At 39.3% G+C, this 144,179-nt stretch overlaps 15 protein-coding genes, 1 long non-coding RNA gene and 1 pseudogene across 16 annotated transcripts; 1 reads left to right on the forward strand and 16 right to left on the reverse strand.

Annotated features, from left to right (window-relative positions):
* Window positions 1–2,401: 2,401 nt before the first annotated feature.
* Window positions 2,402–3,257, reverse strand: LOC137047096 (chemokine XC receptor 1-like). Its single transcript, XM_067424657.1, has 2 exons — window positions 2,542–3,257; window positions 2,402–2,408 (listed from the first exon to the last, which is right to left on the reverse strand). Exons 1-2 carry the CDS (start codon window positions 3,255–3,257, stop codon window positions 2,402–2,404), a joined length of 723 nt encoding a protein of 240 aa, XP_067280758.1.
* A 13,336-nt stretch (window positions 3,258–16,593) lies between these two features.
* LOC137047097 (chemokine XC receptor 1-like) lies at window positions 16,594–20,804 on the reverse strand. The gene is made up of 2 exons (XM_067424658.1): window positions 20,148–20,804; window positions 16,594–16,611 (listed from the first exon to the last, which is right to left on the reverse strand). The coding sequence occupies exons 1-2, from the start codon at window positions 20,802–20,804 to the stop codon at window positions 16,594–16,596; spliced, it is 675 nt and encodes a 224-aa protein (XP_067280759.1).
* A 4,457-nt stretch (window positions 20,805–25,261) lies between these two features.
* LOC137047098 (chemokine XC receptor 1-like) lies at window positions 25,262–26,103 on the reverse strand (annotated as a pseudogene).
* A 1,818-nt stretch (window positions 26,104–27,921) lies between these two features.
* On the reverse strand, window positions 27,922–28,761 carry LOC137047099 (hydroxycarboxylic acid receptor 2-like). The gene has a single exon (XM_067424660.1). The coding sequence runs from the start codon at window positions 28,759–28,761 to the stop codon at window positions 27,922–27,924; it is 840 nt and encodes a 279-aa protein (XP_067280761.1).
* A 2,820-nt stretch (window positions 28,762–31,581) lies between these two features.
* On the reverse strand, window positions 31,582–32,448 carry LOC137047100 (chemokine XC receptor 1-like). Its single transcript, XM_067424661.1, has one exon. The coding sequence runs from the start codon at window positions 32,446–32,448 to the stop codon at window positions 31,582–31,584; it is 867 nt and encodes a 288-aa protein (XP_067280762.1).
* A 4,627-nt stretch (window positions 32,449–37,075) lies between these two features.
* LOC137047101 (chemokine XC receptor 1-like) lies at window positions 37,076–37,921 on the reverse strand. Its single transcript, XM_067424662.1, has one exon. The coding sequence runs from the start codon at window positions 37,919–37,921 to the stop codon at window positions 37,076–37,078; it is 846 nt and encodes a 281-aa protein (XP_067280763.1).
* Window positions 37,922–40,063: 2,142 nt separating this feature from the next.
* Window positions 40,064–40,906, reverse strand: LOC137047102 (chemokine XC receptor 1-like). Its single transcript, XM_067424663.1, has one exon. It carries the CDS (start codon window positions 40,904–40,906, stop codon window positions 40,064–40,066), a length of 843 nt encoding a protein of 280 aa, XP_067280764.1.
* A 3,572-nt stretch (window positions 40,907–44,478) lies between these two features.
* On the reverse strand, window positions 44,479–45,336 carry LOC137047103 (chemokine XC receptor 1-like). Its single transcript, XM_067424664.1, has one exon. The coding sequence runs from the start codon at window positions 45,334–45,336 to the stop codon at window positions 44,479–44,481; it is 858 nt and encodes a 285-aa protein (XP_067280765.1).
* Window positions 45,337–51,937: 6,601 nt separating this feature from the next.
* On the reverse strand, window positions 51,938–52,771 carry LOC137047104 (chemokine XC receptor 1-like). Its single transcript, XM_067424665.1, has one exon. The coding sequence runs from the start codon at window positions 52,769–52,771 to the stop codon at window positions 51,938–51,940; it is 834 nt and encodes a 277-aa protein (XP_067280766.1).
* Window positions 52,772–57,114: 4,343 nt separating this feature from the next.
* LOC137046852 (uncharacterized) lies at window positions 57,115–58,205 on the forward strand. The gene is made up of 3 exons (XR_010899095.1): window positions 57,115–57,252; window positions 57,362–57,451; window positions 58,001–58,205. It is a non-coding gene; the product is annotated as an uncharacterized lncRNA (long non-coding RNA).
* Window positions 58,206–60,915: 2,710 nt separating this feature from the next.
* Window positions 60,916–63,331, reverse strand: LOC137047106 (chemokine XC receptor 1-like). Its single transcript, XM_067424666.1, has 3 exons — window positions 62,622–63,331; window positions 61,186–61,281; window positions 60,916–61,039 (listed from the first exon to the last, which is right to left on the reverse strand). The coding sequence occupies exons 1-3, from the start codon at window positions 63,329–63,331 to the stop codon at window positions 60,916–60,918; spliced, it is 930 nt and encodes a 309-aa protein (XP_067280767.1).
* Window positions 63,332–71,364: 8,033 nt separating this feature from the next.
* LOC137047108 (uracil nucleotide/cysteinyl leukotriene receptor-like) lies at window positions 71,365–72,201 on the reverse strand. The gene has a single exon (XM_067424667.1). The coding sequence runs from the start codon at window positions 72,199–72,201 to the stop codon at window positions 71,365–71,367; it is 837 nt and encodes a 278-aa protein (XP_067280768.1).
* Window positions 72,202–72,448: 247 nt separating this feature from the next.
* On the reverse strand, window positions 72,449–74,257 carry LOC137047109 (chemokine XC receptor 1-like). The gene is made up of 2 exons (XM_067424669.1): window positions 73,591–74,257; window positions 72,449–72,501 (listed from the first exon to the last, which is right to left on the reverse strand). Exons 1-2 carry the CDS (start codon window positions 74,255–74,257, stop codon window positions 72,449–72,451), a joined length of 720 nt encoding a protein of 239 aa, XP_067280770.1.
* A 5,596-nt stretch (window positions 74,258–79,853) lies between these two features.
* On the reverse strand, window positions 79,854–80,684 carry LOC137047110 (C-C chemokine receptor type 8-like). The gene has a single exon (XM_067424670.1). The coding sequence runs from the start codon at window positions 80,682–80,684 to the stop codon at window positions 79,854–79,856; it is 831 nt and encodes a 276-aa protein (XP_067280771.1).
* Window positions 80,685–83,518: 2,834 nt separating this feature from the next.
* Window positions 83,519–84,343, reverse strand: LOC137047133 (chemokine XC receptor 1-like). The gene has a single exon (XM_067424709.1). It carries the CDS (start codon window positions 84,341–84,343, stop codon window positions 83,519–83,521), a length of 825 nt encoding a protein of 274 aa, XP_067280810.1.
* A 3,103-nt stretch (window positions 84,344–87,446) lies between these two features.
* LOC137047111 (chemokine XC receptor 1-like) lies at window positions 87,447–88,280 on the reverse strand. The gene has a single exon (XM_067424671.1). It carries the CDS (start codon window positions 88,278–88,280, stop codon window positions 87,447–87,449), a length of 834 nt encoding a protein of 277 aa, XP_067280772.1.
* Window positions 88,281–91,038: 2,758 nt separating this feature from the next.
* Window positions 91,039–92,952, reverse strand: LOC137047114 (hydroxycarboxylic acid receptor 2-like). Its single transcript, XM_067424675.1, has 2 exons — window positions 92,230–92,952; window positions 91,039–91,092 (listed from the first exon to the last, which is right to left on the reverse strand). Exons 1-2 carry the CDS (start codon window positions 92,950–92,952, stop codon window positions 91,039–91,041), a joined length of 777 nt encoding a protein of 258 aa, XP_067280776.1.
* Window positions 92,953–144,179: the final 51,227 nt, after the last annotated feature.

The following is a 144,179-nucleotide window of genomic DNA, read 5'->3' on the forward strand; positions in this document are numbered from 1 at the left end:
CACCTTGGGAGTGAGAATGGGTTGTTATCAACTTGTTAGGCCTTGTAAGGCCGCTTTTTGTCAGTTGTGAAGGAAGGTCAGGTTGTTGTTTCTGCTTGTCTGCCATTCTCGCTCTGTTTTTAAAGTGTTTTTGCCAGTTTTTATAAATATTTACTTGCAACACCCTTGACTTGACTTGATTTTTATTAATTTGTTAATATATTAAGATCGTCTTCATCCTAATGCATTTAAATCAGTATTACAGTTTACTGCGTTCAAATTATTTTAAGCATTTTCAATGTTAAACTATTACAACATCATCTTGGATTTTGAAGATATTTTCAGGATTTTATTGGCAAATTTAGTTGCCAATACAAAATATTGCTGTAAAATAAATGACAAGTTTAGCTTAATGTTACAATTTTAAAGCAATTACTGCCTCAGTTATGACTGTAATCTTAGTCCCTGAAGAGCGAATGAGACGCTGCATTGAAATTATGCTGTTGGAAAGCTCTGTGTGATTGTGTCATGAAGCACATTTAAACTCAGTCCAATGATAAGATGAGATGTCACCAAACAGGAAACTATACAGCCAGCCCAAAACAGTGGCCGTTTATAAATACCAAGTAAGTGATCTTCTGACTTGCATCCTTAGTTTGAATCAAGACTTGCCAAGTTCGGATCAGGAGAACAAACTCCCGTGAATGGGAGAACACAAGTCCGGTGATTCTACTAATGGAACAACAGCGTTCTCGATAATGTCACTCGCGCTCACGGATAAATAAATATGTCAAAAAACACAGCTCTGGCTCTTTTCATTTTCATAAAAAATAAAAAAATTAAAAAAAAATCTTAACCTCTTAACCTGTGCTCCTATTTTTGAGAATTTTCTGAAAACGACATACCCAAATAAAAAGATCTGCAGCTCTTAAACCCTATGGTCTATAATCAAAAATCTGTTCTTATTTTAAACTAGACACTTTAAATATTGTTACACAAGAGTCATAACTAAAAATAGTATAGAAACAGAGTAAACCAAGGGGAAATATGCATGTTAGTGACATTTTTATTTTATTTTTTATTATGAGATTTTAATGTTGAGGCCCTGAAAATAACCTAAAAATAAAGCTGAATGTCTGATGTTTTGATTCAAATTTAAGGATGATTCTCTCAAAAATGTAGCTTCTGTAATCATCATTAATCACGTGACAGGCACTGGCTGATGACATTTTACAAGTCCACGAGAATACAAGTACAAAGAAGAAAGCATGTTGAGAAACGGTCAGTGATTTCATACATGCTTCGTGGCGCAATCACACAGAGCGTTCCCACAGCGTCATTTCAACGCCGAGCGAGTTCCCTTGAAAGCGGGCAACATTTTAACCAGTAAATTCTACGGCACATTTTTTTTTTACAGTGTACAGTATCTTTGTGTGATGGGATTTCAGGTCAAATGAAAATGTGACAATCCTTAAATTGGTAAACATTAACATAAACTTTATCAAATAAACACAAAATATAGTTATTCAGGATGTATAATGAGATTTATGACCTTTTGGTGGAGAATTTATCTAAATAAACCATTACATTACACAGTTCATGTTAGCATGTTTCAGAAAATGTATTTAAAAAACAAAAAATAAACTATAGGCCTACTGAACAGTATCTTCCAACTTAGGCCATTCAAAAAATAAAATGTACAGTAAATGCACTTGGACAAAATGAAAGACAAAGGCAAGTGACTTTTCCAGCCTGGTGAAGATAAAGAACGGGCTGAACAAAACCACCCAGAATAAAACATAACAAACCAAAAGAAAAAAAGGTTCTCAATAAACCGTTTTGTAAGAATAAAAGAGAATCCTGCAAAAATAAATGGAATGCATATAATAGACATGCTCACAGTAGTTATTAGAATGAGATAAAACACTCTTCTCTTCGTGTGGTTTTCCTCCACACGAAGAGAAATATAATATGAACACAAATATTTTTGAAATATAATATGAACACATTAAGTACATTGTACATTGTACTTTTTGATGTAGGTGCATAGTAGTTAAGGATACCTAATCTAAAGTGGGGCCAATGTAAATATATGTAATTATGTAAAATCGAAAGCAACAATCTCCGTGGAAATCTTCAGTGATACTGTGATGAAGTGTTTTATTGCAATCTACCACAACCACTTATAACCATCTAAACACTCTATATGTACAATGCAAAACTGAGACATTTTGTGATGGAATATTTCTCTAAATAAATAGTGAATAAAAAAAATGTCACATTCACATATTCAGGGCCATTTTACGCCGCTAACACAGCACTGAAGCCACATTAAATTTACTAAAATGTTCTGGTGTCATAAACACTAACATAAGAGAAACAGAAAACCTTCAACCTAGAAATAAATGCTGTTAAGTATAGTTTAACTTCTAAAAACAGAACAATTTAATGATTTTTTTTAAAAAGGAGAGTTTCCCAACCCGGTTCAGATAAAGGAAAGGCTGAACAAAACCAGCCAGTAGATAACAAAAAAATCCAAATGTAAAAGCTTCCTGAAAATACAGATATGTCAGAATGTAAGACAATCCTGAAAACGCAAATGGCATATAGATAATAATCATGCTCATAGTAGTTATTAGAATAAGATAAAACGCTCTTCTCTTCATGTGGTTTTCCTCCTCTCTCTCTCTCCCTCTCTCTCCTGGTCCTGACTGCTTCAGAGCTCTGAGAACAGCCACAAGGAAAAACAACTGGATGAAGATGAAGAGGAGGAACTGAATCGAGAAGCAGCATATATAAATATAAAAATTACATGAGACTAAAGTAAACATGCAGCACAAACAGGATCCAAGAGTGATTATCCAGGCCGCAGTGCAGCAGATCACTCTATATCTGAGAGGTTTGTACTTCAGAAAGGTTACAGGATGAACCACTGCCAGGTAACGCTCAACACACATCAGACACTGAAACAGAGGACGACCGGTGATGAATAGTCCTATTATAAAATATCTTAATGTCGTGAATCTTGAAAACCAAAAATCAAGTGCATAGACAAAAATGTTCAGACAGCTGGCTATCTCACAAACAGAGAGATTGAGGATGAAGAACTCTGATGCAACTCCATTTCCTGTTCCTTTGATGATGAGCCATAAAACATAGGAGTGTGTGGGAAAACCGAACAGGAAATTGAAGCTGTGCAGAAAAAAATCCAAAATGGTAATGACCTTAATGTTGGAGAATGTAAATGTATTAGGTGCGATGGTTGTACAGTTATTCATCCCTATGGGAAAAAAAGAAAATATATTGGCTACTTGATTGTAGACTTGCATGCAGAGTTTTTTATATTTGGGGAAACACATAATGCAAAAAAAAAAAAAAATCAAAAATCAAAAATATATATAATATATATAATAATATATATATATATATAATGTAATAAGTTATATAATAGAAACACAGAACACATAAAGTACATTAATTACTAGATTATTATTTAACAGAAACAAATGCATATCATAAAGTAAGATATTTTGAATGACATCTTAATGGTCTGCATAAAAATGCTATGATTTGCTAACCATCTGGTTTTTATTAAAAAACTATTTAGCTGCTGTCCATTTTAAAAGAACAAAAAAAAAAATTTTTTTAATTAAAATAAATTATAAACTTCTGTCATTTTTCTCAAGCAGACACACAATCTCAGTGTCACACAGACTTAATGCTCAAAATAATTTAAACAAAGTTTAATACAGAGCTATCAGGTCAATAACAGAAACATGGCCCATTATATCTGTTGGTTTATCATTATTAAACTAACTAACTTCACTTAATTCAAGCTGCACAAAACAGTCAAAAATGCCCAATTTGAAATGCATTCAATTATATACTTATATAAAGCCAAATTTAAATCCAAATGACCAAAACGCAAAAAAAGACTTTCAAGTCAGATTTCTTTTTCAGAGTTTAAATCGTTTTATAATACATAGTCTACTTTCATATGTGAAAATATGTCATGTGTTTTAAAGAGTTTATCACCTGTAGAGTGAATGTCCAGGCTCTGTGGATGTGTGTAAATCCCTGTGCTGTGTTTTATAGACTGACTTCACAGCTGTCACAAGAATTTATGTGCATGACTTCATCTGCTGCACGTCACATAAAACATTAGAAATGCAAATATATAAAATGTAAGGTTAAAAAAGTAATTGTGGCAAGGGGGGCGTGGTTCAGCGAGGTCTGCAGCGGGAGAGAGGGCCGCGGGACGAGCGGTAAGTGAGTGGGTTGGACGCAGATTAATAACACCTGTCTCTTGTTCTAGTAATGAGCGCGGAGACGGGATAAAACACCAGCGGAACCGGAGACCGAGGAGAGAGAGAGTCGGACTGTTGATGCGAGGAGACCCTGAGATATCCGGAAGCCGGAAGTGCGTGACCCGGAAGCGAAACTGAGCATATACAGAGACAAACACACGCTGAAGCGTGCACGTTTATTGATTTGAGTTATTGAGAATAAAGAGCATCAACAGTCCTGCCGACCCCCGTGTCCTCTTCCTTCCTCACTATATCGAACTTGTTACACTGGTGCCGAAACCCGGGAAGGAAGCAGGACAGAGCCGCCGCCATGACAACGCCCTCCGCCTCGCCATTTGCGGAGATCATCACCTCGCTCGCGGCCCTCCACCAGGAACATCACACGGCGTTGCTGGACCTTCGGACTGAACAGGAGCGCCGCTTCGCGGCCATAGTCCAAGGCCAGCAAGAGGACCGCGAGCAGTTCCGGAGCTGGATGGACCGGGAGGTTCGCGCCGAGGCCGCTGGGCGGGCCAGCGCACCGGCGCACGTGCCCCTACAAAAGATGGGGCCGGAGGACGATCCCGAGGCCTTCGTGGACCTCTTCCAAAAAGCCGCGGAGGCCTGCGGGTGGCCCCGGGCACAGTGGCCGGTGCGCCTCATTCCACTGCTATCCGGCGAAGCCCAGGCGGCCGCGCAACATCTACCGGTTGCGAACCTCCTGGACTACGATGATCTGAAGCGGGCCATTCTTCAGCGGGTCGGCCGGACCCCAGAACAACACCGCCAGCGTTTCCGCTCCCTGGAGTGGGGCGAGTCCGGTCGACCCTTCGCCTTGGCCCAACAGCTCCGGGACGAGTGCCGCAGATGGCTGCTGGCCGGCGGCAGCGACGTGGACCATGTCGTCGATCTGGTGGTGCTGGAGCAGTTCATCACTCGGCTCCCCAGGAAGACCGCCGAGTGGGTCCAGTGCCACCGGCCCACGTCGCTGGAGACGGCCATCAATTTGGCGGAGGACCACCTGGTGGCGTGCCCGGGGGTCGGCGCACCCCCACTAACTTCTCCCTCTCTCTCTCCCCCTTCTCTCTCTCTCTCTCGACCTGTCCCTCTCCCCAGGTCCCGCCCTCCAGGCCCTCCTCGCGTTTCCCCCAGAGGCCGGGGTGGGATGGGCCCTGGACCGTCTGGGAGTTCGCGGGTCCCGCCCAGGGGGGCGGGGCCGCTGGGGACGGGTAGTGACTATGGATCCGGTTCCGCCCCCTATCCGCGCTCAGCCTCCAACCCACTCCCCGCCGCCGGGGCGGCGGGTAGGCCTGGGCTGGCCTGCTGGCGGTGCGGTGATCCGGATCATTTTGTGGACCGATGTCCGATGATGGACATCGGAACAATGGTCCGGATCCCGGACGTCCAGCGGACCACCCCCGATCAAGCAGGAGAGTACCAAATTCCTGTAAGTATCAAGGGGGGTACATATCAGGCCTTGGTGGATTCAGGATGTAACCAAACCTCGATCCATCAAAGCCTGATTCAGCCTGGGGCGTTGGATACAAGCCGCGTGGTTAAGGTGCGGTGTGTGCACGGGGATGTGGTGGAATATCCGGTTGTCCCAGTCACGATACAGTTTAGGGGGAAAAAGCATAGTGTTGAGGTGGCGGTTAGTCCCCACCTCCGGCATCCGCTAATTCTGGGGACGAATTGGCCCGCCTTTTCGGCGTTATTGGGGTCGTTGTGCGCGGATGCCGCTTGGGGAAACAAGGCTAGGAACGGGGCGGTGCGAGTGCAGGTTGGCGAGGCTGATACGGGGCCCTTGGGAACCGCTTCAGAGGAACCGAGCGGGGTTGAGAGACTGATTCTCTCGGACCGCGATGACTTCCCTCTGGAGCAGTCTCAAGACGAGACGCTAAAACATGCGTTTCAACAGGTCCGCACCATCGACGGTCAGCCCCTTCAACCCGCATTGCCCGTCACGTATCCTTATTTTGCCATAATTAAGGATAGGTTGTATCGAGTGACCCAAGACGCTCAGTCAAAAATGGATACAACCCAATTGTTAGTACCAAAGAGCCGCCGGGAAATGCTTTTCCAGGCGGCTCATTCGAACCCGATGGCGGGCCACCTGGGACAGGCGGCCACGCTGAATCGTTTAATGACCCGATTCTTTTGGCCAGGCATTTATGACAATGTGCGCAGGTGGTGCGCGTCTTGTCCTGAATGTCAGTTGGTGAACCCACTGGCCGCCCCAAAAGCGCCATTGCGCCCTCTACCATTAATGCAGGTCCCCTTCGAGAGAATTGCGATGGACCTCATCGGGCCATTAGAACGATCCGCACGCGGGCATCGTTTTGCGCTAGTTATCGTGGACTACGCAACACGATACCCGGAAGCAGTGGCTCTCCGCAACATCTCGGCGAAGAGTGTTGCGGACGCACTGTTTCGTTTAATCTCCCGGGTGGGGATTCCGAAAGAAATCCTCACTGATCAAGGCACGGCGTTTATGTCACGCACGTTAAGCGAATTGTACGGATTACTGGGCATTAAATCCATTCGAACCAGCGTCTATCACCCACAAACAGACGGCTTGGTCGAACGATTTAATCGCACTCTTAAATCCATGATCCGTAAATTCGTACAAGAAGACGCCAAAAATTGGGATCGGTGGTTAGAACCCCTCTTATTTGCTGTGCGCGAGGTCCCGCAAGCCTCCACGGGGTTTTCCCCCTTCGAGCTTCTCTACGGGCGTCAGCCACGGGGGGTGCTGGACGTCCTACGAGAAACTTGGGAGGAGGGGCCTTCGTTGGCCAAAAACGAAATTCAGTACGTCATGGACTTGCGAACAAAACTCCACACATTGGGGCGGCTATCTAGGGAGAATTTGTTGCAAGCCCAGGACCGCCAGAGCCGGTCATATAACAGGGGTACTAAACTGCGCAAATTCACACCGGGAGAGAAGGTGCTCGTTCTACTCCCAACCTCGAGCTCAAAATTAATGTCGAAGTGGCAGGGGCCGTTTGAGGTCGCACGGCAGATAGGAGAGCTCGATTATGAAGTGATACGATCCGATAGGAACGGGGCACGTCAAATATACCACCTCAATCTGCTGAAAAAATGGAATGAGGTGGAATCGGTGTTGTTGGCAACGGTGATCGGGGGAGAGGATGATCTCGGGCCAGAGGCGAGCATTAAAGCGCAATCAGTCGCGCTGGCCCCTGGGGGAGATCACCTCTCACCGTTACAACTCGCTGATTTATCGAAATTGCAGGCGGAGTTCGCCGACGTGTTCTCGCCCCTACCGGGACGTACCGACTTGATTCAGCACCATATCGAGACCGAGCCGGGCGTGGTAGTTCGCAGCCGGCCGTATCGCTTGCCTGAACACAAGAAAAAAGTAGTTCAGGACGAATTAGGCGCAATGCTCGACATGGGAGTAATCGAGGAGTCCAACAGTGACTGGGCGAGCCCGATAGTCTTGGTCCCCAAGACGGACGGCTCGGTCAGGTTCTGTGTGGACTACCGCAAGGTGAACGCTGTGTCGAAGTTCGACGCGTATCCAATGCCACGGGTTGACGAATTGCTTGATCGGTTAGGCTCGGCTCGATTTTATTCGACACTGGACTTAACAAAGGGCTATTGGCAGATCCCCTTGTCTCCATTGTCCAAAGAAAAAACAGCTTTCACCACGCCGTTCGGATTACACCAATTTGTCACGCTTCCGTTCGGCTTGTTCGGGGCGCCCGCGACCTTCCAGCGACTCATGGATAGGATTTTGCGTCCCCATGCTGCATATGCTGCTGCGTACCTGGATGACATAGTGATTTATAGTCACGACTGGCAGCGGCATATGCAGCATGTGAGGGCGGTCCTGAGGTCGCTGAGGAGAGCGGGGCTCACGGCCAATCCGAAGAAGTGTGCGATTGGGCGGGTGGAAGTAAGGTATCTGGGCTTCCACTTGGGTCATGGGCAGGTGCGTCCCCAAATTGATAAGACTGCCGCAATTGCAACCTGTCCGAGGCCCAAGACCAAAAAGGAGGTAAGACAGTTCTTGGGGCTGGCGGGATATTATAGACGGTTTATACCAAATTATTCGGACCTCACCAGCCCTTTGACTGATCTTACTAGAAAGGGGCTACCAGATACGGTCCAGTGGACGGAGCCGTGTCAACAGGCTTTTACCCAAGTAAAGGCTGCCCTATGTGGCGGGCCGCTGTTACACTCCCCTGACTTTTCTCTCCCTTTCTTGTTGCAGACTGACGCGTCGGACAGGGGGCTGGGCGCAGTCCTGGCCCAGGAGGTGGAGGGGGGAGAGCGGCCGGTGCTGTACATTAGCCGTAAGCTCTCCAAGAGAGAAGCTAAGTACAGCACCATAGAAAAGGAGTGTTTGGCCATCAGATGGGCCGTTCTCACCCTCCGCTATTACCTCCTGGGGCGGGAGTTCACTCTCTGTTCGGACCACGCTCCTCTCCAATGGCTCCACCGCATGAAGGATACCAACGCGCGGATCACCCGTTGGTATCTGGCTCTTCAGCCGTTTAAGTTCAAGGTGGTCCACAGGCCGGGTGCTCAGATGGCTGTGGCCGATTTCCTCTCCAGAAATGGGGGGGGGGGGGGCTGCAGGCCGGACGGCTCCCCGGCCTGAGTCGGGCGGTGGGGGTATGTGGCAAGGGGGGCGTGGTTCAGCGAGGTCTGCAGCGGGAGAGAGGGCCGCGGGACGAGCGGTAAGTGAGTGGGTTGGACGCAGATTAATAACACCTGTCTCTTGTTCTAGTAATGAGCGCGGAGACGGGATAAAACACCAGCGGAACCGGAGACCGAGGAGAGAGAGAGTCGGACTGTTGATGCGAGGAGACCCTGAGATATCCGGAAGCCGGAAGTGCGTGACCCGGAAGCGAAACTGAGCATATACAGAGACAAACACACGCTGAAGCGTGCACGTTTATTGATTTGAGTTATTGAGAATAAAGAGCATCAACAGTCCTGCCGACCCCCGTGTCCTCTTCCTTCCTCACTATATCGAACTTGTTACAGTAATATATCAAACTAAACCTTTGGACTGAAAGCCAGTGACTGACTTTCATCAATGCACATTGCTAGGGTAAAAGCAGCATCAATAAAGCGTATTAGTATTTCTGTCAGGGGTTGTCCAGGCAGGAAGTAGAAGAAGACACTGAAGAATAAGATTCCAACACAAACTTTACTAAGTAATCCAATAGGCAAGGGCATTACACACAATAAATTAACATGACTGTTCACTAAACAGAATACAGATAGGGATATAAATACACAGTGATGATTGAAAAATGACGCACAAAATTACAGAAACCTCTCAGTGTCCAACATAACTGAACATTAAACACTAACATAAACCAGAAGTGCAATCTTTCCCTTTACTGAAAAACTCATAAAACAACACTTCAATCCATACATTTTCTCTTCAAAACATGTTAGTTAGTTAGTTATGTCAGCACAAATATTTCATGTAGTTTTAACGCAAATTAATTGAGTAAACTTCAGTTTTAAATATAATAGGCTTATGTTCAATAAGCCTAATATATTTAAAACTGAAAAATATCTTACATATCTAATTTCAACACAACTTAATTTATTTAAGTAAAGTAAACATAATTTAAATGTGTCTTATCTAAAGGGCCTGAATAATTGTTTTGAGTGCATATCTAATGATCACATTCAGAAAAAAACTAACTTTATGGAGAAAAAAAAAAACCATCAGGACAGAGAATCAAGTTATAGGCTGTGCATTATATTGGAACAATGATTAAAAAAAGTCACACATGTAATAACATGTTTCATTTAAAAAAATTAAACAATTCAGTGTTTTGCAGTAGAATTGTCCAACCCAGTTCAGATGAAGAAAAGGCTGAACAAAATCAGCCAAAAGATAACAACAACAAATAGCAAAAGATTCCTGGATATACTGATTAGTCAAAATGAAAGAGAATCCCGATATATATATACTCTGACTCTCTGACTCTACCATCTGAATGTCTCATCAGAAATCAAGACTCATCAGACCAGGCAACATTTTTCCAGTCTTCAACTGTCCAATTTTGGTGAGCTTTTGCAAATTGAAGCCCCTTTTTCCTATTTGTAGTGGAGATGAGTGGTACCTGGTGGGGTCTTCTGCTGTTGTAGCCCATCCGCCTCAAGGTTGTGTGTGTTGTGGCTTCACAATTGCTTTGCTGCATACCTCGGTTGTAATGAGTGGTTATTTCAGTCAAAGTTGCTCTTCTATCAGCTTGAATTAGTCGGCCCATTCTCCTCTGACCTCTAGCATCAACAAGGCATTTTCGCCCACAGGACTGGCGCATACTGGATGTTTTTCCCTTTTCCCACCATTCTTTGTAAACCCTAGAAATGGTTGTGCGTGAAAATCCCAGTAACTGAGCAGATTGTGAAATACTCAGACCGACCCGTCTGGCACCAACAACCATGCCACGCTCAAAATTGCTTAAATCACCTATATATACATACACACATACATACATACATACATACATACATACATATGTATGTATGTATGTATGTGTAAGGACGCTGAGGCGGCGTTAGAATCCATATGCAGTGTTTATTTACAGGCTAGAGCAAACAATTCCAAATCGACAGGCAATGGACATAAACGTGAGGCAGGCAGAGGTTCAAACACAATAAGGCAGTCCAATCCAAGCAACTATACAAAGGGAAGTCCAAAAGGCAGAAACAGAATAAACAGGCAATGGTCAATAACAAGATAGCAAAACAATATAGAAGGAAACGCTCGGTAAGGCAGGTTAACTGGCAATACTTCGCACAGGAATGATGGCATGGCCATGCTTAAATGTCCACCAAACAGGAAGTAACCAATGAAGCAGAGGGAGCGGCACAAAGTCAGTACTCGGGAGAGGGCTCCCTCTGCTGGCGTGGCGTTACAGAATCCCCCCCCCTAGGAGCGACTCCTGGCGCTCTACGAGGACGTCCCCGTGGTCGCGGTGCTGGACGGTCGGGTCTGGCTCGGTGAAATTCTTTGATTAGCGATGGATCCAGGATGTCGGGAGCGGCTACCCATGATCTCTCCTCAGGTCCGTATCCCTCCCAATCCACCAAGTATTGGAGCTGACCCCCTCTCCGTCTAGAGTCCAACAACTCCTTTACCGCATACGCCGGAGTTCCATCAATGTCCAGCGGTGGAGGTGGCTCCCGGTTCTCGACGTTGGGGTCAGCATCCGGGTGGACCGGTTTGAGGAGGGAAACATGGAAGGATGGAGAGACACGATAGTTAGCAGGAAGCTCCAACTGATAAGTGACCTCATTTATCTGTCTCAAGATTTTAAATGGGCCTACATACCTTGGGCTCAGCTTCCTGCTGGGCAGTCGTAACTTGAGGTCCCGTGTGGAGAGCCAGACCCGTTGTCCAGGTTGGTAGGGAGGATGTGGGCGTCGCCGTCTATTGGCCTGGATTTCCTGGTTCCTGACCGCTCTTTGCAGACGCACATGAGCACTGTCCCACACCCTCTCACTACGTTGAATCCAGTCATCCACTGCTGGTACTAGAGATGGTTCACCTGACCACGGGAACATGGGGGGTTGGTATCCTAGCACGCATTGAAAAGGAGTGAGTCCTGTAGATGAATGCCTTAGCGAGTTTTGCGCATACTCTGTCCATGGTAAAAACTCGGACCAACGATGCTGTTCACGACCACAGTACGACCTGAGATATCTGCCAATTTCTTGGTTCAGTCTTTCAACTTGTCCATTAGATTGAGGGTGGTAACCTGAAGTCAAACTAACATTGATGTCCAGTTGTTTACAGAAGGCCTTCCATACCTGTGATGTGAACTGTGTCCCTCTGTCAGACACGATATCTTCAGGTATACCATAGACTCGAAAGACATGATGAAACATTGCTTGGGCTGTTTCCATGGCTGTGGGGAGACCTTTCAATGGGATGAGCCGGCAGGCTTTAGAGAACCGGTCAATAATTACCAGGATGGTTGTGAATCCATTCGATAGGGGAAGATCAGTGACAAAGTCTATTGAAAGGTGTGACCAAGGCCTTTGAGGTATAGGCAGGGGCTGTAACAAACCAGACGGCAGTTCCTTGGGGGTTTTAGATTGTGCGCAGACTGAACAGGATTTGACGTAATTAGCTACGTCCTTGACCATGGACGGCCACCAAAATGAGTTCTGTGTGAGGTGAAGGGTTCTCGAAATACCTGGATGCCCAGAGCAAAGTGATGTGTGGACCCATTGCATGACTTGAATTCGGAGATTTGATGGAACATAGTGCTTGTTTGGCGGGCAACCTGGTGGTATGTGCTCGTTCTGTTGTTCTCGCTGAATGTTTTCCATCAAATCCCATGTAACTGGTGCAATGATGATAGATGGTGGGAGGACTGATCCTGGTCTGAATTCTGCTTGTGGGTGATCATGCCTTCTGGATAATGCATCTGCCTTGCTGTTCTTGCTACCCGGACGGTAGGTTACGGTGAACTGGAACCTTGTGAAGAAGAGTGACCAGCGTGCTTGGCGGGGATTTAGTCTTTTTGCACTTTTGATATACTCTAGGTTCTTGTGATCCGTAATGACCTGGAAGGGGTGAATGGAACCCTCCAGCCAATGTCTCCATTCTTCAATGGCCGCTTTCATGGCTAGAAGCTCCTTGTTGCCGACATCATAATTGCACTCTGCATCGGTGAGCTTCCTAGAAAAATATGCACAGGGAAACAGCTTGCCTGGTTGTCCATGGCGTTGCGAGAGCACTGCACCTATCCCACAGTCAGAAGCATCTACTTCCACAATGAATGGTAGGTTAGGGTCTGGATGTTTCAGGATGGGTGCTGTAGTGAAGCTGTTCTTTAGATTAGTGAATGCTTGAGAGGCTTGATCAGTCCATTTTAGTCTTGATGGTTTACCTTTGAGCAATGATGTCAGTGGTGCGGCTGTCGTGCTGTAATTGCGGATGAAACGTCTGTAAAAGTTGGCAAAACCCAGGAAGCGTTGAAGTTCCTTAACTGTGTTGGGTTGTGGCCATTCCATAACCGCTGTGATCTTGGAGTTATCCATTTCCACACCTTGATAGCTGATGTTGTATCCTAGGAATGAGGTACGTTGTACATGAAATTCACATTTCTTGGCTTTTACGTAGAGTTGGTTTTCTAGTAGTCTGGTGAGTACCATTCTGACATGACGCTTGTGCTCCTCCTCTGACTTGGAGTAAATCAGGATGTCATCAATGTAAGCGACTACGTACTTGTTCAGGATGTCTCTGAAGATTTCATTGATAAACGACTGGAAGACGGCAGGTGCATTGGACAGCCCATACGGCATGACCTGGTACTCATAGTGCCCCCTAGTGGTCAGGAAGGCAGTTTTCCACTCGTCACCTTCTTTAATTCTGATGAGGTTATAAGCACTTCTGAGATCTAACTTGGTGTAAATCTTGGCCTCTCGGAGCTGTTCAAGTGCTGCAGGTACTAACGGTAGTGGATAACGGAATTTAACTGTGATTTGATTCAAACCTCTGTAATCAATACATGGACGAAGCCCTCCATCTTTTTTCTCCACGAAGAAGAAACCGGCCGCTGCTGGTGATGTAGATGGACGAATGAACCCTGAACTTAGGGCTTCTTCGATGTACTCTTCCATAGCTCGGCTCTCAGGACGTGAAAGAGGATAAATCTTACTTTTGGGGGGCATGGCGTTTGGTAAGAGGTCGATGGTACAATCCCCAGGACGATGAGGTGGTAGCAGCGTGGCTTTGGCTTTACTGAAGACCTCCTGTAGTTCCTGGTAGCATAACGGAATGGCAACTGGTTTTGACTCAGGGCTTTCTATACTGGTGGTTAGACATGGTTTGGTAATGCTGTGGTTTAGACAGTGAGAAAAACAGAACTGTGACCATTGCGTGATCTCACCATGAAGCCAAGAGATGACTGGGTCGTGAACAGATAGCCAGGGGTATCCGAGGATGATTTCATGACGTGGAGAGTTTATTACGTAGAATGTGATGGTTTCCTGATGAAACAGCCCTACTTGAAGTTGCATGGGCAGAGTTTGTTGACTGATACCGTCTCCGATGGGTTTGTTGTTGACGGCATTAACCATGATCGGAGGATTGCAGGGTTGCGTGGGGATATTGAATGTTGTGATGAGGTCTTGATGAATCAAATTTAATGCTGAACCGGAGTCAATCAGCGCTGCGAATTCAAAAGAGTCATTTTCAGTAGAAATCTTTACTGTGGTAGTGGGAGACTTGATATTAGTCAGTGAAAGACTGTCAACACTCACCCGGCTGTTTGTAATGGTGTTCCTCCGGGCTTTGAGTGGGCAAACAGAATTGCGATGGCCTGCCTCTCCACAGTAGAAACACAGGTTGTGGACTAGCCGTCGTGATTTCTCTTCATCAGATAGCCTGGTGACTCCTAGTTGCATGGGTTCAGGACTGGCATGGTCATTAGATTGGTTGGAGCTGGAAATCTGCGTTACTGGCTGGATAGGCATGTTTCTCACAGGGGTTGACTTGATTTGAGCAAGGTTGCTACGCATGAGATTGTCAATCTTGATAGCTAGTGTAATATAGTTTGAGAAAGAGAGATCCTCACCCTTGCAAGCAAGCTCTGTCTGTAGCTGTAAGTTCAGACTGCGTTGAAACATGGCCTTGAGTGAAACGTCATTCCAGCCACTCTGTGCAGCGAGCGTTCTGAACTCTATGGCGTAATCAGCGGCTGTCCTACGGCCCTGGGTCAGTTGCATGAGACGGGTAGAAATATCTTTTCCACCTGCTGGATACTCAAACACCTCTTTAAGTTGTTTCACAAAATACGTGTAAGATGTTTGAAACACACGGTCAGATTCCCAGACTGCCGCGGCCCACTCGATCGCTTTACCAGTTAGCAAAGACATGAGAAATGCACACTTCTTCTCATCAGACTCAAAATCACATCCTTGATGCATGAAATAGATTTCAACTTGCCGGAGAAATCCTTTACATTGCTCCGCTGTACCATCGAATTTATCTGGTAAAGCAAGGCTTACCTTCCGAGGCGTTGGCGGTGGTAGCGATTGTAGGTGTTGAGTAAGATATTCATTAGTCGCTTGAGCCTTAGCCAGTTGGTCTCTGTACTGTTTGAGCATATCGCCTTGATAGGCGAGTGCGGCCTGTAACTTGGCAACTTCTGCTGGATTCATCGATGGCGAAGTATTATGTAAGGACGCTGAGGCGGCGTTAGAATCCATATGCAGTGTTTATTTACAGGCTAGAGCAAACAATTCCAAATCGACAGGCAATGGACATAAACGTGAGGCAGGCAGAGGTTCAAACACAATAAGGCAGTCCAATCCAAGCAACTATACAAAGGGAAGTCCAAAAGGCAGAAACAGAATAAACAGGCAATGGTCAATAACAAGATAGCAAAACAATATAGAAGGAAACGCTCAGTAAGGCAGGTTAACTGGCAATACTTCGCACAGGAATGATGGCATGGCCATGCTTAAATGTCCACCAAACAGGAAGTAACCAATGAAGCAGAGGGAGCGGCACAAAGTCAGTACTCGGGAGAGGGCTCCCTCTGCTGGCGTGGCGTTACAGTATGTATGTATGTATGTATGTATATATATGCTGTTTTGAATAGGCACAATAATATATCTGTTACACATCACATAAAACATGGGATATTCAAATATATAAAGAAAACAAATGTTAGGTTAAAGAGTCAGTATTTTACTGTACTGACACACCGACTTGAATTTAAAAAAATATATATATAATTTTCACACATTTTAATGATTCACAATCACATCTTTAGTAATAGCATGACAATAACAGTATATGTTGACACATTTCTAACATGTTGAACAGTATGCGCTAATAATAAAAATAAAAATAGAATTGATATCTTATCACAGTGAAGGAGAAAATATTATCTGTATATTATTTATATATTATCTGAAGAGGGCATGTTTACTTTTCCCAAGCAGACAATCTTTATAAATCTAAAATAGGTGTACATGTGTGATGCAGCGAACACCTGACTTGTACCGTTTTTGAAATGTCTAAATTAAATGCACAGTAAATGTTATAATGAGATTTTTTTATGGAAAACATAAATTATTGGTGTTGATGAAGTCATTTATTGTAGTGATTCTCAGCCAGGGGGCAGGGGCCCATTCGGGGCCTCAACAAACTTCTAAAAAAATATCTAAAAACTAAACTTTATGTTTTATTAAAAATGAAAACATGAGAGTTTTCCAGCCCGGTTCAGATAGAGAACAGGCTGAATAAACCCAGCCAAAATAAAACAACACATTCCAACATCAAAAAGCTCCTGAGTATAATATTTTGTCATAAGATAAACCAATCCTGAGACAATAAAGGGCACATATGTAAAAGCCATGCTCACAGTAGTTATAAGAATGAGATGAAATGCCCTTCTCTTCGTGTGGTTTTCCTCCTCTCTCCCTCTTCCTCTCTCTCCTGGTCCTGACTGCTTCAGAGCTCTGAGAACAGCCACAAGACAGAACAACTGGACGGAGAGGAAGAGGATGAACTGCGGTGAGTAGAACCATGTATAAATATATTTCAAGCCTATAGTAAAGATGCAGACCAAACAGGATCCAAGTGTGATTATCCAAACAACAGTGCAGCAGATCACTCTATATCTGAGAGGTTTGAACTTCAGAAAGGTTACAGGATGAACCACCGCCAGGTAACGCTCTACACACATCAGACACTGAAATAGAGGACGGCCAGTGATGGCAAATCCTATAAAAAAATCTGTTAATGTCTCAATGTGGATCCAAGTCTCAAATAGAGAGAGCAAAGAATTCAGAGAGTTACAAATCTCACAAACAGAGAGATTGAGGTTGAAGAATCCTGATGCAAATCCACTTTCTGTTCCTGTGATGATGAGCCATATGACATAGGAGTTTGCAGGGAGACCAAATATGAAACTGAAAATGTCCAGAATGTTGAATAGCCCAAACAATGGACTTGTGGTGTTTGTAGATGATCCAAATGTGTTGAAGTTCACTGAGTAATTCATTCCAAACCTGTATGAATAAAACTCAAACTCAATACTCAACATATAACAATGATTTGATTTGTTTACTATTGCTGGCAGGGTTTTGCGGACCAAAAGGTTACATGATGAACAATTTTGCAAAGAAAATTCTAAATATCTCACTTCCTGTTGGTTTTCAGATTTCGTCCCAAGAGACTTTTTTATTTCATATCTGTATGTGAAACAAAGCGGGAGGGGCACTTTGTTGAAATTTTGTAGGTGGTGCTATAAAGCCACAGCCTGACAAGCCAGACCCACATCAAGATGTTTGATCTGGAAACTCACCATTGACAGGGCTCAATCCGAGGGGCGGGATAAACGGTTGTCTTTCAAACTCCCTCTGCACGTGATAGGATAGCGCTACACCAACCAGAGCAACGAAGGTGAAGCAGAGCTTGTTGATAGATTAAACGTTCTTTTTAAGAATGACTTCAGTGCCGTTTTTTTGTTTTTTTCTCAGAGAAAAGCTTAACTCCAAGTCTTCCAGAGTTGCGGTCAAAGCTGATTCGAAAGACCGCCGCCGTTCGCCAGTTTCTGTGTTTACTAGAAGCACGCAAACGCAACTCGGCGTTTATGGCCCCGCCCGCCGACTCTACACACGATGTGATTGGCCCGTCCAGATTGTGAGGAATACAGCTCAGAAGGGTATTGAGAGTTCCTAGACAACACTTGCGGGCAGATTAAATTTGCTGCCGCTAGGGTGCGTCTAGATTTCTAGGCTAATAAAGCCATTTTGTCAAGCCTAATTCTGAAGCCAATAACAGACGAAAGTTTTGCTGAATCAAAGCACAGAGCACTTGCTGAAGGCACAGAAGCTGACATTTTTTGCTCTGGGTGTGCTTTATGATCCAGTCACGCAGAACCTTCCCATAGCGTCGATGCAGCATGAGTTCCCTTTAAGGTCACGCCACTGACATTTTGTTTATGAACTGTGCCTTTGAGAAATGTTTAATGTTAAAAATAAATTGTGCATTAACTTAGAGCTGCTGTCCGAAATATTTTTTTGTGTTCAGGATTTACAAAAAATATATAATGAGAATGTACAACAGCAATTTTTCAAATCATGTTTTTGTCTTATCCTGAATAGTTATGGTACATTTATAATAAGTGTTTATATTGGGACTATTTCAGACTGGACTGGTAGGAACCGCTGCGGAGGAGCACAGTCCCTGCGTGACTCGCCATAGACATAAACAGAAGCTCCGGCTACAATGTTATTCTGCAAGCATGCAGTTCTGTTTATGAACCGCTAAGGCGCAAAAAGTTCTGGACTGCAGCTTTAAAGAAAATGAAGAAAATATGGAGCACGCAGTGAATTTCCGGATCAGGTGAATATATTTGAAACTTAAATAATGATTATCAATATTTGAATGGCTTGTATAAAAATACAAATATTAGATTTGCAAAATATCACAGATATTACACCATTTAAACATTACTAAAATAATTACTGAGTTACTAAAACAATCTTTGTCATAGAATATACTTGTTTGGTCACAGTTTGAACGTTCTTGTTTCAATGTGTTTAATATGGTAAATAAATATACATATACATGGGCTAAAAGCAAACCGTTTTCGACACAGAGATCGCTAACAACAACTGCTGTCTCAGGCGACTGCATAACCTAAGCAAATTGGATTGTTACCATAAAACACTCAACTCAGTTAGCATAGCTATTAATAGTTTAACTTAGAAACATGTTCATCTGATTATTATGTGTTATGTGTATAACAACGCAAATTATGTTAGCAAACATTATGCAAACAACCTCTTAAAATTCAGAAGAATAAAAGCGAGCACACTGAACATTATCAACAACCTGATAATAAGAATCCAGCAATATCCTACAGTAAGAAAGTTAAATAATACTGCAGTAAGCTTCAAACAAATGACTCAATAGTTTAATATAGTACAACTTACCTTAGTTTAATCTCTTTACTTAAATCATTTATGTTGGACAAGAGTGTCAGTGATGTCTCTGTCCCACTCTGCATGAGCGCCAATGGCCATGTCTTTGCCATGTGTGTGTGTTTTTTTTTTTTTTTTTTTTTTTTTTGCGTGAATTGATTAGATGACAAAACACAATGTAAATATTACGATTTTCCATTCAAATTATACTCAAGGTATTTTGGCTATGTATTTGTGCACACTCATTTCAAAGAACACATTGAATTTAACTTGACATTTTGAAATATAAAGACTAAATTGTATTTTCTTGTAAAACCTACTCATTTAGTCTTCGTTTTATTTAAAAGTTCAAAAAACATTTGTGATAAAATACAGGGGAAATCGTTCCAAACAATTACTTTGTAACATTTTAAAAACATTTTAAACCATTGTTTCATGTACACACTTTACTTCATTTAATTGGAGAGTATATTTTTCTAGATTTATATAGTTTGCTAGGTACATATATATTTAGACCTATAGGTATGTCAGGAATTGTATAATGAATCTGTGAGTGGATGGATTACTAAATAAACAGGAAATTGAATGAAAGAGGAACATATTAACATGTTCTGGAATCATAAATGCTCATTTACATGAAAGAGAAATGTCATTGGAAAAACAAGGGGGAAATGTAAAGCCAAAGTTAAAAGCAAAATAAGGTTTGGTAACACTTATTTGGGAACATTAAACAATTTTTAAAAAACAATGTGAAACACAGGGGCAAGAAAGCTTTCCAGTTCGTAGTAGATAAAGAGCAGGCTGCACAAAACTAACAACAACGAAACAAATAAATACAGCAGAAAAAAGTTCACCAGAATAGTGTTGTGTCAGAATAAAAGAGAACCCTGCGATAATAAATGGCACATATATGACAGTCGTGCTCACAGTAATTATTAGAATGAGATTAAATGCTCTGCTCTTGTGGTTTTCCTCCTCTCTCTCTCTCCCTCTCTCTCCTGGTCCTGACTGCTTCAGAGCTCTGAGAACAGCCAAACAGCAGAACAACTGGATGGAGAGGAAGAGGATGAACTGAATCAAGTAGAAGCTTGCATATGAGACTAAACGAAACATTAAACACAAACAGGATCCGAGAGTGATTATCCAGACCACAGTGCAGCAGATCACTCTATATCTGAGAGGTTTGTACTTCAGAAAGGTTACAGGATGAACCACTGCCAGGTAACGCTCAACACACATCAGACACTGGAACAGAGGACGACCGGTGACGCCTAGTCCCATTAAAAACCATGTTAATGCCTTAAGTCTTGAAAGCCAAGGAAGAGTACTGACTAATGCAGAGAGCAAGGAATCAAAAGTGTAAACAATCTCACAAACAGACAGATTGAGGTTGAAGAACTCTGATGCAATTCCACTTCCTGTTCCTGTCATGATGAGCCATATAATGTAGGCGTATGTAGGAACACCAAACAGGAAATGAATACTGTACACACATAAGTTTAGAATGTTCACCACTACAAAGGATTGAGTTGTGGAGTTTGTAGATGTTCCAGATGTGGAGAAGTTCACTGTAGAGCTGTTCATCTCTGTCAGGGGAAAAATAAATTTGGCTGAGAAATCTTTAATTATTTTATACAAAAACATCACATATAGCATCAAAATGGGTTTGACAGGTTTGGCATCTCCTCTAACATCATGTCAAACTTCTACCGCTGCACTATAGAGAGCACACTGTAAACCCTAATGTTGTCTTTACTTAAACAAATCAACTTGACTAAATATTACTAGTTTGGTCCAAAAACTCAAAAATATAAGTTAGTATAATTTATTACCCTACAAAATACATAAACTTAAGATTTTAAGTTGAATGAACTCAAAATCATAATTAATTAAAATAGTTGACTCTGGTCTTGCTTTGATGTGATTGGCCATGCAATGAGTTCTGTCTGGCAACAAGAACTAATTCACTGATTGGAGGACATTTACAGAAGGCGGTCTTTTTCTGTTGCTGATTCAAATTAAGATGGAAACTTTTTCATTGTGTGCAATCTTAAAATCGGTAAGTAAAAATTCGTAAGTTACTAAACATAATAATAATATGTGAACTAACTTATAACTAACCAGATTGACTTTATTTCTGTTTTAATGAAAATAATAGTTTCGTTGGAAGTCACCATGATGGAGATAAGTGTTTGCTTTAGTTGGGCTCTTGACCCTTGACTGTATAATGTTATAATATAATCTTTCTCTGGCTGATTTGTGTTTGTGAGACACATTTGGGAAGGAACACAAAGTCAAGAGAAATTATTATCAAGTGATGTTGTTTAATCATTGACGATGATAACATCATCATAAATTAGCAGAATCCCTGATCTCATGCGGAGTCTAATGAAATATTAATACAAATTTCCATGAGATTCTTTACTCTTGTGGTAATTGAACAATTTATTATTTTATTTTTTGTGCACAAAATGTTTCAATCTACGGCATTAGTTAGACATGCACAGACATCAAGAATCCGTGTATGAATCTCTACAATGGTGACAATATATATATATATATTTTTTTATCCGATAAACAGATCAACTCTGAACATAAAACAAGCTACAAAAACATCAGAACAAAAGAGCAAAAGTAAAAGCCAATAGTAAGAATCAAAGAAAATGTGTCACAATTCAGATAAATAATTTATTTGTGCTGCAATGCATGCTGAAGTTTTGATTGGTTGTACCCAGCATGGTGTACTGAACTTCTGGTGTACCCAGTTTGATGAACTTAACAATTTAAGTACAGTGAACATGAGCACAAAGTTAAGTGAACTTAAATATACAAGTTTTGGGAGACTCCATTACTAAATTGAATTGAGGGAACAAATCAGTTGAGTTCAATCAACTTATTATTGACCAGCTGCATCACTGTATGGCACGGCAAATGCTCTTCTTTGGACCGCAAAGCTCTTCAGCGAGTGGTGAGAACAGCAGAGCTCATTATTGGACATAAACTCCCAGTCTTACAGGAAATCGATCAAACTCGCTGCTTGAGAAAGGCTCGCAGCATCATCAAGGACTGCACTCATCCTGCTCATCACCCGTTTGCCACACTGCCATCTGGCAGACGTTTCCGATCCATCCGTTCACGGACAACCAGACTTAAGAGCAGCTTCTGTCTTCAAGCCATCAGACTACTTAACAATCAGCTGTCCTCCATCTAAATACCGGAATACATGCTGCTCTTCATTGTACTTGCACTGCCACTTTTTTAATATTCCTTCATGTTACTCTGTGACACTCTACAGTGACTTTTGGACATTGCTCTATTCAGGAATACATCTGAATGTGTGCTGCTCTTAAGTTTATTTACTGCACTGCCACTTTAATTTTCCTCCATGTAGCTTCACGTCATTCTACAAAGACATTTTAGACATCGTTCTACCCCAGTAATCATAATATTACCTCAGGACTTCTTATGTACACTATAACACTGATTACCTTTATTGTACCTGTTACTTCCACTTATGGGCATATTATGCTCTGTCCATGGGTACTGTAGTCACTCAAGAACCTCAGCGCTCTCCATGCACGTCTTATGTCTTGTTATTGTCACTGTATGTCTGAGCCTCGTCACAAGCATTTCAATGCCTAGTTTTCCCCAGTGTTAACTATGTAAATGACAAATAAATGCCTCTTGCTCGCTCTTGCAAAAAAAACTTTGCATGTAGTTTCACTGTTTTGTTGTGAAGGAAGTTACTTGAGTCTGATTTGTTTAAGTAATATTTTCTTCATGATTTATTACCGAATTTGTGTAAACATGGCTGAAAATGGATGATCCCGAGCTCATTTATTTGATGAACGATTAAAAAAAAAAAAAACAAAAAAAAAAAAAACACTAAATTAAGATGTCCTGAAATCTTCATGGTCTTTATAAAATGCTGAATTTTGCATAAGTCTAACTGATTTAATCAAAAATTTTTAGCTTCTTTATAACAAAAAAAAAAACCCAAAATATCCCAAGCAAATGTTGAATTAAGTGTATTATGTGGTGTTTTAGTTCATAAAAGGGCCATTCACAGGAAAAGGCCCTGTTATATCTGTTGTTTAAACATTTTAAAGTGAACAAACACCACATAATTAATTTCAGACGGTCAAAAAGTCAAAAGTCAACAAAAGTAATATTTCAGTCCAAAAAAATAATTTCCTTCAAAATCAGATGCTTTTATTCAAAATCTCAACTTTGATTAATAACAATCTAGATTATATAAAGGATCTCTCCTAAATGTATAATAGAATTTATCACCTGAAGAGTGAGTGTCCGTATCTCTGGATATGTTAAATTCCCTGTCCTGGGGTTTGTAGACTGACTTCACAGCTTCCAACACTTATCTGCTACACTCACATACAATACAAAATATGCAAATTTGAATACTCAGATTATTAGATGAATCATTTGAATTTGTTCACAAAGGCACATTTTACACACCATTTACATTTTTGACACTAATCTTCAATGTACACAACATGATTGTTTTGATCTAGTCTTGAAAAGAAAAAAATACATAAAACATGGTGCATTGTATTTGTCTCGCCGACAATCCATCATGGACTACATTTCCCATAAACCTTTGCTTGGCCTCATTATCATGTGATTATATCCACCTGTGTCATTAGCTGGCCCATGTTATATAAGCCGTGTTTTCTTTCACTCTTTGGCTTTATGTACGCTAATCACATTTTGTGGTCAAAAGGTGGAAAATCTGCATTTTGCGTCCCAGACGAACCAGCCATTTTTGATTTGAAAAGTTTCCATTTTCATTGCGTTCTAAAGTTTGAGTTAGGTGAATACTGACCTGTGAATTCGGCTAAAGTCTATATTCAGGCTGATTTTTGTGCATATCTGATTTGAAATCCGTTTTAGCAGGGGTAAACGAAAAAAGAAAAAAAAATTCGCATGAAATGCATTTTATATTATATGTGGTTTGAAATCCTATTTAAAGGCTGGAGATTACACAATGTCATGTTGTAAATAAGACAGAATCTGTATTGCAAACCCCTCCATTCACTTTGCTATTGTTTTTGGCATATACCTAACAATGCAACTTCATTGCCATCTACTAATGCAGATATTCCAGAAAACTAAAGAGCTGCATGGATCGGATCTGAACAGTCGCAATGCACAATGTCATTTTAGATCAGGTCCCAATCATATATACACAAATAATCAAATTTGGACTAACAGTGTGAACGTATCTGCACTATTACCTGTGTTATGGATTACAATTCTGGATTGCCCCGATAAAAGCTGTGTTTGAGTCTCGGAGGAGTTTGTGACAGTATTATTATATTTTGCATTAGATATATGATAGTGAAATTTGTAGAAATTGACATACGAGTAGAAAAAGTTTCGAAGTTTAAGGCAATTTTGCAACCCTGATATCCAAAAGGTTAGACTTAATTTATTAGGCTTAGGTGTTTTATTTGACAAACACATGGTAGACTGGTCGCATCCACCATAAATAGTAAAAACATAATTTAACTTAATGTGTAAGAAAGTTTGTGTTCAGATTCTGAGGCTCTTTAGAGTGTAAAACAAACACAGGAGCCATATCTGAACAGCATATATAAATTGTGAAAAGGTAGGTTTACAGGTGTAATTGTATTTGCAAATGAATCACAATGACAAGAGATAATGTATCATATTCCAAAGTCAATATTGATATAAAAATATCCATAACTTCACGAGCAAGGACCATGCCACAACCATGAATGTTGGAGAAATATTTATTGAAGTGATGGATGGACAAACTATGAATAGGGAGAGAATGAAGAGGATTTGTCATGGATGGATAAACAAATGGCAGACAGCTCACAGCCAGTATGAATAGTAAACTGAATCTGTAAAGAAATCAAAAATAGATTCAAAAAAGTAAGTTTACAGTATATGGACAAGGAAAATGTATCTTTACACAGAGAGATAAACAGACTTTATATATATAAAGTTAAGTTATTTAATTATAAGGATTGAACAATACTTTACAATTCTACATGCTATGAGCAACAGAAACAGAACAGTTTTCCAGTGCGGTGCAGAAAAAGAACAGGTGGAACGAAACCAGCCAACACATAACAAACCACACCAGGGATCAAAAAAGGCAAAGTATTCTGTTTCATCAAAATGGCAAAGAATCCAGCCAAAATAAGTGGGACATATATGATAACCATGTTCACAGTATTTATTAGAATGAAATAAAATGCTCTTCTCTTTATATGGTTTGCTTCCCCTCTCTCTCTCTCCCTCTTTCTCCTGGTCCTGACTGTTTCAGAGCTCTGAGAACAGCCACAAGACAGAACAGCTGGATGGAGAGGAAAAGGAGGAACTGCAGAGTGTAGAACCATGTAAGCATGGTAGATAACATTAGAATAATCAAGCTGCCCAAACAGGAGCCAAGAGTGATTATCCAGGCCACAGTGCAGCAGATCACTCTATATCTGAGAGGTTTGTACTTCAGAAAGGTTACAGGATGAACCACTGCTAGGTAACGCTCAACAAACATCAGACACTGAAACAAAGGACGACCGGCGATGGCAAGTCCTTGCAAAAAATATGACAATGTTAAAAGACTTGAAAAACTGACTTGCAGTGTAGAGATCAAACCATTTAGAGAGCTGCCAACTTCACAAACAGAGAGATTGAGGTTAAAGAACTCTGATGCAACTCCACTTCCTGTCCCTGTGACGATGAGCCAGATAACATAGGAGTGTGTAGGAAAACCAAACAGTAAACCAACTGTATAGAAAAAGATATCCAGACTTTCCAGTGATGCAATGGACTGAGCTGTGGAGTTTGTAGATGTTTCAGGTGTGGTGAAGTTCACTGTAGAGTTATTCATCTCCTCTTTGTTTGTATTCTAATTTCAGCAGCTCACAGAATGTATATTTCTATGGAAAGAGTTTTACCAAATGTACATTTAAAGCTTTTTAATTTTGCAATATACATTCCAGCCTGTAATCCACATTTTCAATTCCAAATAAAAGAACCACTCTGTTATTAAATAACTTAAACATTTTAAATTGTTGCGTTAATTCAAACAATGTCATGGTTTACATTCACAATGTTTTTTGTTGAAACCAAGAATTAAATAAATAGTTTATCACCTGAAAAGTGAATGTCCAGTCTCTCTGGATGTGTATACATTTCTGTGCTGGGGTTTGGAAACCACAGCTGCAACACAAATATATGTACATGAACATGCAAATATTGAAAGTAGAATTGGTTCCAAATGACAGATAATGTTAACTTTGTAATCACAAACAGAAAAAATGATATTACAATAGGCTATTAATTTTTTTTAAGAAAACTGTACTTTATTTACAGTATTGAAATTACCATTTTGATATTTATATGATATAATACATATAATCAAGAAAGAAAGAAAAGTTTGACCACAATATTTTGATTTCTTCTGGCTCTCTTATCTTTATATCGCAGCCAATAAATTCCCCAGTGTTGAATTAACACAACTAACCTTCATGTCATCTTCATACTGATCACCATAATGGTGACCAAACATTTTCAAACATTAACATCCCTGTTAATTCTCAAAAGAACTATCTGCTAAAAGAGATTTAATGCATTTTCAGTTTCTAAATCCTGTGACTGAAGTTTTCTCTTTCATTCACTGTCTTCAATAATAAAACAATCATTACTCAATAAATCACTAAATTAATTAAATTGATTAATTAAATTAATCAACATCAAGCTGTGTTAATTTAACACAAGAGAATTTACTTACACAAGTGTGGTCTTGTGGAACCTGGTTTGATATAATGGAAATAGGCCGCACTGGTGCAAAAAATGTCATAAAAAAATTATATAAAAATAGTAAATGTTTTTTAGTTTTTTGTTTTTGCTGTTGAAAGAATTTTTTCAACCCTAAGTTAAAAGATTTGCATGAATGCATAAGAAAAAAAAAAAAAAAAATTAAAAAAAAAAAATTATATATATATATATATATATATATATATATATATATATATATATATATATATATATATATATATATATATATATATATATATATATATATATATATATATATATATATAATAAATAGCATGTCGACATCATAAGTGACCATGAAATTTGTCAGCTGACTCTCAACTTCAGTATTGAGGCTGACAAAGGTGGTTGTACTATTTTATTTTTACAAGCTAACACATAATTAATCTGCCAAACCTATTTATATAAATCCAAAGACTTTCACAGGTGGAACATTTTTCTATATGTAAGTGTTTGCTATGTAAATGTTGTAAAAAATAAATAAATACTTAAAAAAAATTATAAATACTGGCTTTTTCTTAGGACCTTTCATTGTATAGTCCAAATAATGTGCATGCAGGGGTTTAGTATGAATGTTATTCCTTTACTATTCTGTGTTTATAGAAAATGTATTAAAACTCTTACAATTTAATCTGTAAATAAATAAAACAGATAGGTATCTATAAATGTAAGTCATTGAAAATCTCGCAAAATATGTTATATTTATGTTCTGAAAATAAATGTTCTGGCATAAACACTAATATAAAGAAATATGCCATTTCATTTGAAATTAAAAGTAATGGCAAAAATTCACAATCCATAAATAATATTAAATAAATAAAAAGTAAAATGATGATAAGTAATGCATAATGTATCACATTTGCAGGTTTTATGGGGAACAGAGACATGAGAGTTTTCCAGCCCGGTGCAGATAAAGAACAGGCTGAACAAAACCACCGAGAATAAAACAAATGATACCAACAGGTAAATAATCCATATTGAGTGTCAGCACGTAAAAGAATCCTGAGAAAGTAAATGGCATATATATAATAGCCATGTTCATGGTAGTTATTAGAATGAGATGAAACGCTCTTCTCTTCGTGTGGTTTTCCTCCTTTCTCTCTCTCCCTCTCTCTCCTGGTCCTGACTGCTTCAGAGCTCTGAGAACAGCCACAAGACAAAACAACTGGATGAGGAAGAATAGGAGGAACTGGATTGAGTTAATCCATGCATAAATATAAAAGTGAAGTAAAACTAAAGTAAACAAGCAGCACACACAGTATCCAAGAGTGATTATCCAGACCGCAGTGCAGCAGATCACTCTATATCTGAGAGGTTTGTACTTCAGAAAGGTTACAGGATGAACCACTGCCAGGTAACGCTCAACACACATCAGACACTGAAACAGAGGACGACCGGTGATGGCAAATCCTATTCCGAAATATGTTATGTATGTTAGACTTGAAAACCAAGGAAAATAAGGAAATACAGATAACAAAGAGTTAAGACAGTTAACAATCTCACAAACAGAGAGATTGAGGTTGAAGAATCCTGATGAAACTCCACTTCCTGTTCCTGTGATGATGAGCCATATGACATAAGAGTGTGTAGGAAGACCAAACAGGAAATTGATGCTGTGTGCGCCCTGCTTCACGTGGTCCAGTAGCATACTGGACTGAGGTGTGGAGTTTGTAGAAACAGCTGATGTGTTCACTGTGAAGTTATTCATCTTCTTTCTGTCTGTCTTCTCTGCACAGAAAATCACCAAACAAATGTTTAATATTGCAAGATATAGGGGCAAAAAGAAAGCGTATTATGTAAAATTAACCATTTGGTTCACCGACAAGTTGAGGACAATATTGATTATTATATGGGGATGCAGGGCCATGATCTGGGAGAAAGTTTTAAAAATTAGACCTATACTTAAAATATACTTTTTTTTTTGTTATCTTCCATTAAAAATTTGTCTCAACCAAACAGTACCAAAAGCAGTTTAAAGACGCTTTTTAGCATTTTACACAAGAAAATAGGAAAACTATAGGCCTTATGCATCCATCTTCATAATGCCATCTCTAAATACGTTTCACAAATTAGTATTGTTCATACTGATCAAATGCAACTTAATAGGTTTAAAGGGTTAGTTCACCCAAAAATCTAAATTCTATCAATTATTACTTACCCTAATGTCGTTCGACACCTGTAAGACTTTACTTGTTGGGGCACATGACTATTAACTAACTTATTAAGTAATATGTAATGTGGTTATGAGTTTTGAATTAATTCTGAATTAGTTAATAGTCATGTGCCCCACCAAGTAAAGTCATAACATAATGATACCTTTATAAATGATTAGTTAATGATTAATTAAAGCAGACAACTGGAAGTTGAAATGCATGGCTTTGACCCGTTGTGGTAATTAACACGTTAATTTACATTATTAGTTAATATAATGTTATTAAGGAATTAATACATTATGACACATTTAACTAATAACTATTGAATGATTACTTAATCTATTAATCATGTTGAATGTTCATTAGTTCCTGATGCAGTAATCATTAATAAATGGGTTAGTTCACCATTAGTAATACATTAACTCATGATTATCTGTGCATTAATTAAGCATGAATTAATGTATATTAGTGCACACGTATTGTAAAGTGTTACCAAATGCTCTTTACTGCATTTTAAATGAACGGAGTATAACAAGATCCACAATTCTTTCAAGCACAACTGTAAAGAGTACTTAGGACAAATTCAACATAAATTTATGCAAATGTAATCTTATCAATTTTAGATTTTTTTTTTTTTTTTTTTTTTAATGTAATTTAGACTGTGGAAGTGAATACAAAATTTAAAACAACACAAATACTGAGTTCTATTAAAATAACATTTACATTCACATAGAAAATGTGAGTTAAATGCTAATCACCTGTAGAGTGAACATCCAGTCTCTCAGGATGTGTATTCATCTGTGCTGTGTTTTGTAGACTGACTTCACAGTTGTCACAGAATATAGGACTTCATTTGCATAAAATATGAAAATATATAACGTAAACAAATATAAGGTTCAAAAAGACATTTGACCAAACTGAACAGGTTTAAACTCTAATTATTCACCAAGACATATACAGCGTTCATACGTCTGTTTTCCAAGATGGCGCCTGTCTGTAAATGTGTAATGTACTGTCTTCATAAAGTATAAAGACCCTCATTATGCTACTGTGTTAGTATGAAGCTATTTTGAGCCTTGTTAGTGGTATTAACTAGCGAGCGATTTCATTTTACTTACCCCATATATTAGCTTTATAAGCTAATCTGTTTTTAGTGATAGAACTCTTTACATTTGATTTTCATGAAAACGCATCCCGGAGAACGATCTTCTCGGTAACCATGTGACAGAAAATGAAAAGCTGCGATTTTCTTCACCGATAAATTCAAGGAACTATTCTCTCATTCCTGCGTAATAATCAAAGAAAATGTCCTGCCGTACCATGGGTGCAGCGGCGCAATGATATTACGCGTGATGGAAGATTTGAAAATACAATGTGTATTTTTATTGTGTCAGCATAAGCACACATTACTAAACAGGCAGTGAACACACCTAGTTGACATTAATAATATCCGGCTGAAATGTTGTGAGGATCTGTAAGAGAACAGCATAAATAATATCAAAAAGATACATATCCTGTCTGTTGTTGATTAATAATGGTAATGTTCTACGTCATTGTATGCATAGGTTGTACATAGTGATGTTGCTGGAATTTGAGAAATCACTATCCTAATAAGTACACTCTTAAAAAAAATGGTTCTGAACAGGTAAAGGTTTACAGGTACTGTAAATTATCACAATTGCAGGTTTTATGAATAATGGAGGAATGGGAGTTGTCCAGTCTGGTGGAGGTTATTGTCAAATGTAAAGTAATTATTGGTTTGGACAATTTGTTTATTTTTAAGACTAAGCACTAAGTATACAGACCTTTTTTTTTTTTTTGCAACAATGATATTTATCAGCTGACTCTCAACTTCAATACTGAGGCTGAAAAAGTATTGTCATAAAGGCTAAAACATAATCAATCTGCCAAAATCTTCATACATATATAGACTTTCACAGGTGGAACATTTTGCTATATGTAAATGTTTGCTATGTAAATATTTACTGGTGTCAGTGAATAATTTTTTATGTTGTAAATATTAGCTCTTTCATTGGACAGCCCAAAAATGTGCATGTGACTGCAGGATACAGACATAATTGTTTTTTATTTATTTATTTTGTATTGTTGAGTGTTCAAAAAAAGAGAAAGAAAAACACTGTATAACAATCTCTGTGAAACTATCAAAATGGAAAAGGTTACTAAACCACTAATGAACTGATTCTGTTTTATATAGAGAGGGGCAAAACACATTACAAAATAGAAGCAATCAATTAAAGAACATGCTCTACTAAATCTGATTTATATCACTAAAATGAATACATTTAGTATTAAAATAAACTAATTATTAAATTAACGTTGTATAAAACAACGTTTAGAAAGTAAAGTAAGTAGATTCAATGAAATATCACAATTGCAATACTGATGAGAAACGCAGGCAGTTTTCCAGTTCGGTGCAGATAAAGAACAGGCTGAACGAAACCAGCCAACACATAACATACAAAACCAGGGGTCCAATATGCAGGATTATTATGTTGTGTTACAATGATATAGAATCCTGTGGTAGAATATGGAACATATATAAAAGTCATGCTCACAGTAGTTATCAGAATAATATTAAATGCTCTTCTCTTGATGTGGTTTCCCTCCTCTCTCTCTCTCCCTCTCTCTCCTGGTCCTGACTGCTTCAGAGCTCTGAGAACAGCCACAAGACAAAACAACTGGATGGAGAAGAAGAGGAGGAACGTTGTTGAGAAGAACCATACGGTTACAATAGTGTTTTGTGAGATTGTTATACATAAACTAAAGAAACAAGTGCCAAGAATAATTATCCAGACAACAGCGCAGCAGATCGCTCTATATCTGAGAGATTTGAACTTCAGAAAGGTTACAGGATGAACCACTGCCAGGTAACGCTCAACACACATCAGACACTGAAACAGAGGACGACCGGTGAGAATTAGTCCTTGTAAAAACAGCATTAAAAAGGAGAGACTTGAAATACTTATTGACAATATAGAGACTAAACAATTCAGGCAGATGCCAATCTCACAAACAGACAGATTGAGGATGAAGAACTCTGATGCAACTCCACTTCCTGCTCCTGTGATGATGAGCCAGATAATATAGGAGTGTGTAGGAAGACTAAAAAATAAATGTATACTGTAGGCACAGATTTCTAGACTTTGCATTAGTCCAATGTACTGAATTGTGGAGTTTGTAGATGTTTCAGGTGTGGTAAAGTTCACTGTAGAGTTATTCATCTCCTTCGTTTGTTTTCTTATTTCAGCAGCTAGCAAACCAAATGTAATATTGCAACTGTGATTTTTTTCATGGAGAACTGTAAATGAAACAGTTAATTCAGACTTAGTCAATAAGGCATAACATTATATATATATATATATATATATATATATATATATATATATATATATATATATATATATATATATATATATATATATATATATATATATATATATAATGACAGTGGAATCAAAAAGTTTTCATCACCTGAAGAGTGAATGTCCAGTCTCTCTGGGTGTGTATAAATCTCTGTGCTGTGTTTTAGAATCAAGAATGCTACATGACCTTGATTTCATCTGCTACAGATCACACAAAACACAAGATATGCAAATATTTAGACCAAACTTTTATGGTTTATGACAAGGAAAAAAAACTATGTGAAACGATGTCCTTCTGTATGGAAAAGGTGACACTGGGTGACTGCTGACATTTTATTAGATAAATGGCAGACTAGTAGCAACCACCAGCCTGATTTTATTAGTGATCCTAGTTTACTTTGATTTGGAAAATATTCGACAGAATTTGAACTTTATACACATTCATTCAGAAAATTGTGAATTAAAATCAGATAACACTTTTGTTTCCGTGGTGGAAACCTGAGGTTTGTGATCTGCTATGAATATATTTTTCGGTTCAGCAAGCAATGCTACAATTTTAATTTCATCTGACTTGACTGAAGCCCAGTAATTTATATGTGAAATACCCCTATTATGCTATTTTAACCATCTGAACCCTGAGCTGTTTTCTAGGCCCTAGAGGTGTTTTGACATGCACTGACATGGTTACATTATTTCTGTTATTTGTGACATTTTCATGGCTAACTTCTGATTACTCTGCATTCAGCAACTCTGCTACAGTAAAATGTGAGCAACACTTATGTAAAAGTTTGATGTTTAGAGAAAATTACACTTATGGGTAGTTTGTGGGGAAAAATAATAATATAATATATAATAAATAAAGTAATATATTAAGTCACTGTATGCTACAATTTTTGTTTCAAGGTGATGTAAAATCACTTGGCCCACTCATTCACATAAAACAATATATTTTTTAGAAAATTTATTAGACATGTTTTGTTTCAGGAAGGCTTATGCGGGGAGGCCATGAATCATTGTGATTAATTATGTGTTTCACACCTGGAAAGACAGACACTCCCATAATGGCAGTGGTCCACTATCATAAAAAAATAAAAAATAAAAAATAAAAAAATAAATCCCTGTAAATGGTTGCCAGCTCGTTACTATTATTATTATTATTATTTTATTATTATTATTTTTATTCAAATGTGTTAACATTTTAGGTTTTACAGATTTAACCTTTACATTAACTGAAATTATGTTTAATTACAAACCTGATTGTAATATCAATATATGTTATGCACCTTTACTGACTTTTTAAGAAACATTAATTTATCAACATTAAGTGTAACAAACCCAATAATGTTCATAACTGATAAGAAAAAAAAAACTATTCTTTTTTTATTTCACTGAAAATAGATCAAATGTGAATTGTCGTGCAGGGAAGGGAATGTCAATTTACAGGTTTTCACTTTAAATTACACAACGACTCTTTCTTTTACACTTGCAAAAACTATACATTTAAACAGTATTTTACTGTTAAATGTAAGGTTAGATCTATTACATGTATTAACCATATATAATATGGAAACTTTCTGTTAACTGTTTTTACCATTTTTACAGTATTTTATAGTTAAAATCACAATATTTCTTTGGGACAAAAAATGTGGAACTAATTGGGAACTTGGGGACTAGAACAAAGATGTGAATAGATTAAAAAAATTTTTTTTTTTTTTTTTTTTTTTTGCATTTATTTACAACATGACAAAATCCAAATATACATGAAGGACAAAAAGCGGGGAAAAACATAATGGACAATCATGGTTCTTTATAAGGGACACTCAAGTCTGTACTGTTCAACACAGTGTATGTAATTTCAGTGTCTGCAGGTGTGTGTATACAATTTTCTCAGATATAAACCCATTTATTTTGCTTAACCTATTAAAACATAAAACATATATACTTATTTCCGTATATATTTCTATGACATAACACAAACCATCTTCACACAAACCATCTAAAGCTCTTTAGCATTATACACTACCGATTAAAACTCTGGGGTCAGTAATAGTTTATTTTAAAGAAATTAATTGTTTTATTGAGCAAGAATGAATTAAATGTGTCAAAAGGGACAGTAAAGACATTTTAAGGTAACAAAAGTTTACTATTACAAATTAATGCTGTTTTTTTTTTTTTTTTTTCAGTTGAACTGTTTTCAACATGGATCTCCAATTACAGTATTGTGAGAATCATAATCATTTGTTTGCCATGTAGAATTGAAAATAATCAAAGATATTTAAAATTGAAGAAAGATATTTGGTGTACTCTTTTCAACCCACATCTCTCTTATCCGAAGGGCCATTTGGAATTCCTAAAGACAATGAGATTCTGAAGACCTGTAGTACAGCGGGGGAAGTTCGGTCTGATTAGTCAGTTTGAATGTCTCAGGGTTTCAGTCACATGGTCAAGAAATAGATAAAAGACGATATAAACTGTTGCTCTGGCTCTTATGATTCTCTAGCTCTCACTTTTCTTGGAGTCCGCTCCTTGCAACCTGGTCTCACAGAATTCCGTGAAATCAACACGGAACCTTAACTCAAAAATCTGTGGCAGTTTCACGGAATCACCAAAAATTCCATGATGGGTTCACGGAAGTGATGCCTATGTAAGTCAATGACAGGCAGCATCTGGTCCACACACGGATTCCCTGTTCCAACACCTTATATTCGTCAGTTTGATTCAGTCAGCATAATTTATTTACATTTATTTTACTTTTTATTCAGACATGTTTTGAACACGTAACTCAATCCCTTCCCTAAACCTACCCATTTGTGTATTATAAAAAAAAACAAAACAGGATATAACAGGCAGATACACAGATTCTGCAGGCACAATTTATTCAGAAACTACAAATATTCCAAGTGTTCCGAGGCCAAACGATTGATTTGTGTGAAGAAAATCCCCGAAAACGATCAGAAACGTTGCGTCCATCCGCCGATTATTAATACATTTCAAATATTGCCGCCGGAAGAAACGCCAGGTCAGGTTTGACAGCACTGGCTGTTGTATGTCACATGACCAATTATGTCAGCTTTGATTGTAAAATGCCATTGGCTCTCGTGACCGATCGCGTCATCATGCTGTCGTCTGTATCATTTGAATCATGAAAAATATGAACGAGTGCGTGTGTGGAGCAAGATCATCATTTCAACGATTAAAACATTAAGATCAACTACATGAAGATATTGTATGACTTCAGAAGACTTGGAATGCAACATGAATTAATACTTCTATAGTGTTTTTGGTCCGTGTTTGCAATAAATAACTGTGACTGTACATTTATTTGCCTGTTATGTGTTTTATATTGTTGAGTGGGTAGAGTTACGGTAGGAGTGGAGTTAGTTGCTCTGAAATATAAAAGTAGGCTATAAATATTCATAAAATCATGTCTACTTTTACAAATGCAAATAATTAAATGTGTTTTGGGAATCTGTGTGTGGACCATGGATGCTGACTGTCATTGACATACATAGGCATCACTTCCATGAACCCATCACAGAATTTTCGGCGATTCCGTGAAACTACCTCGGATTTTTGAGTTAAGGGTTCGTGTTCATTTCACGGAATTCTGTGAGACCAGGATGGCTCCTTGGCTCCCCTCTTCTTTGCTCTTTTTTCTTTGTCTATCTCTCTCCCTCGACCTCTTTCTCTGTTTCTATCCTTCTATCCCTCAGGTATCATTCTATTCATACTAGGTACGATTAATTGTGTATTTTTTTCATCATCTTATACATCTATTTTGTAAGTGTATTTTATCATCCAGATGATATTTATCATCCATACCAGATTTTATCATTAAATTCTTACAATTACAAATGATTTGCTAACTAGTTTTGATTTGGTATAGACTTTAAAGTGTTAGCTATTGCAATAAAATATAGTCACATTATAGCAACGCTCTCCCACATATTGTGCTATTGTAACTGCGCTTATTTCCGTCATTGGTATAAATTGCAGTGGGTGGTAATAGATGAGAAATGTACAGTTTTCTACAATCTTGCTGATAACGTTTCTTTAGTCTTTCGGCAACCCTGCAGCCAGAACCACTGTAGGCGACCCACCTTTACAGCAATATACAAACAGATGTTCCCATCACATTTAAAGACATTTTACGCACATACATCTAGTTTACAGAACAAACCAAACTGACAATTTTTCATTGGACCTTTCATTGGGCAGTCCAAAAATTTGCTTGTGGCTGCAGGGTACAGACATTTTTTCTTTTGGATTGTTGATTGTTCAACAAAAACAAGAAAAGGAAAATCAGTTTCTGTGGAAACCCTCAATATGGAAGCAGTGATCAAAGTGAAAAGCAGCAATCAATTATATAAAAAAAGGATATGATCTACTAACTAAACAATATTAAAATGACTAAATATAGTATAAATACTATATTATTAGTACAAATTATTAACTCATTATTAAAATAAGTGATCTGATACAACATTTATGTCACAAATTCAGATCTCATGAGAAACACGGGCAGTTTTCCAGTCCGGTGCAGATAAAGAACAGGCTGAACAAAACCAGCCAACATATAACATACAAAACCAGGGGTCCAATATGCAGGATTATTATGTTGTGTTACAATGATATAGAATCCTGTGGTAGAATATGGAACATATATAAAAGTCATGCTCACAGTAGCTATTGAAATGAGATAAAATGCTCTTCTCTTGATGTGGTTTTCCTCTTCTCTCTCTCTCCCTCTCTCTCCTGGTCCTGAATGCTTCAGAGCTCTGAGAACAGCCACAAGACAAAACAACTGGATGGAGAATAAGAGGAGGAACTGCAGTGAGAAGAACCATACCTTTACATGATTGTGTTGTGAGATTGTAATAAATAAACTATAGAAACAAGAGGCAAGAATAATTATCCAGACAACAGCGCAGCAGATCGCTCTATATCTGAGAGGTTTGAACTTCAGAAAGGTTACAGGATGAGCAACTGCCAGGTAACGCTCAACACAGATCAGACACTGAAACAGAGGACGACCGGTGAGAATTAGTCCGTGTAGAAACAGCATTAAAAAGGAGAGACTTGAAAAGTAAACTGTCAGTGCAGAGACCAAACTATTCAGAGAGTTGCCAATCTCACAAACGGACAGATTGAGGATGAAGAACTCTGATGCAACTCCACTTCCTGCTCCTGTGATGATGAGCCAGATAATATAGGAGTGTGTAGGAAGGCCAAAAAAGAAATTCATGCTGTGTACGCAGGTTACCACAAAGTCCATTCGACCAATGGAATGAACTGTGGAGTTTGTAGATGTTTCAGTTGTGGTGAAGTTCATCTTCTCTGTGTTTGTCTTCTTATTTTAGCAGCTCGCAAACCACAACTGTGATCTGTGGTAAACATTTAAAAACATTCACCCAGTATACAATATAATATTGCAAAGTTCTAATGTTGCATATATTCATATATTTATAAGCATGTGACTTATTTCAATTTCAAATTGTACATTTAAAAAGTTATGGGTATAAAGTAGGGGTGTAACGATTCATCTATTACATCGATGTATCGATGATCCAATTACATCGATCTGTGCTCGGCAAGTTGGCCTTCCAGACGACATATATCGATCTAATATCGTTTTAAAAGGTAATCGATCGATTGTATCGATAATAGGAAATAACGCATTTGATTTAAGCACGTCAGACTTTATATGGATGTTTTTTCTTAGCACTTTTAATGATAAAGGCGTTAAACATTCAGTCAGCCTATATACGTGACGTCAGCTGCAAGCGGCAGCAGCAGCACAAAGAAAACAAAACAGCGCGGACAGGATTTGTCATGACAGCGGATGACAGAGCAGAAGCCAACGAGCGAGAAACTATCAGGCCACTATTGCGGTCCAGTTTGTGGAAACGTATTTTTTTATGGTCTATTAAAACATGAAAACACGGTTATTTAAACATGAAGAGATGTTAGTTGCACTTTATTTTTGATATTAATATTGTAGGCTAATATTTTTATTTTGAAAAACAAGCAGAAGTAGCAGTAGTAGTATGTTGGTTGGTTGCACTTACTGTACTTTTATTGAAAATGAGAGCAGAAAAGGTTAACTTCCTGTTCATTCAACCTAAACTGTTGGTTGCACTTTATTCAAATACAATGTGAACACAATTGCCATTAATTCTTTACTTGTTTGTTTATATCCATAATTCATTGATATCTGATTCCCTTTAAAGAAACAACAGGAATCTAGGAAACTTCATCTGCACGTATATTTATTTCAGTCACACTGATTGAAATTTTTGGCTAAAAAGTTACTGAATCGATTTCAAGTCACTGAATCGTTTCGGATCGTATCGTTCTAAATTAACCAATATCATCCTTGAATGGTATTGTCAACCTCAAATGCAAATTGAATCATTTTTAAAATGAATCGTTACACCCCTAGTATAAAGTATAAATCTACAAAATAGCTCAGTCTCATTTTATTCAATAGCTAAAGGATTAAACACAAAAAACATTGACACTTTTGATATTATTGAGAATAAAACAACCAAATCAAAAAGTTTTCATCACCTGAAGAGTGAATGTCCAGTCTCTCTGGGTGTGTATAAGTCTCTGTGCTGTGTTTTAGAATCAAGAATGCTACATGACCTTGATTTCATCTGCTACACGTCACACAAAACACAAGATATGCAAATATTTAGAATTAACTTTTAAGGTTTATGAAGAAGAAAAATAATTGTGTTATGCAATAAAAATAGTTAGTAATAAAGAAATTATTACTGTTTTGCAACCTTCTCTATGGAAAAAGTGACACAAGTGAAATTTTATTTCATTTTATTGGTATTTCTAATTTACCTAGATTTGGAAAATATGTATTTTAAAGAATTTGAACTTTATACGCATTAATTCAGGAAAATGTGAATAAATCAGTTGTGGTGGAAATGTGAGGTGCTATATTATGAATATATTTTTCAGTTCAGCATGCAATGATGGGTTTACTGTATCTTATTTTAATTTCATCTGACTTGAATGACATCCAGTAATTTACATATAAACTGTGCAATATAATTTTGCTTTTACACAATATCAACAGATCCTTAACTTTAATACAGAGTATATATAAATCTGTGTTATGTCAGGATATCAAGTTTGATAAAAAACAAATGTAATCTATTAAACACAATTAGAACACACAAAATAAATATGACTGATATGAAATATGAACCGATGAATGACAGAGAGTCCCAAAACTGCTTATCTGAAAAGCCATATCAAACATTATCAAATAGTATATTCCATGAAAAGCTGCATTTGCACAATGAAATAATGTAGAGCATATTTGAAAGAAAAGTAACAAAGTTCATGGAGGTTCTGATGTGGCATTTCATTAGAACCTCTTAAATCAATAGTAAAAGTGCTATGTGAAATATAGTTGAGTAACTTAATTACATAATATATATTACAATAGCAGGTCTTATAAAAGACAGGGGCAGGACAGTTTTCCAGTGCGGTGCAGATACAGAAGAGGCTGAACAAAACCAGCCAACACATAACAAACCAAACCAGGGAGCCAATATGCAGAATTAAGATTTTTTCTAACAATGGCAAAAAATCCTGCAATACAATATGGGACATATGTGATAACCGTGCTCATAGTATTTATTAGAATGAGAGAAAATGCTCTTCTTTTCATGTGGTTTTCCTCCTCTCTCTCTCTCCCTCTCTCTCCTGGTCCTGACTGCTTCAGAGCTCTGAGAACAGCCACAAGACAAAACAACTGGATGGAGAGGAAGAGGAGGAACTGCACTGACAAAAACCACATATGTAAAGTGTCTCTTGGGTTTATAGTATACATGCAGCACAAACAGGAGCCAAGCGTGATTATCCAGGCCGCAGTGCTGCAGATCACTCTATATCTGAGAGGTTTGTACTTCAGAAAGGTTACAGGATGAACCACTGCCAGGTAACGCTCAACACACATCAGACACTGAAACAGAGGACGGCCAGTAGTGATTAGTCCTGCTAAAAATAGTTTAAACTGCAATATAAATGCAAACCACTCTGACAGTACAAAGTTCAAACAGTTCATGTAAAAACCAGCCTCAGAAACAGAGAGATTGAGGATGAAGAACTCTGATGCAACTCCACTTCCTGCTCCTGTGATGATGAGCCATATAATATAGGAGTGTGTGGGAACACCAACCAGGAAACTGATGCTGTACACACACAATTCCAGAATTTCCACAAACCCAAAGGACTGAGTTGTGGCGTTTGTAGATGTTTCAGGTGAGGTGAAGTTCCCTGTTGAGTTATTCATCTTCTCTGTTTGTCTTCTTATTTCAGCTAAAACATTCACAATTTTTTTTATGCAGCTGTAATCCATGGAAAAAGAGAAGTGTACATGCTCATTCATACAAAATTACAATGTACTAAACTAAACTAAAAATCCACAGTAAACTATATTGTATTACCACTTAACTTTCTTCTTTTCAATAAAATAAAAATAGCTGTTTCAATTAACTTATTAATTTTTCCTTAAAAAAACAACAACAACAACAAAAAAAACCCCACTTCTTATTAACTGTAAAAACATGAATTTAGAGGAGTTTATCACCTGTAAAGTGAATGTCCAGTCTCTCGGGGTGTGTATAAATCTCTGTGCTGTGTTTTGTAGACTGACTTCACAGCTGTCACAAGAACATACGTGCATGACTTCATTTGGGTCTCATAAAACATCAGATATGCAAATATTTATATCTGGAATATATTGAGTTCATCAACAACCCTACTCTAGGGAAGAAAAAAAAGCATGCTAAGTATACTTCAGACAGGATCACTTTGGCAATACTTTAGTTTATTGAACACAATTATCTTTGGCGGTATGGTTCCTTTATGGGGTTCTTGCTCCATGATTAATAGAACATATACAAAAGCTTTGCATTAACCCCCAACATAATGAGAGGCTGCTGTATTCTCCCGCTGGAGAGACAACCCATTTGCTGCTATAATGCAAGGGGCCTACTGTTCTTACCCTCAGCGAGGAATTAACACCCCTTGCTACTTATTTATAAGAGGGGCCTGCTATTATCTTCCTCATCCAGAGGGGATACCCCTCTTCTAGCCATGAGTACAAAATTCTATATTTTATTAACATTATCTTTCTCTTTTGCAGGATGCACCGAATCGCTGGTGTCATGGGTTGTACCGGTCTTAGGGCAGAGAGATGTCGTGTGGGAAAATGACCTGCAGTGTGAGCAAGACAGCGCTCGGTGGCCTGTAAAGTGCCTGCTAATGAGAGCGAGATCGACCACAGACCAGTCCAATCGCTGATTAAAGCGTTGTATATACATCGCTGATTTAGATAAAAAGGATTTGTGGTATTCATAAAATAGTGTGCCGCCGTAAGACATTGCGAGATCGGATATATTGGCTAGATAGGTATTTAATTCCTTTCTCCTGGTTGGCTACACTTCACATATGATATCTCTGAACACCCCGAAAGCGACGTTAAATTCGGCCATTGTTAAGCTTTTGGATAGTCTTGGGTCACTGTCTTTGAGAATAACTGATACATCACCACAGTCCACAATTCTTCTTTCAGTAGTTTCTGCTCATAACAATATTTTGACTAGGTTGATGTCGTTACCTGACAGGATTTGAGAACGCAGATGTGGAGAGATGGCAGCTGCTGGGGGAAAGACAGGAACCCCGGTGGAAGCAGCAGGTAAAGCGGATCTCAGAGATCTTCTAGGAATATAAGCAGCCAGGTCGGTGAGGGCACCGTCTGATGGTGAGCTGGAAGTCTGCTCGTTGAACATCGGCCGTGCTGAAGAAACACTTTGAGATTCCAGCAATGAGATTAAAATATACTTTTAGTGCATTGTTAATTTTTTAAAATGACAATTTTGAGCATAAGCTTAAAATATACAAAAAAATATATTTTAAAGTTTTGTTTAAATAAGTACACTTTACAAAAGTACACTGAACTTCCATTTAAAGTATATTTTTCTAAAATATACTAAAATACAATTATTTTGAAGTGTGTTAAAAGTTGGATTGTGAAAATATGATTCTAATATACTTTTTATATATTTAGAGATGGTACGATTTTTGAAAGTATATTTCCAATATACTATTGGAATAGAGAATATATTTGAAAAACCATAAAGTATCATTTTTTCACCAGGGTAAAGCTTGTAGTCCTATACCTCATTCGTAGTAGACATTATATTTAGTAACGATATGCTATTTAATGTTTGTTGATCGCATCATTTTACATTTGCGTAAGCAATCTTCTATCACTTGTTTCTGCTTTATCTTTACCTGTGCTTTGATCCAGAGATTGGTTGTTTCTGCTTTATCTTCTCCTGTGTTTTGATTCAGAGATTGGTTGTTTCTGCTTTATCTTCTCCTGTGTTTTGATTCAGAGATTGTGTAGGCTACTCTTTCAAAATATGTGTGATAGTGCCCCCTACCTTATAACAGTGAAAACATGAATAGCCAGAAAAATTCAGTCACTGGTGGGGAAAGAGTAAAGTAGATTTGAAGTAAATTCCTATGCACACTACCAGTGGACTAACTTACACCAAAAAATATCCAACATTTAGAATTAGGAAAATCATTTTGAAAATCGTTGTGAGTGAAAATCCAAATAACTGAGCAGATTGTGAAATACTCAGACCAGCCGATCTGGCACCGGTTAAAACCTGTTAATTGACAGGGCATTGAAGATGTCATCTGCCCCTGCTGTCTTGCTCCTGGTTGCAAATGTAGATACTGTGTCAAAGCCAGAATGCATGGAACACAGGAAGGTCCTTTGATTTGTCAGAACCCAGAGACTAGGCACTCTTCATGAATGCAAGAGGCAATCTTACTATTTGATTCTTGTGCAGGACAGTGTGCCAGAACAGAAACGGAAGACTTCCTTGCCATCTCATGGTACACCAGTTGTCAATGGTGACAAGCAGATTAGCCATTAGTCTTGATTTAGTTTATTAGTTGTGGGACCATGTCATCTGGATATGGAGACTACTGGCAGTGACAAATCCAAGGCCCTTCCTATTTTCTATTCCTTTGTGACACTGTATCTGCATTTGCAGCCAAGGGCAAGAAGATAGCATGGGATACCTGGAATGCAGAAGACATGGCAACAGAGGCCAAATCCCCCCAACTTAGGATGCACTGGTGCAGCACTTAAAAAAAGCAGTTTATCAGGGAGAACACTGTTGAGGACAAGACCCTGAGGTGGCAAAAGACCATTGTGCTGAACTCTTCCACAGCCAAGCCCGACCATCATTGAGCTCTTAACATGTGGCTGCAAGAAAGGCTGCCAGTAGGCAATGTAAAAATGTAGAAAAAATAAAATTTAAAATATATATTTTTTTTAAAAGGAAGCCTGCTCTGTGTCACTTTGGAGAAGACTGAAGAAAAGGAAACCATCTTTTTAGTATGATTTGCACAGATAAATTAAGCAAGAAGTCAAAAATTCTATCTTTATACATCTGACACTGACCAGGTGCCAGCGTTTAAAAAATATGACAAAGTATGTTTTGGCAGGGTGTCAAGTTGGATGACAATCCTCATTATGGGAAAGCTGAAACTGATTGATTCATTTTTTTTATTATTATTATTATTATTGGAAAAACAAACCATGAACTAATAGCAACCACTCATAAATCTGTTAAACACAATCTGACTAGATCAACCAAAAATATAGCTGCAAACAGTTTATGGAGCTGCAGCTCATAAAATAAACAGTGAATGAAAGAGTCCCAAAACGTCAAATACATTTATTTAAATCAGCTACAAGGACACACAAGTGATTTTCAATTTTCCCAAGCAATATCAAAAGTTCTAAGTCATATTTAAGTAACTTTATTTTGGAAAATATTACAATAGCAGGTCTTTTAAGAAACAGGGGCAGGAGAGTTTTCCAGTGCGGTGCAGATACAGAACAGGCTGAACAAAACCAGCCAACAAATAACAAACCAAACCAGGGAGCCAATATTCAGGAATAAGCGTTTTTAGGACAATGGTAAAAAATCCTGCAATACAATATGGGACATATGTAATAACCATGCTCACAGTATTTATTAAAATTAGATAAAATGCTCTTCTCTTCATGTGGTTTTCCTCCCTTCTCTCTCTCCCTCTCTCTCCTGGTCCGGACTGCTTCAGAGCTCTGAGAACAGCCACAAGACAGAACAACTGGATGAAGAGGAAGAGGAGGAACTGCACTGACAAAAACCACAGATGTACAGTGTTGTGTGGGACTATAGTAAACATGCAGCACAAACAGGAGCCAAGCGTGATTATCCAGGCCGCAGTGCAGCAGATCACTCTATATCTGAGAGGTTTGTACTTCAGAAAGGTTACAGGATGAACCACTGCCAGGTAACGCTCAACACACATCAGACACTGAAACAGAGGACGGCCAGTAGTGATTAGTCCTGCTAAAAATAGTTTAAACTGCTCTATAAATGCAAACCACTCTGACAGCACAATGTTCAAACAGTTCATGTAAAAACCAGCCTCAGAAACAGAGAGATTGAGGATGAAGAACTCTGATGCAACTCCACTTCCTGCTCCTGTGATGATGAGCCATATAATATAGGAGTGTGTGGGAAAACCAACCAGGAAACTGATGCTGTACACACACATGCTCAGAGGTTTCACTAGCCCAAAAGACTGAGTTGTGGCGTTGGTAGATGTTTCAGGTGAGGTGAAGTTCCCTGTTGAGTTATTCATTTCCTCTTTGTTTGTCTTCTTATTTCAGCTAAAAGATTCACAAAACATTATTATATAGCTGTAATCCATGGGAAAAGAGAAATGAGCATGCAGGCAATTAAATACTAAATACTTAATTAATAAAAATTAAATAACCAGAGCAAACCAACATTAAATGACTCCACTGAAGTGATTTTTTTCCCTAATGAGATAAAAATACCCAAGTTTCTATGTACATGTTAATTTTCTCCTAAAAAACAAATCAAAATAGTGACAGTGCTTCATTGTGATAACCATTTTACTGTAAAAGGAAGAAATTGAATAAAAAAGAGAGCGAGTTTATCACCTGATGAGTGAATTTCTGCTCTCTCAGGACTTTGGATCTCTTCATCTCTGCTGTTTGACTGACTCCACAGCTGTAATAAGAATATATGTGCAAGACTTCATCTTTTACATGTCACATAAAACACCAGATATGCAAATATTTATTTTAAACAAATTAAAGCTTTAAATACATAACTTATTGGGTTTGTTCACCCAATTGTTTTCCCAAGGCATAATTTATAAACAACACTGAAATAATTGTCCCTTATCAAATAGTAGGTAGAGAAAGTATTCAGACCCCTTACATTTTTTATTGTTATATTGCAGCCATTCGCTAAAATTATGTTAATATACACACAACACCCCATATTGACAGAAAAACACAGAATTGTTGACATTTTGCATATTAATTAAAAAAGAAAAACTGAAATATCACATGGTCCTAAGTATTCAGACCCTTTGCTCTAACACTCATATGTTTAACTCAGTGCTGTCCATTTCTTCTGAAAATCCTTGAGATGGTTCTACACCTTCATTTTAGTCCAGCTCAATCCTATACAATCCTATATAATATAATCAATCCTGTTTGATTATACTGATTGGACTTGATTAGGAAAGCCACACACCTAGAGCTTACAGCTCACAGTGCATGTCAGAGCAATTGAGAATCATGAGGTCAAAGGAACTGCCTGAAGAGCTCAGAGATACAATTGTGGCAAGGCACAGATCTGCCCATGGATACCAAAAAATGTCTGCTTCACTTAAGGTTCCTAAGAGCACACACTGTAAAAAAATTATATGTTCAATAAGTTATGATAACATATGTTTTTACATTGTTTTAACTCATCAAAATAAGTTAAGAAATGTTAAACTTGTTTTTATTAGTTATGCAAGATGCAACTCATGTTTTAAAGTCAGTTTAACATAATTTAAGTTAAAATTACTTAAACATCCAAGTCGATTGTAATGCAAAAGTTCAAAATTTGCCTTTTTTTTTTTTTTTACAGTGCAGTGGCGTCCATAATCCTTAAATGGAAGATGTATGGGACGACCAGAACCCTTCCTAGAGCTGGCCGTCCAGGCAAACTAAGCTATCGGAGGAGAAGAGCATTGGTGAGAGAGGTAAAGAAGAACCCAAAGATCCCTGTGGTTGAGCTCCAGAGATGCAGTCGGGAGATGGGAGAAAGTTGTAGAATGTCAACCATCACTGCAGCCCTCTATTTATGGCAGAGTAGCCCGACGGAAGCCTCTCTTCATTGCAAGATACATGAAAGCCTGCATGGAAATTGTGAAGGACTCTGAATGACTCCAAGATGGTGAGAAATAAGATTCTCTGGTCTGATGAGACCAATAAATAACATTTTGGCTTTAATTAAAAGCAGTATGTGTGGAGAAAACCAGGCACTGCTCATCACCTGTCCAATACAGTTCCAACAGTGAAGCATAGTGGTGGCAGCATCATGCTGTGGGGGTACTTTTCAGCTGCAGGGACAGGACGACTGGTTGCAATCGAGGGAAAGATGAATTCGGCCAAGTACAGGGATATTCTGGATGAAAAACTTATCCAGAGTGCTCAAGACCTGAGACTGGGCTGAAGGTTCACCTTCCAACAAGACAATGACCCTAAGCACTAGAGTTTAGATTCCCTGCCCGAGCCGAGCCAGAGCCTGAACCTGACCCGAACCGACCAGCAGACTGGGACAGGCCGAGATTTCCCGGCACTATCCTCGGGCCGGGCCGGGTTGGGCCGGGCCAGGCTCTTGATCAAGCGTTTGTGGGTTTTTTTTAAATAATTTCTTTATTAGTCTAAATGGGTGGGTAGAAAGCTATGCCATAATCAATAATAATATATATTTTAGCAAAGTAAGAACTAATACTACAACTAAGAAACAAATGTGTAGGCTACAACGTTGCACAAGTCAGGATTAGTGTAAAAAATTCTGTTAAACTCACAGCTCATGCAGTGATGAAGTGCAGCACTGAACAGAAACGCAGAAACACATTCTGAACTAAATCTTTTTGTTTTAAATTGTTTTGTTTAAAAGTGGACATTTCAAGCTTTCTATACACATATTTCTCATGTCTGTGAGGCAAGTGACCTGCTGAGTTTCGGTTTATTTATGAGATCCAGTTCATGAGCAATTAAAACGATTGCTCCTGCAACTTTATGTCACGATTATAGTTTGCTATTTGCTTCTTATTTATTAAATCCAGGCAATTGGCCAAAAAAACCTTCTCTTTGAGAACGTCCTCATCAGAACGGCCACATATTAAAAATGGTCATGTTTAAATCAGGCTCGGACTCATAATTACAGTTAATGTGTCGGGCTGGGCCGGGCCGGGCCGGGCTCGGGCACAACGTACACAGCTCGGGTGGGGTCAAGCTTGATTTTTAGAGCCAGATCTAAGCTCTACTAAGCACACAGCTCAAATAACGACGGAGTGACTTCACAACAACTCTGTGACTCGGAATATTACGTGTAATATTACACTTTAACATATTATCCCATTGGATAGAAAACAAAATAAATTTAGCTTCACACAAAAAAAATTTGAAAAGCATAGCCTACATTTTAATAGCCTACAATTTTAAATAATAATATTATTTTCATTATTATTTCAGACAACAGGCATATGTTAGGGGTCCCTACATTTTGAACAAGAATGTTTAGTTTAAAAAAGCATATAGACTATATTACAAAGTACCACAACAATACATTTCTGCCCCCATTCTGCCACTGAATCCAAGGCCTTTTGACTGCACCAAGCCACAATATACATTACAAGCTGACCTTATCATAAAAACTCATACCAGCTAAAATGTCTGTTTGGTTTAGTTTTTTACATATACATTAAAAAAATGCAAATAGTACATACATCTTTAAATAAATGATGTATATTTCTGACACTAGCACACCTGGCACTCAATCAACACCAAATGTGCAAATTTCAAAGCATTTAAAAGGAGAGAGAACAAACCCTTTAATCATCTGTGGTATGATAGGATGTCATGTTTAATACAACATTCTCACTGGAAAGCCTCCATAAGGGAAATGTGAGAGTGGGTCATCGACGAAACAGCCAATCCCATACAAATACAGATGGTCATCTAGTAAACTGAGAAGGCCCCACAGAAAAATACATATTCAAAGTGTTTATTAATAATAGTAGACTTCATCTTTTAATGCACAAACCACCATGATGGTGGCAGACAGAAACAACTTTGAAGTCTCCATGCATCCATTTTTTACGTCTTTATAATAAACGTCTTTATTTTTTGATGGAATATTACAGTGTTTATCATAAATGATCTATCTGTGCACATCTCTATTTTTTTCTTTTTTGTGTGCCCTTTCTTACATCCACGGGCAACGATTTAAGATGCTGCTAACATACAGAAATACAGATCAGTCATTGCTCATTTTATATTTTTAACATGCATTGAGGTGTTACGCTTTTATGTTTAGGCCCTATTTCAATTATTTAAATTCTTATTTTTATTTGTTTACTTATCTTTGTTTAGGTAGGTGGTGTGTGTCAAAGTAGCAAACTTGATTCATCAGACCAGACAACCTTTTTCCATTACTGATGGTCCAGTTCTGATGCTCACGTGTCCACTGTTGGCACTTTCAGGGGTTAACAGGAGTCAGCATTGGCACCCTGACTGGTCTGCAGCTAGCCCCATACACAACAAACTGCAATGCACTGTGTATTCTGACATTCTATCAGAACCATCATAACTTCTTACGCAATTTGAGCTACAATAGCTCATCTATTTGGTCGGACCACAAGGGCCAGCCTTTGCTCTCCATGTGCATCAATGAGCCTTGATGTAGGGGAGAGTGGGACACAACCTTTTTAACTTTCTCAGTTTATGTTAATCCACCTGGGGGTCAGAGCGTTTATTTTTTCCCACATTAATTGCATACATGTCTAGCACAAGTATGTTTTTTGTTTATTCCAATTAATACAATGTATACTTTTTACTTGATTTACCCCAAAAGAATGGAAGTAAAATGTGACAACATGCCCCATAGGTGGGGTACATTGTAACATGTGATGGGCACATTGTAAAATGACCATATGACGGCTTGAATTGTTATCTGATATAATCAAAACAAATATCCAAGACAAAATAAAATATTTTGTCAATAAAATATTATAACAAAGATCATAAATATGGGAAAGAAGGAGGCGGGAACCGGTGAACATTCAACAACTTTAATTGAAAATAAATAAACAAAATGAAAGTAAAGCGGGCAGCCCCTCACGGTAGAGGTTAGATCGGGCTCAAAAATCAAGCCCGACCCTACCCGAGCCCGTGCACATTGTGTCTGAGTCCGGCCCGGCCCGACACATTAACTGTAATTATGAGCCCAAGCCCGATTTAAACACGACCATTTTTTAGTCCGTGGGCGTTTTGACGAGAACAAGCCTGTAATGAGCAAAGAGGACTGGTGAGACTCATGTTAAAACTAACATTGATAAACTTAAATGAGTTGATAACATCTCTGTTTTCTCCACAGCGACTGTACAGCCAAATCAAATTTTGTTGCAATATTTTAACACTGTGAAGCTGCTCTGAAACAATCATCATTGTAAAAGCGCTATATAAATAAAGTTGACTTGACTTGACTTGGCTCGGCTCATGAACCGCTCATCGGTAGACTGATGTTTGCTCAAATCCAGCTCAGACATTTATCTGTAGCTTACTTTGTTGTAGCCATTAAACTACATTAATGTGTTTTTTTAGTGAAAAGATGCGAGTGGGTCAGAAATGATTTTGGTGGTTATATTTAGTTTAATCTTAAGTTTTGTTTTGTGGAAAGCTTTCTTTCGTTTTGTTTAAATTGCATCTTAATTTAAAAAAAAAGGTTTATTAGGCCAATTGCCTGGATTTAATAAATAAAAAGCAAATAGCAGACTATAATCGTGACATGAAGTCGTAGGAGTGATGGCTTTAATTGCTCATGAACTGGAGCGAGCGTCTCATAAATAAACCAAAACTCAGCAGGCTACTTGCCTCACCGACATGAGAAATATGCATATAGAAAGCTTGAAATGTCCACTTTTAAGCGAAACAATTTGAAGATATTTAATTAAGCAAAGTGCAGTGTTCATGCGAGCAGCTCTTGACACAGAGCGTTTCTGTTCAGAATGCTACACTTCATCATCGCACGAGCTGTGAGTTTAACGCGCATTTTTACGCTAATCCTGACTGATTTGTTTCTTAGTTGTTGTATTTGTTCTTACCTTGCTAAAAATATATATAATTTCTGATTATAGCATAGCTTTCAATTAGACTAGTAAAGTAGGCTAATGATTAAAAAAAAAAAAAATGCTTGATCAAGGGCCCCACCCTAGGGAAATCAAGGGAAATCTTAGGGTCTCGACTCTTCGTTTCAGGTCAGGTTCGAGCTCGGGCTAGGGCAGAGAATCTAAACTCTACCTCATGGACGACTGCCCACACACACATAACAAAACCGTAAACAAAAAAATAACATAAAGTCCAGGCCTGGTCCTCTCTCGTCCTTTACTGGTGTCGCTCATCCTTATACGCCTCCGGGCTCCCTCATGAGAGGACTCGAGACCTGTGTGGCTTGCAGGTGACACTCATTTGCACTCACGACATGGTCTCGCTCCCTCCCATGTCTCTCACTCGTCCACCTCGCCACAAGTACAATTATTATCTTTATCAAATAAAATAATGCCTAATGCCATTTTTTATTAATTAAAAAAAAATTGAGCTTGACAACAAACACTGCAAAACACAACTATATGACATAGTTCAAATAATAATAACAATCAAGCATTTCTGAACATTGACTCTTTTTTCACCTTTTTCTCATGGTTTCTGAAAATAATTCATAAGAGTATAGAATATAATAGTGTAGTTCTAATTGAGGCTCATTGTACTGCAGTGTGACAAAATTTTACAGTGGTTACAGACCGATAGCAACCACTTATATCAACCATATCTGGCCAGTATATTCAGAATTAAGTCAACTTTTGTATAAATAAAAAGAATAATAAAAAGTACCGCTAAAAGTCAGCTTGTGGTACTGCAGTCACAAAACATGCTGTCACTTTACACTGCAAAGTCCACCTAAACCTCACGGCAAGGTACATTTAGACACAACTTTAAATGTGAAACTGAAGTATAATTTCAGAGGAAAAAACATGTTTATCACATACTTGCATGTTATGCTTTTGACAACACACATGCCCAGAAATATATGCCCAGAAATAATAGGCATATTTATTAACTTAAGAAAGTCAAATGTTTCAATTGCAGATTTTATGATGAACATATGCAGGAGAGTTTGCCATTGCGGTGCAGAAAAAGAATAGGCTGCACAAAACCAGCCAGAATAAAACAAGTCAAACTAGTGAACCAAACTGTTGGAGTATTTTCTGCTGACAGAATTATAGCGATTCCTGTGATTGCAAATGGGAAATATAGTATAATCATGTTCACAGTGGTTATTAGTATCAGATAAAACGCTCTTCTCTTCATGTGGTTTTCCTCCTTTCTTTCTCTTACTCTTTCTCCTGGTCCTGACTGCTTCAGAGCTCTGAGAACAGCCACAAGACAAAACAACTGGATGAAGATGATCAGTGTAAGCTGCATCGACGTGAACCATGCATGTGCATGAATGTTCTTTGAGGTTACATTAAATGCGCAGATCAAACAGGAGCCAAGATTAATGATCCATATAGCCATGCAGCAGATCACTCTATATCTGAGAGGTTTGTACTTCAGAAAGGTTACAGGATGAACCACTGCCAGGTAACGCTCAACACACATCACACACTGAAACAGAGGACGACCGGTGAATGAAAGTCCCATTAAAAACGCATCGAATATCTCAAGGATTGAAATCCACCGTGATGGTATAAAGACCAAACTATTCAGACAGACACCAAGCTCACAAACACAGAGATTGAGGGTGAAGATCTCTGATGCAATTCCACTTCCAGCTCTTGTGACGATGAGCCATATCATATAGGAGTGTGTAGGAAGACTAAAAAGCAAATTGATGCAGTACAAACAGATTTCCAGACAGTCTATTGGGCTAATGGAGTTTGTAGATTTTTCAGGTGTGGTGAAGTTCACTGTAGAGTTATCCATCTCTGACTCTGTCTTATCAGTTCAGCAGCTCACAAAATGTAATATTGTAACCATGATCTAAAAAGAGAGAAGTGTGAATGACCCAGGTATTATTTTATTAAATAAATGTCCAATGAACAAACAATCCAGTCTGCAATTTTACAACGTTTCCAATTTAAACCAAAAGAACCAGAGTGCATAATTATAACATGACTGCAAATTAGGGATCTATATTCATTGGAATTTGGGTTAATTTACATTCAAGTACATCTCCCATGAACAGATTTCTTTTCAGTTGTAACTTCTGTAAACAAAAACAAAAAACTAGCTCAGTCTTATTTTGCTCGATAGCTTAAAGGGTTAAATTTGCACTGTGCAATGTCAAATCAACAGAGTAATATTTTTGCAGTATTGTTGTGGTTAAAAACAAGAAATTTAAATAAATAGAGTTTGTCACCTGAATTGTGAAAGCCCCGTCTCTCTTGATGTATACACCTCTGCTATGTTTTGTAGACTGACTCACAGAATCCATAAATATATGGATGACTTCAGAAAAAAATGTAAACATGCAAATATTTTAAGTTTAAAAAAAAAAAAAAAGTTGGTGGTGGTGGGTTGTACCATACATAGAACGTCACCAGTGTGGCAGCTGAAGAAGGCACATGAAAACTCTGTGAAAGAATTGAAAACTAAAAGATGTCGCTAGACATGCATGTAGAATGAAGTTAAAACGGTTTACTCCAATTGTGAGGAAAAAAGCCACAAATCTGGGATTTAAAGTTGCAATTACATTTTATATGATTTTTTATTTTCATTCTTCCATGTTTCCCATAACCACACCGTGTACGTTAATGTCTGTCTATTAAAGAGAAGAGCAGCATGTAGCCTAGTTTGTAACACTAAAACATGGACATCTGTTTAAATTTTGTACCATAGCCTATATGCTGTTATTTTAACTAAACATACTGTTTCAAAATGTATGGACCCCTAACATATGCCTGTTGTCTGAAATAATGCATTAAAATATAGGCTTTGCTTTTCATGTTTTTTATTAATTTTGTTTGTTAATTTCAGTATATGTGATGCTAAATATGTCTTTTTTTTCTTTTTATACCCAAAGGGATAATGCGTTAAATGCAAGTGTAATATTACTGGACAGTGACTGTTACTTGTTTAAGGTTACGTCATAAAGTGTTATGCGAAGGGGTAGGAGCATCGCACATGCTCGAAAAAAGTCAGTGTTGTGGTAGCTACTCGAGACTCGGACTCGGTCTTCAGACCATATTTTAAAGGTCTTGGTCATTAACTTGTGTTGAACTTGTCATGGACTTGTGTGCATTTTGCTTCCTATTGTCTCATACACAAACATTAGGAATTAGACTTATTCCTGAGTCCATTTGAGTCCCATTCAAAATATTTCATTATTATTACTGTATGTTAATAATTCTTTAAATTGATGTTTGATGGACACATCAAATGATTGGTTATTTTCTTGTGTGCAACTGTGCATGACTTGAGACTAATGTTAGTGCATATGTAACAGGGTTTAAATAATATTAGTTAAATTCATGCACAAATTGGGAAAACTCGCCATTGGCTGTTACATCACTTGTACTCACGCACGTTGTGTTGAGGGGCGGAGCTGTGTATTCTCCAGCAGTTTCGCGATGGTTCGCTGCTGGTAAGCTGCTTTGATCATTGCTCCGTCTTTATAACTTATTTTGGACTGTTTTCAAGTGCAAAGCTGAACTTTTATACTATACACAAGTTTCCTGCTTTTGTCTGTCATCTCATAGCGCTGTAATTCGAGTCATATATGTGTTATTTGTGACGATGAAACAAGGAGTGTGTAGTACTTGTGAACTCCGATCTCTGTTTATTTTAAGATTATTCATGCAACGGTGATGCAGTGCCTCTAACCAGCCTTTTTGGCCTTGTGTGTTTTCTTCAGGTATGTTTTGTCATGTTGTGTATGAATTATCATCTGAATTGTGTGTTAGCGATCACACGTGCTTTAGGCCCTCGCACGTGCTGAGCGTCTATCTGCGCCATTTTAGATATGAGTGTTCTTTCTTCTCTATACTTTTTACACAAAATATGTAAAATATCGGTCACTTGAGTTTATAGTTACATTATATAAATGTAATGTTATGGTTATTGTGAAGAAAAGATGCAGTTTTATTTTATTTTTCTTCAATGTATGTTTTATTAATAATTGTCCACTATACGATCACTTGGAAATAATGTATTTTGAGCAGTTTCGCGATGGTTCGCTGCTGATTATTCATGCAACGGTGATGCAGTGCCTCTAACCAGCCTTTTTGGCCTTGTGTGTTTTCTTCAGGCCAAATAAACAGAGAAACCTTGAGTGACCATCCACCTGATTGTCTGCCTGAAATTATTCCATCAAAATCAACACAGTCACACATACTCTCACTAGGTTCAGACTCTCACTACACTGAAAAAAGTATAACTTTAGTGTTGTTCGGTTAATGTGTATTTTCTCATTGAAATAGCTTAATTTTTTTTAATTTTTTCATGTCAAGTAAACATTTTAGCTTAGATTTATGGTTCAATCCATTTTTTTTACATTGATAGAATCTAAATGGGCAGCGGGACATTAAACTGAATTTATTAATTTGATCAGAGCATTTGTTTTAGATTAAGCAGGATTTGCACATGCGCATTGTTGACTTGCAGATCCCGCTCTCTGTGGTTCAAAAAAAAAAAAAAAAAAAGTCTGAGAACTGTCTGAGAAGAAGAACACAGCACGAACTTGAGCGGTGGCCGTGACGGTAACGTTACATTTCAACGGACGTCAGACCCATCCAGCCAGGCTCCGAGACAGAACTACGAGGAACATTGATAAGGTAAGAGAAACTTTGTCTACCGTTAACGTTTTTACCTCAAGTATATCTGACGGGACTTGAGTCTGGCCGTAATTTCAGCGCTAACGCTTGATAGCGTGTAAATTAACTTTTAAGAAAGCACTCGAAATGTTCGTAATCTTCATTCAAACTATAACGTTCGGTTATTTTAGCCCCTCATTGGGCGGGTGAGTAATAACCTAAATGCATGCAAACTATCTAAATTCATTTTGTGGGGGCATTGACCGTGTCAAGGGAAAGAGTTAACAATAACATTTCTCGAAACAAGTGCAGTTATAGCCTATATAAGCTACAATATTTTCTGCTTAACTTTTATTAGACTCCAGTTCAAAAGAAAAGTGTGTTTTTTCGCTGAGCACATTCTCTGCAGTCCGAGCGCGCTGAAGTGCTTGCTCATATATCTGAGGTAAATCATTAACACCATCACTGCTTAAGTATTGAACTAAATACATTACAATCGGCGAAAACGAATAAGCAGGTTACTTTTCTGAAAAAGAGTGCTCCCGAGTCTGTGTTTCTCACAGTTTGCGTGAATCGCGGCACAGTTCCACACACACACAAAATACCGGCAGTTCAATAGTGAAACTCGCAGCTCTTAAAGGGGCCACACTCTATTCCAGCTCTTAAAGGGTTAGTTCACCCAAAAATGAAATTAATGTCATTAACTCCTCACCCTAATGTCGTTCCTTACTTTTAAGACCTCCATCTTCACACACAGTTTAAGATATTTTATATTTTAGTCCCAGAGCATATGCAGTCAATGCCCACTTTACTGTCCATTTCCAGAAAGCTAATAAAAACATAATCAAAGTAGTCCATATGTGACATCAGTTGGTTGATTAGATTCTCTTGAAGCATCGAAAATACATTTTGGTCCAAAAATATCAAAAAGACTTTATTCAGCATTGTCTTCTCTTTCGTGTTCCTAAAAAAAGATTAAAACGGTTTGTGAATCAGTGAATTGATCGATGATTCGGATCGCCAATGTCACGTGATTTCAGCAGTTTGGGAGTTCGACACGCGATCCGAACTGCTGAAATCACGTGACATTGGCGATCCGAATCATTGATTAATTCACTGATTCATGAACCATTTTAATCTTTTTTTGAGGAACACGTCGTAGATTGAAAGTCATAGTTTTTGTGATACTTGGACCAAAATGTATTTTCGATGCTTCGAGATTCGTATTAACTAACTGATGTTACATATGGACTGCTTTGATGATGATTTTATGAAAGTGAATGTTTTAGGTCGGCATATAGCAGAGAATAGACTGGGCACACGACTACTCGTTTACGTATGGCATTTGCCATACCCTGTTCCATAAAGCATTCCACGTTTTTAGACCTAACTGTTGATTCACTAATGAGTTGTTGTTGTTGTAATTTAGTACGGTTGTGCTGGGGATTCTGTTTTGTGTTCACCATCTTCTAAACTTATTTCTGTATGCTCTACTTTTAAGATCAATTTAAGTCCATGCGAATTACAACAGTTCCTTTGGTGACAAGTTGGATTACAAGTTCTTGGTGCAGTTGGACAAGCACTCCACCAAACTGTTGGAGGTCATCAGGAGCAAGGGAGGAGTCCACCAGGACATTGCAGGTTTTAGATGAGGTATCTATGAATTTGATAATCAGTGGGATCCATGGCTGAATAGTGTTTTTTTTTTTTTTTTTTTTTTGTAATTGTTTAATTTTAATTCATAGTTATTGTTCTTACTCAGACTGCAGACATCACCATCAGAAGAGAATGCATCCTCAAATCTCTGATCTACCTCGGCGAACCTTTTGCGCACCTTTTCAAAGAATACCAGGTAAGGGCATCTCTCTCACTTGCTCACACAAATAACACCTACAGACTAACATGGTCATAGTCTAGGTTTTCCTGGCCACTTGTAATAAATAGGGGTGTGATGAGAAACTCAGCTCACAAGATGAGATTTTAACACTATTTATGAGAAATCTTTGATGCTGAATTTTGAGCTGTGAACACTTAGACCATGTCCAGACGTACCAAAACAATCTTTTTTTCCTTGTCTTCCCTGGAACACTGTCAAAATAAGTGTGTCCAAAGGAATCCATTTGCAAATGACTTAACACCTATATGCAATGTAAAATCCATGCCTGGTCCTCTCTCTTCCTTCACTGTCGTCGCTCCTCCTTTTATTCTCCCTTCACTCCTCTGTGAAAGCTCTGAGACCAGTGTGACGTGCAGTTGGCACTGATCATCCAATTACTTACCGGCCTCGCTTTGCTCTCACTCGTCACGCGGCTATTCAAGTTCAGTTTAGAGTGTGTAAGAGCTGAAAATGGGAGAGTTCTGAAACTATAATGTACTTATTTTCTCTTTCTTTTTTATGCAGGAAAATGAGATTGAAGAACTGGAGCAAACAACCATGGCGATCTTTATCACTGGGAAAGAGGATCCTCTTCATCCACCAAAAGACATTAAAATTGTCATTGAAGGATCAGAGGTCCGGAACCTGCTTGCTATATTGCATACAAATAGGTTATATTTAAAGGTTTAGTTCGCCCAAAAACGAATATTCTGTCATTAAAGGTCCCGTTCTTCGCAATTCTTACTTTCAAACTTTAGTTAGTGTGAAATGTTGCTGTTAGAGCATAAATAATACCTGTAAAATTATAAAGCTCAAAGTTCAATGCCAAGCGAGATATTTTATTTAACAGAAGTTCCCTTTCAAAGCCTACAGCGAACAGCCGGTTTTGACTACACCGCTGCACTTCCTGCTGTAATGACGTCACTAGAACCGTTTGTTGACTAACCCTCCGCCCACAAGAACACACAAAATAGGGGGCGTGGTCTCGTTGCTCTCCTACGTGGAGAAGAGCGCGCATTCAGCGCTTGCATCGCCCCGTTATGGTAAGAGGCGGGACCTTTCCGGGCAAAGTGCGCTAAGCTGCTGTCCAATCACATCACGGGAAGCGCTGGCCCAATCAGAACTCTTTATGGGTCTTAAGAGAGAGAAATGACATTGGTGTCATTAAAGGCCTGTCTGAGCCATCGGATTTCAACTAAAATATCTTCAATTGTGTTCCGAAGATGAACAGAGGTCTCACGAGTGTCGAACAACATGAGGATAAGTGATTAATGACAGAATTTTTATTTTTGGGTAAACTAACCCTTTAAATGTAGAGCTTACAGCTCTGTATCAGAAACTGATGCAGTGTTCACTGTTCACTGTCTGAGGAGCAGTTCCAGGATTTGTCTCTGGTGTTCAGCTGAAAGAGACTGTTCATCATCATATACATTTATGGACATGAAATACATTTGTATCTTAATATTTTAATTGTATTTTAGGATGTTTTATGGTGAACTGTGTTGTCAGGACAAACATTTCTAATTTAATATTACTACTAATGTGATGTCATCAAGTGGTGATTTGATTATTTGTAACAAATTTGTATTTTTGTGTGAAGGAGACTGCTAATCTTTATACATGTGAACATGTTCATTGAACAATAAATATAAATGTGTTCTAAAGGAAAGTGTTAGTGTCATGAATGAAAGTGATAGTCATTGATCAAAATGTTTTAAAAGCTTTTTTTTTTTTGATTATACATTTTAAATAATGACATCTTAATTTGAGACAACCTAAAATACTTAATTTACTTTGGCCTATAAATATTACTTTGTTTTAATTTAAATAATTAGTTTATCCCAACATAAAATAATGATTTGTTAGTTTGATCCAATTTAAAATAATTAGTTTGTTCCAATCTAAAATAATTAGTTTGATCAACCTTTAAAAAGTGGTTGCATGGATTTAAACTTTTCAAATTAAACTAAATTAAATTATTTACTTGAGTCAATGTAAAATATTTCGTGTGATCGATTACTTCAATTTTTTTGAGTTGATCCAAGGGTTTTATTTTTTCAGTGTAGGTTCTCTCCCACACCCATGACCCGCCCGCCCTCCCTTGCTTCTATTTCACAGTGTCCATCTGCCATCAATCTGTTGTGATCCCACTTTCCAGAAAGTCACAATGCTACATTATTGGTCTTAACCTCTTATTTTAATATATTCACTGTTTACAAAGTAGGACAAAAATGTCACCAAGAAAACCAAATCTTGTTTAATTAGATAATAAAATGAATTCAGATACAATGACAGATTCTCCCCCGGAACATGTCTGACAGAAGGCCATGCGCCTTCTCTCCCTCTGGCACACTTTCTGATCTCGGTTTCGACTCGGACTCAGCCCTCTCTGGTCTCCTTCTCGACTCAGACTCAGCCCTCTCTGATCTCCTTCTCGACTCTGACTCAGCCCTCTCTGATCTCGGTCGTGACTCGGACTCAACCCTCTCTGGTCTCCTTCTCGACTCTGACTCAGCCCTCTCTGTTCTCCTTCTCAACTCGGATTCAGCCCTCTCTGGTCTCCTTCTCAACTCGAACTCAGCCCTCTCCGGTCTCGGTCTGGACTCGGACTCAGCCCTCTCTGGTCTCCTTCCTGACTCAGACTCAGCCCTCTCTAGTCTCGGTCTGGACTCGGACTCAGCCCTCTCTGGTCTCAATCTGGATTCGGACTCAGCCCTCTCTGGTCTCCGTCTGGACTTGGACTCAGCCCTCTCTGGCCTCGGTCTCAACTCAGACTCAGCCCTCTCTGGCCTCCGTCTCAACTCAGACTCAGCCCTCTCTGGTGTCGGTCTCGACTCGGACTCAGCCCTTTCTGGTCTCCTTCTCGACTCAGACTCAGCCCTCTCTGGTCTCGGTCTCGACTCGGACTCAGCCCTTTCTGGTCTCCTTCTCAACTCAGACTCAGCCCTCTCTGGTCTCGGTCTTGACTCGGACTCAGCCCTTTCTGGTCTCCTTCTCGACTCAGACTCAGCCCTCTCTGGTCTCGGTCTTGACTCGGACTCAGCCCTTTCTGGTCTCTTTCTCGACTCAGACTCAGCCTTCTCTGGTCTCGGTCTTGACTCGGACTAGATAGTCAGTCATCACTGCAGCCCTCCACCATTTGGGGCTTTATGGCAGAGTGGCCCAACGGAAGCCTCTCTTCAGTGCAAGACACATGAAAGCCTGCATGGAGTTTGCTAAAAAAAACACCAGAAGGATCCCAAGATGGTGAGAAATACGATTCTCTGGTCTGATGAGACCAAGATAGAATTTTTTGGCCTTAATTCTAAGCGGTATGTGTGAAGAAAACCAGGCACTGCTCATCATCTGTCCAATACAGTCCCAACAGTGAAGCATGGTGGTGGCAGCATCATGCTGTGTTTATGTTCTGTTTTTGTTTTTCAGCTGCAGGGACAGGACGACTAGTTGCAATTGAGGGAAAGATGAATTCGGCAAAGTACAGGGATATTCTGGATGAAAACCTTCTCCAGCGTGCTCAAGTCCTCAGACTGGGCCGAAGGCTCACCTTCCAACAAGACAATGACCCTAAGCACACAAAAAGAACAAAGGAGTGTCTTCACAACAACTCCGTGACTTTTCTTGAATGGCCCAGCCAGAGCCCTGACTTAAACCCAATGAAGCATCTCTGGAGAGACCTGAAAATGGCTGTCCACCGACGTTTGCCATCCAACCTGACAGAACTGGAGAGGATCTGCAAGGAGGAATGGTAGAGCATCCCCAAATCCAGTGTGAAAAACTTGTTGCATCTTTCCCAAAAAGACTCATGGCTGTATTAGATCAATGAAAGGGTTAACATGATCTACAACAATGCTTAGGTAGGTGGTACGTGTCAAAGTAACATCCACATGGATGGCAGGACACAAGGTTTTCCAGCAGGACACTGCCCAAAGCATCACACTGCCTCTATTTGTTTTTGACTAGGTAAAACGTGTTCCCTTTCGTTAAGCCACTCCGACGTAACGTCAGTGACTGACGAATGGGGGTTTCGCCATTCGTCAGTCACTGACGTTACGTCTCCGTTCCCTCCTCAGGGAACAAGGGTTACATACGTAACCGAGACGTTCCCTTTCGTTCAGTCACTCCGACGTAACGTCAGTGACTGACGAATGGCGAAACCCCCATTCGTCAGTCACTGACGTTACGTCTCCGTTCCCTCCTCAGGGAACGAGGGTTACATACGTAACCGAGAAGTTCCCTATCATAGGAACTCGAGCTGCGTCCCTGCTTTGGGAGTATGGCACGGTGACGCAGCATCTTGTTCCCAATTCAGGGCAGGGAACTAAGGTTACAGACGTAACTGAGACGTTTTCTTACAATACTAATGAGAATTTTTAATTCAAGTATATTACAAAGTTTTCATTTAGACACTAAAAGAATCATATTGACTTTGCAAAAATTGTATTATATGACCCATTTAATAAAAAAAAAATGTTTAGCTTGGCATAGTTCAAATAATAATAACAATTAATTAACAAATTAAGAATTTCTGAACATTGACTCTTTTTCACCTTTTTCTCATGGTTTCTGAAAAGAATTCATAAAAGGAAAGAATATAGTTCTAATAGAGGCTCATTGTACCACATTGTGACTACATTTTACAGTGGTTACAGACTGATAGCAACCATTTATATCAACCATATCTGGCCAGTACACTCAGAATTAAGTCAACCTTTGTATAAATAAAAAGAATAATAAAAAGTACTGCTAAAAGTCAGCTTGTGGTACTGCAGTCACAAAACATGCTGTCACTTTACACTGCAAAGTCCACCTAAACCTCACACATTTTCTCCTGTCCTCACACAGACAACGTACATTTAAACATAGCTTTAAATGTGAAACTGAAGTATAATTTCAGAGGAAAAAACATGTTTATCACATACTTGCATGTTATGCTTTTGACAAAACACATGCCCAGAAATATATACCCAGAAATAATAGGCATATTTATAAACTTAAGAAAGTCAAATGTTTCAATTGCAGATTTTATGACGAACAGATGCAGGAGAGTTTGCCATTGCGGTGCAGAAAAAGAATAGGCTGCACAAAACCAGCCAGAATAAAACAAGTCAAACCAATTAACCAAACTGTTGGAGTATTATCTGCTGACAGAATTACAGAGATTCCTGTGGTTGCAAATGGGAAATATAGAATAATCATGTTCACAGTGGTTATTAGTATCAGATAAAATGCTCTTCTCTTCATGTGGTTTTTCTCCTTTCTTTCTCTTCCCCTTTCTCCTGGTCCTGACTGCTTCAGAGCTCTGAGAACAGCCACAAGACAAAACAACTGGATGACGAAGAAGAGGAGGACCTGCAGTGAGAAGAACCACGTGTGCAACTGTGTGTTGTGTGAAATTGCAATAAATAAACTATAGAAACAAGAGCAAAGATTAATTATCCAGACAACAGTGCAGCAGATCGCTCTATATCTGAGAGGTTTGAACTTCAGAAAGGTTACAGGATAAACCACTGCCAGGTAACGCTCAACACACATCAGACACTGAAACAGAGGACGACCAGTGAATGAAAGTCCCATTAAAAACGCATCGAATTTCTCAAGGATTGAAATCCACCGTGATGGTATAGAGACCAAACTATTCAGACAGACACCAATCTCACAAACACAGAGATTGAGGGTGAAGATCTCTGATGCAATTCCACTTCCAGCTCTTGTGACGATGAGCCATATCATATAGGAGTGTGTAGGAAGACTAAAAAGCAAATTGATGCAGTACAAACTGATTTCCAGACAGTCTATTGGGCTAATGGAGTTTGTAGAATTTTCAGGTGTGGTGAAGTTCACTGTAGAGTTATCCATCTCATCTGACTCTGTCTTATCAGTTCAGCAGCTCAAAAAATGTGACAATGTAACCATGATCTAAAAAGAGAGAAGTGTGAATGACCCAGGTATAATTTTATTATGTAAAATGAACAAACAATCCAGTCTGCAATTTAAACCAAAAGAACCAGAGTGCATACTTATTACATTACTGCAAATTAGGGATCTATATTCAGTGGAATTTGGGTTAATTTACATTCAAATACAACATAACTTGTATTATATTTTCCATGAACAGATTTAATTTCAGTTGTAACTTCTGAAGAAAGAAAAAAAAGAAGCTTTTTTTAATTCAATTTGCAGTATTGTTGTGGTTAAAAACAAGAAATTTAAGTTTGTCACCTGAATTGTGAAAGCCTAGTCTCTCTGGATGTATGCACCTCTTCTGTGTTTTGCAGACTGACTCACAGAATACCTAAATATATGTATGCAAATATTTTAAGTTTTAAAAGTGGGTGGTGGGTTGTACCGTACACAGAACGTCACCAGTGTGGCAGCCGAAGAAGGCTACATGAAAACTTTGTGAAAGAATTGAAAACTAAAAGACATCGCTAGACACGATTGTAGTTTGAAGTTAAAACGGTTTACTCCAATTGTTAGGGGAAAGAGTCACAATTCTGGGATTAAAATTCGCAATTAGCTTGTATGCGTTTTATTTTATTCTTCCATGTTTCCCCTAACCCACACCGTGTACGTTATTGTCTGTCTATTAAAGAGAAGAGCAGCATGTAGCCTAGTTTGTAACACTAAAACATGGACATCTGTTTAAATTTTGTACTATAGCCTATATACTGTTATTTTAACTAAAAATACTTGTTCAAAATGTATGGACCCCTAACATATGCCTGTTGTCTGAAATAATGGATTAAAATGTAGGCTATGCTTTAAATTTTTTGTTGATTTTGTTTGTTTATTTCAGTATATGTGATGCTAAATATGTCTTTTGTTTAATACTCAATGGGATAATGTGCTAATATGCAAGTGTAATATTACTGGAAAGTGATTGTTACTTGTTTAAAGGGGTGGTAAAACATATTCTTTCGATGGCTTTATTGTGTTTGCGGGGTGCACTGTAACGTATTCATGTTTTGTTTTTTAAAATGTGCATTATTTTTCATATATTTTACCTTTATTCTACACTGCTCTTTCCCTCCTTGTAAAAAATCGGTCTGATGGTTTCCGGGTACTAGCTGGTCCCTCAAAAATACGCAATGGGCTCATATTGGTTAGCCGGCCCAGCTATGTTCTGATTCGCTAACCGCCTAGTGCACGTGTTCGTTTATCGGTAAGTTATCACGGGCTGGGGGCGGGGCGCCGCCATTACATGTTTTTAACACTGACGGGTAGTCGTAGCCTGCTGGATTTGAAACACAAGATCATCCACTTCACCTGATATATGTAATGTGACATTACGTGAGGGAACAGGGTAGAAAATGGTTGTTGATCGGTAAAATTATCATGGGCTGTGGGCGTCCGTGCCGCCATTATTACAACACTGACGGAGCTTGCTGGATTTAGAACACAAGATCATCCCCTTCTCCTGATATATGGTGAATTCAAGATGATTGGGACTCTTTTTTGCATTTAGATGACTTGGGAAAAGTGTCCCAATCACCCTGAATTCAACTTATGGGACATTATGTGAGGGAACAGGGTAGAATATGATTGTGTTAGTTGATAGGTAAAATTATCACGTTCAAGTTCAAGATATCAAGTTATCACGGCTGTGTGCGTCCGGCCGCCGGTATATGTTTAAACACTGATGGAGATGGGGCCTGTTAGATTTACAACCTAAGATCATTCACTTCTCCTGATATATGTGACATTTTTGTGATTGTGTAATGTAATTTGAAGTGTATGAAACCTAAAATAAACATTAAAAGACACTGCTTAGTCAGTCTCTCAGTCTCTGGCTCAGCCAGATCGTGGATCGACTGGATTTATATATGTTTGGGACTGCCAGTGATATTAAGTGTCTTCAGGGATGTAAGTGAACCCAACAATGCTACACTTTCATTGGATGGATGAAAGTGAACTTGTTTCCAAGACTGTCGAATGTGGGGATTACATTGAATTAGTCAACTGTGTAAGAATGGATTTCACCTGAGAACAAACTCAAGGGATTAAAGCTGCAATAAAGACAATAAAACGTCACTCTCTGAATAAAAGAGAAAACAAGACCAATCCTATTTCCTCACCCCTGCCGAGATATGACCCTCTCACCCTCTGGGTCACACAAACATGCAAATCTCACAGATACTGCCACAAGCTGTTTCTGTATGGTCAATATAAATACTTTTGGTGTGATTGGTAAACAGGTTTCATCCTCACATCAGTGGAACTGGTGACATTCCAGCTCTAGTAAAACAGGTCGTAAAAGAAGGACAACAGGGTTTGTTCCTCTGGTGTGGGGAGATGCTCATAAAGATCTTTTGATAAACATTTGCTGTCAGGCCTCAAGGATAGATGGGACCATTTGGGTCTGAGAAAAGAACCAAGATCTGCATAAATATTTGGGTGCTAAATGTTTATTGTTATTTGATCTGGTGGAGTATTTAAGGGGAAGGAGCAAACCGCTCAAGGAAGCATCTGTATACAGAACTTCCCACACTGTTCCCGTGTGTCTCTACAGCCAGGTAAATGATGACTCATTGAAACTATGTTTATTCTATTTTATACTTGAGTAATATTGTATGCTGATCAGTTGTGTATAATTGTCTTTTAATTTGACTATATTTTGATGTTTTTGCCTGGCTAAATAAACATTAACTTTGATTAATCTTGTATTATTATTAGGCCGCTTCTTTTAGTATGATCAATCGGAGTCTGGTATTTCCGCAGGATAGATCAAATCGTAGGACTCAATGTATGGAGCACAGCATTAGGGATAATCTGATTTCTGACTATCACTCTATTAGCAAGTTGCAGTTCCTGTGATTTATTATTCCCATTACGCTTTAAGATGAGTAAGCAGGCGCAACCACTTAAAGGTAAAATATTCACTCTGCAATCCTCTGACTAATATCAGAACTGGCCCGTCTGTGTTTAAGAATGTAATTCGGGAAACATATCTCTAAGAGATATCGGGTCCCTTGATGAACGAAGATAGTGAGAAGAAGAGATACTCAGGGAGATCAAAGATCTAAATTAAATCACAACTAATCATACGATCAGCCGTAATTTATAAACGTAACAAACTCAAGGAAACTACATACAATTAGAGTCAGATTAAATTAAAACATGGAGTCAGATTTAAAATTGGATCTTCACACTTTAATAAATTACAGTGTCCTTTATAGAAGCGCCTGAAAAGAAGAACACGCATTATTCCTTCGACCAGCTGTTGGATTCCTACGTTGGGCCAAACAGGTGGAGTTTACAACTGTTAATGTGGCCCAACGAACTAGGCCCCAACGAACTAGGCCCCAACGGTAACAAAACTGCGTCACTGACTCTCATTTATTTGACTGCGTCACTGACTCTCATATATTTGACTGCGTCACTGACTCTCATATATTTGACTGCGTCACTGACTCTCATATATTTGACTGCGTCATTGACTCTCATATATTTGACTGCGTCATTGACTCTCATATATTTGACAGCGTCATTGACTCTCATATATTTGACTGCGTCATTGACTCTCATATATTTGACTGCGTCACTGACTCTTATATATTTGACTGCGTCACCGACTCTCATATATTTGACTGCGTCACCGTCTCTCATATATTTGACTGCGTCACCGTCTTTCATATATTTGACTGCGTCACCGTCTCTCATATATTTGACTGCGTCACCGACTCTCATATATTTGACTGCGTCACCGTCTCTCATATATTTGACTGCGTCACTGACTCTCATATATTTGACTGCGTCACCGACTCTCATATATTTGACTGCGTCACCGTCTCTCATATATTTGACTGCGTCACCGACTCTCATATATTTGACTGCGTCACCGACTCTCATATATTTGACTGCGTCACCGTCTCTCATATATTTGACTGCGTCACCGTCTCTCATATATTTGACTGCGTCACCGACTCTCATATATTTGACTGCGTCACCGTCTCTCATATATTTGACTGCGTCACCGACTCTCATATATTTGACTGCGTCACCGACTCTCATATATTTGACTGCGTCACCGACTCTCATATATTTGACTGCGTCACCGACTCTCATATATTTGACTGCGTCACCGTCTCTCATATATTTGACTGCGTCACCGACTCTCATATATTTGACTGCGTCACCGTCTCTCATATATTTGACTGCGTCACCGTCTCTCATATATTTGACTGCGTCACCGACTCTCATATATTTGACTGCGTCACCGACTCTCATATATTTGACTGCGTCACCGACTCTCATATATTTGACTGCGTCACCGACTCTCATATATTTGACTGCGTCACCTGACTCTCATATATTTGACTGCGTCACCTGACTCTCATATATTTGACTGCGTCACCGACTCTCATATATTTGACTGCGTCACCGTCTCTCATATATTTGACTGCGTCACCGACTCTCATATATTTGACTGCGTCACTGACTCTCATATATTTGACTGCGTCACCGACTCTCATATATTTGACTGCGTCACCGTCTCTCATATATTTGACTGCGTCACCGTCTCTCATATATTTGACTGCGTCACCGACTCTCATATATTTGACTGCGTCACTGACTCTCATATATTTGACTTCGTCACTGACTCTCATATATTTGACTGCGTCACCGTCTCTCATATATTTGACTGCGTCACCGTCTCTCATATATTTGACTGCGTCACCGACTCTCATATATTTGACTGCGTCACCGTCTCTCATATATTTGACTGCGTCACCGTCTCTCATATATTTGACTGCGTCACCGACTCTCATATATTTGACTGCGTCACCGTCTCTCATATATTTGACTGCGTCACCGACTCTCATATATTTGACTGCGTCACCGACTCTCATATATTTGACTGCGTCACCGTCTCTCATATATTTGACTGCGTCACCGACTCTCATATATTTGACTGCGTCACCGACTCTCATATATTTGACTGCGTCACCGACTCTCATATATTTGACTGCGTCACTGACTCTCATATATTTGACTGCGTCACCGTCTCTCATATATTTGACTGCGTCACTGACTCTCATATATTTGACTGCGTCACCGTCTCTCATATATTTGACTGCGTCACTGACTCTCATATATTTGACTGCGTCACTGACTCTCATATATTTGACTGCGTCACTGACTCTCATATATTTGACTGCGTGACTGTTTCATAACTAATTTGCATACTGAACTGAAATAATATTTGTTGTGAATCACAAGTTGTTTTTTTCAAGTGTACACCTAGACTGTACAAAAATGACATGACGTCACCCATCGAATCCAGATAAGCCGTTCTGAAGCGTAAATTAGAGATGAACTGGCCATTGCCATCTTGGCATTGCGTCATGCCTGGATAACAGACAATAGGCAAAGAGGCTGGATGAGGGTGGAGCTTAGGTGACGCAATAGGGGTGTTCAATAGGATCAGCTGTTTCGTCATCAGAGCTCTTGCATCCTGTTGCAGCCACCCTTGAGAATCTGAACAGGCTGCATCAGCCAGCTGCTCTTGAATCGCTCTTGAGGTACTTTGTTGACATACGTCACAGTCAAGAGCCGTCGGTGCTGTCTCAAGTCGGACAAAATTTCTAACCGGTATGCAGTGCTTCAAGTCTGCCGCCAACCGCTGCGCTTCGCTGGGTGAAGTCGAACAAGACTATAGACAGCGGCTAAATGGCAATCCACCTGCCACTCAAGGTAACCACGCCCTTAATTATGCAGAACTTTAAAGGGTTAGTTCAGCCAAAAATGAAAATTGTCATTAATCAAAAATACATTTTGGTCCCAAAATAACAACTCTTACATGTTTGTTTTCAATCCGCGTTCGCAACGCTGCCACACTGCTGACGTGTGATCTGGTGCGCGGATTCGAAACAAACCCAGAAGAGAAGAAAAAGATGCTGAATAAAGTCATAGTTTTTGTTATTTTAGGACCAAATTGTATTTTCGATGCTTCAAGAGATTCTAACTAACCCACAGATGTCACATATGGACTACTTTGATGATGTATGTATTACCTTTCTGGTCCTTCTAAAGATGGACTATACTGTGCATACTAGGGATGCAACAATACAGTTAGTCCACGGTTCAATACATACCTCGGTTTTTAACCACAGTTTTTTGGTTCGGTTCAGTTTTTTTTTTGCTATTCTATTCTTAGGCTACAGGAACAGAAAAAGGTTAAGGAGACAATGTTTTTATTGCAATACCTAAAAACACTTGTACACCTTCCTAGTGTATTGTATAATATAAAATAAAATAATATAAAATAAAGATTTACAGAGGCAGCTCAAATTGTACAGTAGCATTTAAGTATGAAATTGAATGAATAAATGTAGGCTTAAATTAAAACTACATAGTCTTTAATATACAACCTTAATTAAAAGCTACTGTATTAAAGGTCTTTTTTTAAATTAACATAATTTTAGAGGATAACTGTCCCTTTAAAGACAAGCGGTTCACTAGGCTGCTGCTGTCAATTGAAGACCTGCTCACATCTCATATTTCACGAGTTCACACTTACAAATAATTATATAGAGTAATGTAAATGCGTATTTGGCGTGCTGTCCGGGGGGAGGGATTCGAGCTCGAACTTGGCCCGAACCCAGAGTACTTGTGTGTATTTGACAGTATTAGTGCAGTAAGACTGTCCAGTAATCACGTGTGTTTGACAGACGTTTAGTGCGAGCGCTCAATGCAAAACAGTGCATGCATTGAACAGTCCGTGCCTTGCCGGTTAAACATTTCATGCACATGAATGAAATGTTTAACCGGCAAGGCACTGACTGTTCAATGCATGCACTGTTTTGCATTCTTTTTTCTTTTTTTGGTGAACTAACCCTTTAAGGCTTTATATAATGTAAACGAATGAGTTATTTAAAAAAAAAAAAAAAATCAGTTGTTATGAAGGTCAAAATTAGCCGTATAGACCAACACTACACTTTGTACCAGGCTGTAAATGTTTTTTTTTTTCTGCTGTAAAGTTAGGAATTTTAAAATGGGGATCACTGAGATTCTGCTCCCTTCTGGAGCCTGTCCCTAGTGGCCAGTCGATGAATTGTAGTTTAAATTACTTCCGTATTGGCTTCAAGAGAGATCGCGGGATGTTGCCGCTTGGTGTACACTTAGAGTTTAGGGGAATATTGTAAAAAAAAAAAAAAAACTCTACATGTTTCTGAAGTGTTTTAAATTTGTCATCTTGTATGCTGATTGAGTGCAGTGTGCTAAAGTAGGAAGAAAAGGTTTAAGAAAAAAAAAGCATTAAGACTGAGAAGGTGATTTATATATTTTATTTAAAAGAAACATACCATTATTCGATTTACAGTAATTTACATTCCATTGGGAAGTTTTTATGTTTTCTTACAAAAAGCTAATATTCTGGATTTTGAGTTTGGCAAGTTAATTAAGTTAACAAGTTACTGATTTCTGGGGAAGCTAAAAACGAATTGTGTTTAATAGATTTTTGGTATAAGTATGTATAATTGGGACTAAATTGGCCCACTTGTTAGTATATAAAAGTATGATTAGTAAACTTTAAGTGCACAACTAGTTTGCAACTGCGTTTCTTGTTTGTTAGTTTATGAAAGGGCACTTTGAAGTAATCTGAGTAAACTACTAATTTAATAGTTTTATATTACAAGAAAAAAAAAAACCTTAAGAATCAGCATGTTGAAAATATACATGCATATTCCACAGAAAAATACTAAATAATTAAAAACAGCTTCATGTGAGACTAAAGTGTATTAGGAATCCCATCACACACTAGCATGGTGCATTTAAAACAAACACCCTCATCTGTGTTAATTCTTGTACACTGCAAAAGAAAATATGGGAGGTAAATCATTGAGCTGATTTAACTTGCAAGTGAAATGCCCATTCTGGAAAGGAACACCCTATATTTTCAATGAAAGGGAGAGTTTTCCAGCCCTGTGCAGATAAAGAATAGGCTGAACAAATCCAGCTAGCACATAACAAATCAAACAAATGGACCAAAGTGCACTAATAACATGGTGTTTCAGAATGGTAACAACTCCTGCGACTATATATGGGACATACATGATAGTCATGCTCACAGTAGTTATTAAAATTAGATAAAATGCTCTTCTCTTCATGTGATTTCCCTCCTTTTGCTCTGTCCCTCTCTCTCCTGGTCCTGACTGCTTCAGAGCTCTGAGAACAGCCACAAGACAGAACAACTGGACGGAGGATAAGAGGAGGAACTGCAGTGAGAAGAACAATGTATGTTCTAAGTTATCCAAAACGAACAGACACACAAAACAGCAGCCAAGAATAAGTATCCAGGCTGCAGTGCAGCATATCAGTCTATATCTGAGAGGTTTGTACTTCAGAAAGGTTACAGGATGAACCACTGCCACGTAACGCTCAACACACATCAGACACTGACACAGAGGACGGCCGGTGATGACAAGTCCAAGTAAAAAGGCTCTTAATGTTGAGAGACTAAAAAAATAAAATGACAGTCCACGGATCAAAACATTCAGACAGTTGCCAATCTCACAAACGGACAGATTGAGGGTGAAGAACTCTGATGCGACTCCACTTCCTGTTCCTGTGACAATGAGCCATATAATATAGGAGTGTGTTGGAAGACCAAACAACAAACAGATGGTGTACCCACAGATTTCCAGGCTGTCAATTAACTCAAAAGACTGAGTTGTGGAGTTTGTAGATGCTTCAGGTGCGGTGAAGTTCACTGTAGAGTTATTCATCTTCTCTGTGTTTGTCTTCCTCAGTTAGCAACTCACAAAACCTAATAATGTAACTATGATTTAGGGGAAGAGAGAAATGTAAATCAAGTTGACATCCAATCTTTAAATGTTCCAATTTAAACTCAACAACCAGAGCACATCATTATTACATTAGCAAAATGTGGTTATACAATGTCAGCCATTAGTTTCAATAACCCACAAAACAACCACTTTCTATCTGATTTCTGTTGAATTAATTTTTATTTAATCATTGTTTCATTTCAGTAAAATACTCACAGGAACCTACAGGAAAGGTTAAACCTACAGAAAAAAAAAACAAAACAAAAAAAACAGAATCAACACAGTGGAAATGTTTCTGCTTTTTAATTGTAAAAAACATGTAATTGAATCCAAAATGGGAGTTTATCACCTGAATAGTGAATGTCCAGTCTCTCTAGATGTGTATAAATCTCTGTGCAGTGTTTTATAGACCGACTTCAGAGCTGTCACCTGAAAATGTGACTTCATATGCTACACGTCACATAAAACATCTCATATGCAAAAGAAAAGGTTTATAATCAAAAAGACAAATAGACTCTTTGATTATAATTCAACAGTATATTGTACAGACTTGTTTGAATTACGCTAAATGTCACTGACTTGACTTGATATTTTACACAACATTTAGCAAACTGATCCTTAATGTCTGAAAGCAGCTGGATTATTGTTTTGCAGTACATTTTATTTTTAAGCGAAGTGTCTAGATTCACTAGAACATTTTTTGTTCATTCATCCCTAATAATTTTTGTTTATATCGAAAGCACAGGTGCCACTTATTCAACGTAAAGTGGCACAATAAAACACCTTAAAATTCTTAGACTGAGTATTTAAACTTTAGAGAGGGAATACATATTTTGGACATTTGTGACAGGAAGACAAATGTATTGCTGTAATCTCCGTGGCAACCATCAATAGGGAAAATGTGACACTGGGTCATGATGTGTTTTATTGGATAAAACAATCTAAGCAAATATACATCAGTAAATCAGTTTGTAATAAACAGTGAACACTAACATGCTATGAACTACTTGACACCTCAAAAGCACAGAAGTCGAATTAAAGGTACATTTTTGACAGACTCTACAATGTGAAACTCTCTTACCAAAGGTCAATAAACATCACAGATAACTAAAGGTCACTATCTTAATCTACTACAATATCACAGTTGCAAATATTTAAGCAAACAGAGGGAGGACAGTTTTCCAGTACGGTGCAAATAAAGAACAGGGTGCACAAATCCAGCCAGCACATAACAAGCAAAACCAATAAACCAAAGTGGATGAATAAACTGTTTCAACATAATGGTAACGAATCCTATGATTGTAAACGGGCCATATATGATAGCCATACTTGCAGTAGTTATTAGAATGAGATAAAACGCTCTTCGCTTGATGTGGTTTTCCTCTTCTCTCTCTCTCCCTCTCTCTCCTGGTCCTGATTGCTTTAGAGCTCTGAGAACAGCCACAAGACAGAACAACTGGATGGAGAGGAAGAGGAGGAACTGCAGTGAAAAGAACCATGTATATATATACTTGTTCTCTTCACTTAAAATATACATGCAGACCAAACACGAGCCAAGACAAATTATCCAGGCCACAGTGCAGCAGATCACTCTATATCTAAGAGGTTTGTACTTCAGAAAGGTTACAGGATGAAGCACTGCCAGGTAACGCTCAACACACACCAGACACTGAAACAGAGGACGACCGGTGATGGTAAGTCCTTCAAAAAATTGTTCTAATGTTGAAGAGAGAATCCAATATGATAGCATATATATAAAACAATTCAGAGAGTTGCCAATCTCACAAACAGACAGATTGAGGATGAAGAACTCTGATGCAACTCCACTTCCTGTTCCTTTGATGATGAGCCATAAAACATAGGAGTGTGTAGGAAGACCGAGCAGGAAACTGATGCTGTACACACATATGTTCAGACTGTCCAGAAGTCCATTGGACTGAGTTGTAAAGTTAGTAGATGTTTCAGGTGTGGTGAAGTTCACTTTAGATGTATTCATCTCTTCTGTGTTTGTCTTCTCAGTTCTGAAGCTCACAAGTTAACTTGTATATTTTCTTGAAGCTTCTACTGTAGGGGGAAAAAAAATCCACTGCAAAAACGATCCTAGTAACTGGACAAAGACTGCAGCAATAATCTGTAGTCCCTCCTGTTTGAACCGCCCACTGCAAGTAAGAATCGAACCCGGGATACAGCATTGCTATGGGCGAATAAACATTAAAGGGGTCATGATTTGAAAAATCAAATTTTCCTTGCTCTTTTGACATATAAGAGGTCTTTATACCATTAAAACATCCTGCAAATGTCATAGCTAAAAATGTCATCCTTCATCATTTATTTGATCAAGCTCCAAAATTGGTGCCAGATCGTGTCAAAAGTAAATAGAACCTTTAATAATTTCAAGGAACAATTTTTCAAGAATATATATATATAAAAAAAAAAAATATATATATATATATATATATATATATATATATATATATATATATATATATATATATATATATATATATATATATATATATATATATATATATATATATATATAAAATTCTTTAATAATAAGTAAATATCTGAACAGAGATGGCACCAATCAGGATCAGGTACTACAGAGAGCCGAGTAATAAGAATAAATTAATGTTCAGCACATAAAAATGTATCATACTTTCAATTGCCTGTTTAAACCTGAGGACAACATTTTTAAATTACTTTAAAATACTCGAGAGCTTAGTCATATTTACTTTCATGGACTTGCTGTACATGCAAAATACATTTTTTCTTTTCCTTTTGTATTTGGATTGCATTGATATAAATTAAATTGCTATTGCTGTCCTGTTAAACTTGCCCTCAAAACATCATCTGATGTACACTGTTATGTTGATAATTGAGCTTATTAAAAACAAAAAAATGGAACCAAAAAGAGAAGTGTATCACCTGTAGAGTGAATGTCCAGTCTCTCTGGATGTGTATGAATCTCTGTGCTTTGTTTTATTGACTGACTTCACAGCTGCCACCAGAATATATGTGCATGACTTCATCTGCTACACATCACATAAAATACCATATACGAACATTTTAAAAAACAATAATGTTCAAACAGATAAGAGTAGTATTTGTATCAAATTATTAATTTACATGTTACATGGTAGTTAAAGACACCTAATATAGGGTGGAGTTGAGGAAAACGACAAAAAAGTGTAACTGTGAGTTAAAAAAAAATAAGTTAATGTGTCTAGAATAGTTATCCTATAGTTTTCAGTGATAATGACATAAATTATAAACCAAGTACACTGAAAAAAATTTGGAGTGACATTTACTTAAAAAAAGCTAGGCAACTTTTTCCACACAGAAAGTGCTTGTAATATTTACTCGGGCTATTCTAAGTAATATTTACTTACTAGAACCACTTATTTTTTATGTAAAATACACAAGTAAATTGCACTGGCAATACTCATCTATAGATTGTAACTTTCACTCAGATTACCATTGCATCCAATTACAAACCCAAGTGAATATTGCTGATATTTCTTAGTTTTGCATGATGCTCCCAGAATGCATTGTGGCATGAAGCATGTCACCATTGATGAGATTCTTAGGCTGAATCTTGATATCTGTGTGTGAGAAAAGCTTGCAGATGTTCAAAGTGCTTAGTGTACAGTCTGTTATAAAATGTATTCAACTTTTCTGGTTAAAACTGTGCTGGATCTTTTCTAGAATAAAACAAGGTTAATAGTATATTGCTCATATTCACGTATAAGATTGGTGAATTAAGCCACTACACAATGATCATATTCTGATCATCAAGCGGCCAAAAGCATCTGATCATGTTTTCTCTGCTTTTCTTGCCATAGCAAACTCAGTCACAGCAGTGAGAGAAACACTAACATTAAAAAGTCGCCAAACTGCCCAACTAAAGAAAACACTAATCACCATAATGGTGACATAAAAAAACTCTATTAATTCTCAATAAGAACTTATGTAGCGTTGGCTACCGTTATTGTGATTAAAACTCACGTTCAGTAAAAAGTTAAAACTTATTGAGAATAAGTCAGCCACATAAAAGCAACATCCCAAAATGACCGTCTCTGCCACCACTGAAGTTGGATCTTTGCGAAAAATCTGTGCGCATTTTCAAATGCACTTTGCTTTTCAGAGTAAAATTTACTTACTATTTTAGGTGAATGTGCTGTGACTATAAAACATTAAATATTATTTGTAAATATATGATAAAATTTACTCTTTTTTCTCAGTTAAGTTATTACATGAATAGACTGTGTACATTTTACTTAAGATATATAGTTCCAACTTAAACTTAATTTTACAATGTAATAATTACATGAATTAATGTAATAGATTTTACCATACCACAAAGTCATTTTTTTCAGTGTATGATAAACTTATAACTGACAACTTAATAAAATCCCTAATTCAGTATCTCAGAAAATGTTAATATTGTGAAAAGGTTCAATATTGAAGACACCTGGAGAAGACTGCTGACTTGACAGTTGTCCAAAATACGACTGCTGACACCTTGCACAAGGACACAAAGGTCATTGCAAAAGAGGCTGGCTGTTCACAGAGCTCTGTGTCCAAGCATGAAGGTGAGGCACAGGGAAGGAAAAGATGTGGTAGAAAAAAGTGTACAAGCAATAGGGATAACCGCACCCTGGGGAGGATTGCTAAAGACAAAAAGGACTGCTGAGTGGTCAAAAGTTATGTTTTCTGATAATTATGTAAATTATTATGATAATTATGATAATTATGTGTTATGTAAATTTTGCATTTCCTTTGGGAATCAGGGTCCCAGAGTCTGGAGGAAGAGAGGAAAGGCACACAATCCAGGTTGCTTGAGGTCCAGTGTAAAGTTTCCACAGTCAGTGATGATTTAAGGTGCCATGTCATCTTATGGTGTTGGTCCACTGTGTTTTCTGAGGTCCAAGGTCAATGCAACCATATACCAAAAAAGTTTTAGAGCACTACATGCTTCATGCTGCTGATCAATTTTATGGCAACGCAGATTTAATTTTCCATCAGGACTTGGCACCTGCACTCAGTGCCAAAGCAACCAGTACCTGGTTTAAAGACCATGGTATCCCTGTTCTTAATTGGCCAGAAAACTTGCCTGACCTTAACCCCCTAAAATTATATGGGGTATTATGAAGAGGAAGATGCGATATGCCAGACCCAACAATGCAGAAGAGCTGAAGGCCACTATCAGAGCAACCAGGGCTCTCATAACACCTGAGCAGTGCCACAGACTGATCGACTCCATGCCACGCCACACTGCTGCAGTAATTCAGGCAAAAGGAGACCTAACTAAGTATTGAGTGCTGTACATGCTCATACATTTCATTTTCATACTTTTCAGTTGGCCAAGATTTCTAAAAATCCTTTCTTTGTTTTGGTCTTAAGTAATATTCTAATTTTCTAAAGGACTGCATTTGGTATTTTACTTAGTTTCCTGGTCAGTTATAATAATCAAAACTAAAATAAATAAACATTTGAAATTCATTACACACAAACTGCTATATTTCAAATGTGTATTTCTTTTAGTTTATTTCTAATTAGCTAGCTGATGCTAATGTGAGATACTTTTTAAAATAAACTCCAAATATGTTTATTCAACCACCTAGTCAGATTACACTTGATGGAAAAACAAAGAATGTGATCTTCAGAGTGTCACAGTTACGTTTGTAACCCTCATTCCCTGAAGGAAGGCCGCGTCCACGTCGGAGGCCGACAAATAGAAATCTAGCGAGAGCCAATCTACATTGAGTGTAACTAAACGAGCCAATGCACATTGGCATGCAATGATTGCACCAGCTGCTCATGCCACTCAGCGTGGGTATAAATGAGGCACAGGTGCTTGCATCAAATTACCTTTTTGAGGATCCGAGTAGGTGAACTGGCATCTCAGCAGGGTATAGAGGACATGGCGACAGGGTGTGGAATCTCTGTTCCCTCCTTCAGGAAACAAGGGTTACCAACGTAATTGAGATGTTCCCATGGAGTAGGTCACTCCCGACGCTATGTAGGAGGCATACAAATAGGAATCCCTAACAAAGCAGCATGTAGGGCTGTGGTATTTACATTTACTCCTACGATCTCCTGAGTTGTCATTAAGGAGTTAATTAATACTATTCTTGTTTTCTACTCCTTTTGTTGTGAGCTCTCTGCAACAACAAATCGTGGTATGATATACAGAAATCTAATCAGTAAAAAATTAAATAAGTACTGCCTTTAATTGAATGCAATACATGCAGCTGACCATTACCTTTGAAAACCAGCTGGATTTTTGTTTAACATTTAGCAGATGATTTTATCCAAACCAAGCTTGAGGTATACACATTTGCCACATTGTGTCCTGTGCTAATCAGACCTAAAAATTTATCAACGGTCAATTAAACATTTAAAGACATTTTTTACTAGAACTATGAATATTTAGTGTCATAACAAAACACTTTTTAAATCTTAATCTGGTCTGCAGGTGCCAATCATTAAACGCATGATTTGCAAATTGTTAGAGTGAGCATTTAAAAGCGAGAGAGATTTTTTTTTTTAAACATCTGTGTTATGATAAGTAGTGAAATGTAATGCAAAAGTCTTTGTGACAACCCTCAATGTGGAAAAAGTGATTCTCATTGGTGTGTTTTATTGGATAATCAAGCAAACACAACCATATCTAATAAACACTCAAACAGAAAGTATAAAGAAATGTGATATTTTAGAAACTGTAAAAAAAAAGGTATTTAAGAAAAAAATTTTGTTTCAAGTTATCTTGATGTTACTTTGCAGTCGTGTATGTAATTGTACAGTATTGTATATAGTTTCCTGATAATCAATGATTCGATGTGTTTTTTTTGTCTTTTTCTGACACCGATCAGCACAGGTGCCACTCAGTCAACACCTGATATGCAAATTATTACACTGAGCATTTAAAAATGAAAGAGGAACAAATGGTAGGATTTATTTTTTGGTTTTGTTATGGTAGGATTTCAAATTAAATGCAATAATCTCTGTGGCAATCCTGAATATAAAAGATGACACGAGTTATCGTTGGAGTGTTCTAAACAAATATCAACAATCTATGTGTAAATAAACAGGACAAGGAATGTATTCATACACTGACTGTTGCTGACATTAGTGTCTGATCAACGGTTCAGGTGTCATTAGCAGTGTCTATGGCATTAAGTCAAAGTGCATGTTTTTATTCGTTCACTAAGAAATATTATAGTAATTGCAATAACTAGGTACTAGCCCTAAAACTTAACCCATGTAGTGAGTTTTCTTCTTATATGGGCATTGAGTGCACTGTGCTTTGAACTAAACCAAAGTTCATACCTTTTAAATGTATTTACATACTGACAACTTTTACTGACTGAGGTAAATTATGAACATTAATTTTACTGCTTTATAAGCTAATGTAAATGTGTGGTGTAGAGAGAACCTGAAAGGAAGATCAACACAATAATCGGTGCTGCACCTTCTGACAGTACATTGATTTTAAATTTTAACAAAACACAAAAAGTAATTCAAAGCAGTCCCATCCAATAATAAAAGTTATCAAAATGTAAAATTTGCCATAATATAACAAGGTTTTATGGAGAACAGAAGCACAGTTTTCCATTTTGATGCAGATAAAGAACAGGCTGAACAAAACCAGACAGAACATAACACACCACAGCCGGAGACCAAACTTCATCAATATAGAGTTTTGTCAGATTGGTAAATAATCCTGAAATAATAATTGGCACATATATGATAACCATGTTCACTGTTGTTATTGAAATGAGACAAAATGCTCTTCTCTTTTTATGGTTTGCTTCCCCTCTCTCTCGTCCTCTCTCTCCTGGTCCTGACTTCTTCAGAGCTCTGAGAACAGCCACAAGACAAAACAACTGGATGGAGAGGAAGAGGATGACCTGCACTGAGTAGGCCAATGTATGTGCATTAAAGTTTAGAAAAGTTAAAATTAACAACGAGCACAAACAAGAACTAAAAGTGATTATCCAGGCCACAGTGCAGCAGATCACTCTATATCTGAGCGGTTTGAACTTCAGAAAGTTTACAGGATGAACCACTGCCAGGTAACGCTCAACACACATCAGACACTGAAACAGAGGACGACCGGTGAGAGAGAGCCCTATTAAAAACAGTTGCAGTGTGTAGAGACTCGAAAACCAATTTGGAATTATAAAGAGCAAAGAGTTCAAAGAATTTGCAACCTCACAAATGGAGAGATTGAGGATGAAGAACTCTGATGCAACTCCACTTCCTGCTCCTGTGACGATGAGCCAGATAACATAGGAGTGTGTAGGAAGACCAAACAGGAAATTGATGCTGTAAAAACAGATTTCCAGACTTATTAGTGGACGAATGGATTGATTTGTGGAGTTTGTAGGAGTGGTGAAGTTCACGGTGTTATTCATCTTCTGGGTTTGTCTTTTTCTGATATACACAAAGAGAGAAGAAACCAGATCAGTAACACACACACACACACACACACACACACACACACACACACACACACACACACACACACACACACACACACACACACACACACACACACACACACACACACACACACACACACACACACACACACACTCTTCAGCATATCCAGATTATACAGTTCAATCTGTAAATGTTCCCAGTTTAAATCTGAATAGAGCAACATCATTAAATTATGAACAGCGTATTGTTTAACAAAGTGCTACATTCACATGCAAAATCTAATTTTTATGTTAGTTCTCTTCAATGAAGCAAAGCTTTCCCTTTTTACTCAGTGGATAAAGCATTAACTCCATCCAAAATCTTTGGGCATCATTAGACAAACACAGAGATACTGTTGATTATTATTATTAAAGGTAAGAGGGAAGAATCAAAAAGAGGAGATGTACATGCAAAATATAATTGTCTTCCTTTTGTATTTGTCTTGCATTGATATCAATTAAATTGCTACTTTTTTTCTGATAAACTTGCCCTCAAAACATTACAGGATGGACACAGTGATGCTTATAATTGAGCTTGTTAAAAACAAGAGATTGAATCAAAAAGAGAAGATTATCACCTGAAGAGTGAATGTCCAGTCTCTCTGGCTGAGTATAAATCTCTGTGCTTTTTTGAGCCCACGGCTGTCTCCAGAATGTATGTGCATGACTTTATCTGCTACACGTCACATAAAACATCAGAAATGCAAATATTTAAAAGTAAAAAACAGAACAAAAAAAAAAAAAAACATTCAAGACACATTTTACACATTAATCATGTGACCCTGAACTTCAATAGATAATTTTCATATGATACAAAATAAAATGGTGAGTGTTCAGTCTTCCCAAACAATCTTTATATATCTGGACTGTGCATTATGTGCACTTACTGAGAACCAGAGATGGAAAGATGAGGCTTGGTAATTGATTAACCCCATGCCTTTCAAATATCATATATGGCCTCAGATTTCTATTGTTCAACATCAGGGGTTAAGGGAGTTATTGGATGTCATATTATGACGTTTTTCAGTTTTATATGGAAAATGTTAATCTAAATATTGTGAATGACCCGTCACAATGAAGAATTCCAGTGTACCACATAGATTGATCACACAAACATTATTTTTGCAGACAGAATATTTAAACTTTGCATGTCTAAACTGGACAGCACAGGTGTAACTCATTAATCTCTTTATGTTTTTGAGAGAGAGAGAGAGAGAGAGAGAGAGAGAGCGAGAGAGAGAGAGAGAGAGAGAGAGAGAGAGAGAGAGAGAAGAATATACAAAAGGTGACACAGTGTCACTGATTAAATTAGATATTTTATTATATTTTATTAGATAAACAAATTGATACCCAATTGATCAATTGAAATTGAACACTGATATCAAACCATATTTAATTAACACACTCATAATAAACTATATCTATATGTGCAAATAAATACAGGAAAAATAAAGACAAAAAACATTTTTTTTTTTTTTAAATGTTGACAATCAAACTAATCTGAAATATAACTTAAAGGACAACTCCAGTGAGAAATGAACCTAGTTAACAGATGGTTACCGAGTAGATCGTTCTCTGGGATGCGTTTTCATGAAAATCGAATGTAAAGAGTTTTATCTTTAAAAACAGATTAGCTTATAACGGTTGTCTATGGGGCACAGTGTAGACACAGGGTGTTAAAATTAAATCGCTAGTTAATACCACTAACAAGGCTCACACTAACACAGTAGCATAATGAGGGTCCCTACATGCAAACCGAAGCATTGAGAACTTTGTAAGTGTACAAACAGTTTAATAAGAAGAACCTTTATAAAAATAGTGCCTTACGCGTTCACGGACAGGCGCCATCTTGGAAAACAGTCTCGACGAATCGATCCACGAGCGCTGTGCTAAGTGAGCTGGTCGATAGGAATTAAGTTTGTGAAATGTAATAACATAGACATTTTTATTTTTATTTATTTATTTTCTCTGTCGCGTTCAGTGCTTTCTTCCGGAAACAACGGACCATATGAGATTCCAAGTCACAGTTCATCACTTAGCACAGCGTTCGTGACTCGACTCGTCGAGACTGTTTTCCAAGATGGCGCCTGTCCGTGAACGCGTAATGCACTATGTTTATAAAGTATCTTCTTATTAAACTGTTTGTAAACTTACAAAGTTCTCAATGCTTCGGTTTGCATGTAGGGACCCTCATTATGCTACCGTGTTAGTGTGAGGCTATTTTTAGCCTTGTTAGTGGTATTAACTAGCGATTTAATTTCACTACCCGGTGCCCCATAGACTAGTGTTATAAGCTAATCTGTTTTTAGAGATAAAACTCTTTACATTCGATTTCCATGAAAACGCATCCCAGAGAACGATCTACTCTGTAACCATCTGTTAATTACCCCTAGGTTCATTTCTCACCGGGGTTGTCCTTTAATATAAAGACCAGAGCAAACATTAAGAGGAAAGAGACACTGCAGCTGATAAAGCCCTGAGCCCTGTCCAAAAAAAAAAAAAAAAAAAAATAAAAAAAAATATATATATATATATATATATATATACACCAAAGAGCATGTCATTATATATATGTGGGGTTTGTATGTATAATACGCCATTATATGCGTATCGTATACACGCGAAAAGCATAGGCACGCAAAAATGAGTTTTGGCGTATACATTCCACAACATTGCACACTCGTACTATTTATACGCATTTTCGTGAGATCCGCATGATATATATAATTCACATATGAAAAGTAAAATTATGTGTAGTCATTTTCATTTTATGAGGAACTGAAGCAGGAGAGTTTTCTGGTGCGGTGCAGATAAAGAACAGGCTGAACAAAACTAGCTAGGACAAAGCAAACCAAACCAGGAGCCCAAAATGACAAATTATACTGGTTAAGAAGAATTATAAATACTCCTGAGATCATAATTGGCACATATGTGACAACCATGTTCACAGTAGTTATTAGAATGAGATAAAATGCTCGTCTCTTCATGTGGTTTTCTTCCTTTCTCTCTCTCCCTCTCTCTCCTGGTCCTGACTGCTTCAGAGCTCTGAGAACAGCCACAAGACAGAACAACTGGATGGAGAGAAATAGGAGGAACTGTAGTGAGAAGAACAATGTATGAGCCTTAATATTAATTAACATTAATGTGGTCAGGCAGACTGCGCAGGAGACAAGAATAATTATCCAGGCCGCAGTGCAGCAGATCACTCTATATCTGAGAGGTTTGTACTTCAGAAAGGTTACAGGATGAACCACTGCCAGGTAACGCTCAACACACATCAGACACTGAAACAGAGGACGACCGGTCATGCAAAGTCCTTGGAAAAACAGTGCTAATGGTGCAAGAACTGAGATCCAATTAATCTGTAAAAAAAACAAACAATCCAGACAGTTGCCAATCTCACAAACTGACAGATTGAGGATGAAGAACTCTGATGCAACTCCACTTCCTGTGATGATGAGCCATACAACATAGGAGTGTATGGGAAGACCAAACAGGAAATTGATGCTGAATAAACACATTTCCAAGTTCCCCATTGGTAATGTGGCAGGGGTTGTGGAGTTGGTGGAAGTTCCGAGTGTGGTGGAGTTCATTTTCTCCCCGTTTGTCTGAGCACAGCTCACGAAACATAAATAGTATTGCTATAGGATGAGAAAATTATGAGCATATGGCGTTACTCAGACTGCATCAACATAAGCAAAATGAAAAAATCATAAAAATTAGACTGAAGGTACAATTTCAGTCCACCTCAGTGATTCAACACAGTTTACTTAAACTGGCAGTACTTAAAATGGCACTTTGTATACGTATCATTTAATACATTGCGGTAAGTCTACACAATGCACCCTTAAAAATTGATTTGATTCCATGGAAAAATCGATTTTACTGCCTCAAAAAAACTCTTTTGAGAAAAAAATAAAAAATAAAATCTAAAGAATATTTTTCCAATATAAAGAACATTTTGTGAACTTGAAAGGTTCTTCATTAAACCACAGATGGCAATAAATGACTTTTATTTCTAAGAGTGTACCCTAATGATGTCAAGCAATTAACTAATTCACTTTGATGAAACAAACAGAGATCAGTTCTGTTTTACTCAAGTGATCCATCTAACATACCCATGACCTGACCAAAGACAATTGTCATATAGCCTATCATTCAGCAGTGAAAAAGAATAGTAATTCAAATGAAAAGAGCAATAATTCAAATGAAAAGAGCAATAATTCAAATGAAAAGGAGTTTATCACCTGTAGAGTGAATGTCCAGTCTCTGTGGATGTGTATAAATCCCTGTGCTGTGTTTTATAGACTGACTTCACAGCTGTCACCAGAATATATGTGCATGACTTCATCTGCTGCACGTCACATAAAACATCAGATATGTAAATATTACAAGTAAAAAGAACGTTTTTAAAAGGTTTAAAAAAGACATGTACTCATAGCAGATACTTCCTTTCCAAAAAAGTTATTTTTGATAAAGTTTTGTTTATTGAATTATTGTATTAAAACAATATCACACGAGCATTTGTGGTGATTTTCTGAATATCAGCACAGCTGTGATTCCTCATCAGAGACAGGATACCACAATACTCGTGCTCTGTAACGTGTGGTCTCTGTTTCAATGGGTTTTTGGTTCTGTCATGTTTACCCATCTTTTAACCTAGCTTTCCTTCTGACCTAGTTTTCCTGAGTTGTCTTATTCATCATTATATTCACCTGTCTTGTTAATTATTTAATTAGTTCATTTCGATGTGTCTATGCTTAAGCCCTCAGTCGGTTATTATTAAAGTATACAGTGCTATTGATTCCTTCATGTGTTTATTCATGTTTCCTAATCATTTATCATCAAAGTCTGTATCCCAGTATTAATCCTCGTCTTTGTGAGCTTCTATACTATGTACCGTGGCATGCTCAAGCATGGCTGTTTTTATACAGCAAAAATATAAAAAGGTCCATACAATCAGTAAACAAATAATGCAGGTGCCGATCACTGAACACCTGGTATGCAAACTTTTGGTATAAAGAATGGAGGAGAAAATTATATTGAATCATGGATTGAGATTTATTGGAAAAACAAGCAAATATCTACCATTTATAATATATCAGATACAAAAAAGAGAATAAACTGAAAACATATAGGATTTCTTTATGCACACATTGGCCCTCATTTATCAAAAGTGCGTACACCAAATTTCCAGCGTACACCTTGCGTACACCCAAACCCACGGTGACTTTGAGATTTATCAATATGGACGTTGGCGTACGGCACGCTCAAATCCTACGCCAGCTCAGCAGGTGGTGTACGCACGTTTGAGTTAGTGGGAAAATGCGCAGAAAAACAATTCCTAACACCACAAAACGCACTGACAAGATATGCTATATGACCCACTGTTAAAAACCACAACAACAACATTTAGTGTTTATTTTTGTGCAACATGAACGTCAATGTTTAATTTGTGTGACTTTACCAAAGTGTTTGATCTGTAGGCATATGTATTCCTCCAGTCGCGAGCCTGTGCGCTTTATCTGACGTTTCAGGCCCGCGCCTGGCCCAGCAGCTGCGCACGGACTGGGACTAAAATAATTCAGACTGACAAAATAATAAAAATGGCCTTCTTCTTTTAAATAATAATAAAATCAATAAAAACGGCATTCTTCTTCTAAATAACAAGCGTCATTAAGAATAATAATCATAATAATAAGAAGAAGAATCTTACAAATTGTCATGTAATTATTAATGTGAATGAATCTTACTCCACAATACATCATCACTATTGTACACCCCAATACATGTGCCGTGATACAAAATTAAATGCTAATTGTTTCAAAACGTGCTGTAAAATAATGCATTGTGATGGTAATTTATCATCCAAACAGCTATTTAAACTGCTGGAGTGCGCGTCTCAACCCCCACACTAACAGTAGCTACTCGTAATTTGGGTCCATATTTTGTTTTTGTGAGCGCCTTTAATCCCACTCTTTAAACTCCCAAATAAAACAATTTCGGGGTTTTTTTCCACTTCCCTGGTGATGGTCTCGATGGGCGCGTCTCAATCATCTCAATAGGTCAGTAGTCAGAGCACTGATCAGGGAGTCAGCCCATTAACTTATGTCCTAATCAGTGCCCTGACTAAGTGGACTAAAGAGATGATTGAGCGCGCCCGATCTCCACGTCGGAGAAGTTTCGTTTCTTTGCCGTCTTCTGTTTGTCCATGGCGTAAAATGAGGGCGTGCGGGAGGCAGAGACTTGAATATATAGGGGCGTGTTATTCTAATGACGATCGTTTTCAGCCGTGGGATTTATCAAGGGCAAGTATTGCGTACACCTGAATTGCAGTGGTGCGTACAGTTTCATAAATCCGGCGGTGAGAGGAGTGTAAGCATAATCTTACGCCAACATATACACCCGTTTCTACACAAGATTGATAAATGAGGGCCATTGAGTGGCTGTTGTTTGTGGACTTTCTAATCTATATTATACACAAAACAGTTTTAAATTACCAGTTTAATATCATCGGTTGGCTGCTATTCATATTTCCAGGGTCAAATTGCACATCTTTTTACCATCCTCTGTGAAATAAAGTTGCTCTTAAAAGATTTCAGGGTGATATAATGAGCGCTTTTGAGGAGCAAGCGTGTCACATTACACTCGATATGTGAATGTATAAATAAATAAAACTAGGTGTAAATACATTTTCTACAGATTCTTTGAAGAACAGAGGCAGGAGAGTTTTCCAGCCTGGTGGAGATAATGAACAGGCTGAACAAAACTAGCGAGAACGTAAAACAGAGCAGGACACCAAACTGACACGTAGTATGGATGTGCCAGAATGGTAATGAATCCAGCAATAGTAAATGGCACATATGTCATTACCATGGCCACAGTAGTTATTAGAATGAGATAAAACGCTCTTCTCTTCATGTGGTTTTCCTCCTCTCTCTCTCTCCCTCTCTCTCCTGGTCCTGACTGCTTCAGAGCTCTGAGAACAGCCACAAGACAGAACAACTGGATGAAGAGGAAGAGGAGGAACTGCAGAGTGTAGAACCATGTATGTACAGTAAAGGTAAATAACAAAAATATCATCAAGCAGACTAAACAGGAGCCAAAAGTGATTACCCAGGCCGCAGTGCAGCAGATCACTCTATATCTGAGAGGTTTGTACTTCAGAAAGGTTACAGGATGAACCACTGCCAGGTAGCGCTCAACACACATCAGACACTGAAACACAGGACGACCGGTCATGGCAACTCCTTGTAAAATCAGTGCTAATGGCAATAGGTTTGCAATGTAACCTGACAACGTAAAGAAAAAAAAATCCACACAGATAAAAATCTCGCAACAACAGAGATTGAGCATGAAGATCTCGGATGCAACTCGACGCCCTGTTCCTGAGACGATGAGCCATAAAACATAGGAGTGCGTGGGAAGACCAAACACAACATTGATGGAGAAAATCCACATTTCATAATTGTCCAGGAATGTCAAAAAGGTTGTGGAGTTGGTGGAGGCTCCTGATGTGGTGCAATTCATGTCCTTCCCGTTTGTCTGATCAGCACAGGAGCTTACAAAATATATCTGATATTGCTTATAGAGGAGAGAATTATAAATGTACCGGGTTATTCAGACTGCAATTCAACATGGGCAAGATGATAAAGTACACTAAATATATGCAATATGCGATTATTCATATAGCACTCAAAAAGAATGAATCAAGTCATTTCAAGGTTGATCCACAAATAATCCTTATCCTTTAACCAATTAGATAAATAATCCTATAATGTTTAGGTAATTCATGGTCCTGGAACACCATATGCGTAGAGATACATAAAAATGTAATTTGGCAATTTTATCATCTTTTATCTGCGGTTTTAATCTTTGATAGAATCGTTATGTAGACACTTATTATATAGCCTACAACTTTTCGAGTGCACATTGCCAATGCATAAGCCAGCTCATTCAAAATCGATTGTTTGCAGTTTGACGGACGTTACTCACAATTTATTGGGGGAAAAAAAATGTGCACATATGTTAAATTATTATTATTATTTTATTATTACTTCAATGAGCGAGTTAAATTAATACATTGTTAGCTAACTGTGTGATTTGTATCTGTACATTCCTGAAATATATTACCTCTGATAACAGATCACCAAGTTTTAATGTAGACACATGTATTTTCTGTAAAGCTGCTTTGAAACGATATGTATTGTGATAAGCACTATACAAATTAATGTAAATACAACTGAATCGGATATTAGCACAGAATATGTGGAACATAATTTAGACATTAAAATGCTGTAGGATTGTGACAGTAGTATACTAGGGTTAAAAGCATATATAAGGTTAAAACTTATCTTTTTTCATTTCATAATTTAAAAAAAGTATAGCCTAATGGGCTTGTAATTATTATAGAAAAGAAAAGGCAAAGATTTATAATATTTAAAAAATCTTAATTATTTTATGTTGGGTTGACAACTAAGCCATCTAACATGACCATAGATCTTTTAATATGACTCATAACCACAGTGGTTCAGCATATAAAACAAATTGAATTAAATTTAAAAGATGAGTTTATCACCTGAAGAGTGAATGTCCAGTCTCTCTGGATGCAGGCGATATAAATCGCTGTTTTGTAGACTGACTTTACAGTTGTCAAAGGAATACTTTACATTATGTGCATGACTTCATCTGGTCACATTCAACATATGCAAATATTTAGAGAGGCCCATTTATAGACCCAAAGGGCAGATGGATTAGGCCTAAAAATGGAAAAATGTATGTTTAAATGTTTGGGATTTTTTTGTATATAAATAAATATAAATACAAAGTTAATTTATGTGGTAGGATACGATGCACACAAATAAAACAAGTTAAAGAAACTGTTTGGGAATAAGAACACTACATTTAGAGGTATAGCATTTAGTGATATTGGCATTGATTTTAATTTTTACTTTTTACAAAACTTCAATGACTTAGCTTTGAAACTGTGCTCCAAGATATCAAATATACTGTATATAATTTAATTAATCCATCTAACATGCCATTAACCACTTTAATATGACTGATAGTGATAACCATTTGATCCAATTTAAAGTGTATCACCTGCAGAGTGAATGTCCAGTCTTGCTGTAATCTCTGTGCTCTTTGTAGACTGACTTCACAGTTTTCAAAAGAATGTCCTCATCACCTCAAATATGCAAATATTTAGAGTAAAACATAAGGTTCAGAAAGATAATCTATTCTAGCATCTAGTCTAATCAGAGTAAACATTTTTTATATAAAATATGTCTATAATTACTTTCTTTTTTAAATCTTTTTAATTTTGAACATTGAAGTACAACCAATTAAAATGTGTCCTAAACTTTTAAATTTAAAGTTCGGCAAAGCAAAAATAGACAATATTGTGTGTAGAAATATAAGTTACTCTGTATTACATACTTATTTAGATTCACACTTGCAGTTGTGCATAGCTGTGATTTTTATATACAGTAAGAAAAATAAAATAGAACAAATATTTATTTTTGATTCCATACTCTTGAAACAATAAGACCAAGATAAGACAATAAGCACAAGCATTTAGAAAGAATAAGAGCAGAAGTAACACTGCTTTATTTATTTGATAAATAAACTAATATCAACCATATCTGAAACCAACACTCAGAATTAACTACATATGTTTAGAAATGTGACCCTGGGCCACAAAACCATCATAAGTCATAAAAAAGTCGTATGTCGCATATTTGTTGCAATAATACATTATATGGATCAAAATAATCGATTTTACTTTTAATGAACTCAGTTTTAAGGCAACCAGGTACTTATTTGTTTTAATATTTGTTTACAGTTATATGTTTTGCTAATGACTTAATTTGGACAATTTTAAAAGTGATTTTTTCAATATTTAGATTTTTAAATATTCTCAGTACCCTCAGATTCCAGATCATTCATACATCCATGGAAAGGTTATTCAGCTTGCAGATGATGTATACATCTCTGACCCTTAAAAATGGACCCTTAGGGTTTTGTGGTGCAGGATCTCAAATATGAAAATAAGGTATTTCATGCATTAACCATTGTTCAGTGATTGTCTGATGGAGAACACAAAACTGCCTGAAATCAGCAGTTCAAATCACAGGAAAAGGAAAAATGTACTCATGAAAAATATCAAGCCAAGGCACTTGGGTTTATGAAAAGTATAAAAAAGCCTTTATTTCATTGTGGCTTCAGGCAAGGCAAGTTTTTAACTAAACTAATTTCCCTTGACACTAAAATATCACAATAGCAGGTTTTATGAGGTACAGGGGCAGGAGAGTTTTCCAGCACAGTGCAGAGAAAGAACAGGCTGAAAAAAGAGAAGAGTGCAATTTAATGCAATTTAAAAGAGAAGTTTATCAGCTGTAGATTAAACGTCCAGTCTCTCTGGATGGGTGTATAAATCTCTGTTCTGTTTTGTGAGCTGATTTCACAGTTGCCACAAGAATATATGATATCCACACATAGCAAAGAACACATATGCAAATATTCAATGTAAAAAATGTGGTCTAGATATGTGGAAAACATAGCTCATGATCCTACAAAAAGAGTAGACATATATAATGCTTTCTTAAAGACTAGTTGGAAAATTATATTGCTAGACAATATTATACGTAAATGAAAAATGTTTATTGATTTAAAAAGTTCTAAAATCGTACAATTATTCTCTTCAGGCTTGTACTGTATATTCTTAATAGTGAGTAGAAAAGATGCACAGGCAACTATATAAAACAAATTATACTTTTTTCTCAGTATGAAATTGTCTTGTCTTAAAACATAAAAACATCTGGCTGCATTATTTTAAGAAATATATTTCTAACAAGGAGATGGCGGTCCATTCCTTTAAATTTTATCCTAAACTGATCAATGAGATCGATAATATCAGGATTATTTTTGTGAGTACATTTTTTAAAGAAATTGTCACGATAAGTGAATGCAAATTTTAATATTAGCTTTCACGGGTGGCACGCCAAACACCTGCTATGCATTTTTTTTTTACTTAATATGATTTTTAGAAGAACTCAACATTATGAGAAATTGAGACAATAATGTATAGAAAACCAGTCAAAATTGTACACACTTATACATTTCTTTATATAATATTTTCCACATTTGAATAACTGTCACTCATAAAAATGAAGAGGAACATAGTTACCAAAATGTTCAATAAATTCAAAAATTCACTCAACTAGCTTAATGAGGTTTTCATGAACAGGTCAGTTTGCGGTTCTGAACATTTTTAAATAAACAGAACAGGGAAGGACAGATCAAAATATCACATTAGCAGGGCTTATGAGGTACTATGGCAGAAGAATTTTCCAGTCCGGTGCAGATAAAGAGCAGGCGGAACAAAACCAATCAGTATAAAACAAACTAAAGCACTGAACCACAATATCTTAATATCTTGTATTAGAGAGTATGATAATCCATAAAGAGTGAATGGTACATATATGATAACCATGCTCACGGTAGTTATTAGAATGATCTTAAATGCTCTTCTCTTCATGTGGTTTTCCTCCTTTCTCTCTCTCCCTCTCTCTCCTGGTCCTGACTGCTTCAGAGCTCTGAGAACAGCCACAAGACAAAACAACTGGACGGAGAGAAAGAGGAGGAACTGTAGTGAGAAGAACCATGCATATACATAATTAATTTTATATATTGAAATTAAAAAGGAAAACAAGCAAGAGCCAAGAATAATCATCCAGGCTGCAGTGCAGCAGATCACTCTATATCTGAGAGGTTTGTACTTCAGAAAGGTTACAGGATGAACCACTGCCAGGTAACGCTCAACACAGATCAGACACTGGAACAGAGGACGACCGGTCATTCCTAGGCTTTGTAGGATATATATGAGTCTTGAGGAAACCGATGAGACATGAGAAAGCAGTGATAATGTTGTGAAACTACCAATAAGTGATAGCACATTGAAGAAACAATTCAGAGAGTTGCCAATCTCACAAATAGACAGATTGAGGAGGAAGAACTCTGCTGCAACTATACTTTCTGTTCCTGTGACGATGAGCCAGATAATATAGGAGTGTGTAGGAACACCAAACAGGAAATTAATGAAGAACAAACTGATTTCCAGACTATCCAGTAAACCAATGGACTGAGTTGTGGAGTTTGTAGATGTTTCAGGTGTAGTGAAGTTCATTGTAGAGTAATTCATTTTCTGTTTGTCTTCCTCAGTTCATCAGCCAACAAAACATATTATTGCAACAAGATCTACAGGAAAATAGAAGTATAAACATAATGGGTTAAATCAAATTTAATCACAACACTGCCTTTATGGAACAGGTCATTTTAATAAATCAAATAGAGCAAGCTCGACCTGCTACACTGTAGTTAATTATTTTTGCCTAACCCTCATATTTTTTACATGACAAAAAACAAAACAAGAAAATACATCAAAGAGTTTGTCACCTTGTAAATGTCTCATGTGATGTATAAATCCATGAGCAATGTTTTGAAGTCTGACTACAAAGAATGTATGTGCATGATTTCATATGACACCTTGCACGAAAACATTCAAATATATGCAAATATTTCATGTAAAAAACAACAACAAAGAAATAGTTCAAAAACACAGATAGCCTTTTCTAAAAAGTATTTCAACATTTGAATAGACATATTGACTTGCTTCATGTTCATTAATGTACAATATAAAGCTATAGTATAGCAATAAAGCTAGGCTGGGATTAAAGTGACCGGATCATATCATGAGTTTTAACAACAGTGCATGTGCGTGCGACTGAATGCTAGGCTGCCTCTGAAAGCTTAATGCCCCAATATACCCACAGCAATATACCCACAGTAAATATAATATTTTTCATTCTTTACTTGGGGTAAAAAGAGGTTTGAAATGTGTGAGCAGTTATATAGTTGTAAGGAAAGTTTATGCATAAAGGTACCTTACAAAACTGATTTCGGACAAGCGCCTTCTGAGGGGGCATGACAATCTGCAACAAAATAAAGAGAGCTTTGGTGTTAACTAAACCAATATTTAATAATACAATAGTAATTTCACATGAGCAATGATGTCAAAAGTAAAAAAAGTTACATTTGCACACAAACTGACCACCAACTGCAACTTTCAGACGCCATATTTAACTTAACTCTCCCAGAATGGAGTGCACAGGATTGAAATATAAAAGTGAAGGATACATCTGATGAAGGTATTTCAGGAGACTGGAAGTGAAGTTAACAATGGATTAGTATGTGCCTCGATGTCTGCCTTTGAAATGCATCCTCCGAAAGCTTTCCCGCACAACTGTGCACAAGTGCGAAATTTTTTACTTTGAAGTACCAGGTTTTATGAGGGTTAGAAGTTAGAGGAGTAACTCAATGTCTGAATGGTGTGTTGCATAAAAAAATGGAGGAATCCTATAGTTTAACCTGGGTTTTAACTGATCCCCGACTAAGGATTTACACATTCGAATCTGAATTGTCGAATCTCTCTATGGTCGACTGATAGTCGAATCATCTGTGTGTGTGTGTGTGTGTGTGTGTGTGTGAATGGATTGGGAGGGGCATGACAGTCAGCAGGAGGGTAAAACTGTTTATATTTTCCTTTACACACAGGACACAGCAACAACTTTTAATAAAGCGACTAAAACTGCCTGCCAACTGACAGACAAACTGACAATGGCTTTGGCCCCACTTTATAAATTACTATGTACTTAGATTAAAAAAAACACAATTTGTGTTCAAATTGTATTGCAAAGCACTTTTGCTGATATTGAGGTGGGATACAGGTAGAGTTAGAGACAGGTGTGGTGGTATGGGTCAGTTTAAGGGTAGGGTTAGGTGTAAGGGAAGTGCCAACTGTGTACTTACAAATGTAACTACAGAAATTAATTACAGATGTAATTGCATGCAGGTATTTTTTTTTTAAATGTAAGTACAATATAAAAACATGTATGTACACAATAAGTACTTTGTATCAAATTATTAATTCCAATGTTAGTACGTAGTAGTTAAGGCAACCTAATATATAGTGGGTCCATTGCTTTCTTATTTAGGTTTAAATAAAAGGTAATGTGGTGGATAAACATTCGTAAAACATTTTCTCATAATATTTTTAAAGCCATGATTGAAATACAGAACATCACACAAATATATAAAATAACATTTTGAAAAATAAACCTAAAAAAAAACCTGCCTAAAAAGGAAAAGAACACTTTGAGTGCGTTACATGCACGTTCTTAAGACGATTATGCCTAAAGGGGGTCGCACATTGGACGCGAAGCTCAGCGCCGCGCAGCGTAACGTCTTTAAAATATTGAGCACCCCCATATTGCCAAAATTCTATGATTCTTGTATCATAACACCTGCGAAGATTCGATTGTGAGATCGGTGGTCAAATCCGGCTCCGCATATCGATGCATTGAATCGTCGACTTTTCGGGGTCACCCCTAGTGTAACCCCTCAGGTCCTACTTGCGCCACTCTGTGCAGGCCTCAAAACCTGTTGTCCGGCATTCCAGCTTTCTATAGAGTGCTTCTTGAGATCAGGGATTGAGATTTACTCGCACAGCTCATACTAGTGACCTTCATTACACTCACCTCCCTAAACCTCACTCCCATCCAGGTGACAGCACCAATGTAACCCCTCAGGTCCTACTCACCCAGCTCTGTGAAGGCCTGGCGAGTCTCGGTGTGGAAGCAGTTTCATGAGCTCATAAAACTCAAATGAGACAATTCAGAATACTTAAAATGTGTCCGTTTTGTGAATTCCAAAGTAAGTTCTAAATACTCATGAAAGGTAATTTTATTTGTTTGATTTGAGTTAGCTCTACTCAAACCAATTAATTATTTTGAGAGTTAGGTTTGCTCTCATTAGCTGTTCTCCATTACAATAGTATATAGAATGTGTTTGTTTGTTTTTTTTTTTTTTTTTTTTTTGCATTTTCCTAATTTCCAAGAAGCCTATCTACCTTATTTTTAAGAGTGCTGTCATTTGAAACTTGTGTGAACCTAACAGTGTTATTCAATAACATCATAATCTTTCAGCATTGCAAAATAATGTAAATAAAGATGTAATGCTTGATTTTCATCCAAACTGATTTCAGGAAAAATCATTAGCCTACATACGTTTATGAATCAACACAATTCAGCAAAGTCCTGGCGATCATGGTATTGTTGTATATTCTTGGGGGAAACTTTTTTTGTTTGTCACCTAAAAAGTGAATGTCCAGTCTCTCTGGATGTCTGTATCTGTGTTACTTCACAGCTGTTACAATACATTTGCATGACTCCATATTACAATACAACTGAGATGCAAATATTTCAAATGACAAACATGATTTTCAGATAGCTGTCTGAGTAAACATTTGCAAATAAAATGCAGCGTGTTAATTTGAGTTGATTTAAAGACATGTTTCCATGCATGTTCCATGCATTGCTAATTATAAATTAGACACACTAAATATTGACTTTATATGAAGGTAAAGATATGAGCTCCTTTTAGAGATGCAACTTCAGTGTTTGTAATGTAACTAAATATTCAGTTCTTTATCAAATCGTCTATGAAAACATCTGACATGGAAACTCGGTGACACTGTGTTCAAGAGAAATTATAAATGCTTTTATTTTGAAAACATACAGGTGATTGATACATAATCTAAAAGGTGTGGTGGATATCTGAGCCTTATCACACGAAAATACATATACATTATATGAGTGTGCAATGTTGTGGAATGTAAATAGTGAGCAGTTTTTTGCCTGCATACGATACACATTTTATGGCGCATTATATGCACAAACCCCCTCCCATTAAAAAGCCTTTTATGGGGTTTTCAGCAGAATTTAAAAAAGAGCATCATAAAGCATTTAAAAAGAAAAAGATATCCATTGTAACATATCTTGACAAGATTTAAATGTTTTAAAGCAGAGGTGTCAAACTCAGTTCCTGGAGGGCCACAGCCCTGCAGAGTTTTGCTTCAACTCTGTTCCAACACACATACCTCTAGTTTTCAAATAAGCCTGAAGGACTTGATAATCTGGATCAGGTGTGTTTAATTATGGTTAAAGCTAAACTCTGCAGGAACTGAGTTTGACGCCCCTGTTTTAAAGGATTGAGAGGTGTTAGGGTGGTTTGATGAAGGGCATTTCACGAGTTCACACTTACAAATAATTCAGATAGAATAAATGGTATGCGTATTTGGCGTGCTGTCCGAGGAGAGGGCTCCGAGCTCGGTATTTGGCCCGAACCCAGAGTACTCCCCCCGTATTTCTGGTTAGGAAAGTTAACCAGGTGCGTGTGAGGTAGAAGGGGTGGTGGAGGGATGCTGCAAACTTTGTCAAGGAACGTAGGTGAGTTGACTGGGTATTTATGTGATCCTCCACTTGAGCTGATTGGTAGACATGTTGATTACTGATTGTTGACAGCTGGTTGGAATGACATCATGATTAGGTAGATCATTTGAACGTGCTTCTCCCGAACTTAGTTTTTTAAGAAACATCATTTCACGAGTTCACACTTACAAATAATTCAGATAGAATAAATGGTATGCGTATTTGGCGTGCTGTCCGAGGAGAGGGCTCCGAGCTCGGTATTTGGCCCGAACCCAGAGTACTCCCCCAAAAAATTGCTACTAGCATAGGACAGCAGCCAGTAAATGATGTTGATGCCCCCCAAAAGTTGCAGAGCATGAACTGGTGCTGTGCCAATCGAAGGGGGGGATAGTCACTGGATCGGGAGATCTTGTTCATTATTGTCTGAGGTTTGTATGGTCGTGATATCAGAAAGGTGAACCTCGTTGGTAGTCAGCTGGGGTGGTTGCGTGTAGGCAAGAGGAGATAGCAGTGCTGTGGCAGTGGAGACGAGCTGTTTCAGCATACTTTCAAACGTATCCAATGAGCTGGCTGTACAAAGAATTAGGCTCCTGTAGGAGTTGAGAAGATGACACTGCTGTGGGGGTGGGACAAGTTTGGATGGAGGAACAGAACTCCTGCGGGAGTGAGGTTGGTGATACTGCTGTGGCAGTGGAGATGAGCCCTTTTAAATCTGCTTTCCAAACTATCCGAAGACCCAGTTGTACAGAGAATTGGGCTCCTGTGGGGTGGAGAAGGTGAGACTGCTGAGACAGTGAAACAGGTTTTGAAAAGACGTATCAGAGCTCCTGCGGGAGCGAAATTGACTATAACTGCTGCGGCAGAGGATACGAGACGTTTCAACTTGCTTTCCAACTATCCAAACGAACAATTTGCACGGATGATTGGGCTCCTGTGGGAATGGAGATGACGACATTGCTGTGGTGTTGAAACGAGTTTCAATGGAGTATCGGGCTTTGCGAGAGCCGAGTTGTCGATACTGCTGCAGCCGTGGAGACGAGCCATTTAACTTGTTTTTCGAAACCAGTGAGCTGGGTTGGACGTAGAACTGACACTCCTGCGGAAATATGGAGAAATCACTGCTGTGGCAGTACAAGCAAGTTGAATGGAAAAAACGGAACTCTTGCGGGAGCTGAGGCGGTATCACTGCTGTGGCATTGGAGGCCTTTGGGTGGAGGAACTGGCTTCTGTTGGAGCGGAGGAGATGACACTGTTTTGCAGTAAAGTCGGTTGGAGAAACTGGGCTTCTGCTGGAGCGAATGAGATAACACTGCTACGGCAGTGAGAACTAGCTGGATGGAAAAGCTTAGCTTCTGTTAGAACGGAGGAGATACTGCTGCGGCAGTGAGAGCCAGCTGGATGGGGAATACTGAGCTTCTATTGGAGTGGAGGAGATAACACTGCTGCGGCAGTGAAAACCAGCTGGATGGAAAAGCTTAGCTTCTGTAAGAACGGAGGAGATACTGCTGCGGCAGTGAGAGCCAGCTGGATGGGGAATGCTGAGCTTCTATTGGATCGAAGGAGATACTGCTGCGGCAGTGAGAGCCAGCTGGATGGGGAATAATGAGCTTCTATTGGAGCGGAGGAGATAACACTGCTGCGGCAGTGAGAGCCAGCTGGATGGAGAATCCTGAGCTTCTGTTAGAGCGGAGGAGATAACACTGCTGCGGCAGTGAGAGCCAGCTGGATGGAGAATCCTGAGCTTCTGTTAGAGCGGAGGAGATAACACTGCTGCGGCAGTGAGAGCCAGCTGGATGGAGAATCTTGAGCTTCTGTTAGAGCGGAGGAGATAACACTGCTGCGGCAGTGAGAGCCAGCTGGATGGAGAATCCTGAACTTCTGTTAGAGCAGAGGAGATACTGCTGCGGCAATGAGAGCCAGCTGGATGAAGAATCCTGAGCTTTTGTTAGAGCGGAGGAGATAACACTGCTGCGGCAGTGAGAGCCAGCTGGATGGAGAATTCTGAACTTTTGTTAGAGCGGAGGAGAAAACACTGCTGTGGCAGTGAGAGCCGGCTGGATGGAGAATCCTGAACTTTTGTTAGAGCGGAGGAGATAAGCCGGCTGGATGGAGAATCCTGAACTTTTGTTAGAGCGGAGAAGATAACACTGCTGTGGCAGTGAAAGCCAGCTGGATGGGGAATACTGAGCTTCTGTTAGAACAGAGGAGATAACTGCTGCGGCAGTGAGAGCCAGCTGGATGGAGAATCCTGAACTTTTGTTAGAGCGGAGGAGATAAGCCGGCTGGATGGAGAATCCTGAACTTTTGTTAGAGCGGAGGAGATAACACTGCTGTGGCAGTGAAAGCCAGCTGGATGGGGAATACTGAGCTTCTGTTAGAACAGAGGAGATAACTGCTGCGGCAGTGAGAGCCAGCTGGATGGAGAATCCTGAGCTTTTGTTAGAGCGGAGGAGATAACACTGCTGCGGCAGTGAGAGCCAGCTGGATGGAGAATCCTGAGCTTCTGTTAGAGCGGAGGAGATAACACTGCTGCGGCAGTGACAGCCAGCTGGATGGAGAATCCTGAGCTTCTGTTAGAGCGGAGGAGATAACTGCTGCGGCAGTAACAGCCAGCTGGATGGAGAATCCTGAACTTTTGTTAGAGCGGAGGAGATAACACTGCTGCGGCAGTGAGAGCCGGCTGGATGGAGAATCCTGAGCTTCTGTTAGAGCGGGGGAGATACTGCTGCGGCAGTGACAGCCAGCTGGATGGAGGATCTTGAGCTTCTGTTAGAGCGGAGGAGATAACACTGCTGCGGCAGTGACAGCCAGCTGGATGGAGAATCCTGAGCTTCTGTTAGAGCGGAGGAGATAACACTGCTGCGGCAGTGAGAGCCAGCTGGATGGAGAATCCTGAGCTTCTATTAGAGCGGAGGAGATAACACTGCTGCAGTGAAAAATTTGAGGTGGGTTCCTGCGGGAGTGACTGGAGAGATGCTGCTACGGCAGTGAATATTATTGATTCATTTAGTGAATTTGGTGATGTTGAATTGGAGTGGATGTGGTGATCCTGTAGGATTGAGTGTATGGAAACAAGCTGAAGCTGAAACAATTTTAGCTGATCTGACAGCTGGTCTGTTGGGCTTCTTTGATGTGGGAGCGATTGGAGCGGATGTAGCTCTTGAAAGCCTCTGACGACCAGCGACCAAGTTTTTGGATCTGGTGCTGGGAGAGACCTTTTTGAGCAGTTGTGGTTGCTGCACCTATGCGAAATGAATGGCTAGAAAAGTTGTCTGCCGAGATGCCGGATAGAATCAGTATAGACTTGAGGTGTTTTTGGAACCAGAAACGTGTGACAGGGCAGTTAGCATCGTCTGTGAAGAGTGGTTCAGATAAAAGTTTAGTCTGCAAACTTCTGAAATGTAGGTTGGCTAAAATGGATTGATACGGCTGGATTGGTGATGGAAGGTTGAAAATGTAAATGGATTGCCCTTTTTTCATTTGATCCGTCTTGCTTTGTTTGATGAAGTAAGAGATTGTTTCGTCATCTAGCACTGCTAGGTCTGAAATTATAGGATGAAGCTTTGGGTTGAAGGTGGACGTGATGGTAATTTCTGAGCTTCTGAGAAAACCGGAGCAAGCCAATATAAACATTGCATCCAGAGTGCGGGCAGTATTGGTGGAGTGGTAGCCTTGGCGGAGGGTGGAGATACATTTGGTAAGTATGTCTAGAGTTATTGGTTGTCTGCGTGGGTGGGTTGAGTTTTTTGGATGCCTTTGATGAGCATGGATGTTTGTGAATTGGTTATTTCTGGAGAGGGCAGACCAAACACAAGTTTGTTGAATTCAGCTTAGATGACCCTTGATGGAGCTGACTTGGAGGTTCTTGATGCTGTTGAAATAAGATATGAATGAAGTGATGGTAAGCAAAGAATAATCTGGAAAATTCAGCTTGTATATGGAGTGAAAAGACTTGAAACACTTCCATGCAGTTAGGTAGGATTGGAGGGTTCTGGGGGAAACAGCTTGAAGGATGGAATTGAGAGATGCGTCAATGAGGGGTCTCAATGGGTGGTTTATGGGAATATTAGCTCTCAATACTTTGGTACTGGGGTTGGGAATGGGAATGGGTCCGCCTCTGGCGCCAACAGCCTGAATTTCTGTGAGGATCTGTGCTCTAATGTTGCTGGCGACAGGGGGCAGTTCCAAGGCTGTAGCATTCGGCGGGAAGGGCATCTGTGTTGCAGAAAACAGAGTGAATGGAGCACTAGTTTGGGAAAAAGTGTTAGGCGGATAGAAACCAGGGGCCGAAAACCGCTTGCGGAGGCAACCTCTCATTTCGGTCGGTCCCCAACAAAGGAGGAATGGGAAAAAAGGGGAAAGAGGAATGCTAAGGAGGACAAAAAGCAGCTGGGCCTGCACCGCTAGCGGAGGCAGCCTCGCGCTAGAGTTTGATGGTGGGGCTGCAGGCCAAGGGAAGGGGTTAGAAGAAGTGACAGGAAAAGGCTGTGATACAAAGCTTGAGCTGCTGGCGGAAGCGTACTTACGCTTAAAGGATTGCCTGGGGCAGAGGAAACTGGTATTGTAACCTGAGGTGCAATGCTGGAAACACCCACGGTCTCTGGCTCGGCGGAGCAGAGAGATGAGTTGGGCTGGGTGGCGGCGACGATGGCAGCGGTGGCTGGAACTGGGGTGCGGCCCGGGCTAGCTGAGGGCCTGCTGCAGTGGCCTGGTGCTCGAGGAAGAACCAGTTCTGTGGGAGAAAGGGTCTTTTGAGAGCGTGAGTTCGGATCCTTATGTTTCCTTGACCTGTTTGTAGTTTTGGAAGGTGGAGTGGATTTTGGAGATGGAGAAGCTGCTTGAAGTGACACGTACAGGTTGTATAATTTGGCTTTATTAATTCTTCTGGAAAAATTATCATCGACACTGATTAGCACTTGTCTTAACCCTAGTACGGTCCATTTCTCTATTGCTGGAATCGTAGGTTGTACTGAGGAGTAGGAGGAAGCTGGAGATGGTGGATGTCTTGAAGGTGGAGGCGATGGCAAGCCTCTGCGTCTCGGTGTGCGGGATGTGGCTCGGCTGGGCCGACGGCCACGCTGTGTTGCTGGAGATTCAGTCACGGTGTCTTGTTGGGTTGTGGTGTCCCTTGCAGCTGTGGGATGCTGTAGAGGATCTTCGTCAGATGGATAAATTTCATTCTCAAACATTGCAATGGGTAGGACCAAATGCTGATTTTCTTCAGCTCCTGCGGAAGCATAAAAAACAACACTGCTTTGGCAGTGGAGAAACGGTTAGCCAGAGAAACTGAGCTCCTGTGGGAGCAGAGGGAACAGCACTGCTGCAGCAGTGGAGAAACGGTTAGCCAGAAAAAAGTGAGCTCCTGTGGGAGCAGAGGGAACAGCACTGCTGCAGCAGTGGAGAAACGGTTAGCCAGAAAAACTGAGCTCCTGTGGGAGCAGTGGAAAAACGGTTAGCCAGAAAAACTGAGCTCCTGTGGGAGCAGTGGAAAAACGGTTAGCCAGAAAAACTGAGCTCCTGTGGGAGCAGAGGGAACAACAACTGCTTTGGCGGTGGAGAAATTTGCCAGAGAAACTGAGCTCCTGCGGGAGCAGAGGGAACAGCACTGCTACAGCAGTGGAGAAGAGATTAGCCCGAAAAACTGAGCTCCTGTGGGAGCAGAAGGAAACACACTGTTATGGACACTGGAGGAATTAGCCAGAGAAACTGAGCTCCTGTGGGAGCAAAAGGAAACACACTGTTATGGATACTGGAGAAATTAGCCAGAGAAACTGGGCTCCTGTGGGAGCAGAAAGAACAGCACTGCTGTGGCACAGGAGAAAAATAGCCGGAGAAACTGAGCTCCTGCGGGAGCAGAGATAACAGCGCTGCTGTGGCGCAGAGGAGAAAAAGATTAGCCAGAAAACTGAGCTCCTGTGGGAGCAGAGAGAATAGCACTGTTATGGCAGAGGAGAAATTAGCCAGAGAAACTGAGCTCCTGTGGGAGAAGATGGAACATCACTGCTTCTGTGGTGGAGAAAAAGTTAGATGGAACAAAATGGAAAAGCATGTTTGTAAAACCATAATGGGACTCTTATTTTGAAAGAGACCCATTTGGGTCCAACTCTTATTAAATTTAGCATACAACATTACAAAATAATCACATTAAAGAAAACAGTCCTGGTTCATAAGAACTTGGCGCCATACATTGATTGTAAATGCTCTGAAACTGTAATATTCTGAACGCAACACGGCGCCACATTCAAAAGTTTAATCACAATTAGGAAGATGTGATGTATGTTTCTGTCTCCAAAATATAAGATGGCTTTAATAATCATTATGCTGTATTGTCAACATTTAAGTTACTTAGCCTCACGATACATTCATTCGCTTTGCGAGCGAGTAAATTTATTGTTCATCACCACGGCAAATGCACTTTGTGTGTGACAAGTTTCTGTCTGTCGTACACAGAGGCAGCAAGATCACAACAAAGCTTGATGCGTGCCGGAACTATGTTATTTAAGATACATTTCTATTTCTTGGGACAGGAGCTGTTGTAGCTGTCCTGCTGTAAGTCTGTGCAGTGTGCACTCTTTACAGTGTCTGAGCGCTGCTCAAACAATTGACTCCTCATTGATTGAATTGTGGCAAAGACCACATTACACTTTGGAAAAAACAGGAATTCTTTTACCGTGATGTTGAGGAGCCATAGGTTTGAAATAATGCTGATGAAAAGCGGCCAAAAGGGGCTTTAGGTAGCTTAGGAATTTGTAAGGAAAGTTTTGTAGCATTGTAGCATAGCTTCAAGCAGCATGTGGAGCCATGTTGACAGCGTGGGTAGAAAAGTGACCTGCCAGAATGCTGCAAACTTTGTCAAGGAACGTAGGTGAGTTGACTGGGTATTTATGTGATCCTCCACTTGAGCTGATTGGTAGACATGTTGATTACTGATTGTTGACAGCTGGTTGGAATGACATCATGATTAGGTAGATCATTTGAACGTGCTTCTCCCGAACTTAGTTTTTTAAGAAACATCATTTTCCCAACTCGTCGTAGATAAAGAAAAGCAGGTACAAAACCACCCAGCACAAAACAATACAAGCTAAACACATTTACTTCCTCAACATCTCTTTGTAGCAGAATATAGAGGAATCTTGAGAGCAGAAAAGGAACAAATATGGTTAGCATAGTCACAGTCAATATTACAATGATCTTAAATGCTCTTCTCTTCATGTGGTTGTCCTCCTTTCTCTCTCTTCCTCTCTCTCCTGGTCCTGACTGCTTCAGAGCTCTGAGAACAGTCACAAGACAAAACAACTGGATGGAGAGGAAGAGGAGGAACTGCACGAACGAAAACCACATGAAAATGTTGAGTGACAGTAAAATTAACATGCAGAAAATGCAAGATCCAACGCCCGCTACCCAGGCCGCAGTGCAGCAGATCACTCTATATCTGAGAGGTTTGTACTTCAGAAAGGTTACAGGATGAACCACTGCCAGGTAACGCTCAACACTCATCAGACATTGGAACAGTGGACGGATTGTGATGATGTTTCCTGTTAAAAACCTCAATGTCATCAAGAACGCTGATTCACTTGGACTAAATACCTTCTGCAAATAAATCAAAGCAAAGAGACAGAAAATGATCTCACAAACAGAGAGATTGAGCATAAGCAACTCTGATGCAACTCCATTTTGTGTTCCAGTGATGATGAGCCATATAACATAGGAGTGTGTAGGAAGACCAAACAGAAGACTGAAGATCATCACACAAATTTCCATAACCTCCATTGGTGTCTTTTTAAATGCAGTAAGGTTAGTTGATGGGGAAACCTCAAATGTGGGATCCACGGCAGAGTAGTTCATCTCTCTGTACTTCCCTCTAAATACAAATGATTTCATTTAATATTAAACGTTGTTATGAAACGTCATCAATGTTCCTATATTTAGGTTTGTATATATAAGCATATTTTACTGCATACGTATTGTGTGTAAAAATGAAATCATCTTCTAGCTTTGTAACGTAATTGAAAACAATTTGACATGTCTTTTTTAAATAATTTTTAATATTTTGTTTTAAATTTAAAAACTACTTTAATATAAATACTTTAATTTAATATGAAGTAGTTTTAAGGGGAGTTTGTTACCTTGACAAGTCAATTTCCAGTTTTTCATCAAAAATCAAGCACAATTGTTTACCATAAAACTGGTCAAAATAATTCCAGTGGCGTGCGCGCTATTGTGAAGTAGCTCTTTTGTTCTGAGAAATTCATTCACATCTTGCATAATTTATTACCATTCAGTCCTGGCATGCAAATGTAGGTCAGAGGATATTTTCTCTAACCAGATTGTTTTATGCTGGTTAGCTATGTTTTGTTGCATCGCAGCTGGTTTGAGCTGGTTTATGCTGGTCCTTAGTTGGTCATGAGCTGTTTTAAGCTGGTACTGAGCTGGTTATAAGATGATCCAGAGCTGGAGCTAGTTGCTTAGAACCAGCACTTGACCTGCTTAAACAAGCTCAAACCAGCTGCCATGCTTCAAAACATACCGAACCAGCAAATGCTGTTTTTTTTTCAACAGGGGTGTGATAAAAGTGAGGTATGCAACTTTCAATACAAATAACTTATACAGGTGTTTGTTTGTTTTTATTTATTTTTTTATTTATTTTTTAAGATAATTGTATTCAATGTTTTGTCTCACACATGTGTCAAATGGAAGATGCACATTCCTTCGAAGCTTCGAATTGTCTGTGTGAATCAATTGGTTCAGAGCGTGTATGAAAATGCCAAAGTTATATCATCGCTGTATCAAAACATTTTCAAAACACTTTTTTGAGGATTTTTTTCTGTTCAAAGTATAATGATTTAAAATTAGGCCCTATAGCAAATAAAACATTTCCACAAAAAAAATATGAAAGATTTTTTTTTTTTTCAAAAAATATTTTACCTTCACACATCAAAATCCAATAATTCTCAAGCAATCAGGTCTCATTAAAAATAAACCAACTGCTAAGATATAATATTAGAAATTTTACTGTGAAAACAATTGCAATATCCCAACAGCAAGCACAATATTTACCAATAAAGTACTACTCCTGCTGTTATATCACTATATGCTGTTATATATACACACAGATACTGAATATTAAGGCATGAGATGCAACTCTATCAAAAATGACCAAAAGACAAATAATGCCATAGATGACCAGTATGGAATTTTTAAAAGGTGAGATTTTGTGTAAACAAACATTAGAGTCAAGTGAGTCAATCAGAGATTTGATTAAGCCAGAACACATCTGTTCTACTGTAGAGTCCCATGGCCAAAGCCTGGCTAACCACCTAAACTAAGCAGATTCAAGCCAGGATCTAACCTGAATTGGAGACCGTTTTTTTGGAAAAAAAAATCCAATAACAATTGAGTCTTGAGGCTTGTAAGATGTTTTCACACTAGCAGAATGAGTGGGAGAGAGTTGCTATAGTTTGAGGACACTGTAATGCAATACAGGTGGTAGCTCATTCTGAGGGGCATTATGAGGCCCTCAGAATTAGCTGCCTTTCCATATTGGCCGTTTTATCAAACCAGAAAAAAATCTGTTCTACTGTGGAGTTCGTTGGCCAAAGGCTGGCACCCCATCACAACTAAATGGGTTCTAGCCAGGATATAACCTGAATTGGAGACAGTTTTTTGAAATACTCCATTGTTATTAGAGGATTATTTAGGTAGACCAGTCTTAAGGCCCTTTCACATTGGACACGATTTTGACGTGCAAATAATTTGCGCAATGTTTTTTTTTTTTCGATCAGCTGTTTGTGTAATGAGCGCTTCCACACCGAACGCGAATATGCTGAGGCGAAAAAACGACATTTATTTTTTCGTTTCGATGTCGATTTTTTTTTTTTTTTTTTTTTTTTTTTTTTTTACTCTAGCGGCGACAAAAATGGCTTCAACCACGCACATAAAAGGAAACAAAGGTGACGAAATGTCCAGTTGATGTCACAAGCTATTCAATCACCTTTAACTTTTGCCAGGCATAGCATTTCTCATGAGATTACAGCTGTAAACTGTACAGCTGCAGCTGTTTTTGCCCACTGCATGCTACAGACAGCAATAACTTATAAAGTTTTATAAATAGTTGATTTTTTTTCTAAACATTGTGTCCACGATTATGGAAAGTGAACGCGTTGTCATCAGTATGTCTGTGACACTGAAATGTTTACATTGTGACTCGGTTGGAAACATCTGCTCGGATCGATTGATTCCCTGAAGTGCGCGGTTTGTCTCGTCAGATGCGCTGCCGTCTCTGGAGGAGATCCTCAAATTGTCCCACAGACTTTAGAAAGTGCTGAACCGGCCACGATAAAGTTTTAGCTCCTGTACAAGATTAGCATCCTCCCCTTCAGACTCTGTTCTTTAAGACTGGCTGCACCCAAAACCTTCTTCTCTGTCCTTTAAATAAAATGAAAAGCTCGTCTTCACTGAATGATGAAGTGCCCGTGTTTTCTCAGGTGTCGCCGCGAATGTTTTGGAACGTTGGAGCTCTGAAACGTTGCAAATTCGTGTCGCGGCTGATGTGATATTTGCTTATTCGTTACGCTTTTTCGTTATGCGTCCGGTGTGAAAGGACCTTTAGTTGTTTACTCACATGTTTCTATTGCAGTTACATGAAAGTGAGACCTTTGTGGAAAAACTCAATTGTTATTGGATAATTTTTTATTGAGGCCAGTATGATGTTTTCACAATAGCAGAATATGTGGGAGAGAGATGCAATAGTTTGAGGACACTGTAATGCAATACAGGTGGTAGGTCCTTCTTAGGGGCATTTTGAGCCCCTCAGAATCTGCTGACTTTCCATATGGGCCGTTTTATCAAGCCAAAAACATCTATTCTACTGTGGAGTCCGTTGGCCAAAGCCAGTCTCCCCACCGAAACTAAATGATTTCTAGACAGGATGTAACCTGAATTGGAGACCGTTCTTTGAAACAATCGATTGTTATTAGAGAATGCTTTAGGTAGCCCAGTCTTAGTTGTTTACTCACATGCCTGTATTGCAGTTACATGAAAGTTTGACCTTTTTGGAAAAAACTCAATTTTTATTGGATTCTTTTTTTTTTATTGAGGCCATAGGGAGTTTTCACAGTAGCAGAATAAGTGGGAGAGAGTTGCTATAGTTTGAGGACACTGTAATGCAATAAAGGTGGTAGGTCATTCTTAGGGGCATTTTGAGCACCTCAGAATTTGCTGCCTTTCCATATGGGCCGTTTTATCAAGAAAGAAAACATCTATTCTACTGTGGAGTACCTTGGCCAAAGCCTGGCTCCCCAACGAAACTAAATGGGTTCTAGCCAGGATGTAACTTGAATTCTTATTATTGTTATTAGAGAATGCTTTAGGTAGGGCAGTCTTAGTTGTTTACTAACAGTAAACGACTAAGACCATAGGGAGTTTTCACACTAGCAGAATAAGTGGGAGAGAGATGCTATAGTTTGAGAACACTGTAATGCAATACAGGTGGTAGGTCATTCTGAGGGGCATTTTGAGCACCTCAGAATTTGCTGCCTTTCCATATGGGTCGTTTTATCAAGACAGAAAACGTCTCGGTTACGTATGTAACCCTAGTTCCCTGAGGGAACGAGACGCTGCGTCGAAATGCTGTGAGAATGCCTCTGCATTAATGCGTCGTGAAGCGTGTGTAGAACCAATCCATCGGAAGATCGATCGATCGTCTGCGTGATGACGTCATCGACCGGAAGCTATAAAGCGTCCGCGAACACAAACAAGAACCAGCTTCTGGAAAAGCCTGAAGTGATCACGGGCATGCCGGGAGTATGGCCGGGCGACGCCGCATCTCGTTCCCTCAGGGAACTAGGGTTACATACATAAACGAGACGTTCCCTTTCTGGGAACTCAAGCTGCGTCGAAACGCTGTGAGAACATACGATAGCACCTGCGCCCCAACAGTAGATGCCACATCTAACTCGTAGAATCTTACAAAGATAAGCGGCGAAGACCAGCCTGCCGCATTACAGATATCTTGGAGGGAAGCCCCCGACAAAAGTGCTTTAGAAGCAGCCATACCCCTGGTAGAATGCGCCCGGACAGCCAGAGTAGACGGTTGTCTGGCCACCTAATAAGCAAGTGAAATGGCCTCGACCACCCACTTGCTCATTCTCTGCTTAGACACGGGAGCCCCCTTTTTCGGGGCTCCAAAACAGATGAAAAGCTGATCAGATTTCCTCCACAGGGCAGCTCTGTGGACATATGGGTCTAACGCCCTAACCGGGCACACCAGATTTAGTCTTTCCTGGTCTGACGTCATAAATGGAGGAGGACAGAAGGCTTGAAGAGTAATGGGGCCCCTTGGGCTCGTAGGAACCTTGGGGATGTAACCTGGTCTGGGATGAAGGAAAGCCTTTACCATACCAGGCGCAAACTCTAAACATGAGGGCCCTACCGACAAGGACTGAATGTCTCCAATTCTTTTCAGAGATGAAATGGCCAACAGAAAAATCGTCTTTAGGGTGAGGAACTTCTCTGGAACTTCCTCTAAAGGTTCAAACGGAGGCTCAGACAAGCCCCGTAAAACAATGGCCAATTCCCAGGTCGGGACCCTCGAATGCACCACCGGCCTCCACCTTAAAGTACCACGGAGGAAACGGAGGACCGTTTCCAACCTGTTTCCCCAAGTATGTAACGGAGGCTTTTGCAAAATCGCATTTAGTCAAATTTAAAGTTAAAGAGGTGGCTGTTAATCGGCCAAAAACATTGTGCAAGGTAGAGATGTGCTCAGTCCACGTAGAAGAATAAATAACGACATCATCCAGATAAATATTACAGTTTGGAACATCACCCAAAACTGTAGACATCAACCTTTGAAAGGAACGCCATACGCGTATACTGAAGGAAAGAATCGGAGTCACAAATGCAGAGATCTTAGAAGCACGTTCAGTTAATGGCACCTGCCAATAGCCTTTCAAAAGATCTAATTTCGTAATGTACCGGGCAGTGCCAAGGTTATCAATACAATCCTCTATTCGAGGCAACGGAAATGCATCCGGCACAGTGACAGAATTCACCTTGCGAAAATCAGTACAGAAACGGAATGAACCGTCAGCTTTGGGTACTAAAATGCACAGTGAACTCCATGGGCTATTACTCTTCTGGGCGAAACCATTTGTAACCAGATAGTTCACTTCACATTTCATGATCTCCCGTTTACCTACTGGAGAACGATACGCATGCTGTTTTATGGGGAGTGCGTTACCTACCTCAATATCATGTTCGATGATAGAGGTACCAGTCGGAACATCATCGAACAAGTTAGGATAATCTTCTATTAAGTCAATCCCATCCTGACGCTGGTCGCTAGATAAATAAGACAAATGAGATGGTAAAACTTTTAAAATCTCTGAATTATTTAGAGGACCACCACTGAACATCCCCGTTGACATTTTCAACCCATCATCTACATCTTCAGCACCCCTGGTACTGGACAGCAGAGATATTCATTCCACATTTAACACCGGCTGGGCCTGACTCTGGGACAAATCAGTCCCCTCATCAGTCTTCCCAGTTCGAGCTACATATCGTTTCAGCATATTTACATGACACAAACGTGTCTTCCGTCGTCGTTCTGGGGTGAGGACTATATAATCAGTGTCACTCAGCTTACTCTTAATTACATAAGGACCTGCAAATCGCGCAGCCAAAGCAGAACCAGGTAAAGGAAGCAACACTAGTACTTGCTCTCCAGGTGTGAAATACCGTGATCTTGTCAAAATGACGCTTCATTTTCTTCTGCGAAAGAGCAAGAGCTTCTTTCACGACAGCACAAGCATTTCGCATTCGTTTACGGGTACGAGAAACGAAATCAAGCACATTATGTTTCTCAGTCACACCAGTGGAGAAAAATTAATCTTTCAGTACTTTTAAAGGACCCCGTACATTATGTCCAAAAACCAACTCCGACGGACTAAAACCAAGTGACTCTTTTCACGCCTCACACAGTGCAAATAAAACCAAAGGGACTCCCTCATCCCACTCATTCCCTGCCTCCAGGCAATATTTTCGCAAACTGGACTTCAGCGTCTGATGCCATCTCTCCAGTGCCCCCTGCGATTCAGGATGGTAGGCACTGGATGTGACATGTGACACGCTCAAACCTTTCAACACATTTTTTAACATTTTTGACAAGAAATTAGTTCCTTGATCGGTTTGCACAGTTTTCGGCAATCCGAATGTCGTGAAATTTTTTATTAGAGCCTTAGTGACGCTTTTGGCAGTTATATTTCGTAACGGAATTGCTTCTGGAAACCGTGTGATGGCGCACATAATTGTCAAAATGTACTGAGAACAGGATTTAGTTCGTGGCAGCGGCCCGACGCAATCTACCAAGACGCGTTCAAACGGTTCACCTACAGCCAGAATAGGACGAAGTGGAGCAGATGGCACAATCTGATTGGGCTTTCCTACTACTTGGCATACATGACAAGACTTACAATATCGAGACACATCAGCCTTCAACCCAGGCCAAAAGAAATGCTGAAGCACCCGATGGTAAGTCTTATTTATACCAAGGTGTCCTGACCAAGGATGATCATGTGCCAAGCTTAAAATATGCTGTCGAAATTGAGGGTACCACAATCTGATGGAACACATTCCAATCATCCGAATGCTCATCATTCGATACTCGAGCATTCCAGCTGCGCATTAACACAGTGTTGTTCCAATAGAACTGATGATTAAACGCAGGTGACTTTGTGTCAGCACTTAAACAACATTTCTCCAACGTATGATCACTTTTCTGTGCTGCAGTAAGAATGTCGCACGAAACAGGCAAAAATACGTCAGGATCGGGACAAACAGATTTTTGGATCGAATTAACATCCACATGCTCTGCCACAGCATTTTTCTCAAAAATCTCTGCAAAGATAGACTCACCTAAATTCACTTCATTCTCCTTACCGAGGTTTTTCGCCTGAGCGCGTGTCGTAACTACACTAAAAGCAAAAACATTTGGGAAATGTTGTGCGAGCGCATCTGATTGTTGATCAGTAACTGGGATTTTGGTAACATGCACAACTGGCATCACTTTTCCTCCAGCAAGATCATTTCCCATAATAAAATCGATACTTTTCACAGGTAGGGAAGAACGAGCTGCTACATTAAAACATCCAGAAACTAATTCAGACATCACCCAGACGCGATGAAGAGGGACAGTGATGAAGCCCATTTCTATTCCCTGCACAATAGTCCTAGTATCACATTCGGAGCTCGCACAAAAAGGCAAAGTGTCAGACAATATAAAAGACTGAGATCCTCCCGTATCACGCAAGATCTTCACAGCTTTTTGATCCTTAACACAACCAGTCAATGATACATAACCGTCAAACACGAAAGGCTGAAAACACTCATCAAGAACTACTGACGTCATGGTCTGTGGAGACACACTTTTTACTAAAACTGAACCATGAGGTTGGGCTGAAAAATCCTGACGTTCATGCTTTCGTTTTAGAATTCGACACTCAGCAATAATATGTCCGACCTTGTGACAATAGCCACACTCTTTACGCATATTCGGGCTAGATGGACTAGGCCTGTCTTTAAAGTTAGAAGAATTAACTTCATTCTCTCTTTGTGAAGTGTATCCTAAATCACTCGCACGCTTTACAAACACAGGTTTATGAATGAGTGCATACTAGTCTGCTAAAACAGCTGCTTGCTGTACAGTAGTAACCTTTTGTTCGTTTAAATATAAAGCAGTACGCTCAGGAACGCAATTCTTAAACTCTTCAATGAGCAAAAGTTCACACAAAGATTGTTAATCCGCGACTTTACACGCCTTTATCCAACGATCAAAAAGTATACACTTCTCACGGGCAAATTCGACATACGTTTCAGAAGCAGATTTTTTCGTTGAGCGAAAACGTTGTCGGTAATGTTCAGGTACTAACTCATAGGCACGGAGAATCACATTTTTTACGGTCTCATATTGAACACTTTCCTCCAATGGAAGAGAGGCGCAAACTTCTTGCGCTTTCCCTGTTAACTTACATTGTAACATTAATGACCAGACTTCTGTTGGCCACTTCAAAGCAGATGCTATTCTTTCAAATGCTTGAAAATAAGCGTCAACCTCTTTCTCCTGAAAAGGTGGAACAATTACAATATTTTTCACTACATTAAACGAAGTCGAATGATCAAGAGAATCCGTTAACACAGGTAAAGAGCTAACTATAGGTATTGCAGGAATATTTGGCACTAATGCAGCAGCTCAGAACTAGGTCTATTTTCGACAGCAATTTCTTTAGATCTTTCTGCGTCATCTCGACCAGACTCTAACTCTAACCGGAGCATTTTAATTTTCATCTCCGCATCAATACGGTGCATTTCAAGCTGATGCTGCAACTCATCCTTCCGTGCTTGAGCTCGGTCTTGCGCCTCAAGCCGTAAACGAGCTAATCGTACTTTTAAACGCAAATCTCCCTGACGTACAGGCGATTCATCGGTAGAGAGGGAAAAAGGCTCAAATTTAGGCAAAGAAAGAGGTGGTAGTCCTACCTTCGCCCTCTCACTGGGACCCAGCGTAACTGGATTTCCCATGAGAGAACGCAGTGAGGTAGAAGAATGCAATGGGAGTTGCTCCTCATCCAGAACAGCTGCAACTGCTTCTGCTAATTCAGGAACATCCTCTGCTAAAGACAACACCCCAACATTAATTAACCCAGTTAACAAACAAGCTTTCAAGTCTTTCTTAAGCAATGTTTTTGAAACAGGTATTTCAAAATGTCGAGCAATAAGGAACAAATCGTCCTTTCTACAGGTTTCCAACACTACAATACTAGGTTGATTTACAAACTCATTTAAATCAAACGTCGCCATAATAAATTGATGAGCAAAAAACAAACATAAATTAGTAGGCTACGAACGACTCCGGACCTAAACTTACCTAACCGAGACCTAACTAAGACCTCTCTAGTCTTCAGAGGGTACCAGTTAAGAGGCAAGCCTCTCCCCCGGAATACCTCCAAAAACAACAAACTAAAACAATAAAGAAAACAATAAATAGCAAACCGTAGTGAGAACCGGCGCTAAGCACGGCCCCCCTGGTTTACTCTAACTACCCGGAGATCGCCCATCACCACTAACTTTCTCCGCTCATCAAACACAGTTACAGTAATCTGATATCTCGACGAGCCCCCAATTTATGTTACGAACCCTTTTGTTAAAAGTGGCTACGTAAGGGTTTCACAACATAAAGAAGGACACGTGAAACATGAGTGCACTGCGTTAACATTTATTATACTCACGAATAGTGATGGGACATCTGAAGCGAGGCCCCGGAGCTTGTGTCGAGCAAAAAGGGGCGTTCCAGATGAAGCCCCGATTCGAGGCTTGTATCGTTTCCGTGAAAATCACGTGACTATGACAAACGAGGCCTCGTTTTCTGTTGATTACGTCATTGCTTCATTCTGAGTATCGCTTTCGGATAAAAGTGGTTCGAAACCTCGCGGCTCTTGTGGGGTTTGCAGTAGGCATTTGCATTGGTGTTGAGGTGTTGGTTGTATGTAGTAGCGATATCATTATGTATCATAGCTGTATTATATATTATTTTACATTATACTTATTTTAGTAGATTATTAGAGTAAATTATACATAGTTCAGTAGAGTAAATTAGCCTAGTTGTAATAGCTATACGACGTAATTATAATATATATATATATATATATATATATATATATATATATATATATATATATATATATATATATATATATATATATATATATATATATATATATATATATATATATATATATATATATATATATATATATATATAGTCTGCTCTCACACACATACAATAGGCTATATATATATATATATATATATATATATATATATATATATATATATATATATATATATATATATATGTATATATAGCCTATTGTATGTGTGTGAGAGCAGACTATATGCTATTCTAATCAACAATGGATTGTAAAAAATACGACAGTGGGCCAGTTCTGCTTCATGCGTTTTGTTCATGGCTGACATGCGGCATTGCTATGGCTTGATTGTGGCCTAAATCTGACAAACGGGAGTGGACCGCCCAAGTGCCATCATTCCACGCGGGTAGTGGGCCAGATGAAAGTGTCAAGTGTGGGCCGGATCTGGGCCAGAGCAATTTTGCTATCTGGGCCAGATGTGGGCCAGTTCTGCTTCATGCGTTTTGTTCATGGCTGACATGCGGCATTGCTATGGCTTGATTGCGGCCTAAATCTGGCAAACGGGAGCGGACCGCCCAAGTGCCATCATTCCACGCGGGTAGTGGGCCAGATGAAAGTGTAAAGTGTGGGCCGGATCTGGGCCAGAGCAATTTTGCTATCTGGGCCAGATGTGGGCCAGTTTTGCTTCATGCGTTTTGTTCATGGCTGACATGCGGCGTTGTTATGGCTTGATTGTGGCCTAAATCTGACAAACGGGAGTGGACCGCCCAAGTGCCATCATTCCACGCGGGTAGTGGGCCGGATGAAAGTGTCAAGTGTGGGCCGGATCTGGGCCAGAGCAATTTTGCTATCTGGGCCAGATGTGGGCCAGTTCTGCTTCATGCGTTTTGTTCATGGCTGACATGTGGCGTTGCTATGGCTTGATTGCGGCCTAAATCTGACAAACGGGAGCGGACCGCCCAAGTGCCATCATTCCACGCGGGTAGTGGGCCAGATGAAAGTGTCAAGTGTGGGCCGGATCTGGGCCAGAGCAATTTTGCTATCTGGGATGGAGCGTCAGCGAGTTTCAGGCTCATACAGATGATAAAATACAGCAAGAACTGGATTTTATATATATATATATATATATATATATATATATGTGTGTGTGAAATGAGAATGTATGTGTGTGAGAGTACCAGAATGAATTATGGCTTGTACAGCCCCTCATATTTTAGTAGTAGGCCTAGTATTATTATTATATATATTATTGCTATTATTATTATTAATAATATATTATGATAAGACTAGACTGTATTAGGGAAAGCTTTTCCCATCCCTGTTGCAGTTTGCTATTCCACAATTCCAGTCCCATAAGCACTGTACTCACAATAATTTATTTACAATCATTCTGGGCATTCACTCATCACTAACCCAAAGAACTACTGAATAGTTGAACACAAAGTTGTGTGAGTTGTGTGTGCGCATAGGTTAATACAGGCAGAGTAAAATACTTTATTAATACACAGGCAATAGAAAAAGGGTGTTCCCACACTATGACAATTTGGTTGCTCAGGATGAATAGATTTGTGTGCACAGCAGGTGTCACTAGGGAGCACACTGTTTCATGAGGCTTCAGGTAAATGAACCTTTTGGTGAAGCAATGGGCTGGAAAGCCTCAGTGGTTCAGGAAGCCTCATTTGGCCATCACTACTCACGAACATCTAGAAACTCACGAAACATGTATCACAGACACAGAAACATACTTCACTTCAAATATTATGAAGATAACAAATATTAACAAGACGAACAGCAAAGTAATTTAACTAAATCAAAAGAAAACGAAAAGCTTGTTTGCTGGTTCTCCTCTCTCATGCCATGCTCCGCTTCAGTGTCTTTATTATAGTGGATCCAAAACGACTCCAACGAGGTGCAGGTGTATAATGACACACAGGTGCGGACCTAATAATGAACTCAGACACAGAGAAAAACACACCGAGTCATGACGTCATTACAAGGAGAAGAAAACACAAGACACAAACCGTAACAAGCTCCACCACCTCGGGGTGTAGTCTCCATTCCCCGGGCCTCGGCCCCTGCCTCGACAGGATGTCCGCTTCCTGATTTAGGACCCCTGGGATGTAAACTGCCCTGATGGAAAGCAGTTTCCCTTGAGCCCACAGGAGGATCTGACGTGCCAGTTTGTATAAGGGACGGGACCTCAGACCCCCCTGATGATTTATATAGGCGACCACCGATGTGTTGTCTGTCCTGACTAACACATGATGGCCCCTGAGGTCGGGCAGAAACTGTTTCAATGCAAGAAACACAGCGAGCATCTCTAACCGATTTATGTGCCATAGCCGCTGGTATTCCTGCCATAAACCCTGGGATGAACGGCCACTCATACAGCCACTCGTGGTCGCACCCCACCCCGTGAGGGAAGCATCTGTCGTTAGCGTTACGCGACGAAAATGAGCCCCCAACACGGGTCCCTGGGATAGAAACCCGGGATCTTTCCACATGACCAGTGCACGAAGGCATCGCCGCGTGACGTTGATCGTGCGGAGTGGATTTCCCCTCGGGGAGAACCCTTTTGTTCTGAGCCACCACTGTAGCGGTCTCATGTTCAGCAGGCGAAAAGGTATCACGTTGGACGCAGCTGCCATAAGACCTAACAGTTTCTGGAACTGTTTCACAGTGACGGCACGGTCTAGCTTCGGTTCTTTTACTGCTGCCAGGATCGATGCTATGTGTGTTGGCGATAATTGCGCCCGCATAATTACCGAGTCCCAGAATAAGTGGGAGAGAGTTGCTATAGTTTGAGGACACTGTAATGCAATGCAGGTGGTAGGTCATTCTCAGGGGCATTTTGAGCACCTCAGAATTTGCTGCCTTTCCATTTGGGGCTGTTTTATAAAGAAAGAAAACATCTATTCTACTGTGGAGTCCCTTGAAACTAAATGGGTTCTAGCCAGGATGTAACATTAATTGGAGACTGTTTTTTTGTTTTTTGTTTTTTTGAAACACTCGATTGTTATTAGAGAATGCTTTAGGTAGGCCAGTCTTAGTTGTTTACTAACAGGCCATAGGGTGTTTTCACACTAGCAGTAAAAGCCTGGTTCCCCACCCAAACTAAATGGGTTCTAGCCAGGATATAACCTGAATTTGAGATGATTTAGTTAGGCCAGTCATAGTTGTTTACTCACAGTTACATGAAAGTGAGACCTTTTTGGAAAAAACTCAATTTTTATTGGAAATCGAGGCCATAGGGTGTTTTCACACTAGCAGAATGAGTGGGAGAGAGTTGCTATAGTTTGAGGACACTGTAATGCAACACAGGTGGTAGCTCATTCTGAGGGGCATTTTGAGCCCCTCAGAATTTGCTGCCTTTCCATATGGGCTGTTTTATCAAGCCCGAAAACATCTATTCTACTGTGGAGGCTGTTGGCCAAAACCTTGCTCCCCACCGAAACTAAATGGGTTCTAGCCACGATGTACCTTGAATTGGAGACTCTTTTTTGATAGACTTGATTGTTATTAGAGAATGGTTTAGGTAGGCCAGACTTAGTTGTTTACTCACAGGCCTGTATTGCAGTTACATGAAAGTGAGACCTTTTTGGAAAAAACTAAATTTTTATTTGAATTTTTTTTATTGAGGCCATAGGGTGTTTTCACACTAGCAGAATGAGTGGGAGAGAGTTGCTATAGTTTGAGGACACTGTAATGCAATACAGGTGGTAGCTCATTCTGAGGGGCATTTTAAGCCCCTCAGAATTTGCTGCCTTTCCATATGAGCTGTTTTATCAAGCCTGAAAACATCTATGCTACTGTGGAGGCCGTTGGCCAAAGCCTGACTCCCCATCGAAGCTAAATGGGTTCTAGCCAGGATGTAACCTGAATTTGAGACATTTTTTTGAAACACTCGATTGTTGTTAGAGGATGATTTAGGTAGGCCAGTCATAGTTTTTTACTCAAATGCCTGTATTGCAGTTACATGAAAGTGAGACCTTTTTGGAAAAAACTCAATTTTTATTGGAAATCGAGGCCATAGGGTGTTTTCACACAAGCAGAATGAGTGGAAGAGAGTTGCTATAGTTTGAGGACACTGTAATGCAATACAGGTGGTAGCTCATTCTGAGGGGCATTTTGAGCCCCTCAGAATTTGCTGCCTTTCAATTTGGGCTGTTTTATCAAGCCTCAAAACATCTATTCTACCGTGGAGGCTGTTGGCCAAAACCTTGCTCCCCACCGAAACTAAATGGGTTCGAGCCAGGATATAACCTGAATTTGAGACATTTTATTTTCAAACACTCGATTGTGATGATTTAGTTAGGCCAGTCATAGATGTTTACTCACATGCCTGTATTGCAGTTACATGAAAGTGAGACCTTTTAGGAAAAAACTCAATTTTTATTGGAAATCGAGGCCACAGGGTGTTTTCACACTAGCAGAATGAGTGGGAGAGAGTTGCTATAGTTTGAGGACACTGTAATGCAATACAGGTGGTAGCTCATTCTGAGGGGCATTTTGAGCCCCTCAGAATTTGCTGCCTTTCCATATGGGCTGTTTTATCAAGACAGAAAGCATCTATTCTACTGTGGAGTCCCTTGGCCAAAGCCTGACTCCCCATCGAAGCTTAATGGGTTCTAGCCAGGATGTAACCTGAATTTGAGACATTTTTTTGAAACACTCGATTGTTATTAGAGGATGATTTAGGTAGGCCAGTCATAGTTTTTTACTCAAATGCCTGTATTGCAGTTACATGAAAGTGAGACCTTTTTGGAAAAAACTCAATTTTTATTGGAAATCGAGGCCATAGGGTGTTTTCACACAAGCAGAATGAGTGGAAGAGAGTTGCTATAGTTTGAGAACACTGTAATGCAATACAGGTGGTAGCTCATTCTGAGGGGCATTTTGAGCCCCTCAGAATTTGCTGCCTTTCCATATGGGCTGTTTTATCAAGACAGAAAGCATCTATTCTACTGTGGAGTCCCTTGGCCAAAGCCTGACTCCCCATCGAAGCTTAATGGGTTCTAGCCAGGATGTAACCTGAATTTGAGACATTTTTTTGAAACACTCGATTGTTATTAGAGGATGATTTAGGTAGGCCAGTCATAGTTTTTTACTCAAATGCCTGTATTGCAGTTACATGAAAGTGAGACCTTTTTGGAAAAAACTCAATTTTTATTGGAAATCGAGGCCATAGGGTGTTTTCACACAAGCAGAATGAGTGGAAGAGAGTTGCTATAGTTTGAGAACACTGTAATGCAATACAGGTGGTAGCTCATTCTGAGGGGCATTTTGAGCCCCTCAGAATTTGCTGCCTTTCCATATGGGCTGTTTTATCATGCCTCAAAACATCTATTCTACCGTGGAGGCTGTTGGCCAAAACCTTGCTCCCCACCGAAACTAAATGGGTTCGAGCCAGGATATAACCTGAATTTGAGACATTTTATTTTCAAACACTCGATTGTGATGATTTAGTTAGGCCAGTCATAGATGTTTACTCACATGCCTGTATTGCAGTTACATGAAAGTGAGACCTTTTAGGAAAAAACTCAATTTTTATTGGAAATCGAGGCCACAGGGTGTTTTCACACTAGCAGAATGAGTGGGAGAGAGTTGCTATAGTTTGAGGACACTGTAATGCAATACAGGTGGTAGCTCATTCTGAGGGGCATTTTGAGCCCCTCAGAATTTGCTGCCTTTCCATATGGGCTGTTTTATCAAGCCTGAAAACATCTATTCTACTGTGGAGGCTGTTGGCCAAAACCTTGCTCCCCACCGAAACTAAATGGGTTCTAGCCAGGATATAACCTGAATTTGAGACATTTTTTTTCAAACACTCGATTGTTATTAGAGGATGATTTAGTTAGGCCAGTCATAGATGTTTACTCACATGCCTGTATTGCAGTTACATGAAAGTGAGACCTTTTAGGAAAAAACTCAATTTTTATTGGAAATCGAGGCCATAGGGTGTTTTCACACAAGCAGAATGAGTGGGAGAGAGTTGCTAGAGTTTGAGGACACTGTAATGCAATACAGGTGGTAGCTCATTCTGAGGGGCATTTTGAGCCCCTCAGAATTTGCTGCCTTTCCATATGGGCTGTTTTATCAAGCCTGAAAACATCTATTCTATTGTGGAGTCCCTTGGCCAAAGCCTGGCTCACCACCGAAACGAAATGGGTTCTAGCCAGGATGTAACATGAATTGGAGACTGTTTTTTGAAACACTCGATTGTTATTAGAGAATGCTCTAGGCAGGCCAGTCTTAGTTGTTTACTCACAGGCCTGTATTGCAGTTACATGAAAGTGAGACCTTTTTGGAAAAAACTCAATTTTTATTGGAATTTTTTTTTTATTGAGGCCATAGGGAGTTCTCACACTAGCAGAATGAGTGGGAGAGAGTTGCTATAGTTTGAGGACACTGTAATGCAATACAGGTGGTAGCTTATTCTGAGGGGCATTTTGAGCCCCTCAGAATTTTCTGCCTTTCCATATGGGCTGTTTTATCAAGCCTGAAAACATCTATTCTATTGTGGAGTCCCTTGGCCAAAGCGTGGCTCACCACCGAAACTAAATGGGTTCTAGCCAGTATGTAACATGAATTGGAGACTGTTTTTTGAAACACTCGATTGTTATTAGAGAATGCTCTAGGCAGGCCAGTCTTAGTTGTTTACTCACAGGCCTGTATTGCAGTTACATGAAAGTGAGACCTTTTTGGAAAAAACTCAATTTTTATTGGATTTTTTTTTTATTGAGGCCATAGGGAGTTCTCACACTAGCAGAATGAGTGGGAGAGAGTTGCTATAGTTTGAGGACACTGTAATGCAATACAGGTGGTAGCTCATTCTGAGGGGCATTTTGAGCCCCTCAGAATTTGCTGCCTTTCCATATGGGCTGTTTTATCAATACAGAAAGCATCTATTCTACTGTGGAGTCCCTTGGCCAAAGCCTGACTCCCCATCGAAACTAAATGGGTTCTAGCCAGGATGTAACCTGAATTTGAGACATTTTTTTGAAACACTCGATTGTTATTAGAGGATGATTTAGGTAGGCCAGTCATAGTTTTTTACTCAAATGCCTGTATTGCAGTTACATGAAAGTGAGACCTTTTTGGAAAACTCAATTTTTATTGGATTTTTTTTTTTTATTGAGGCCATAGGGAGTTCTCAAACTAGCAGAAGGAGTGGGAGAGAGTTGCTATAGTTTGAGGACACTGTAATGCAATACAGGTGGTAGCTCATTCTGAGGGGCATTTTGAGCCCCTCAGAATTTTCTGCCTTTCCATATGGGCTGTTTTATCAAGCCTGAAAACATCTATTCTATTGTGGAGTCCCTTGGCCAAAGCGTGGCTCACCACCGAAACTAAATGGGTTCTAGCCAGGATGTAACATGAATTGGAGACTGTTTTTTGAAACACTCGATTGTTATTAGAGAATGCTCTAGGCAGGCCAGTCTTAGTTGTTTACTCACAGGCCTGTATTGCAGTTACATGAAAGTAAGACCTTTTTGGAAAAAACTCAATTTTTATTGGATTTTTTTTTTTATTGAGGCCATAGGGAGTTCTCACACTAGCAGAATGAGTGGGAGAGAGTTGCTATAGTTTGAGGACACTGTAATGCAATACAGGTGGTAGCTCATTCTGAGGGGCATTTTGAGCCCCTCAGAATTTGCTGCCTTTCCATATGGGCTGTTTTATCAAGACAGAAAGCATCTATTCTACTGTGGAGTCCCTTGGCCAAAGCCTTACTCCCCATCGAAACTAAATGGGTTCTAGCCAGGATGTAACCTGAATTTGAGACATTTTTTTGAAACACTCGATTGTTATTAGAGGATGATTTAGGTAGGCCAGTCATAGTTTTTTACTCAAATGCCTGTATTGCAGTTACATGAAAGTGAGACCTTTTTGGAAAAAACTCAATTTTTATTGGAAATCGAGGCCATAGGGTGTTTTCACACTAGCAGAATGAGTGGGAGAGAGTTGCTATAGTTTGAGGACACAGAATTAGCTACCACCTGTGTTGCATTACAGAGGGGCATTTTGAGCCCCTCAGAATTTGCTGCCTTTCCATATGGGCTGTTTTATCAAGCCTGAAAACATCTTTTCTACTGTGGAGGCTGTTGGCCAAAACCTTGCTCCCCACCGAAACTAAATGGGTTCTAGCCAGGATATAACCTGAATTTGAGACAGTTTTTTTAACCACTTGATTGTTATTAGAGAAATATTTAGTTAGGCCAGTCATAGTTGTTTACTCACATGCCTGTATTGCAGTTACATGAAAGTGAGACCTTTTAGGAAAAAACTCAATTTTTATTGGAAATCGAGGCCATAGGGTGTTTTCACACTAGCAGAATGAGTGGGAGAGAGTTGCTATAGTTTGAGGACACTGTAATGCAACACAGGTGGTAGCTCATTCTGAGGGGCATTTTGAGCCCCTCAGAATTTGCTGCCTTTCCATATGGGCTGTTTTATCAAGCCCAAAAACATCTATTCTACTGTGGAGGCTGTTGGCCAAAACCTTGCTCCCCACCGAAACTAAATGGGTTCTAGCCACGATGTAACTTGAATTGGAGACTCTTTTTTGATAGACTCGATTGTTATTAGAGAATGGTTTAGGTAGGCCAGTCTTAGTTGTTTACTCACAGGCCTGTATTGCAGTTACATGAAAGTGAGACCTTTTTGGAAAAAACTCAATTTTTATTTGAATTTTTTTTATTGAGGCCATAGGGTGTTTTCACACTAGCAGAATGAGTGGGAGAGAGTTGCTATAGTTTGAGGACACTGTAATGCAATACAGGTGGTAGCTCATTCTGAGGGGCATTTTGAGCCCCTCAGAATTTGCTGCCTTTACATATGGGCTGTTTTATCAAGCCTGAAAACATCAATTCTACTGTGGAGGCTGTTGGCCAAAACCTTGCTCCCCACCGAAACTAAATGGGTTCTAGCCAGGATATAACCTGAGTTTGAGACAGTTTTTTTAACCACTTGATTGTTATTAGAGAAATATTTAGTTAGGCCAGTCATAGTTGTTTACTCACATGCCTGTATTGCAGTTACATGAAAGTGAGACCTTTTTGGAAAAAAACTCAATTTTTATTGGAAATCGAGGCCATAGGGTGTTTTCACACTAGCAGAATCAGTGGGAGAGAGTTGCTATAGTTTAAGGACACTGTAATGCAATACAGGTGGTAGCTCATTCTGAGGGGCATTTTGAGCCCCTCAGAATTTGCTGCCTTTCCATATGGGCTGTTTTATCAAGACAGAAAGCATCTATTCTACTGTGGAGTCCCTTGGCCAAAGCCTGACTCCCCATCGAAACTAAATGGGTTCTAGCCAGGATGTAACCTGAATTTGAGACATTTTTTTGAAACACTCGATTGTTATTAGAGGATGATTTAGGTAGGCCAGTCATAGTTGTTTACTTAAATGCCTGTATTGCAGTTACATGAAAGTGAGACCTTTTTGGAAAACTCAATTTTTATTGGAAATCGAGGCCATAGGGTGTTTTCACACTAGCAGAATGAGTGGGAGAGAGTTGCTATAGTTTGAGGACACAGAATGAGCTACCACCTGTGTTGCATTACAGAGGGGCATTTTGAGCCCCTCAGAATTTGCTGCCTTTCCATATGGGCTGTTTTATCAAGCCTGAAAACATCTTTTCTACTGTGGAGGCTGTTGGCCAAAACCTTGCTCCCCACCGAAACTAAATGGGTTCTAGCCAGGATATAACCTGAATTTGAGACAGTTTTTTTTTAACCACTTGATTGTTATCAGAGAAATATTTAGTTAGGCCAGTCATAGTTGTTTACTCACATGCCTGTATTGCAGTTACATGAAAGTGAGACCTTTTAGGAAAAAACTCAATTTTTATTGGAAATCGAGGCCATAGGGTGTTTTCACACTAGCAGAATGAGTGGGAGAGAGTTGCTATAGTTTGAGGACACTGTAATGCAACACAGGTGGTAGCTCATTCTGAGGGGCATTTTGAGCCCCTCAGAATTTGCTGCCTTTCCATATGGGCTGTTTTATCAAGCCCAAAAACATCTATTCTACTGTGGAGGCTGTTGGCCAAAACCTTGCTCCCCACCGAAACTAAATGGGTTCTAGCCACGATGTAACTTGAATTGGAGACTCTTTTTTGATAGACTCGATTGTTATTAGAGAATGGTTTAGGTAGGCCAGTCTTAGTTGTTTACTCACAGGCCTGTATTGCAGTTACATGAAAGTGAGACCTTTTTGGAAAAAACTCAATTTTTATTTGAATTTTTTTTATTGAGGCCATAGGGTGTTTTCACACTAGCAGAATGAGTGGGAGAGAGTTGCTATAGTTTGAGGACACTGTAATGCAATACAGGTGGTAGCTCATTCTGAGGGGCATTTTGAGCCCCTCAGAATTTGCTGCCTTTACATATGGGCTGTTTTATCAAGCCTGAAAACATCAATTCTACTGTGGAGGCTGTTGGCCAAAACCTTGCTCCCCACCGAAACTAAATGGGTTCTAGCCAGGATATAACCTGAGTTTGAGACAGTTTTTTTAACCACTTGATTGTTATTAGAGAAATATTTAGTTAGGCCAGTCATAGTTGTTTACTCACATGCCTGTATTGCAGTTACATGAAAGTGAGACGTTTTTGGAAAAAAACTCAATTTTTATTGGAAATCGAGGCCATAGGGTGTTTTCACACAAGCAGAATGAGTGGGACAGAGTTGCTATAGTTTGAGGACACTGTAATGCAATACAGGTGGTAGCTCATTCTGAGGGGCATTTTGAGCCCCTCAGAATTTGCTGCCTTTCCATATGGGCTGTTTTATCAAGACAGAAAGCATCTATTCTACTGTGGAGTCCCTTGGCCAAAGCCTGACTCCCCATCGAAACTAAATGGGTTCTAGCCAGGATGTAACCTGAATTTGAGACATTTTTTTGAAACAATCGATTGTTATTAGAGGATGATTTAGCTAGGCCAGTCATAGTTGTTTACTTAAATGCCTGTATTGCAGTTACATGAAAGTGAGACCTTTTTGGAAAAAACTCAATTTTTATTGGAAATCTAGGCCATAGGGTGTTTTCACACAAGCAGAATGAGTGGGAGAGAGTTGCTAGAGTTTGAGGACACTGTAATGCAATACAGGTGGTAGCTCATTCTGAGGGGCATTTTGAGCCCCTCAGAATTTGCTGCCTTTCCATATGAGCTGTTTTATCAAGACAGAAAGCATCCATTCTACTGTGGAGTCCCTTGGCCAAAGCCTGACTCCCCATCGAAACTAAATGGGTTCTAGCCAGGATATAACCTGAATTTGAGACAGTTTTTTTAACCACTTGATTGTTATTAGAGAAATATTTAGTTAGGCCAGTCATAGTTGTTTACTCACATGCCTGTATTGCAGTTACATGAAAGTGAGACCTTTTTGGAAAACACTCAATTTTTATTGGAAATCGAGGCCATAGGGTGTTTTCACACAAGCAGAATGAGTGGGAGAGAGTTGCTAGAGTTTGAGGACACTGTAATGCAATACAGGTGGTAGCTCATTCTGAGGGGCATTTTGAGCCCCTCAGAATTTGCTGCCTTTCCATATGAGCTGTTTTATCAAGACAGAAAGCATCTATTCTACAGTGGAGTCCCTTGGCCAAAGCCTGACTCCCCATCGAAACTAAATGGGTTCTAGCCAGGATATAACCTGAATTTGAGACAGTTTTTTTAACCACTTGATTGTTATTAGAGAAATATTTAGTTAGGCCAGTCATAGTTGTTTACTCACATGCCTGTATTGCAGTTACATGAAAGTGAGACCTTTTTGGAAAACACTCAATTTTTATTGGAAATCGAGGCCATAGGGTGTTTTCACACTAGCAGAATGAGTGGGAGAGAGTTGCTAGAGTTTGAGGACACTGTAATGCAATACAGGTGGTAGCTCATTCTGAGGGGCATTTTGAGCCCCTCAGAATTTGCTGCCTTTCCATATGGGCTGTTTTATCAAGACAGAAAGCATCTATTCTACTGTGGAGTCCCTTGGCCAAAGCCTGACTCCCCATCGAAACTAAATGGGTTCTAGCCATGATGTAACTTGAATTGGAGACTCTTTTTTGAAACACTCGATTGTTATTAGAGGATGATTTAGGTAGGGCAGTCTTAGTTGTTTACTAACAAGCCTGTATTGCAGTTACATGAAAGTGAGACCTTTTTGGAAAAAACTCCATTTTTATTGGAAATCGAGGCCATAGGGTGTTTTCACACAAGCAGAATGAGTGGGAGAGAGTTGCTATAGTTTGAGGACACTGTAATGCAACACAGGTGGTAGCTCATTCTGAGGGGCATTTTGAGCCCCTCAGAATTTGCTGCCTTTCCATATGGGCTGTTTTATCAAGCCCAAAAACATCTATTCTACTGTGGAGGCTGTTGGCCAAAACCTTGCTCCCCACCGAAACTAAATGGGTTCTAGCCACGATGTAACTTGAATTGGAGGCTCTTTTTTGATAGACTCGATTGTTATTAGAGAATGGTTTAGGTAGGCCAGTCTTAGTTGTTTACTCACAGGCCTGTATTGCAGTTACATGAAAGTGAGACCTTTTTGGAAAAAAACTCAATTTTTATTGGAAATCGAGGCCATAGGGTGTTTTCACACAAGCAGAACGAGTGGGAGAGAGTTGCTATAGTTTGAGGACACTGTAATGCAATACAGGTGGTAGCTCATTCTGAGGGGCATTTTGAGCCCCTCAGAATTTGCTGCCTTTCCATATGGACTGTTTTATCAAGCCTGAAAACATCTATTCTACTGTGGAGGCTGTTGGCCAAAACCTTGCTCCCCACCGAAACTAAATGGGTTCTAGCCAGGATATAATCTGAATTTGAGACAGTTTTTTTAACCACTTGATTGTTATTAGAGAAATATTTAGTTAGGCCAGTCATAGTTGTTTACTCACATGCCTGTATTGCAGTTACATGAAAGTGAGACCTTTTTGGAAAAAACTCAATTTTTATTGGAAATCGAGGCCATAGGGTGTTTTCACACCAGCAGAATGAGTGGGAGAGAGTTGCTATAGTTTGAGGATACTGTAATGCAATACAGGTGTTAGCTCATTCTGAGGGGCATTTTGAGCCCCTCAGAATTTGCTGCCTTTCCATATGGGCTGTTTTATCAAGACAGAAAGCATCTATTCTACTGTGGAGTCCCTTGGCCAAAGCCTGACTCCCCATCGAAACTAAATGGGTTCTAGCCAGGATGTAACCTGAATTTGAGACATTTTTTTGAAACACTCGATTGTTATTAGAGGATGATTTAGGTAGGCCAGTCATAGTTGTTTACTCAAATGCCTGTATTGCAGTTACATGAAAGTGAGACCTTTTTGGAAAAAACTCAATTTTTATTGGAAATCGAGGCCATAGGGTGTTTTCACACAAGCAGAATGAGTGGGAGAGAGTTGCTAGAGTTTGAGGACACTGTAATGCAATACAGGTGGTAGCTCATTCTGAGGGGCATTTTGAGCCCCTCAGAATTTGCTGCCTTTCCATATGAGCTGTTTTATCAAGACAGAAACGTCTATTCTACTGTGGAGTCACTTGGCCAAAGCCTGACTCCCCATCAAAACTAAATGGGTTCTAGCCAGGATGTAACCTGAATTTGAGACATTTTTTTGAAACACTCGATTGTTATTAGAGGATGATTTAGGTAGGCCAGTCATAGATGTTTACTCAAATGCCTGTATTGCAGTTACATGAAAGTGAGACCTTTTTGGAAAAAACTCAATTTTTATTGGAAATCGAGGCCATAGGGTGTTTTCACACAAGCAGAATGAGTGGAAGAGAGTTGCTATAGTTTGAGAACACTGTAATGCAATACAGGTGGTAGCTCATTCTGAGGGGCATTTTGAGCCCCTCAGAATTTGCTGCCTTTCCATATGGGCTGTTTTATCAAGACAGAAAGCATCTATTCTACTGTGGAGTCCCTTGGCCAAAGCCTGACTCCCCATCGAAACTAAATGGGTTCTAGCCAGGATATAACCTGAATTTGAGACATTTTTTTGAAACACTCGATTGTTATTAGAGGATGATTTAGGTAGGCCAGTCATAGTTGTTTACTCAAATGCCTGTATTGCAGTTACATGAAAGTGAGACCTTTTTGGAAAAAACTTAATTTTTATTGGAAATCGAGGCCATAGGGTGTTTTCACACAAGCAGAATGAGTGGGAGAGAGTTGCTACAGTTTGCTATAGGACACTGAAATGCAATACAGGTGGTAGCTCATTCTGAGGGGCATTTTGAGCCCCTCAGAATTTGCTGCCTTTCCATATGGGCTGTTTTATCAAGACAGAAAGCATCTATTCTACTGTGGAGTCCCTTGGCCAAAGCCTGACTCCCCATCGAAACTAAATGGGTTCTAGCCATGATGTAACTTGAATTGGAGACTCTTTTTTGAAACACTCGATTGTTATTAGAGGATGATTTAGGTAGGGCAGTCTTAGTTGTTTACTAACAAGCCTGTATTGAAGTTACATGAAAGTGAGACCTTTTTGGAAAAAACTCCATTTTTATTGGAAATCGAGGCCATAGGGTGTTTTCACACAAGCAGAATGAGTGGGAGAGAGTTGCTATAGTTTGAGGACACTGTAATGCAACACAGGTGGTAGCTCATTCTGAGGGGCATTTTGAGCCCCTCAGAATTTGCTGCCTTTCCATATGGGCTGTTTTATCAAGCCCAAAAACATCTATTCTACTGTGGAGGCTGTTGGCCAAAACCTTGCTCCCCACCAAAACTAAATGGGTTCTAGCCACGATGTAACTTGAATTGGAGGCTCTTTTTTGATAGACTTGATTGTTATTAGAGAATGGTTTAGGTAGGCCAGTCTTAGTTGTTTACTCACAGGCCTGTATTGCAGTTACATGAAAGTGAAACCTTTTTGGAAAAAACTCAATTTTTATTTGAATTTTTTTTATTGAGGCCATAGGGTGTTTTCACACTAGCAGAATGAGTGGGAGAGAGTTGCTATAGTTTGAGGACACTGTAATGCAATACAGGTGTTAGCTCATTCTGAGGGGCATTTTGAGCCCCTCAGAATTTGCTGCCTTTCCATATGGGCTGTTTTATCAAGACAGAAAGCATCTATTCTACTGTGGAGTCCCTTGGCCAAAGCCTGACTCCCCATCGAAACTAAATGGGTTCTAGCCAGGATGTAACCTGAATTTGAGACATTTTTTTGAAACACTCGATTGTTATTAGAGGATGATTTAGGTAGGCCAGTCATAGTTGTTTACTCAAATGCCTGTATTGCAGTTACATGAAAGTGAGACCTTTTTGGAAAAAACTCAATTTTTATTGGAAATCGAGGCCATAGGGTGTTTTCACACAAGCAGAATGAGTGGGAGAGAGTTGCTAGAGTTTGAGGACACTGTAATGCAATACAGGTGGTAGCTCATTCTGAGGGGCATTTTGAGCCCCTCAGAATTTGCTGCCTTTCCATATGAGCTGTTTTATCAAGACAGAAACGTCTATTCTACTGTGGAGTACCTTGGCCAAAGCCTGACTCCCCATCGAAACTAAATGGGTTCTAGCCAGGATGTAACCTGAATTTGAGACAGTTTTTTTAACCACTTGATTGTTATTAGAGAAATATTTAGTTAGGCCAGTCATAGTTGTTTACTCACATGCCTGTATTGCAGTTACATGAAAGTGAGACCTTTTTGGAAAAAACTCAATTTTTATTGGAAATCGAGGCCATAGGGTGTTTTCACACTAGCAGAATGAGTGGGAGAGAGTTGCTATAGTTTGAGGACACTGTAATGCAATACAGGTGGTAGCTCATTCTGAGGGGCATTTTGAGCCCCTCAGAATTTGCTGCCTTTCCATATGAGCTGTTTTATCAAGACAGAAAGCATCTATTCTACTGTGGAGTCCCTTGGCCAAAGCCTGACTCCCCATCGAAACTAAATGGGTTCTAGCCATGATGTAACTTGAATTGGAGACTCTTTTTTGAAACACTCGATTGTTATTAGAGGATGATTTAGGTAGGGCAGTCTTAGTTGTTTACTAACAAGCCTGTATTGCAGTTACATGAAAGTGAGACCTTTTTGGAAAAAACTCAATTTTTATTGGAAATCGAGGCCATAGGGTGTTTTCACACAAGCAGAATGAGTGGGAGAGAGTTGCTATAGTTTGAGGACACTGTAATGCAACACAGGTGGTAGCTCATTCTGAGGGGCATTTTGAGCCCCTCAGAATTTGCTGCCTTTCCATATGGGCTGTTTTATCAAGCCCAAAAACATCTATTCTACTGTGGAGGCTGTTGGCCAAAACCTTGCTCCCCACCGAAACTAAATGGGTTCTAGCCACGATGTAACTTGAATTGGAGGCTCTTTTTTGATAGACTCGATTGTTATTAGAGAATGGTTTAGGTAGGCCAGTCTTAGTTGTTTACTCACAGGCCTGTATTGCAGTTACATGAAAGTGAGACCTTTTTGGAAAAAAACTCAATTTTTATTGGAAATCGAGGCCATAGGGTGTTTTCACACAAGCAGAATGAGTGGGAGAGAGTTGCTATAGTTTGAGGACACTGTAATGCAATACAGGTGGTAGCTCATTCTGAGGGGCATTTTGAGCCCCTCAGAATTTGCTGCCTTTCCATATGGACTGTTTTATCAAGCCTGAAAACATCTATTCTACTGTGGAGGCTGTTGGCCAAAACCTTGCTCCCCACCGAAACTAAATGGGTTCTAGCCAGGATATAATCTGAATTTGAGACAGTTTTTTTAACCACTTGATTGTTATTAGAGAAATATTTAGTTAGGCCAGTCATAGTTGTTTACTCACATGCCTGTATTGCAGTTACATGAAAGTGAGACCTTTTTGGAAAAAACTCAATTTTTATTGGAAATCGAGGCCATAGGGTGTTTTCACACTAGCAGAATGAGTGGGAGAGAGTTGCTATAGTTTGAGGATACTGTAATGCAATACAGGTGTTAGCTCATTCTGAGGGGCATTTTGAGCCCCTCAGAATTTGCTGCCTTTCCATATGGGCTGTTTTATCAAGACAGAAAGCATCTATTCTACTGTGGAGTCCCTTGGCCAAAGCCTGACTCCCCATCGAAACTAAATGGGTTCTAGCCAGGATGTAACCTGAATTTGAGACATTTTTTTGAAACACTCGATTGTTATTAGAGGATGATTTAGGTAGGCCAGTCATAGTTGTTTACTCAAATGCCTGTATTGCAGTTACATGAAAGTGAGACCTTTTTGGAAAAAACTCAATTTTTATTGGAAATCGAGGCCATAGGGTGTTTTCACACAAGCAGAATGAGTGGGAGAGAGTTGCTAGAGTTTGAGGACACTGTAATGCAATACAGGTGGTAGCTCATTCTGAGGGGCATTTTGAGCCCCTCAGAATTTGCTGCCTTTCCATATGAGCTGTTTTATCAAGACAGAAACGTCTATTCTACTGTGGAGTCACTTGGCCAAAGCCTGACTCCCCATCAAAACTAAATGGGTTCTAGCCAGGATGTAACCTGAATTTGAGACATTTTTTTGAAACACTCGATTGTTATTAGAGGATGATTTAGGTAGGCCAGTCATAGATGTTTACTCAAATGCCTGTATTGCAGTTACATGAAAGTGAGACCTTTTTGGAAAAAACTCAATTTTTATTGGAAATCGAGGCCATAGGGTGTTTTCACACAAGCAGAATGAGTGGAAGAGAGTTGCTATAGTTTGAGAACACTGTAATGCAATACAGGTGGTAGCTCATTCTGAGGGGCATTTTGAGCCCCTCAGAATTTGCTGCCTTTCCATATGGGCTGTTTTATCAAGACAGAAAGCATCTATTCTACTGTGGAGTCCCTTGGCCAAAGCCTGACTCCCCATCGAAACTAAATGGGTTCTAGCCAGGATATAACCTGAATTTGAGACATTTTTTTGAAACACTCGATTGTTATTAGAGGATGATTTAGGTAGGCCAGTCATAGTTGTTTACTCAAATGCCTGTATTGCAGTTACATGAAAGTGAGACCTTTTTGGAAAAAACTTAATTTTTATTGGAAATCGAGGCCATAGGGTGTTTTCACACAAGCAGAATGAGTGGGAGAGAGTTGCTACAGTTTGCTATAGGACACTGTAATGCAATACAGGTGGTAGCTCATTCTGAGGGGCATTTTGAGCCCCTCAGAATTTGCTGCCTTTCCATATGGGCTGTTTTATCAAGACAGAAAGCATCTATTCTACTGTGGAGTCCCTTGGCCAAAGCCTGACTCCCCATCGAAACTAAATGGGTTCTAGCCATGATGTAACTTGAATTGGAGACTCTTTTTTGAAACACTCGATTGTTATTAGAGGATGATTTAGGTAGGGCAGTCTTAGTTGTTTACTAACAAGCCTGTATTGAAGTTACATGAAAGTGAGACCTTTTTGGAAAAAACTCCATTTTTATTGGAAATCGAGGCCATAGGGTGTTTTCACACAAGCAGAATGAGTGGGAGAGAGTTGCTATAGTTTGAGGACACTGTAATGCAACACAGGTGGTAGCTCATTCTGAGGGGCATTTTGAGCCCCTCAGAATTTGCTGCCTTTCCATATGGGCTGTTTTATCAAGCCCAAAAACATCTATTCTACTGTGGAGGCTGTTGGCCAAAACCTTGCTCCCCACCAAAACTAAATGGGTTCTAGCCACGATGTAACTTGAATTGGAGGCTCTTTTTTGATAGACTTGATTGTTATTAGAGAATGGTTTAGGTAGGCCAGTCTTAGTTGTTTACTCACAGGCCTGTATTGCAGTTACATGAAAGTGAAACCTTTTTGGAAAAAACTCAATTTTTATTTGAATTTTTTTTATTGAGGCCATAGGGTGTTTTCACACTAGCAGAATGAGTGGGAGAGAGTTGCTATAGTTTGAGGACACTGTAATGCAATACAGGTGTTAGCTCATTCTGAGGGGCATTTTGAGCCCCTCAGAATTTGCTGCCTTTCCATATGGGCTGTTTTATCAAGACAGAAAGCATCTATTCTACTGTGGAGTCCCTTGGCCAAAGCCTGACTCCCCATCGAAACTAAATGGGTTCTAGCCAGGATGTAACCTGAATTTGAGACATTTTTTTGAAACACTCGATTGTTATTAGAGGATGATTTAGGTAGGCCAGTCATAGTTGTTTACTCAAATGCCTGTATTGCAGTTACATGAAAGTGAGACCTTTTTGGAAAAAACTCAATTTTTATTGGAAATCGAGGCCATAGGGTGTTTTCACACAAGCAGAATGAGTGGGAGAGAGTTGCTAGAGTTTGAGGACACTGTAATGCAATACAGGTGGTAGCTCATTCTGAGGGGCATTTTGAGCCCCTCAGAATTTGCTGCCTTTCCATATGAGCTGTTTTATCAAGACAGAAACGTCTATTCTACTGTGGAGTACCTTGGCCAAAGCCTGACTCCCCATCGAAACTAAATGGGTTCTAGCCAGGATGTAACCTGAATTTGAGACAGTTTTTTTAACCACTTGATTGTTATTAGAGAAATATTTAGTTAGGCCAGTCATAGTTGTTTACTCACATGCCTGTATTGCAGTTACATGAAAGTGAGACCTTTTTGGAAAAAACTCAATTTTTATTGGAAATCGAGGCCATAGGGTGTTTTCACACTAGCAGAATGAGTGGGAGAGAGTTGCTATAGTTTGAGGACACTGTAATGCAATACAGGTGGTAGCTCATTCTGAGGGGCATTTTGAGCCCCTCAGAATTTGCTGCCTTTCCATATGGGCTGTTTTATCAAGACAGAAAGCATCTATTCTACTGTGGAGTCACTTGGCCAAAGCCTGACTCCCCATCAAAACTAAATGGGTTCTAGCCAGGATGTAACCTGAATTTGAGACATTTTTTTGAAACACTCGATTGTTATTAGAGGATGATTTAGGTAGGCCAGTCATAGTTGTTTACTCAAATGCCTGTATTGCAGTTACATGAAAGTGAGACCTTTTTGGAAAAAACTCAATTTTTATTGGAAATCGAGGCCATAGGGTGTTTTCACACAAGCAGAATGAGTGGGAGAGAGTTGCTATAGTTTGAGGACACTGTAATGCAATACAGGTGGTAGCTCATTCTGAGGGGCATTTTGAGCCCCTCAGAATTTGCTGCCTTTCCATATGGGCTGTTTTATCAAGACAGAAAGCATCTATTCTACTGTGGAGTCACTGGGCCAAAGCCTGACTCCCCATCAAAACTAAATGGGTTCTAGCCATGATGTAACCTGAATTTGAGACATTTTTTTGAAACACTCGATTGTTATTAGAGGATGATTTAGGTAGGCCAGTCATAGTTGTTTACTCAAACGCCTGTATTGCAGTTACATGAAAGTGAGACCTTTTTGGAAAAAACTCAATTTTTATTGGAAATCGAGGCCATAGGGTGTTTTCACACAAGCAGAATGAGTGGGAGAGAGTTGCTATAGTTTGAGGACACTGTAATGCAATACAGGTGGTAGCTCATTCTGAGGGGCATTTTGAGCCCCTCAGAATTTGCTGCCTTTCCATATGGGCTGTTTTATCAAGACAGAAAGCATCTATTCTACTGTGGAGTCCCTTGGCCAAAGCCTGACTCCCCATCGAAACTAAATGGGTTCTAGCCATGATGTAACCTGAATTTGAGACATTTTTTTGAAACACTCGATTGTTATTAGAGGATGATTTAGGTAGGCCAGTCATAGTTGTTTACTCAAATGCCTGTATTGCAGTTACATGAAAGTGAGACCTTTTTGGAAAAAACTCCATTTTTATTGGAAATCGAGGCCATAGGGTGTTTTCAAACAAGCAGAATGAGTGGGAGAGAGTTGCTATAGTTTGCTATAGGACACTGTAATGCAATACAGGTGGTAGCTCATTCTGAGGGGCATTTTGAGCCCCTCAGAATTTGCTGCCTTTCCATATGGGCTGTTTTATCAAGACAGAAAGCATCTATTCTACTGTGGAGTCCCTTGGCCAAAGCCTGACTCCCCATCGAAACTAAATGGGTTCTAGCCATGATGTAACTTGAATTGGAGACTCTTTTTTGAAACACTCGATTGTTATTAGAGGATGATTTAGGTAGGGCAGTCTTAGTTGTTTACTAACAAGCCTGTATTGAAGTTACATGAAAGTGAGACCTTTTTGGAAAAAACTCAATTTTTATTGGAAATCGAGGCCATAGGGTGTTTTCACACAAGCAGAATGAGTGGGAGAGAGTTGCTTTAGTTTGAGGACACTGTAATGCAACACAGGTGGTAGCTCATTCTGAGGGGCATTTTGAGCCCCTCAGAATTTGCTGCCTTTCCATATGGGCTGTTTTATCAAGCCCAAAAACATCTATTCTACTGTGGAGGCTGTTGGCCAAAACCTTGCTCCCCACCAAACTAAATGGGTTCTAGCCACGATGTAACTTGAATTGGAGACTCTTTTTTGATAGACTCGATTGTTATTAGAGAATGGTTTAGGTAGGCCAGTCTTAGTTGTTTACTCACAGACCTGTATTGCAGTTACATGAAAGTGAGACCTTTTTGGAAAAAACTCAATTTTTATTTGAATTTTTTTTATTGAGGCCATAGGGTGTTTTCACACTAGCAGAATGAGTGGGAGAGAGTTGCTATAGTTTGAGGACACTGTAATGCAATACAGGTGGTAGCTCATTCTGAGGGGCATTTTGAGCCCCTCAGAATTTGCTGCCTTTCCATATGGGCTGTTTTATCAAGACAGAAAGCATCTATTCTACTGTGAAGTCCCTTGGCCAAAGCCTGACTCCCCATCGAAACTAAATGGGTTCTAGCCAGGCTGTAACCTGAATTTGAGACAGTTTTTTAACCACTTGATTGTTATTAGAGAAATATTTAGTTAGGCCAGTCATAGTTGTTTACTCACATGCCTGTATTGCAGTTACATGAAAGTGAGACCTTTTTGGAAAAAACTCAATTTTTATTGGAAATCGAGGCCATAGGGTGTTTTCACACTAGCAGAATGAGTGGGAGAGAGTTGCTATAGTTTGAGGACACTGTAATGCAATACAGGTGGTAGCTCATTCTGAGGGGCATTTTGAGCCCCTCAGAATTTGCTGCCTTTCCATATGGGCTGTTTTATCAAGACAGAAAGCATCTATTCTACTGTGGAGTCACTTGGCCAAAGCCTGACTCCCCATCAAAACTAAATGGGTTCTAGCCAGGATGTAACCTGAATTTGAGACATTTTTTTGAAACACTCGATTGTTATTAGAGGATGATTTAGGTAGGCCAGTCATAGTTGTTTACTCAAATGCCTGTATTGCAGTTACATGAAAGTGAGACCTTTTTGGAAAAAACTCAATTTTTATTTGAAATCGAGGCCATAGGGTGTTTTCACACAAGCAGAATGAGTGGGAAAGAGTTTCTAGAGTTTGAGGACACTGTAATGCAATACAGGTGGTAGCTCATTCTGAGGGGCATTTTGAGCCCCTCAGAATTTGCTGCCTTTCCATATGGGCTGTTTTATCAAGACAGAAAGCATCTATTCTACTGTGGAGTCCCTTGGCCAAAGCCTGACTCCCCATCGAAACTAAATGGGTTCTAGCCATGATGTAACCTGAATTTGAGCCATTTTTTTGAAACACTCGATTGTTATTAGAGGATGATTTAGGTAGGCCAGTCATAGTTGTTTACTCAAATGCCTGTATTGCAGTTACATGAAAGTGAGACCTTTTTGGAAAAAACTCAATTTTTATTGGAAATCGAGGCCATAGGGTGTTTTCACACAAGCAGAATGAGTGGGAGAGAGTTGCTATAGTTTGCTATAGGACACTGTAATGCAATACAGGTGGTAGCTCATTCTGAGGGGCATTTTGAGCCCCTCAGAATTTGCTGCCTTTCCATATGGGCTGTTTTATCAAGACAGAAAGCATCTATTCTACTGTGGAGTCCCTTGGCCAAAGCCTGACTCCCCATCGAAACTAAATGGGTTCTAGCCATGATGTAACTTGAATTGGAGACTCTTTTTTGAAACACTCGATTGTTATTAGAGGATGATTTAGGTAGGGCAGTCTTAGTTGTTTACTAACAAGCCTGTATTGAAGTTACATGAAAGTGAGACCTTTTTGGAAAAAACTCAATTTTTATTGGAAATCGAGGCCATAGGGTGTTTTCACACAAGCAGAATGAGTGGGAGAGAGTTGCTATAGTTTGAGGACACTGTAATGCAACACAGGTGGTAGCTCATTCTGAGGGGTATTTTGAGCCCCTCAGAATTTGCTGCCTTTCCATATGGGCTGTTTTATCAAGCCCAAAAACATCTATTCTACTGTGGAGGCTGTTGGCCAAAACCTTGCTCCCCACCGAAACTAAATGGGTTCTAGCCACGAAGTAACTTGAATTGGAGACTCTTTTTTGATAGACTCGATTGTTATTAGAGAATGGTTTAGGTAGGCCAGTCTTAGTTGTTTACTCACAGGCCTGTATTGCAGTTACATGAAAGTGAGACCTTTTTGGAAAAAACTCAATTTTTATTTGAAATTTTTTTATTGAGGCCATAGGGTGTTTTCACACTAGCAGAATGAGTGGGAGAGAGTTGCTATAGTTTGAGGACACTGTAATGCAATACAGGTGGTAGCTCATTCTGAGGGGCATTTTGAGCCCCTCAGAATTTGCTGCCTTTCCATATGGGCTGTTTTATCAAGACAGAAAGCATCTATTCTACTGTGGAGTCCCTTGGCCAAAGCCTGACTCCCCATCGAAACTAAATGGGTTCTAGCCAGGATGTAACCTGAATTTGAGACATTTTTTTGAAACACTCGATTGTTATTAGAGGATGATTTAGGTAGGCCAGTCATAGTTGTTTACTCAAATGCCTGTATTGCAGTTACATGAAAGTGAGACCTTTTTGGAAAAAACTCAATTTTTATTGGAAATCGAGGCCATAGGGTGTTTTCACACAAGCAGAATGAGTGGGAGAGAGTTGCTATAGTTTGAGGACACTGTAATGCAATACAGGTGGTAGCTCATTCTGAGGGGCATTTTGAGCCCCTCAGAATTTGCTGCCTTTCCATATGAGCTGTTTTATCAAGACAGAAACGTCTATTCTACTGTGGAGTACCTTGGCCAAAGCCTGACTCCCCATCGAAACTAAATGGGTTCTAGCCAGGATGTAACCTGAATTTGAGACAGTTTTTTTAACCACTTGATTGTTATTAGAGAAATATTTAGTTAGGCCAGTCATAGTTGTTTACTCACATGCCTGTATTGCAGTTACATGAAAGTGAGACCTTTTTGGAAAAAACTCAATTTTTATTGGAAATCGAGGCCATAGGGTGTTTTCACACTAGCAGAATGAGTGGGAGAGAGTTGCTAGAGTTTGAGGACACTGTAATGCAATACAGGTGGTAGCTCATTCTGAGGGGCATTTTGAGCCCCTCAGAATTTGCTGCCTTTCCATATGGGCTGTTTTATCAAGACATAAAGCATCTATTCTACTGTGGAGTCCCTTGGCCAAAGCCTGACTCCCCATCGAAACTAAATGGGTTCTAGCCATGATGTAACTTGAATTGGAGACTCTTTTTTGAAACACTCGATTGTTATTAGAGGATGATTTAGGTAGGGCAGTCTTAGTTGTTTACTAACAAGCCTGTATTGAAGTTACATGAAAGTGAGACCTTTTTGGAAAAAACTCAATTTTTATTGGAAATCGAGGCCATAGGGTGTTTTCACACAAGCAGAATGAGTGGGAGAGAGTTGCTATAGTTTGAGGACACTGTAATGCAACACAGGTGGTAGCTCATTCTGAGGGGCATTTTGAGCCCCTCAGAATTTGCTGCCTTTCCATATGGGCTGTTTTATCAAGCCCAAAAACATCTATTCTACTGTGGAGGCTGTTGGCCAAAACCTTGCTCCCCACCAAACTAAATGGGTTCTAGCCACGATGTAACTTGAATTGGAGACTCTTTTTTGATAGACTCGATTGTTATTAGAGAATGGTTTAGGTAGGCCAGTCTTAGTTGTTTACTCACAGACCTGTATTGCAGTTACATGAAAGTGAGACCTTTTTGGAAAAAACTCAATTTTTATTTGAATTTTTTTTATTGAGGCCATAGGGTGTTTTCACACTAGCAGAATGAGTGGGAGAGAGTTGCTATAGTTTGAGGACACTGTAATGCAATACAGGTGGTAGCTCATTCTGAGGGGCATTTTGAGCCCCTCAGAATTTGCTGCCTTTCCATATGGGCTGTTTTATCAAGACAGAAAGCATCTATTCTACTGTGAAGTCCCTTGGCCAAAGCCTGACTCCCCATCGAAACTAAATGGGTTCTAGCCAGGCTGTAACCTGAATTTGAGACAGTTTTTTAACCACTTGATTGTTATTAGAGAAATATTTAGTTAGGCCAGTCATAGTTGTTTACTCACATGCCTGTATTGCAGTTACATGAAAGTGAGACCTTTTTGGAAAAAACTCAATTTTTATTGGAAATCGAGGCCATAGGGTGTTTTCACACTAGCAGAATGAGTGGGAGAGAGTTGCTATAGTTTGAGGACACTGTAATGCAATACAGGTGGTAGCTCATTCTGAGGGGCATTTTGAGCCCCTCAGAATTTGCTGCCTTTCCATATGGGCTGTTTTATCAAGACAGAAAGCATCTATTCTACTGTGGAGTCACTTGGCCAAAGCCTGACTCCCCATCAAAACTAAATGGGTTCTAGCCAGGATGTAACCTGAATTTGAGACATTTTTTTGAAACACTCGATTGTTATTAGAGGATGATTTAGGTAGGCCAGTCATAGTTGTTTACTCAAATGCCTGTATTGCAGTTACATGAAAGTGAGACCTTTTTGGAAAAAACTCAATTTTTATTTGAAATCGAGGCCATAGGGTGTTTTCACACAAGCAGAATGAGTGGGAAAGAGTTTCTAGAGTTTGAGGACACTGTAATGCAATACAGGTGGTAGCTCATTCTGAGGGGCATTTTGAGCCCCTCAGAATTTGCTGCCTTTCCATATGGGCTGTTTTATCAAGACAGAAAGCATCTATTCTACTGTGGAGTCCCTTGGCCAAAGCCTGACTCCCCATCGAAACTAAATGGGTTCTAGCCATGATGTAACCTGAATTTGAGCCATTTTTTTGAAACACTCGATTGTTATTAGAGGATGATTTAGGTAGGCCAGTCATAGTTGTTTACTCAAATGCCTGTATTGCAGTTACATGAAAGTGAGACCTTTTTGGAAAAAACTCAATTTTTATTGGAAATCGAGGCCATAGGGTGTTTTCACACAAGCAGAATGAGTGGGAGAGAGTTGCTATAGTTTGCTATAGGACACTGTAATGCAATACAGGTGGTAGCTCATTCTGAGGGGCATTTTGAGCCCCTCAGAATTTGCTGCCTTTCCATATGGGCTGTTTTATCAAGACAGAAAGCATCTATTCTACTGTGGAGTCCCTTGGCCAAAGCCTGACTCCCCATCGAAACTAAATGGGTTCTAGCCATGATGTAACTTGAATTGGAGACTCTTTTTTGAAACACTCGATTGTTATTAGAGGATGATTTAGGTAGGGCAGTCTTAGTTGTTTACTAACAAGCCTGTATTGAAGTTACATGAAAGTGAGACCTTTTTGGAAAAAACTCAATTTTTATTGGAAATCGAGGCCATAGGGTGTTTTCACACAAGCAGAATGAGTGGGAGAGAGTTGCTATAGTTTGAGGACACTGTAATGCAACACAGGTGGTAGCTCATTCTGAGGGGTATTTTGAGCCCCTCAGAATTTGCTGCCTTTCCATATGGGCTGTTTTATCAAGCCCAAAAACATCTATTCTACTGTGGAGGCTGTTGGCCAAAACCTTGCTCCCCACCGAAACTAAATGGGTTCTAGCCACGAAGTAACTTGAATTGGAGACTCTTTTTTGATAGACTCGATTGTTATTAGAGAATGGTTTAGGTAGGCCAGTCTTAGTTGTTTACTCACAGGCCTGTATTGCAGTTACATGAAAGTGAGACCTTTTTGGAAAAAACTCAATTTTTATTTGAAATTTTTTTATTGAGGCCATAGGGTGTTTTCACACTAGCAGAATGAGTGGGAGAGAGTTGCTATAGTTTGAGGACACTGTAATGCAATACAGGTGGTAGCTCATTCTGAGGGGCATTTTGAGCCCCTCAGAATTTGCTGCCTTTCCATATGGGCTGTTTTATCAAGACAGAAAGCATCTATTCTACTGTGGAGTCCCTTGGCCAAAGCCTGACTCCCCATCGAAACTAAATGGGTTCTAGCCAGGATGTAACCTGAATTTGAGACATTTTTTTGAAACACTCGATTGTTATTAGAGGATGATTTAGGTAGGCCAGTCATAGTTGTTTACTCAAATGCCTGTATTGCAGTTACATGAAAGTGAGACCTTTTTGGAAAAAACTCAATTTTTATTGGAAATCGAGGCCATAGGGTGTTTTCACACAAGCAGAATGAGTGGGAGAGAGTTGCTATAGTTTGAGGACACTGTAATGCAATACAGGTGGTAGCTCATTCTGAGGGGCATTTTGAGCCCCTCAGAATTTGCTGCCTTTCCATATGAGCTGTTTTATCAAGACAGAAACGTCTATTCTACTGTGGAGTACCTTGGCCAAAGCCTGACTCCCCATCGAAACTAAATGGGTTCTAGCCAGGATGTAACCTGAATTTGAGACAGTTTTTTTAACCACTTGATTGTTATTAGAGAAATATTTAGTTAGGCCAGTCATAGTTGTTTACTCACATGCCTGTATTGCAGTTACATGAAAGTGAGACCTTTTTGGAAAAAACTCAATTTTTATTGGAAATCGAGGCCATAGGGTGTTTTCACACTAGCAGAATGAGTGGGAGAGAGTTGCTATAGTTTGAGGACACTGTAATGCAATACAGGTGGTAGCTCATTCTGAGGGGCATTTTGAGCCCCTCAGAATTTGCTGCCTTTCCATATGGGCTGTTTTATCAAGACAGAAAGCATCTATTCTACTGTGGAGTCACTTGGCCAAAGCCTGACTCCCCATCAAAACTAAATGGGTTCTAGCCAGGATGTAACCTGAATTTGAGACATTTTTTTGAAACACTCGATTGTTATTAGAGGATGATTTAGGTAGGCCAGTCATAGTTGTTTACTCAAATGCCTGTATTGCAGTTACATGAAAGTGAGACCTTTTTGGAAAAAACTCAATTTTTATTGGAAATCGAGGCCATAGGGTGTTTTCACACAAGCAGAATGAGTGGGAGAGAGTTGCTAGAGTTTGAGGACACTGTAATGCAATACAGGTGGTAGCTCATTCTGAGGGGCATTTTGAGCCCCTCAGAATTTGCTGCCTTTCCATATGAGCTGTTTTATCAAGACAGAAAGCATCTATTCTACTGTGGAGTCCCTTGGCCAAAGCCTGACTCCCCATCGAAACTAAATGGGTTCTAGCCAGGATGTAACCTGAATTTGAGACATTTTTTTGAAACACTCGATTGTTATTAGAGGATGATTTAGGTAGGCCAGTCATAGTTGTTTACTCAAATGCCTGTATTGCAGTTACATGAAAGTGAGACCTTTTTGGAAAAAACTCAATTTTTATTGGAAATCGAGGCCATAGGGTGTTTTCACACAAGCAGAATGAGTGGGAGAGAGTTGCTATAGTTTGAGGACACTGTAATGCAATACAGGTGGTAGCTCATTCTGAGGGGCATTTTGAGCCCCTCAGAATTTGCTGCCTTTCCATATGGGCTGTTTTATCAAGACAGAAAGCATCTATTCTACTGTGGAGTCCCTTGGCCAAAGCCTGACTCCCCATCGAAACTAAATGGGTTCTAGCCATGATGTAACCTGAATTTGAGACATTTTTTTGAAACACTCGATTGTTATTAGAGGATGATTTAGGTAGGCCAGTCATAGTTGTTTACTCAAATGCCTGTATTGCAGTTACATGAAAGTGAGACCTTTTTGGAAAAAACTCAATTTTTATTGGAAATCGAGGCCATAGGGTGTTTTCACACTAGCAGAATGAGTGGGAGAGAGTTGCTAGAGTTTGAGGACACTGTAATGCAATACAGGTGGTAGCTCATTCTGAGGGGCATTTTGAGCCCCTCAGAATTTGCTGCCTTTCCATATGGGCTGATTTATCAAGACATAAAGCATCTATTCTACTGTGGAGTCCCTTGGCCAAAGCCTGACTCCCCATCGAAACTAAATGGGTTCTAGCCATGATGTAACTTGAATTGGAGACTCTTTTTTGAAACACTCGATTGTTATTAGAGGATGATTTAGGTAGGGCAGTCTTAGTTGTTTACTAACAAGCCTGTATTGAAGTTACATGAAAGTGAGACCTTTTTGGAAAAAACTCCATTTTTATTGGAAATCGAGGCCATAGGGTGTTTTCACACAAGCAGAATGAGTGGGAGAGAGTTGCTATAGTTTGAGGACACTGTAATGCAACACAGGTGGTAGCTCATTCTGAGGGGCATTTTGAGCCC

The sequence above is a fragment of the Pseudorasbora parva genome, chromosome 18 (genome assembly GCF_024679245.1).
Source record: "Pseudorasbora parva isolate DD20220531a chromosome 18, ASM2467924v1, whole genome shotgun sequence".
In the NCBI taxonomy this organism is placed as follows: Eukaryota; Metazoa; Chordata; class Actinopteri; order Cypriniformes; family Gobionidae; genus Pseudorasbora; species Pseudorasbora parva.

Excerpts from the sequence above, each read along its gene's own strand:
- LOC137047099 (XM_067424660.1), bottom strand. The coding sequence starts at position 28,761 with ATGAATAACTTCACAGTGAACACATCAGCTGTTTCTACAAACTCCACA.
- LOC137047111 (XM_067424671.1), bottom strand. The coding sequence starts at position 88,280 with ATGAATTGCACCACATCAGGAGCCTCCACCAACTCCACAACCTTTTTG.
- LOC137047096 (XM_067424657.1), bottom strand. The coding sequence starts at position 3,257 with ATGAATAACTGTACAACCATCGCACCTAATACATTTACATTCTCCAAC.
- LOC137047103 (XM_067424664.1), bottom strand. The coding sequence starts at position 45,336 with ATGAATAACTCAACAGGGAACTTCACCTCACCTGAAACATCTACCAAC.
- LOC137047133 (XM_067424709.1), bottom strand. The coding sequence starts at position 84,343 with ATGAACTCCACCACACTCGGAACTTCCACCAACTCCACAACCCCTGCC.
- LOC137047104 (XM_067424665.1), bottom strand. The coding sequence starts at position 52,771 with ATGGATAACTCTACAGTGAACTTCACCACACCTGAAAAATCTACAAAC.
- LOC137047102 (XM_067424663.1), bottom strand. The coding sequence starts at position 40,906 with ATGAATAACTCAACAGGGAACTTCACCTCACCTGAAACATCTACAAAC.
- LOC137047110 (XM_067424670.1), bottom strand. The coding sequence starts at position 80,684 with ATGAATAACACCGTGAACTTCACCACTCCTACAAACTCCACAAATCAA.
- LOC137047100 (XM_067424661.1), bottom strand. The coding sequence starts at position 32,448 with ATGAATAACTCTACAGTGAACTTTACCACACCTGAAACATCTACAAAC.
- LOC137047114 (XM_067424675.1), bottom strand. The coding sequence starts at position 92,952 with ATGAATTACTCTACAATGAACTTCACTACACCTGAAACATCTACAAAC. Across the intron at positions 91,093-92,229 it reads TGAGCATGGTTATCATATAT|CCTGTTCTTTCTCTGCACTG; the intron begins GTACCATTCACT and ends CTCTTTTTTCAG.
- LOC137047097 (XM_067424658.1), bottom strand. The coding sequence starts at position 20,804 with ATGAACAGCTCTACAGTGAACTTCTCCACATCTGGAACATCTACAAAC.
- LOC137047101 (XM_067424662.1), bottom strand. The coding sequence starts at position 37,921 with ATGAACTTCACCACAACTGAAACATCTACAAACTCCACAGTTCATTCC.
- LOC137047106 (XM_067424666.1), bottom strand. The coding sequence starts at position 63,331 with ATGGATAACTCTACAGTGAACTTCACCACACCTGAAAATTCTACAAAC. Across the intron at positions 61,282-62,621 it reads ACAGGAATCTCTGTAATTCT|CCATGAGTCTTTTTGGGAAA; the intron begins GTCAGCAGATAA and ends GATCTAATACAG. Across the intron at positions 61,040-61,185 it reads ATCCTCTCCAGTTCTGTCAG|GGTCATTGTCTTGTTGGAAG; the intron begins GTTGGATGGCAA and ends TTGTGTGCTTAG.
- LOC137047108 (XM_067424667.1), bottom strand. The coding sequence starts at position 72,201 with ATGAATAACTCTACAGTGAACTTCACCGCACCTGAAGCATCTACAAAC.
- LOC137047109 (XM_067424669.1), bottom strand. The coding sequence starts at position 74,257 with ATGAATACATCTAAAGTGAACTTCACCACACCTGAAACATCTACTAAC. Across the intron at positions 72,502-73,590 it reads CATTCTAATAACTACTGCAA|GTTTAACCTTTCCTGTAGGT; the intron begins GTATGGCTATCA and ends TTTTTTCTGTAG.